Genomic DNA, 144,179 nt, shown 5'->3' on the forward strand with positions numbered 1-144,179 from the left:
AGGCGAGGGGCTAGGGCGGCATGGGGAGGCGGACCAGCGGAGGAGAGGGCAAGGAGGCGAGGCGGCGGCACAGGGGAGGACGAGGGGAGAGGGAGACGAGGGATGAGGGGCTCTGCGCTAGGTCAGCAGGGGAGCTGGGCTGCGCCTGGCCGGTTGGCTCCCTTGGGCCTGGGAACTCCCTCCCTCTTTTGCTGTTTTTTTACTTTTTAAAAAAAAACAGAAAACTCAAACAAAAGAAGAAAGAAAAAAAAGGTTTTTAACAAAATAGAAAAAATGCCTTTTTACTTCTTGAAAATAAAATATACCCCAACTATAAGGATAGCTTGGGCATTGTTCTAAAACAAAATAAAAATGAAACCTTTTTCTTAAGAATTAAATTAAAACCCTTTTACAAAAGAATAAAATTTAAACCCCTTTTGACAAGAGAATAAAATAAAACCTCTTTTATTTAAAGAATAAAAATAAAAGCTCTTTAAAATAGAAAAGAAAATGAGACGGTTTAAAAATGAAACAAAAGGAGAAATAATATAAAAACCCAAGGGTTGCCCCACATTTAATAAAATGACATTTTAAAAGAAGGCGAATTTTTAAAAGGGGGGTTAAGTCTGAAATCCTTAGCAAAACCACAAAAACGAAATAAGAAGGAGAGAGAGGGGGAGTTTCTACCGCACTACGGCTCGGTGATCACTCGAAGAACAACACTCAAAACACCACACGTGACACACGATGCAAGATGCCATGCATGATACGGCGATGCAAACTAAATGATGATGCAACCAACAAAATAAAATAACCACACGACGGAAACGGAATAAAGGGGGGAATCTTCTGGAGCGTCGGTCTCGGGATATCACAATTAGCCAGTGGGCCACAAGCCCATGAGGCGCGGCCACCCCCCTGGCCGCGCCTGGCAGGCTTGTGGGGCCCACGAGGCTCCACCGCCACCAATCTCAGCTCTATACATTTCGTTTCGTCCAGGAAAAAAATCAGAGAGAAGGATTCATCGTGTTTTACGATACGTTGGCGCCGCCACCTCCTGTTCTTCCTCTGGAGGGCAGATTTGGAGTCCGTTCTGGGCTCCGGAGAGGGGAGATCGTCGCCATCGTCATCATCAACCTTCCTCCATCGCCAATTCCATGATGCTCTTCACCGTTTGTGAGTAATCTCATCGTAGGCTTGCTGGACGGTGATGAGTTGGATGAGATCTATCATGTAATCGAGTTAGTCTTGACAGGGATTGATCCCTAGTATCCACTATGTTCTAAGATCGATGTTGCTACTACTTTGCCATGCTTAATGCTTGTCACTAGGGCCCGAGTGCCATGATTTCAGATCTGAACCTATTATGTTGTCGCCAATATATGTGTGTTTTAGATCCTATCTTGCAAGTGGTAGTCACCTACTATGTGTTATGACCCGGTAACCCTGGAGTGCAAATAGCCGGAACCACTCCCGGAGATGACCATAGTATGAGGAGTTCTTGTATTCACCAAGTGTTAATGCGATGGTCCAGTTCTTTACTAAAAGGAGAACCTTAATATCCCGTAGTTTCCATTAGGACCCCGCTGCAACGGGGGGATGGACAATAGATGTCATGCAAGTTCTTTTCCCTAAGCACGTATGACTACATACGGAATACATGCCTACATTAGATTGACGAACGGGAGCTAGTTACATATCTCTCTGTGTTATAGTTGTTACATGATGAATCGCATCCTCATACTCATCCATCACCGATCCACTGCCTACGAGTTTTTTACTACTGGTCCTTGCTACCTTACTTTGTCGCTACTGCTGTCACTACTGCTGTTACTCTGTTGTTACTACTATTGTTGCTACTGTTGTCACTACTGCTGTCACCACTGCTGTTACTTTGCTGCTACTTGTTGCAAGACTTTTCTAGAGCCGTTGCCGGGGAAGAATAGTTCCCCATCCATGTGCTATTTACTGGCGCCATTAATACAACAGTTAGGAATAGTCTGCCAGCAACAGATCTTTTTCTCACACCGTTGTTATCATACTACTTTGCTTGCACACACTAATCTTTCAGGTGTGGTTGAAATTGACAAACTCAGCTACTAATACTTGAGAATATTCTTTCGCTTCCCCTTGTGTTGAATCAATAAATTTGGGTTGAATACTTTACCCTCGAAAACTGTTGCGTTCCCCTACACTTGTGGGTTATCAAGACTATTTTCTGGCGTCGTTGCCGGGGAGGCACAGCTATATTCTCTGAGTCACTTGGGATTGACGTCTGCTGATCATCATGAGGAATCCGATAGATCCAAGAACTAAAATCTTGCCTTCCACTACGAGGAGAGGTAAGGAACTGCCATCTAGCCCTGCACTTGATTCACCTTCAGTTATGAGTAAGTTTGCGACATCACTTCCTGCTAGAAATCTTGATATGTCGCCTGTGCTTGATAATGCTACTTCTGCTGCCCATGATGCTTATGGTGATGCTATGCTTGATACTATGCCTGATGATGCTATGCTTGATACTATGCCCAATGATGCTATGCTTGATACTATGCCTGATGATGCTATGCTTGATACTATGCCTGATGATGCTATGCTTGATACTATGCTTGATGATGCTATGCTTGATACTACTTTGCCTGATGATGCCATGCCTGATACTGCTTTGCCACTAGGTGCATTCCTTGATGCACAAATTGCTAGAGTTGCTGCTAGATGTGATGATACTTCTGAAACTGTTGATACTATTGAAGTAGAACCTGCTACTATGCCTGAATTGCGTGTTATGCCTGAACGTTATGTTATGGAGGGAGAGATAGCTGAGGACTTTCTTGTGTGTAAGGATAGCTATGATGTTGAGAAACTACTGCTCAAGTGGAAAGAAAAATCTCTGAACGCTAGGATGAAATACGACCCGAAGTTTGCCACTTCGCCTATCTTTGTGACCGATAAGGATTATGAACTCTCTGTCGACCCTGAGTTAATCACTCTAGTCGAATCTGATCCTTTTCACGGTTATGAGTCTGAAACGGTTGTAGCCCATCTTACCAAACTGCACGATATAGCCACCCTATTCACTAGTGAGGAAAAGATCCGTCACTACTATATCCTCAAGTTGTTTCCCTTCTCGCTAAAGGATGATGCTAAGACTTGGTTCACTTCTCTTGCTCTTGGTTGTGTGCGTAGCCCCCAGGATATGGTCTACTACTTCTCTGAAAAATATTTCCCTGCCCATAAGAAGCAAGTTGTCTTGCAGGAAATATACAACTTTGCTCAAGCTGAAGAAGAGAGTCTCCCACAAGCTTGGGGGAGGCTCATCCAGCTACTGAATGCCTTGCATGATCACCCTCTTGAGACGAATGAAATACTTGATATCTTCTATAATGGACTTATCGATGCTTCTAGAGACCACCTAGATAGTTGTGTTGGTTGTGTTTTTAGGGAACAAACTGTAGAACAAGCTGGGATTCTACTGAATAACATCTTGTGCAATGAGAATGCTTGGACTATTCCCGAACCACCTCCTAAGCCAACTCCGAAGAAAAGAGGTATTCTATTCCTCAGCCCTGAAGATATGCAAGAAGCCAAGAAATCTATGCGAGAGAAAGGCATTAAATCTGAAGATGTCAAAATTCTACCACCTATCGAAGAGATCCATGGTCTCGATAACCCGATACAGGTAGTAGAAGTAAATTCTCTGCGTAGGTTTGATGAGAGTGATATTCCTTTTGATAAACCTGCTAGCTTATGCATGGATGAATTTGATAACTGCGTTGCCAAACAACAGAGTTTCAATGATTATGTTAGCAGATAGTTGGAACAGAATGCTCGTATGCTTGGTCATTTAAGTGCTTGTGTGGACAGAAACGTCAATGATCTTAAACTTCCGAGTAAACATGCCTCTATGGTTACTACTCAGGTAGAACAAGTACTTAAAGCTCAAAATGACTTGCTCAATGAGTTGAATGACAATTCTGTTAGAGTCGTTACTAGAGGCGGTAGAATGACCCAGGAACCTTTGTATCCTGAGGGTCATCCGAAGAGAGTTGAACAAGATTCTCAAGGAGTTAGCACTGATGCACCTAGTCATCCTAGAAAGAAGAAGAAAGATGATAGGAACCTGCACGCTAGCAACCCTGTTACTGCTACACCTGAGAGTCCAAACGATGCCACTGTCTCTCATGCTGAAACACAATCTGATGATGAACATGAGCCTAACTATAATATCAATAGTGATGTTCATGAAAATGCTCAACCTAGCAACGATAAGGATGTGGAGATTGAACCTGTTGATCTTGATAACCCACAGCCTAAGAATAAGAGATGCGATAAGAATGACTTCACTGCTAGGAAGCATGGTAAAAAAAGGGAACCATGGGTTCAGAAACCCATGCCCTTTCCTCCCAAACCATCCAAGAAAAAGGACGATGAGGATTTTGAGCGCTTCGTTGAAATGATCAGACATGTCTTTCTGCAAATGTGTTTGACAGATATGCTCAAAATGTCTCTGTATGCTAAGTACATGAAAGATATTGTGACTAATAAGAGGAGGATACCTGAGGTTGAGATTTCCACCATGCTTGCTAATTATACCTTCAAGGGTGGAACTCCTAAGAAACTAGGTGATCCCGGTGTGCCCACTATACCTTGTTCCATTAAAGGCAACTATGTTAGAACTGCGTTATGCGACCTTGGAGCCGGTGTTAGTGTTATGCCTCTCTCTCTATCGTAGACTTGAACTGGATAAGTTGACACCCACTGAAATCTCTCTGCAAATGGCCGACAAATCAACTGCTTTCCCTATCGGCATTTGCAAGGATGTGCCTGTTGTGGTTGCCAACGTCACCATCTTAACAGACTTTGTTATCTTGGATATTCCTAAGGACGATGCCATGGCGGTCATCCTCGGAAGACCCTTTTTAAACACTGCTGGGGCTGTTATAGATTGCAACAAAGGCAATGTCACTTTCCATGTCAACGGTAGTGAGCATACGGTGCACTTTCCGAAGAAATAATATCGAGTACATTGCATCAATGCTATCGAAAAAACTTCATCAATTCTTATTGGGAGCTTTGAATGCCCTATTCCTCATGTCAAGATGAAGTACGATTTGCTTGTTGGGGAGATACACATCCCCATTGAGGTTACCTAGTGATTATTCGAAAATTCTCCGTTCTCTTTTGTGATTCGAAAAGGTTTGTCGAGGAGACTTGATCAACCTAATTGACGGATTTCTTTCGATGACCATGAGATGGATGAATCGAGGAGTCACAAACCTGTGTTCCAAGCTTTCACTTTAGGTTGCTTAGAAGAAAAATGATAGGTTTAGTTTAGTTTTCCCTGTTTTCTCTTTTAGCGCCTGATAGAAAAGTACCCCGAAAATAAAAGTTCTCCGAACGCCAAGAAAATCTAGTATGATTTTTTCTGGAATTTTTGAAAAATTCTAAGACAAAGAGCTTGTCTGGGCTGCACCAGTGGGCCAGAAGCCCTTGGGGCGCGGGCACCCCCTGACCACGACACCCAGGCTTGTGGGGCCCACAAGCACCCCCTCCACTCATTCTTGCTCTCATCTGGTTCTCCTACCTCCAGAAAAAAAAACGTTTCGCAGCTCAAAACCGTGTTCTTGCTCCTCTTGCTGGGATTTTCGAACTCTTTGCTCAAATCACCATTCTCCGAACAGTTTTGGGGAAATTACTCCTTGGTAAGTGACTCCTCCATTGGTCCAATTAGTTTTTGCTCTAGTGCCTTATACTCCATGTATTTTTGCTGCCTTGGTGACCATGTTTTTGAGCTTTGCATGCTAATTTTAGCTGGTCCCAAGTAGTTTTGATGTGTAATATGGCCTCTAGGCACTTGTTGGAGTAGTTGCTACGAGCTTTGTTGAGCCTTGTTCACTTTTCCTTAGAGTCACTAAAAATTTCAGAAAATTTTCAGAGATAGAAAAGGGAAAAGATGAGGAGGTTCTTAAGAGGCTCGTCAAGCCGTGACCCCAAGGATGATGGGAGTGAGAAGAAGCCCAAGTATCTGGTCCCTCGAGTCGCAGAAGTTCGAGCGTGTGAGTGGCCAAGCGACGTGTTCTTACGCGCCGCTCGAATTTATGAGGACTTTTATCACTTGGTGGAGAACGCAGGCCTTACCGCCTTCGTTGAAGATAAGTGTCCGTAATACCTCCTCCTCACTAATATCTTTGTATAAAGCCTTAACTTCTATCCGAGGAAGAATCCTCCTATGGTTGAGTTTAAACTTTATGATATCCCCCAGCGCATGTCACTCCAGGATTTTTGCAATGTTTGCAAATTGCCTTTTGTTGGGATATTCATGAACCTCGTCCACGGGACTTGGAAGCTTTCATCGGTACTATTGTTGTAGGAGAGGAGAGAGGAGTGTCTTGCGCTAGAGCTGCTAGCATTTATTTTCCCGTGCTTCGGTACTTCTCATCATTTGTGGGAAAATGTTTGATTGGTCGTGGGAAGGCTGGGTCACTTAGTTCCCCAGATCTTGCGGTCTTGCGCGAAGCCCTTTATAACGATAAAACTTATAGCTTGGGCGCTATAGTAGCTCAACGGTTGAACACGAACCGTTCTAAGGGCATCGTCTATGGAGGTATCTATGCTACTCGTCTTGCTAGACACTTTGAGATACCTATTAGACTTGAAGAGGAAGAAGAGATTCTTCTTCCCGGGAGATATCTAGATTACGATAGCATGGTTCGCCATGACTTTCTTGTTAGAGATATAAATAGAAGGATGATTTATAACCTGGTGTTTAGTCATGGTACTCGTGAGACTATTACTTTGCCTGCTCCTTCTTTGTTCAATCTTCATGCAGGCAGGTACACTATTATGCCCTCGGACATCTACGCATATTGGGGCCTAGCCCAACCAGAGGTGCACGTGCCCGAGCCACTAGTCGAGTACCAGACGCCAGTTTATCAGTGGGAGCCAGAGGAGCCCACACAACACTAGCATCCTCGGTCCACTCTGGAGTATCCCGGAGCTGGTTATTTCCCTCCTTGGGAGTAGACCAACTTAGGCCAAAAGCCTAAGCTTGGGGTGTACGTGTTCTCACTGACTTTACATTCTTGCTTATGCTTTCACTTTGTTAGCCGGTGTTAACACTTTGCCACTGTATCATCCATGCTAGTTTATTTTATTTTTCTCCTTTTCTTTTCGTGTGTCTGTCTAGTTTGAGAAAACCCAAAAAGATTTTCTTTTTCTTCTTTTGCTTGTTGGGAGCTTTCCCGTGTAGATAGTTTTCTTTTTCTTTGGGTCAAGGTAGAAGATATTGGTTACAATGTTTAGTGGCTCTTGCATGCATACCTGTTTAGCTTTCAAAGAGCCATATTACTTTGTATTCTCCTTTGTGTTTGCCTGCAGATTCCAGCGTAGTCCAATGCACTAGCACGCTTATTATTGTTCACATCGTTCGGTCGTGCAAGTGAAAGGCAATAATGACGATATATGATGAAGTGACTGAGCCTGGAAAAGCTAGTATGAACTCGATCTATTTTGTTTTTGTAAATATGACTAGCTCATCATGCCTGATTCAGCTTTGTTGTGAGGGAAACATGCTTGCAATGACAACTTAGAGATCATAGTTGCTTATGCCATGCTTACTTAGCTAGGAGCTTATAAAAGTTTGACTTGGATGCCCACATGAATGTTGACTTGACTGTGTTGTAGTATGATAGGATGGTATCCTCCTTTGAATGATTCAAGTGGCTTGACTTGGCACATGTTCACGCATGTAGTTGAAACAAAATCAACATAGCCTCTATGATATTCATGTTCATGGTGATTTATGTCTTACTCATGCTTGCACTCAATGTTAGTTAATCTCAATGCATTTTGATGACTGTTGTCGCACTCTAGTTGGTCGCTTCCCAGTATTTTGCTAGCCTTCACTTGTACTAAACGGGAATACTGCTTGTGCATCCACCTCCATAAACCCAAAGCTGTGCCATATGAGTCCACCATACCTACCTATGTGCGGTATCTACCTGCCGTTCCAAGTAAATTTGCATGTCCCACTCTCTAAATCTTCAAGAAATAATCTATTTTGCATGCATGAACCGCTCATGTGGTGACAGGGGGCTATTGGTATCTTCCATGCTAGGCGTGTTATCCTCGATATGTGTTTATTCACTATCATTCACGAGAAAGGGGCCAGTAATTGGAATTCCCAGTTCCATGCTCAAATCGAAAAGATAATTGCAAACAAAACTCCCCCAGGATTGATGTTGGTATGGACGGTACCCGAGGATTCGGCTAGCCCTGGAGTGTGATTGATGTTCATTGAGCTCATGATGATGTTCTACCGAGTGGGCCCATAGATACCTCTCCGTCACACGGAGTGACAAATCCCGAGCTCGATTCGTACCAACCCAACAGACACTTTCGGAGGTACCCGTAGTGCACCTTTATAGTCACCTAGTTACGTTGTGACGTTTGATACACCCAAAGCACTCCTACGGTATCCGGGAGTTGCACAATCTCACGGTCGAAGGAAAAGATACTCGACATTAGAAAAGCTTTAGCATACGAACAATACGATCTAGTGCTATGCTTAGGATTGGGTTTTGTCCATCACATCATTCTCCCAATGATGTGATCCCGTTATCAATGACATCTAATGCCCATGATCAGGAAACCATGATCATCTATTGACTAACGAGCTAGCCAACTAGAGGCTTGCTAGGGACACATTGTGATCTATTTATTCGCACATGTATTACTGTTTCCTATTAATACAATTATAGCATGAACAATAGACGATTATCATGAACAAGGAAATATGATAATAACCATTTTATTCTTGCCTCTAGGGCATATTTCCAACAGTCTCCCACTTGCACTAGAGTCAATAATCTAGTTACATTGTGATGTATCGAACACCCATAGCATTATGGTGTTGATCATGTTCCGCTCGTGGAAGAGGTTTAGTCAACGGGTCTTTAATATTCAGATCCGTGTGTACTTTACAAATATCTATCACTCCACTCTGGACATGGTCCTGGATGGAGTTGTAGCGGCGTTTGATGTGCTTCCTCTTTCGGTGAAACCTGGGCTCCTTGGCTATGGCAATGGCCCCAGTGTTATCATCGAAGAGTGTCATTGGACCCGACGCGCTTGGAACCACTCCAAGGTCGGTGATGAGCTCCTTCATCCAAATTCCTTCATGAGCTGCTTCTGAAGCAGCTATGTACTCCGCTTCACATGTAGATGCTGCCACGACTTCTTGCTTGCTGCTGCACCAGCTCACTGCCCCATCATTCAACACATATACGTATCCGGTCTGTGACTTAGAGTCATCCGGATCTGTGTCGAAGCTAGCGTCGACGTAACCCTTTACGACGAGCTCTTCGTCACCTCCATAAATGAGAAACATTTCCTTAGTCCTTTTCAGGTACTTAAGGATATTCTTGACCGCTGTCCAGTGTTCCATACCTGGATCACTTTGGTACCTCCCTACCAAACTTATGGCAAGGTTTATATCAGGTCTGGTACACAGCATGGCATACATTAGAGAGCCCACGGCTGAAGCGTAGGGGACAGAACTCATCTTCTCTCTATCTGCTTCCGTGGTCGGCGACTGAGTCTTACTCAATCTCATACCTTGCAAAACTGGAAAGAACCCTTTCTTTGAGTTTTCCATATTGAACTTCTTCAATATCTTGTCAAGGTATGTACTTTGTGAAAGACCTATGAGGCGTCTTGATCTATCTCTATAGATCTTGATGCCTAATATATATGCAGCTTCTCCAAGGTCCTTCATTGAAAAACTCTTGTTCAAATAGGCCTTTATGCTCTCCAACATCTCTATATTATTCCCCATCAATAATATGTCATCCACATACAGTATGAGGAAAGGTACAGAGCTCCCACTCACTTTCTTGTACAAACAGGCTTCTCCGTAAACCTATATGAACCCAAACGCTTTAATCACCTCATTAAAGCGAATGTTCCAACTCCAGGATGCTTGCACCAGCCCATAGATGGAGCACTGGAGCTTGCACACTTTGTTAGCACCCTTAGGGTCGACAAAACCTTCTGGTTGCATCATATACAACTCTTCCTTAAGGTTCCCGTTAAGGAACGCTGTTTTGACGTCCATTTGCCAAATTTCATAATCATGAAAGGCGACAATTGCTAACATGATTCGGACTGATTTCAGCTTTGCTACGGGAGAGAAAGTCTCTTCGTAGTCAATCCCTTGAATTTGTCGAAAACCCTTTGCGACAAGTCGAGCTTTGTAAACGGTTACATTACCGTTTGCATCAGTCTTCTTCTTGAAGATCCATTTATTTTCTATGGCTCGCCGGTCATCGGGGAAGTCCACCAAAGTCCATACTTTGTTCTCATACATGGATCCTATCTCGGATTTCATAGCTTCAAGCCATTTGTTGGAATCCAGACCCGCCATCGCTTCTTCATAGTTCGAAAGTTCACCGTTGTCTAACAACATGATTTCCATCACAGGGTTGCCATACCATTATGGTGCGGAGCGTGCCCTTGTGGACCTTCGCGGTTCAGTAGTAACTTGATCCGAAGCTTCCTGATCATTATCATTAACTTCCTCTTCAGTTGGTGTAGGCGCCACAGGAACAACTTCCCGCGCTGCGCTACTATCCTGTTCGAGAGGGGGGTGATTACCTCATCAAGTTCTACCTTCCTCCCACTTACTTCTTTCGAGAGAAACTCTTTCTCTAGAAAGGATATTGATGGGGTCATAGTCCTAGGGTAGGGTCATAGGCCTGTCCTACAGGTCCTACCCAAGGACTACCCCACGCAAGGGACAGGACCTTAAGTATGCCCGACTGTATTAAGGTGCCCCCATCATCGAGTCGGTAACGGGCCAGAATCATCCAGTCGGAGACTAAGACTCGGAGGACACCGGACCTACCGACTGGATACACTCGGTGCGTCGTAACCTCCCTGGAGGGAAACTGCCGTACGTTTCCGGGTGCATTAACTAGCATTTATAGCATACGTTACCTGTAACGCATGCATTCAATCGCCACTACTCCACCCTTGAATCAGAACCGTTGTGGAGGGCAGCGCACTCTATATAAGCCGCCCTCCCCCACTGGTAAAAGGGTTAGAAAAACATTGTACTCCATATTACACTCGGTAACAAGCTCCAGGAGCACTGAGACGTAGGGCTATTACCTCCACCATAGAGGGGCCTGAACTCATACAACCTCGCCGTAGCTAGGACTCTGCCCATCTCATTCGTACCCTACACATCTACTGTCAGGCTTATACCCACGACAGTTGGCGCCCACCTTGGGGCAGGCGTCTAAGCGACTTCTGGCGAGTTTGCGACTACTTCCTTTCGTCATGTCTTCTGGTGGAGTTTCGAGCATGGGTCACCAGATCCTCTTCGGTGCTCTCTCCTTCGTCGTCGACGATTCGGCGTGGCTTCGGGAGGCACCCCTTGATGTCGAGGCGCTTCCCCGTCGCGGGGCCACGCACTTCCGTGCCGGCGCTCGCGGCGTTCTTCTTCTCCAACAATCGGCTCCATTTCCGGATTACACCCTCGTCACTCGCCGCAGTCCGCGTCTCCAACGTTGGGTGCACCATGCCCGAGCGCGCCAGATCGCATCCTCTCAGGTGGCAGTTCTGGAGTCTGTTGTAGTAGCCCCACGCTCCCAGTGCTCGGACTCGGTTCTGACTAAGCTTCATACCGAGTACGTGGGTCGTGGGCCTGCAGCAGAAGTACACATGGCCAACTCCCATGAAGATCCTCGTCAGGCCGACCGAGGTGAAGTTGGCGAAGCATCCGGTGCGCGTCGTCCGCCTCGTCGTTCTGCCAGCTGACACACTCGGCGGAGCAACGTGGAGGTGTTCCGCACACCTCTCCTCAACCTGGTCGCGGCTGCCCAGATTGCCGATTCCCTCCAGCCGACTGATTCACAGGCAGGAAGGGGAATCGAACAAATCCGAGCCCTGTTGCGCACGGCGCAGCAGCAGAATTCGGTAGTCTCCCAGTCACACAATCGGATCCACAATAGTTCCGTCCAATGCAAACACGCATAGATCGGTTCGCAGCCCTGGATCTCATCAGTATCGCCGTCGCTCACGCACCCCTCCGCACGGTGGGCCCTGCGGGTCCCGGCATCATGATGATCGGCATTCAGTCGGCGACACTTACGACCCATGACCCGACGCAAGTGGCCGAATCGCTCAGCGAAGAGTCGACAGGGGTCGAGCCCATCACGATGGCCGCGATATGGACCGTCCGAGTGGAAGCAGGGCCAACGTATCTGGCCCCGAGTGTTTTAGTCGAGCCATCCGCTCGGCTGATATCCCGCCCAACTTCCGATTGGCTGCGGGAATCGGTAAATTATCAGGAGAGTCCAAGCCCGAAACATGGCTAGACGACTACCGAGTGGCGTCCAGATCGGAGGAGGAGATGACCATGTCGCTATGAAGCACCTCCCTCTGATGCTCGACGGCTCGGCCCGACCTTGGCTGAACCAGTTGGCCCCCTCAAGCATTTACAGTTGGGCAGATCTAGCCCGAGTGTTCATCAGAACCTTCGAAGGAACGTGCAAGCGCCCTGCAGGTCTTGTGGAGCTTCAGCACTGTGTCCAGAAGCCGAATGAGCCCTTGCGCGACTTCATCCAGCGATGGACGACTCTTTACCACACGGTGGAGAACGTCACCGAGCATCAAGCAGTCTGCGCCTTCAAGGCAGGCGTGCGGTACAGGGAGTTGTACTTGAAGTTTGGTCGAACCGGCGACATCTCCATGAGCAAGATGATGGAGATAGAAACTCGCTACGCAAATGGCGAAGAAGAGGACCGCATCCGGAGCGGTAAACACAAGACAGTCGGCGATGCCGACGGAGGTAACACTCGGAAGCAGAAACCGAAGGTTCTGCCCACACCGCAAGCAGAAGCTGCAGCTGTAACCAGCGCCAAATTCAAGGGTAAAGGGAAAGCGCAGTTCACCCCCAAGAAAAAGCCTTTCAACAATCCCATCCTGGACCAGCCTTGTCCAATCCATACGAAGATGGATGAGGAAGGTAACCCCATATACGCAAAGCACACCACTCGGCAGTGCCGTCTCCTGATCCAGGGGTTCAGCGAAGGGCAGCCGAGTGAGAAGAATCCTGAACAGGATGAGGAGGACAAGGAGGATCCGTTCCCCCAAGTCCATGCAACCCTCATGATATTCGCTGACGTCGAAAGCAAGAGTCGACTGAAGCTAGTGAACAGAGAAGTCAACATGGCCGTTCCGACTGCCCCCAAGTTTCTCAAATGGTCTCAGACTGGGATTACCTTCGATCAGTCGGATCATCCAACACATGTCCCCACCCCAGGAAGGCAGGCTCTGGTCGTCGACCCGGTGGTGGAAGGAGTCCGACTGCGCAAAGTCCTAATGGACGGCGGCAGCGGGTTGAATATTATGTACGCCGACACTCTCAAGGGGATGGGCATTCCGATGTCCAGACTCAGCGAGAGCAATATGCAGTTCCACGGAGTCGTCCCAGGGCGGAAGGCCAAATCACTCGGCCAGATCGCATTGGAGGTCATCTTCGGCTCCGACAAGAACTTTCGCAAGGAGAAGCTCACGTTTGAGGTGGTGGACTTCCAGAGCGCTTACCATGCAATTCTGGGCCGCCCGGCATATGTGAGTTTCATGGCACGACCGTGTTATGTGTACTTGAAGTTGAAAATGCCCGGTCCAAAAGGCGTTATCACCATCACCGGCAACCGCCAGCGAGCCGAGGAGTGTCTGCAAGAGGGGTCGAGGATCGCCGACCAACAGATGGCTGTACTCGAGCTCGAAGAGTACAAGAAGACAGTCGACCCCGCCGACTTAATGCGCTCAAAGAAGCCAGCTTCTAAGTCCGCGTTCCAGTCAGCGGGAGAGACTAAGAAGGTCAGCATCCACCCGACGGACGAGTCTGCCGCCCCGACGAACATCTCCACCACCCTGGATCCCAAATAGGAAGCCGAGCTCACCCAATTCCTCCGTGAGAACTGGGACATCTTTGCATGGAAGCCATCTGACATGCCGGGTGTACCTAGGGAGTTGGCTGAGCACCGACTGCATGTGGATCCCGCTGCTCGGCCCGTCCGAGAGCGCCTGCGCCGGTCCGCCGCGTACAAGAGGAAGGAAATCGGAGAAGAGGTGGCTAAGCTGCTAGCTGCCAGATTCATTCGCGAGGTTCACCACTCCGAGTGGCTCGCCAATGTAGTCATGGTGCCCAAGAAGGACAAGTCACTCCGAATGTGCATTGATTTCAAGCACCTCAATAAGGTCTGCCCGAAAGACCATTTTCCGCTCCCCCGCATAGATCAAATTGTCGATTCGACTGCGGGGTGCGAGCATTTATCATTTCTTGATTCCTACTCGGGTTATCATCAGATCCGTCTGTATGGTCCCGATGAGTTGAAAACAGCTTTCATCACCCCGTTTGGGTGCTTTTGCTACATCACCATGCCTTTCGGTCTGAAGAATGCAGGAGATACCTTTATGCGCATGATCCAAAAATGTCTCCTCGACCAGATCGGTCGCAATGTGGAGGCATACATGGATGATATCATAGTCAAGTCCCGCAAAGGTTCCGACCTCCTGACTGACTTGGAAGAAACATTCGCCAACCTTCGTAGGTACGATATCAAGCTAAATCCTACCAAGTGTTCATTCGGTGTTCCCAGCGGAAAGTTACTCGGTTTCTTCGTTTCTGAACGAGGGATCGATGTTAACCCCGAAAAGATCGGGACCATCGTCCAAATGGAGAGGCCGGTCGGAATACACGATGTTCAACGACTCACAGGTTGCTTAGCAGCTTTGAGCAGGTTCATCAGTCGACTCGGTGAAAAAGCACTTCCTCTGTACCGACTCATGAAGAAATCAGATACCTTCGAGTGGACAGACGAAGCCCAAGTCGCGTTCGACGACCTCAAAGTCCTACTTTCCACCCAGCCGGTTCTTACTGCTCCGCTCAGTAAAGAGCCCCTTCTTCTGTATATCGCGGCTACAAATCAAGTCGTCAGTATTGTTCTTACAGTCGAGCGAGAAGAAGAAGGCAAAGCATACAAAGTTCAGCGGCCAGTGTACTACGTCTCCGAAGTCCTGACACCTTCCAAGCAGAGGTATCCCCATTATCAAAAGCTTATCTATGGGATCTATATGACTGCAAAGAAGGTGGCTCATTATTTCCAAGACCACTCGGTATCTGTCGTTTCTGATGCTCCATTGTCGGAAATTCTCCACAATCGGGACGCATCAGGCCGAGTGGCGAAGTGGGCGATGGAGATGTTGTACTGCGACATCATGTTCGAGGCCAAGAAAGCTATTAAGTCTCAAGCCCTGGCTGACTTTATAGCAGAATGGGTAGAACAACAGCAACCGACTCACATCTACTCGGCTCATTGGACAATGTTCTTCGATGGGTCTAAGATGTTGAATGGATCCGGCGCTGGTGTTGTGATCATATCACCAAAGGGTGACAAGCTCAAGTATGTGCTTCAAATACACTTTGATTCCTCTAACAATGAGGCAGAGTATGAAGCTCTTCTCTACGGATTGCGCATGGCCATCTCACTCGGCGTCCGTCGCCTGATGGTCTACGGCGATTCAGACTTGGTGGTCAACCAAGTGATGAAAGAGTGGGACGTAAGGAACCCCACTATGACAACCTACTGCAATGCAGTCAGGAAGCTGGAGAAGAAGTTTGAAGGTCTAGAACTTCATCATGTTCCAAGACTGAAGAACCAAGCGGCGGACGAGTTGGCGAAGCTCGGATCCACTCGGAGACCCGTCCCGAGTGATGTCTGCCTCGAGCACCTCCATCTTCCTTCAGTCAAAGAAGATCCCTTCACGGAAGAGCCAGTACAACCCAAGAGCGCAACAGACCCGACTGAAGTCGATGTGCCTGTTATGGTTGATCTGGTCACAGAGATTCTGGTAATCATTCCCGATTGGACTGTGCCGATTATGGCATATATCCTAAGGCAAGAACTTCCAGAAGATGAAGTCCAAGCCCGACAAATAGTTCGCAGGTCGAAGGCGTTCACTGTCATTGACGGTCAATTGTATAAGGAGAGTGTTTCAGGCGTTCTCCAACGTTGCATTTCCCCAGAGGAAGGGCAGTTGATCCTAGAGGATATCCACTCGAGAACCTGCGGCCATCATGCTTCTTCAAGAGCAATCGTCGCCAAGGCATTCAGGGCTGGATTCTTCTGGCTGCAGGCTAACGAAATGGCCAAAGCTATGGTCGATCGATGCGAAGGCTGTCAGTTCTACTCCAACAAGTCCCACAAGCCAACATCTGCACTAAAGACAATCCCACTTGTGTGGCCGTTTGCAGTTTGGGGATTAGACACAGTCGGACCATTCAAGACAGGCCAAGGAGGCTACACACATCTGTTGGTGGCAGTCGACAAGTTTACAAAGTGGATAGAAGCCAAGCCCATCAAGAAACTCGACGCCTCCACAGCCGTGAAGTTTGTTAGAGACATCATCTCCAGATTTGGAGTGCCTCACAGCATAATCACGGACAATGGGACAAACTTCGACTCGGACAGATTCAAAGGTTTCTGCGCGAGTCAAGGTATCCGAGTGGATTTTGCTTCCGTAGCACATCCGCAATCCAATGGACAAGCTGAGCGTGCAAATGGACTTATCCTTCAAGGTTTGAAGCCTCGACTCTTGCGAGAGATAGGACATGCTGCTGGTGCGTGGGTAACCGAGTTACCTTCAGTACTTTGGGGCCTCCGCACCACTCCGAAGAGATCAACAGGGCAATCACCGTTCTTCCTCGTCTATGGAGCAGAAGCGGTCCTTCCGAGTGACCTGCTTCACAATGCCCCGCGAGTCGAACTCTTCTCCGAAGCCGAAGCAGAACAAGCAAGGCAAGATGGAGTCGATCTTCTAGAGGAGGAGCGCGAGATGGCACTTACTCGCTCAACAATTTATCAGCAAGATTTGCGACGTTTTCATGCACGACATGTCAGAAGCCGCACGTTCCAGGCTGGCGATTTGGTGCTCTGAGTGGATCAGCAAAGACCACACAAGTTGGCTCCGGCCTGGGAAGGTCCTTTCATCATTTCAAAGGTGCTGAACAACGGGGCATACAGACTCTACAACATTCAAAAGGAGACCGACGAACCCCGCGCGTGGAACGGAGACCTCCTCAAGCGTTTCTATACGTGATCGCCGACTGAAGCAGTGTAATGAACAAGTTTTGGAGAAATAATATACAACAGTTTCAATTTCTTTTGCAGATTCAGAGTTCTTCCGTGGTTGCAGACTACGGTCACACACAAAAAAACTTAGCTGCGATCCCGAATCGCCTAAGTAACACCTACCTTCGAGTGTGCACTTCACGTCGCACTCGGGGACTTAGCTACGATCCTGCATCGCCTAAGTATTAACTTCCTCCGAGTGTGCACTTTACGTCACACTGCGATCCTGCATCGCCTAAGTATTAACTTCCTTCGAGTGTGCACTTCACGTCGCACTCGGGGACTTAGCTGCGATCCCGAATCGCCTAAGTAACACCTTCCTTCGAGTGTGCACTTTACGTCACACTCGGGGACTTAGCTGCGATCCTGCATCGCCTAAGTATTAACTTCCTCCGAGTGTGCACTTTACGTCGCACTCGGGGACTTAGCTGCGATCCCGAATCGCCTAAGTAACACCTTCCTTCGAGTGTGCACTTTACGTCGCACTCGGGGGCTTAGCTGCGATCTTGCATCGCCTAAGTATTAACTTCTCTGAGTGTGCACTTCACGTCGCACTCGGGGACTTAGCTGCGATCCTGCATCGCCTAAGTATTAACTATCTCCGAGTGTGCACTTCACGTCGCACTCGGGGGGCTTAGCTGCGATCCTGCATTGCCTAAGTATTAACTTCCTCCGAGTGTGCACTTTACGTCGCACTCGGGGGCTTAGCTGCGATCCTGCATCGCCTAAGTATTAACTTCCTCCGAGTGTGCACTTCACGTCGCACTCGGGGACTTAGCTGCGATCCTGCATCGCCTAAGTATTAACTATCTCCGAGTGTGCACTTCACGTCGCACTCGGGGGGCTTAGCTGCGATCCTGCATCGCCTAAGTATTAACTTCCTCCGAGTGTGCACTTTACGTCGCACTCGGGGGCTTAGCTGCGATCCTGCATCGCCTAAGTATTAACTTCCTCCGAGTGTGCACTTCACGTCGCACTCGGAGACTTAGCTGCGATCCTGCATCGTCTAAGTATTAATTACCTTCGAGTGTGCACTTCACGTCGCACTCGGGGACTTAGCTGCGATCCCGCATCGCCTAAGTACTAATCTTCCTTCGAGTGTGCACTTCACGTCACACTCGAGGACTTAGCTGCGATCCTGCATAGCCTAAGTACTAATCGCTCCTCCGAGTGTGCTCTATACGTTACACTCGGGAACTTAGCACTGATCATGAATCACCTAAGTCCTAATATTCTACGAGTACACATTAAGTGTTCAACTCCAAACAGCATTCAAGCAAAAGAATAAGTGTTTTCATTGTGACTACCAGCAGTCTAGAAACGATAACGGACTCGGTGCGTATCAAGCTTACCCGCACCGATCTAAAAGTATGACGGCCAACAGAAGTGGCCAGAATATCTTACAGACAAACACTCGGCATACCGAGGATAGAGTTCGATCATGAGTCAGCTGGGACCGCGTCAGGACTGGAGGGTTCCACAAAGGTATCCAGGTCGATTCCATCAGCAATGCGGGTCGTAGTCTCCAGGAATGTCTCCATGAAGTCTTCGAATTGAAGCTTCTTCGTGTTGGCGACTTTCAAGGCTTTCAGCTTATCTTCCCGCACTTCTTTGCAATGGACTCGGACCAAGGACAGCGCCACATCAGCACCGCAACGCGCTGCCGATTTCTTCCAAGATTGCACTTGGCTCGGCACCTCCTCCAGTCGGCTCGTTAGGGTCTCCATCTCCTCCCGCGACTCGTCTTCCGGCCAAAGTTCCTTGTTAATTCGGCCGACGACTTCTCTCAGTCGACCGATGAAAGGACCTACTTTGCTAGCGCGGATTTGTGCTCGAAGCAGATCCGATTGACGTCCTCACCGAGTGGAACTTTGTCCTTAACAGACCGTTCCACATCCGTCGTTTCAGCTTCAGGGTCTCCGCAAAACTCTGCCACCAACAAGCAAGCAGGCAATGAAAACCGAATGTATGGCACACGATAAAGCCACTCGGCAAAGCATAAGACTTACCAGCCAGACAAGTCATCATTTGCTCATCCCAGTCGGTGACATACTTCTCTTGAGCTATGCACCTTCTGTTCAGGACGCCCATCTGATTATGCAGATCGGTCCTATGTTTCCTCCTCATCTGCGTCTCCGCCGTCAATACCCTGTTTGCCTCCCGAGCTTCTTCGAAGGACTTTTCTCACGCTTCCAGAGCGTCCTTCATACCAGCCATGGCAAGCATTGCAGCTTCCAGTTCACGAGCATATTGATTCCTCTCCGCTCTGAGGGCTTCATAAGAAGTTCCCATTTCACAAGTTTTCTGCACCAAACAAACAAAGGGCGGTCAGCAAGTTTATCAGTTCACACACTAAGTTTTTCAGACCCCTGCCGACGCAAGCAATCGACAGCGGTCTCAGGGACTACACCCAGTGGGTTCACTGAGAGTGACCCCACTGACACGCACCTCAAGCAGGTCCGCCCTATTGAGGTGCACATTTTCACCTACACCTCCGAGGCTAAAACTACTCGACTTGTGTGTAGTTTACTCTAGAGACTCTTACCGCAAGAGTGCTCCGACTGCAGTACATACTCGCACTCGGAAATCTTGTCTACGGACACGATAAACATAAAGGCCAAACCTATAAAGACAACTGTCGATGCAAGCACTCGACAGAAGTCTCGGGGACTACACCCACTGGGTTCACTCGGAGTGAACCCATTGCAAACAACAGACAACACCCAGTGGGTTACAGAAGAAAAGTAAGTACTTACTAGGTTGCTTACTCGGATGTCATCGCGCAGCTCCAAGCTCCGCTGATATAAAGCTGCAGCGAAGTCATAAACCCTCTTGACCTCTCCGGCCATCAGCTCCGCCTGAACCATGGTCCCCTTGACCGCTCCCACCTGCTCCTCCGGGACACACCGAATGTTGAATTCGGCGTTCGACGAACCGGGAATGGGGGGGAGATCCTGGTTCATCCCAAGGTTCGCCCCAGTAGGTTCCTCACCCGTCAGCGCCGGTTCAGTCGGCGGAGGCACTTCGTTTGGTAGAGCATCGGCGGCAGGGGCGGCGGCAGGAGGAGCAGCCTCAGGGACAGGCTCTTCGATGGGCTCCGTGGTCGGGTCAGCTCTCCCCCCTGACAAGCCGAATAACGCAGTGCTTCAGAACAAGAAAGAGATGGCGCAGTCTGCAGGAATAAAATACCCGACTCTCCCACAACGTACCTGGCTGTGATGAAACGACATTGTCCACGTCCATGGGGTCGTCCCCTTGGCGAGCCGGCGAGGTTGCAGAAGTGGCAACCCTGTCGAGTGAAGACCATTCTACTTGTAAAACAAGAGTTCACTCGGTCAACAGAAAGGACCGAAAACTAGATTCGCTTACGTGGAGGTGACGGGGATGGCCACCCTCATCCGCGGCAGAGCCTTCCAGGTTTGGACCCGCTCGATTTGGGCGCCTTGGAGGACTGGCCCGCAGGTTCAGCGGCTGCGTCCCTCGCTCTTTTGGTACCTCGAACACTCGGTGCAGCCGGGGAAGCAGGCGGGGCACTCGGCGACACAGGGGGAACTGAAGGGATGGCAGACTCTTGCCGACGCCTATTCCGATGCTCTGGCCGCGGAGGCGGCGAGTCTGGCTCTTCATCCTTTTCCTCTTCCTCGTTGTTTTCCTCCTCCGACTCTCCGCTGTCGAAGATGTATTCGTCGCTCTCCACGCTTCCCTCCTGGCTGCCTTCTTCATCTTCCTCCTCCAGTTTCCCGCTCGAGACGGGGGAGAACCAGTTGGTCCACGCCTGCATGAATTTCAGTCGGAAACGTTAAGCATCACGCGGAGATATAAATGAGTTGCTGAAATCAAGGCAGTTCAACGCACTCGGCTAATGCTACTCACCTGATTCGGTGGAGGGTTGTCCGCACCGTAAGGCGTCACTCGGCGGCCCCCCTTGGGATTCTCACAGGGACCCGTGATTTGGAGCACCCCTGAGGTCACCTTCTCCTCGAGAATGCCCTCCATGTTGGTCCGAGTGGAGTCCTCGGGTCCTGTGTAGTGCCACATAGCGTGATGGCGGGCTTGCAGGGGCTGGATTCGCCGACCGATGAAGACTTCCAGCAAGTCCATCCCAGTGACCCCCCTCCTAACAAAATCCGCGAGTGCCTCAACCAAAGGCTGGATGTCTTTCTTCTCCGCTTTCGAGAGAGCGAGTTGCTTGGGCGGAGCAGGGCAGTCTAGACTGAATGGAGGCAGCCCAGTCGACGCGTTCGGACAGGCTATGTCCTGGCAGTAGAACCACGTCGACTGCCAGTTCCTAACCGACTCACTCAACTGCAGAGCAGGGTAAATACTCCAATTCTTCTTCTGAAACCCTAAACCCCCACAGAGCTGGAGGAGATGCGTCTTGTCATCCGATTGACTAAGACGTTTTATGGTTTGGGAGCGGACGGAAAAGATGTGTTTGAATAAACCCCAATGGGGAGGACAACCAATAAAGCATTCGCATAAAACGATGAAGGCAGAAAGGTGGACGATGGCATTCGGAGGGAAATGATGGAGTTGTGCACCAAAATGATTCATGATACCCTTGAAGAAAGGGTGGGGGGCAGAGAGAAACCTCAGTGAACGTGGCTGAGGAGCAAGACACGCTCCCCCTCCCGTGGCGCCGGCTCAACCTCGTCGTCCGCCGGCAACCTCCAAGACTTATGCACGAGCTGGTCGTGCTCTACCAGCTCCAGCAGGTCCCCCTCCGTCATTGTGGAGGGGAGAAAGTCTCCCTGGATCCATCCCGCTGGCAATGGCCGCTGCCGCCGCTGAGCAGCCGCCGCCTTGCCCTTCTTCTTCCTTGCCTCCATCTTGCTGGTCTGGCCCTTGGTCATGGCGGCGATGGCGAGCTTTCGAGAAGGATGGGAAGGGAAAGGTGTATGAGCGCAAGAGGTGGCGAGGAAGACAGAGCAAGCAAGAGCAGAGGATTCGGCGAGCGTAACCGAAGGGTCTCGTCGGCCAGAGTTAAATAGAACATCGACTGGGTCGCTGGCGAGCGGGCCCGAAATCTTATCCGCCCAACCAGTCGCGGCGATATCGGCGGAAGAGTTGAAGGCGCGAGGATCGAGGAGCCAGGCGCTACTCGAGCGCGCTGACGTCGCCCCCACTAAGCGCGCGGAACCCGAGATTTGAGATCCCGGAAAATCCGCCATTGTCAGTTGACCGGTCGTGTCAAAAGATGTCGCGAAGGCACTCGGTTCCCGACAGTCCGTTCCGCAAAACACATTCACTCGGATCATTGGCCAGGAGAGATAGAATGGATAGAGGCAAGCAACGCCCAAGCCGAACCTAGTCCAGTTGGATCTGAGCATCGAGCACTGCTTTGACGTTTCAACCCCAATCCATTCGGGGACTAATGATGGGGTCATAGTCCTAGGGTAGGGTCATAGGCCTGTCCTACAGGTCCTACCCAAGGACTACCCCACGCAAGGGATAGGACCTTAAGTATGCCCGACTGTATTAAGGTGCCCCCATCATCCAGTCGGTAACGGGCCAGAATCATCTAGTCGGAGACTAAGACTCGGAGGACACCGGACCTACCGACTGGATACACTCGGTGCGTCGTAACCTCCCTGGAGGGAAACTGCCGTATGTTTCCGGGTGCATTAACTAGCATTTATAGCATACGTTACCTGTAACGCATGCATTCAATCGCCACTACTCCACCCTTGAATCAGAACCATTGTGGAGGGCAGCGCACTCAATATAAGCCGCCCTCCCCCACTGGTAAAAGGGTTAGAAAAACATTGTACTCCATATTACACTCGGTAACAAGCTCCAGGAGCACTAAGACGTAGGGCTATTACCTCCACCGTAGAGGGGCCGGAACTCATACAACCTCGTCGTAGCTAGGACTCTCCCCATCTCATTCGTACCCTACACATCTACTGTCAGGCTTATACCCACGACAGATATGTTCTTGGCAACAAAGGTTTTACCTTCGGATCTAAGATAGAAGGTATACCCAATAGTTTCCTTAGGGTATCCTATGAATACGCATTTCTCCGCTTTGGGTTCGAGCTTTTCTGGTTGAAGTTTCTTCACATAAGCATCGCAGCCCCAAACTTTAAGAAACGACAACCTAGGTTTCTTGCCAAACCATAGTTCATACGGTGTCGTCTCAACGGATTTAGACGGTGCCCTATTTAAAGTGAATGCTGCAGTTTCTAATGCGTATCCCCAAAATGGTAGCGGTAAGTCGGTAAGAGACATCATAGATCGTACCATATCTAATAAAGTGCGATTACGACGTTCAGACACTCCGTTGCGTTGCGGTGTGCCAGGCGGCGTCAGTTGTGAAACGATTCCACACTTCCTTAGGTGTGTGCCAAACTCGTGACTCAAATATTCTCCTCCATGATCAGCTCGTAGACATTTAAATTTTCTGTCACGTTGATTCTCAACCTCACTCTGAAATTCCTTGAACTTTTCAAACGTCTCAGATTTGTGCTTCATCAAGTAGATATACCCATACCTACTCAAATCATCGGTGAGAGTGAGAACATAACGATAACCATCGCGAGCTTCAACGTTCATTGGACCACACACATCAGTATGTATTATTTCCAATAAGTCGGTTGCTCTCTCCATTATTCCTGAGAATGGAGTCTTAGTCATCTTGCCCATGAGGCACGGTTCGCATGTATCAAATAATTCAAAGTCAAGAGACTCTAATAGTCCATCAGTATGGAGCTTCTTCATGCGCTTAACGCCGATATGACCAAGGCGGCAGTGCCACAAGTATGTGGGACTATCATTATCAACTTTACATCTTTTGGTAGTCACACTATGAATATGTGTAACATCACGATCGAGATTCATCAAGAATAAACCATTCACCAGCGGAGCATGACCATAAAACATATCACTCATATAAATAGAACAACCATTATTCTCTGACTTAAATGAGTAGCCGTCTCGCATTAAGCAAGACCCTGATACAATGTTCATGCTTAAAACTGGTACTAAATAACAATTATTAAGGTTTAAAACTAATCCCGACGGTAGATGTAGAGGTAGCGTGCCGACGGTGATCTCATCGACCTTTGAACCATTCCCGACGCGCATCGTCACCTCGTCCTTGGCCAGTCTCCGCTTATTCCGCGGTTCCTGCTTTGAGTTGCAAATGTGAGCAACAACACCGGTATCAAATACCTAGGAGCTACTACGAGCGCGGGTAAGGTACACATCAATAACATGTATATCACATATACCTTTAACGTTGCCGGCCTTCTTGTCCGCTAAGTATTTGGGGCAGTTCCGCTTCCAGTGACCCTTTCCCTTGCAATGGAAGCACTCAGTCTCAGGCTTGGGTCCATTCTTTTTCTTCTTCCCGGCATCTGGCTTACCGGGCGCAGCAACAACTTTGTCGTCCTTTTTGAAGTTCTTCTTACACTTGCCTTTCTTGAAACTAGTGGTCTTGTTGACCATCAACACTTGATGCTCTTTCTTGATTTCTACTTCTGCAGACTTGAGCATTGAGTACAACTCGGGAATGGTCTTCTCCATCCCTTGCATGTTGTAGTTAAGCACAAAGCCTTTGTAGCTTGGTGGGAGAGACTGGAGGATTCTGCCAATTATAGCATCATCCGGAAGTTCGACTCCAAGTGAAGTCAGACGATCGTGTAACCCACACATTTTGAGTATGTGCTCACTCACAGAACTGTTCTCCTCCATCTTACAGCTAAAGAACTTGTCGGAGACTTCATATATCTTGACACGGGCATGAGCTTGAAAAACTAGCTTCAGCTCCTGGAACATCTCATATGCCCCGTGTTGCTCAAAACGCCTTTGGAGCCCCGTTTCTAAACTGTATAACATGCCACACCTAACCAGAGAGTAGTCATCACTCCGCGTTTGCGAGACGTTCAGAATGTCCTGGGCTTCTGCGGGAGCGGGAGGGTCACCTAGCGGCGCATCAAGGACATAAGCCTTTTTAGCTGCTTCAAGGATGAGCTTCAAGTTGCGAACCCAGTCCGCATAGTTGCTACCATCATCTTTCAGCTTGTTTTTCTCTAGGAATGCGTTGAAATTGAGGTTGACGTTGGCCATCTACAATATTTATAAAGACAACTTTTATACTAAGTTCATGACAATTAAGTTCATTTAATCAAATTAAGTATGAACTCCCACTTAAATCGACATCCCTCTAGTCATCTAAGTGATACATGATCCATGTTGACTAACCCGTGTCCGATCATCACATGAGACGGACTAGTCACCATGGTGAGCAATTTCATGCTGATCGTATTCAACCATACGACTCATTTTCAACCTTTCGGGATCTTGTATTCGAGGTCATGTCTGTACATGCTAAGCTCATCGAGTCAACCTAGGTGTTTCGCGTGTGTAAATCTGGCTTACACCCGTTGTATGTGAATGTTAGAATCTATCACACCCGATCATCAAGTGGTGCTTCGAGACAACGAACCTTCGCAACGGTGCACACTTAGGGGAATACGTTCTCGAAATTTTAAGAGGGATCATCTTATTATGCTACCGTCGTTCTAAGCAATAAGATGTAAAACATGATAAACATCACAATGCAATCATATAGTGACATGATATGGCCATTATCATCTTCGCCCTTTCGATCTCCATCTTCAGGCATCGCATGATCATCATCATCACTGGCGTGACACCATGATCTCCATCATCATGATCTCCATCATCGTGTCTCCGTGAAGTCGTCACACCAACTACTACTATCACTACTACTATAGCTAACCGTTAGCAATGAAGTAAAAGTAGTAAGCACATGGCGTTGCATCTCATACAATAAATTAAGACAACTCCTATGGCTCCTGCCGGTTGTCATACTCATCGACATGCAAGTCATGAAACCTATTACAATAACATGATCATCTCATACATCATACATGCAATATCACAACTTTGGCCATATCACATCACATGTCAAACCCTGCAAAAACAAGTTAGACGTCCTCTAATTGTTGTTGCAAGTTTTACGTGGCTGATTTGGGTTTCTAGCAAGAACGCCTTCTTACCTACGTGACAGCCACAACGATGATATGCCAAAGCTATTTACCCTTCATAAGGACCCTTTTCATCAAATCCAATCCGACTAGAGTAGGAGAGACAGACACCCGCTAGCCACCTTTATGCATGGTGTGCATGTCTGTCGGTGGAACCAGTCTCACGTAAGCGTACGTGTAAAGTCGGTCCGGGCCGCTTCATCCCACAATACCGCCGGAAAAGAATAAGACTAGTAGCGGCAAGAAATTGACAAATCATTGCCCACAACTTTTGTGTTCTACTCGTGCATAGAATCTACGCATAGAAAACCTGGCTCGGATGCCACTGTTGGGTAACGTAGCATAAATTCAAAATTTTCCTACGCATATTCAGATCTTCCTATGGAGAGACCAACAACGAGAGAGGGGTAAGAGCATCTTCATACCTTTGAAGATTTCTAAGCGGAAGCGTTGCTAGAACGCGGTTGATGGAGTCGTACTCGCAGCGATTCCGATCTAGTGTCGAACTACGGCACCTCCGCGTTCAACACACGTGCAGCCCGGTGACGTTTCCCGCACCTTGATCCAGCAAGGAGGAGGGAGAGGTTGGGGATGTACTCCAGCAGCACGACGGCGTGGTGTCGATGGAGAGACGAGGTCTCCCGGCAGGGCTTCGCCAAGCACCGGCAGAGAGGAGGAGAAAGAAGGGCAGGGTTGCGCCGAGGGAGAGGGAAAAGTCTGATCTCCAATGGCCAAATGTGCCCACTATATATAGGGGGAGGGAGGGGCTGCGCCCCCTTGAGGGTTTCCCTCTCCTGGGGGGGGCAGCCCTAGATGGGGGCTGGTGCGGCGGCCAAGGGGGAAGGAGGGGTGTGGCGCACCCCTGGTGGGCCTTAGGCCCACCTGGCTTAGGGTTTGCCTCCCCCCTTTTCTCTTCCCCACGCATTGGGCTGAGTGGGGAGGCGCACCAGCCCACCTAGGGGCTGATTCCCTTCCCCACTTGGCCCACCTTACCTCCTGGGGTCGTTGCCCCCCTTCGGTGGACCCCCGGGGCCACCTCCGGTGGTCCCGGTGATGCCCGAAACAGTTACGGTATCCGAAACCATCCGTCCTATATATCAATCTTTACCTCTGGACCATTCTGGAGCTCCTCGTGACGTCCGGGATGTCATCCGAGACTCCGAACAACTTTCGGTAACCTCGTATAACAATTCCCTATAACCCTAGCGTCATCGAACCTTAAGTGTGTAGACCCTACGGGTTCGGGAGACAGGCAGACATGACCGAGACGCCTCTCTGGACAATAACCATCAACGGGGTCTAGATACCCATGGTGGCTCCCACTTGCTCCACGATGATCTCATCGGATGAACCACGATGTCAAGGATTCAATCAATCTCGTATATGATTCCCTTTGTCTGTCGGTATAGAACTTGCCCGAGATTCGATCGTCGGTATACCAATATCTTGTTCAATCTCGTTACCGGTAAGTCTCTTTACTCGTTCCACAGCACGTCATCGTGTGACTAACTCCTTAGTCACATTGAGCTCATGATGATGTTCTACCGAGTGGGCCCAGAGATACCTCTCCGTCACACGGAGTGACAAATCCCGATCTCGACTCGTACCAACCCAACAGACACTTTCGGAGGTACCCGTAGTGCACCTTTATAGTCACCTAGTTACGTTCTGACGTTTGATACACCCAAAGCACTCCTACAGTATCCGGGAGTTGCACAATCTCACGGTCGAAGGAAAAGATACTTGACGTTAGAAAAGCTTTAGCATACGAACAATAAGATCTAGTGCTATGCTTAGGATTGGGTCTTGTCCATCACATCATTCTCCCAATGATGTGATCCCGTTATCAATGACATCTAATGCCCATGATCAGGAAACCATGATCGTCTATTGACTAACGAGCTAGCCAACTAGAGGCTTGCTAGGGACACATTGTGATCTATTTATTCACACATGTATTACTGTTTCCTGTTAATACAATTATAGAATGAACAATAGACGATTATCATGAACAAGGAAATATGATAATAACCATTTTATTATTGCCTCTAGGGCATATTTCCAACAGATATTCGTACTGCTTCATGCTGTTTTGATTGAAGTGTTGACGTTTGAGACTTATTATTATTTGCTCGCTAGTTGATTATGCCATTGATATGAGTTTACCGTGAGACCTAGATGTCATTTGCTTATGTGGTTTGTTTGTGATCTTGCTGAAATTCTGGTTATCAGTTAGACATAGTTGCAGCAACAAGATCAAAGACAGTTCGTCAAAGTTTTTCTTTTGTCTCTTTCAGTTTGTCAACTAAATTACTTGAGGACAAGCAAGGCTTTAAGCTTGGGGGAGTTGATACGTCTTCGTCGTATCTACTTTTTTGAACTCTTTTTCCCTTGTTTTGGACTCTATTTTGCATGATTTGGATGGAACAAACCCGGACTAACGTTGTTTAGCAGAATTGCCATGGTGTTGTTTTTGTGGAGAAATAAAAGTTTCCGGAATGTCCTGAAAATTTACGAAGAATTTTTCTGGAATAAATGAAAAATACCTGTGCAAAGATCCACCGGAGGAGGTGTGCGAGTGGGCCACAAGCCCACAGGCCGCGGCCACCCCCCCCCCCTCGCCGCGCCGTGATGGCTTGTGGGGCCCACGTGGCACCACCGCCTCCAAACTCAGCTCTATTTATTCCGTCTCACCCGAAAAAAAATCAGAGAGAAGGATTCATCGCGTTTTACGATACGGAGGCGCCGCCACCCCCTGTTCTTCATTTGGAGGGCAGATTTGGAGTCCGTTTTGGGCTCCGGAGACGGGAAATCGTCGCCATCATCATCATCAACCTTCCTCCATCGACAATTCCATGATGGTCTTCATCGTTCGTGAGTAATCTCATCGTAGGCTTGCTGGACGGTGATGAGTTGGATGAGATCTATCATGTAATCGAGTTAGTTTTGACGGGGATTGATCCCTAGTATCCACTATGTTCTGAGATCGATGTTGCTACTACTTTGCCATGCTTAATGCTTGTCACTAGGGCCCGAGTGCCATGATTTGAGATCTGAACCTATTATGTTGTCACCAATATATGTGTGTTTTAGATCCTATCTTGCAAGTTGTAGTCACCTACTATGTGTTATGACCCGGCAACCCCGGAGTGACAATAGCCGGAACCACTCTCGGAGATGACCATAGTATGAGGAGTTCATGTATTCACCAAGTGTTAATGCGTTGGTCCGGTTCTTTATTAAAAGGAGAACCTTAATATCCCGTAGTTTCCATTAGGACCCCGCTGCCACGGGACGGATGGACAATAGATGTCATGCAAGTTATTTTCCCTAAGCACGTATGACTACATACGGAATACATGCCTACATTAGATTGACGAACGGGAGCTAGTTACATATATCTCTATATTATAGCTGTTACATGATGAATCGCATCCGTCATGCTCATCCATCACCGATCCACTGCCTACAAGTCTTTTACTACTGGTCCTTGCTACGTTACTTTGTCGCTACTGCTGTCACTAATGTTGTTACTCTGCTGTTACTACTATTGCTGCTACTGCTGTCACTACTGCTATTCCTTGCTACTGCTGTCACCACTTCTGTTACTTTGCTGCTACTTGTTGGAAGACTTTTCTGGAGCCTTTGCCGGGGAAGAATAGTCCCCCGTCCACATGTTATTTACTAGCGCCATTGATACAACAGTTAGGAATAGTCTGTCGTCAACACATCTTTTTCTGACACCGTTGTTATCATACTACTTTGCTTGCAGACACTAATCTTTCAGGTGTGGTTGAAATTGACAAAATCAGCTGCTAATACTTGAGAATATTCTTTCACTTCCCCTTGTGTCGAATCAATAAATTTGGGTTGAATACTCTACCCTCGAAAACTATTGTGATCCCCTACACTTGTGGGTTATCAGCAACCTCTAGCTCCTCCCTAGCCACCCTAGTAATCCAGCAGAGCCCCGGTGCTCGAGATTGACCGAGGCCCCGCCGCCTCGGAGCTTCGGTCGATCTCTGACTACACGTCGGCTCCTCCGTCCCTCCGCCCACCAAACCACCCCCCGTGACACCAGGGATCTTTCCCCCCTCTTTCCCAAGCAAATCCGTGCCCCTAGCTACCACCTCAACCTTCGCCGGAAACCCCTCCGCCGCGGCTACCTCGTCGCCGGTGAACTATAGCATCTCCGTCGTTGTCTCGGCCACCATCAGGTAGGCGATGACGAGCCGGACCCATTTCCGTCTTCGTTGGGGCCCGAGGACGTCGATAGCCACGCCGGCGTGCTCCTCCTCCTCTGTGGCCAGAGGTAGGAGACGACCCCAACAGATGTGCCCCACCTGTCGGTGGCTCATCTCTCTCTCCCTCGCTACCCGCAGCCACTGACCGCAGGGGCCCGCGCGTAAGGTTCAAACCTGACGGCGCGCGCGCCTGGGCACGCTAGCTGGCTGGCCTTTGGGCCGGCCCAGTCTGAGGCCAAGCCAGGCCAGGGGCTGTAGCCCTTTTCTGTTATTTTTAAAACTTGATTTTCAATGATTTTTATAAAAAGATTTAACCAGTGAAATAATATGATTTTTCCACTGTTATTTTTCTAAAAACATGTCGTATTTATCAAAACCCTTAAAGTAATTTTTGCAACAACTATTCTATTTTATAATAATATAAAGGATTAATTTGGAATAGTTTTGCTTCTGTTAAGTTGATTTTAAAATATTCCTTCATTGGAAATAAAAGCAAATATTTTTAAAATAACAACCTGGATTTATGAGAAATAACCAACATTTTTAAAATTACTTTGTGATCTGTTTGAGAGTGAGCTACTTATTATATTATCTTTATACGACGCTAGAAAACCCGTGTGACTGATAATCCACAAGTATAAGGGATCTCAACAGTTTTCGAGGGTAGAGTATTCAACCCAAATTTGTTGATTCGACACAAGGGGAAGCCAAAGAATATTCTCGAGTATTAGCAGTTGAGTTGTCAATTCAACCACACGTGAAATACTTAGTATCTGCAGCAAAGTAACATAGCAAGGACCAGTAGGAAAATACTCGTAGGCATTGGATCGGTGATGGATAATTATGCCGGATGACATTCATCATGCAACAGTTATAACATGTAGAGATATGTAACTAGCTCCAGTTCGTCAATGTAATGTAGGCATGTATTCCGTATATAGTCATACGTGCTTAGGGAAAATAACTTGCATGACATCTATTGTCCATCCCTCCCGTGGCAGCGGGGTCCTAATGGAAACTACGGGATATTAAGGTTCTCCTTTTAATAGAGAACCGGAACAAAGCATTAGCACTTAGTGAATACATGAACTCCTCATACTATGGTCATCTCCGGGAGTGGTTCCGGCTATTGTCACTCCGGGGTTGCCGGGTCATAACACATAGTAGGTGACTACAACTTGCAAGATAGGATCAAGAACACGCATATATTGACGAGAACATAATAGGTTCAGATCTGAAACCATGGCACTCGGGCCCTAGTGACAAGCATTAAGCATGGCAAAGTAGTAGCAACATCAATCTCAGAACATAGTGGATACTAGGGATCAATCCCCATCAAAACTAACTCGATTACATGATAGATCTCATCCAACCCATCACCGTCCAGCAAGCCTACGATGAGATTACTCACGAACGGTGAAGAGCATCATGGAATTGGCAATGAAGGAAGGTTGGTGATGGCGATGGCAATGATCTCCCCTCTCCGGAGCCTAGAACGGACTCCAGATCTACCCTCCAGAGGAAGAACAGGTGGTGGCGGCGCCTCCATATCATAAAACGCGATGAACTCTCCTCCTTGATTTTTTTTCCGGACGAAAGGGACTAAATAGAGCTAGAGTTGGAGGCGGCGGAGCCCCGAGGGCCCCACAAGCCTGCTAGGCGCGGCCAGGTGGGCTCGCGCCTCATGGGCTTGTGGGCTCCTTGCTCCACGCCTCCAGTTGATTCTTGCGCCAGTATTCTTTATATATTCCACATAAAATCCTCGTAAATTTCCAGGTCATTCTGAGAACTTTTATTTCTACGCAAAAACAACACCATGGCAATTCTGCTGAAAACAGCTTAGGTCCGGGTTAGTTCCATTCAAATCATGCAAATTAGAGTCCAAAACAAGGGCAAAAGAGTTTGGAAAAGTAGATACGATGGAGACATATCAACTCCCCCAAGCTTAAAGCCTTGCTTGTCCTCAAGCAATTCAGTTGACAAACTGAAAGAGACAAAAGAAAAACTTTTACGAACTCTATTTGATCTTGTTGTTGCAATTATGTCTAACTCATGTGAAAAGGACGTGGATGTCGCCTAGAGGGGGGGGGTGAATAGGCGCTTTACAATAATTAAGGTTTAGGCTTGAACAAATGCGGAATAAAACTAACGTTTAGTATGTCATGCACAAAACCTCAAACAACTAGGCTCACCTATGTGCACCAACAACTTATGCTAAGCAAGATAAACAACTAAGTGATAGCAAGATATATGACAAGAGACAATATGGCTATCACAAAGTAAAGTGCATAAGTAAAGGGTTCGGGTAAGAGATAACCGGGGTACGTGGAGACGATGATGTATCCCGAAGTTCACACCCTTGCGGATGCTAATCTCCGTTGGAGCGGTGTGGAGGCACAATGCACCCCAAGATGCCACTAAGGCCACCGTAATCTCCTCACGCCCTCGCACAATGCAAGATGTCGTGATTCCACTAAGGGACCCTTGAGGGCGGTCACCGAACCCGTACAAATGGCAAACCTTGGGGGCGGTCACCGAACCCGTACACGTGGCAACCCTTGGGGGCGGTTACCGGTACCCGTACAAATAGCTCGGGGCAATCTCCACAACCTAATTGGAGACCCCGACGCTTGCCCGGAGCTTCACACCACAATGATTGAGCTCAGAGACACCACCAAGCTTCTAAGACGCCAAAGCATCCACGAAGAACAATATCTAGGGTACTAAGTACCAAAGGTAATAAGCTTTTCAAACTTCACTTCCACGTATCACCGTGGAGAACTCAAACCGATGCAACTAATGCAATGGCAAGAACACACGAAGTGGTCAAGTCCCTCACACTCAAATCCCTCCACAACAACGAAAGCTATGGAGAAATATGAGAGGAAGAACAAGGAGCTCACAAAGAACTCCAAGATCAAGATCCAAGGGGTTCCCCTCACATAGAGGAGAAAGTGATTGGTGGAGATGTGGATCTAGATCTCCTCTCTCTTCTCCCTCAAGAACAAGCAAGAATCATTGGAGGGATTGAGAGTAAGCAAGCTCTAAGAATGTCAACAATGGAGGTAGAACAAGAGCTCAACGGATGGATAAGGCCAAGGGGGAAGAAGACCCCCTTTATATAGTGGGGGAAGGAATCAGACCGTTACCCCCACTCTCTGCCCGAGCTCCAGCGGTAGTACCGCTGGCTGCAGCGGTACTACCGCTGGCACTCTAGCGGTACTATCGCTGACCAGGGGCGGTACTACCGCCAGCTAGCGGTACTACCGCTAGTTGCAGCGGTACTACCGCTGGCACTCCAGCGGTACTACCGCTGGGCCCCTGGTAGTGCAAAGGCACTACCACCGCCAAGAAAGTCTTCGCAAAAAGGTTCGTCCACGAACAACCGCTAGGCAGGCGGTACTAAGCTCCTGGAGCGGTACTACCGCTGACCAGGAGCGGTACTACCGCCAGCCAGCGGTACTACCGCTAGGGCCAGCGGTACTACCGCCAACTCTAGCGGTACTACCGCTAGGTCCAGCGGTACTACCGCTCGCCACTGAAACAGCCATAACTTTCGCATACGAGCTCCGAATCGAGCAAACCCAAGCTTGTTGGATTCAGGACGACAAGAGCTATCCAAACAGCGAGCTTGTCACGAAGATATGAAAATGCCAATGATATAGAGATGTGAGTCCTCTATGAATGAAGAACCGGCAAAAACTCCAACATCGAAAACATCATAGTAGATGCATATGGACTCCGTTTTCGATGAACTCGAGCTTGTCACGAACATGACCATAAGCTCTAAAACTCACAAAGAGAAACACCAAACAAGAACTAAGAAGTATGATGCAAGGATGCAAATGGTTTGAGCTCTCAACGAACGATACGATCAAGCTACTCACTTGAGAGCCCCCCTTGATAGTACAACAATCTATCCTAAACAGAAAACCTATCAAGGGCAAACCTATACCTTGCACCTCGTCCTCTTGAGCTAGATGATGATGATCTTGGCTTCCTCAAGATGGACCACCTTTATTGATTGTGTTGGCTTGATGAAGACTAGTTGATTGCTCCCCCATACTCACTATGGGTGAGCCACTCTTCAGCATATCTTCATAAGTCCATTGCCACCACAACGGACGGCAAGCTTCAAGCATGATATCTTCGTGTTGATCCGCTTGAACTTGCACATCGCAATCTTGATGACGATCACAACTTGACGTCATACTTCATGGGTTGTATGAGATCTTCCCTTTGACGCAAGCCCATGGAAACACACCTAACCCCCACATAGAACTCTCACGAAGACCATGGGTTAGTGCACAAATACGTAATGGACAATGCTTACCATACCATGGGATCACTTGATCCCTCTCGATACATCTTGTACGCTTTGTGTGTTGATCATCTTGATTTGCTCTTTGTCTGAGATCTTGATCAACCATGTGTCTCTATGACCATTCTTTGGATAATACCTTGAATACCATCTTGGTCATCATATAAACTCCTTGAACCCAACAGATGGACTTCAAGAAGTGCCTATGGACAAATCCTATAAATGTAACTTAAGGCAACCATTAGTCCATAGGAATTGTCATCAATTACCAAAACCACATATATATATGCTCTAACATCATGTCCAGAATTTCAGCAAGATCATAAGATAACCACATAAGCAATGACATTTAGGTCTCAAGATGTACTCATATCAATGGCATAATCAACTAGCGAGCAATAATGATAAGTTTCAAACGTCAACACTTCAATCAAAACAATCATGAAGCAATATGAAAAGGTGGTATCTCACTAGCTCTTTCTGAGACCGCAAAACATAAATGCAGAGCACCTTCAAAGACCAAGGGTCGACTGCACATTGTAATTCATGGCAAAGAAGATCCAGTCACAGTCATACTCAATATCAATTAAAAGCGAAACATAAAAATGACGGAGGTGCTCTCTAATTGGTGCTTTTATAAGAAGAGGATGACTCAACAGAAACATAAATAGATAGGCCCTTCGCAGAGGGAAGAATTGATTTGCATAGATAGGCCCTTCACCGCCCACCTCCCATCCTCCTTCTTTAGCTTTCCATTTTTTTATTCTCCTCCTTTCCTTTACCCATGCATGATAAAAAGAGGTATTTCTATCTCCCTTCATCAACTAGCTAGTGTGCTCTCACTGCTTCCAAAAAAGATTCACGTGCTCCTCCAATCTCTCCACTCGATATCTAGCCACTTCCTTGCCGGCCACCTTCTCCTTGCTCACTGGCATACGTCTCGACCTCTCCACCTCTTTCTTTGCTTTCTTTATTCTTTTCTCCTGACTACCCAGACTGTTTTCGCTCCAGTAGTTTCCCGACCACATGCTTCAACCCATCCTTGATGCAGCAGGCACCACCACCCGTGGCCTCTCTTCATGCTTCCTTTACGAGCTTGTCACAGTTCTCCTCCTTTAGCCATCGGGCCTCAAATTTGAAAGCATGACTCCCACCCTTCCCTTGATGGCCTCCCTCTCTAGGTCTCCTTCTCTCACCCTTCTCCATATATATAATTATTGGCATGTGGTCAGAGTGTCTCTGGTCCCCATTCACCACCCTGTAATCTTCAAACCGATTCCTCCATCCCTCATTTGCTACGGCTCTATCGAACCGCTCTTGGATGTAGTTTTCCCATCTGTGATTGTTGTTCCGCCAAGTAAACTTGTCACCCTCAAAGCCAAGATCCTCCAGGCCACAGAAATCTAGAGCCTCTTTGAACTTATCCATGCATGTCTTGTCTTTCTCTCTTCCTCCCTCCTTCTCTTTAGCAAGAAGCACCTCGTTAAAATCTCCCACGCACAACCATGGAAGTGAGGCTTGATTATGAAGAATCCTCATCAGCTTCCATGCCAAATATTTCTTCTTCGCTCGCGACTCCCTATACATACCGGTGAATCTCCACCTGAAACTATCATCCTCCCGGATCTCTAGGTCGATGTGAAACCTAGAGAAATTGCGTAGCTCCACTTGCACCCCTCTCCTCCAAAACACAACCACGCCTCCACTCTTTCCTTCACTATCCCTTGCAACCATGCAAGGCAAACCAAGCATCCACTTAAACCTCTCCATTTTTTTGCTGGAAGTTTTGTTTCGGACACAAACAATATGTCTAGCTCCTCAGACTTCTCGATGTCTAGGAGTCCGCGAACCGTCGGGGGGTTTTCCAACCCCCGACAGTTCCAAGTCACAAGCTTCATTGGCTGTTGCAGGGCTGTGACTGCAGCCCCGCCTCTGTTGGAAGTTCAGTAGCCATCTCCAGGATGATCTCTTGACTCCTCTGTCTCTTCGCCTTTATCTCCTCCTCTAGGTCTGTATCCATCTCCATTGCCATTAGGTCTCGTTTTGTGCCCACCACACTCCGCCCCCTTTATAGATCATCTCTTCTTTTTTTCTTCCTTTAACCCTTTTGAAAGTTTTCCCTATTGCTTGTTTCCTCCCCTGCTCTTCTTACCATTATTCTCCTTGTCTATTGGACTAGTCCGTGCCTCAGCACTCCCCGAGCTCACTAGATGCTGGGATCCCTAGGGGACACGACTCTCCCTTCTTCTGCATCACATCACCCATGTCCTCCTTCGTTCTCTCCTTCCCACCTTCCTTGACCTCACCACTCCCTCATGTGCTTTCCTTCTTATTATCACCCTTCACCATGGCCCCGTCCGGGAACACAAGCTTTTTGTTGGCATTTGGCATAAGCACTCTTGGGTCAGGGAGCTTTAAAGGACTCGTGACCTCCTTCTCTTCCCTATCTTCTTTCTCGTGTCCTCGGCCTACACATCCTCCTTCCTTCTCCATGACTCTAAATCACTCCTGGTCCAACTACCCCTCCCTCCCGAGCTGTTGCTTCTCGCAGAGAAACCTCCCCTTCCGCTACTCCACTTTCCTCTCTCCGCCTCACCACCCAGCCTCCTTGAACTGACCAGCATGTTACATTCATCTCCTTGTTGTACAACCGCACTTCACCCCTTTTAAGTTTATAAGTGCACTCTTTATCCGTGTGGCCAATGATCCCATAGGTGTAGCAGAAATCCGATAGATATTCATACGCAAACGAACACCACCTTCTCTTCTTTTTCTTCCGTTTTAAACCTTCCATCCTCTCGCCCCCTGGTCTTCACCACTCTCCCCTCACTCTCCCCCTCCTCCTCTTCCCCCTTCCCTATCTCCTGTGCACACTTGAATTTTAATTCCGTGCATCAGTGGCTCTTGAACATCGAGCTTCACCTTAATTCTCAAGAACTCCCCCACTGCCATGCCTTCTGCATCCACCTCCACCTCGAGAATTCCACCGTTGCTTGTCCAATCAGCTCCCCTGTCTCTTTTGTCATCATTCCGAGAGGGGTGTTTGAAACCCTGACCCAAATCGGAAAATACTGGAACCCATACTCATCCAGAGTTTTGCTTGCAGCAAAATCCTCCAGCACCAGCAGATCTTTTCCCACTAGCCACGGCCCCCTTCGAGCGCTTTCCTCTTCCCTGACGCCTGGCCGAAAGTGAGCAGGAAAAAATTCCTCCTAAGATCCTCGCACATCGTCCCCTCCCTTTGGCACCAAATCCTCCCCAACTTCTAAGTAATGCCATCCACATATGCAGCTTTCTCTGACAGCACCTTCCCAATTGCTTGGTTTGGGTTTACCTTTACCCTTGCGCTTGCAGACCCCAACACCACGCACTTCTTCTTTGCAATCCTCAAGCTCTTGAGCGTGGCTTCCACTCCTTCCAGCCCCTCCTCCTTTCCCTTCCCCTTCCCCGACGCCATTTCTCAGCAGTACCACCACCCCTCTTTTGGTGACAGGGGCGCACAACAACAGCACCCCCTAGTCGGCCCCGAGCTCCCCCGAAAGCTCTTGGTGGTAGGGGCGCACAACATCGCACCACCTTCTCTTTCGGTGGCAGGGGCACACAATAGCAGCACCCCCTCGTCGGCCCCGGGCTCCCCGGGAAAGCTCTTGGTGGCAGGGGCGCACACGAGCAGCACCCCTTCGCCGACGGACAGTCGGCCACTCCCAGCTTTGGCCGCCCCTTCCTCCTTTCCTTTCCAGCTCCCCCTTGCCGCCAAAGAAGCTCCGCCCCAGCCACCCCAAGGAGCGGCTCTCATGGTTGGCGGCACCCGCACTAGGGGGGGCACGAGGACGTCGGACTGGATCCATGAGAACGGCGACGGACAACCGATCTCTCCCAGATATGGCCGCCTGCTTCCTCCTTTCCTCTCCCACCTCCCCACTCGCTGCCAAAGAAACTCCGCCCCAGGCATCCCAAGGAAACGTCTCTCGTGGTTGGCGGCACCTGCACAAAGGGAGGACACAAGGACGCCGACATGAACCCACGGGAGTGGCGACGGACAACGACAAACCCTAGTCGCACAAGCGTCGCTGCGGGGTACCTTTTCATCACTCACGGGATGGACAAAGGGCACCGCCGGGGATCAGTACGGCTTCCTACCACGCTACTCCAAAGTCATAGGATTGGGATCATAATGGTCGTCCAATCTGAACTAAAATCCCATGAAATATTGATTCCCTAATTGGCTGCTTGCTATTAACTGCTCCCATAATTATGTGCTTCCTGCTAACTACTACTGTAAGTTTAGCTGCTTCCTATTCAGTAACCACACAAACTTGATATTCTTCCAAAATCACTTCCTCTAATTACATCAAATCCCATTTTTTGTTGAAATAATTTTAGAAGTACATTTATTTCTCGTGGTTAAATCTGACAATTAATTATGTTCTTTCTAAATACCATGGAAGCATTATTCTTGATGCACAAAAGTATAATACCAAGGAAACATTGTTCATGGTGTACGGAAATAATTAATTATATTCTTGATTTAGTCCCCTGTTTTAGTAAAATAGTCCCTTTTTCACAAACCAAATATTGGTAACACAATGATTTGCTTCCATAACAATAATTTTTTGTTTATGATGATCAGGAAATAGCTTCCAGGCTGAATTCAAGTTGCTTCAATTTGGTAAAAAAATTCACAATATTGTTCCTACCAACCATAGTATTACTTCCAATGTGATAGACTTTATTTTCATAAAAAACAATTATTTTCACTCTCATGAAGGCGCATGCTTCAACCAAACTGGGGATGTGCATCTACAGACATAAATTTTTGCTCCGGCCTATGGTGAGCTTGCTTCTATGGGAGAAAACAAATAAATTATAGTTACAATATTTTTTGTAAGGTCGGTAACCACAAATATTCCTATTGGTTTTGCCACATGCTTCCTACTAGCTTCTTGAAGGCTTTCGTAAACATTGAACAACAGCCATGTCGTTTTGTTTTTTTAAGAGGCTTATGCTTCCTACTTGCTTCATGAAGCTTGATGATGCAGTTGTATCGCATGCTATTTCCATGTATTAGAAAGCATGAATGGCAATCATCTTGAGATAGGTTGTAATTAATGGCGCTAGAGGTCTCCATCACCAACGGGTGTTTTGCCCCCACTTCCCATTGCTGATTCGTGTGCTTCATGTCGTGACTCGTCTGCATGCCACTAGTACCCCTCATCCTTGAGCTCCACGATCCCTCTTGTCATCATGTCACCAGGCAGTGCCGGCGACGTTTGAGCACATTTGAAGCATAAAACATTTACGCATGATGCATCCGAATAGAAGGTAGGAAACAACAACTAGTACTAGAAAGAAGCTTCAGGATACATATATAGAAATATTGGATGCTTAAGAATGGATATTTCAAAGCATGGTTCTATTGAGGTAAACTATCTGAACTGAACAAACATAATTCTGAGGAAGCATAAATAGTTCAAAGCATCAATTACGCAACACTATTTTCACTTCCATCTTGCCGAAGTCTCAACACATGCTACAAATGATCATGGATAAGCTCTTAATCACCAACATAACAGTCGGTGGCGAATAACGGTGCCTGGTCATGATGGCATCACACTCAACATCAATAGCATCACTTGGGATTGCGTCGAAATAAGAAGCATGGCTCAAGTCGGGTACAAAAAAAGCTATAAATAGAAAACAAAAAAGTTAGAAACAAGGAAGCACAAAAGTTGCACTGGAAAAATGTATTACAATAAGAACAATGTTAGTGCACTGGAAGTTTACTAGAATAGCCTATGCTCGTAGTGATTGATGCAATGTAGTTCCCGGAAAATGTATGTATAATAAGAAGCACATATGTGCAATGGTTGATGCAAAACTTCACCATGATTGGTAGAAATCAAAATGGCATAAAGAAACCAAATTTTTGGTGAGGATATATAAGAAATAATGTGCGCTACAAGTCACCCTGTCGGAATAAATGAAAGTACAAATCTATCAAAATTTGTTGCTAATGAAAATGAATTTTGCTTCAAAAGCTTAGATATAGAACTAAGTAGACCGTAAAAGAATATGGGAACAAAAAAAGCTAACCGAGTATAATCACTTTGGCTACTGGTCAAATAGGCAATGTTGAATTGGCCGTTAGCATGTGTAACATATATATGAGAAATATAGGAACCAATTTGGCATTGTTATACAGAAAATATATAAGCGGTAGAAGCATGGTTCTGCTAGCGCAAGCTAGAGAGGATGTATAGGAAGCATGCCGTTTGGAAGCACAAAAAGTTAAGGTATGTAACACGGGTAGTGACATATAGAAGCACAACAATTCAACATCCAAAAATACTCAACACTCGACACACTGTATTAGAAACTTAATTGCATCCCTGAAATTAATCGTTACCAAACTGAAAGGAATCTGAACAAGAACATATGTTTGATGGAGGAGGGGGGGCATTGATGCAAGGCGTACCTTCGATTCCGAGAAGGGATGTTCAAGATGTGAAAAGGACTCGAAACCACTCCTGGTTATCTGGCCGACATTACGTACTCCAGCAGCCGGTTGATGCTCCAGGGAAGTAGACGAGGGAACGAGCTTCTAAATCTGGTATTGCACACGACGAGGTCGCTGCCGGGGGGGCATCATCGAAGGAAAACTATTAAAATGTCGACATATAATGGTAAGAAACACAAATTAGTGCACTGAATCATTAGTGGTACTGGGAACCTGCTGCCACCAACTAGGGAGGCATATTTGAGTGCGATGTGCATACAAATTTCACAAAAGTTTCACAAATTTCACACAAGTTCACACCAATAAGCAGGGAACAAACCAAAAAATTGACATGGAGATATCACACGAGTCTAAGAACACAATTATGTTTGGAATCGAGCAATGTAGGAATTAAAAAGCATGAAAATGAGATGATCCAAACCCTAGATCAGATTAGGATGGGTTGGGGAAACCTGCGTTACTCCACTCGTGCTGGACTCATTCCCGAATCAAGGCCAGACTCACGCAAGGTGGATCGGAGGCCAAACCTGCAGGTGGAGTAGGGCCTGGTCCTGGTGGATTTGAGCATGATGATGAGGGAGGTTACGAGGTCGTCGATGAGTAGATGTTGGCCAGTCCCCGCACCGCGCACCAGCGAGATGGGGCGGAGGCCGTTGATGAGCGGGTCACGAACTTGTGCTAGCGAGGGAGTTGTGGCGGCGAGGAGCATGCCGAGCTCGGCGCCGAGCACGAACGTGCAGGGGAGACGAGAAGGGTTTATTCGGGAGATCAATTAATGGAGAGATTATGAGAAAGTGGGCTAAAAAACCGAACGGTTAATATTGGGCTTACGGCAGTCGTGACATCAAAATATAAATCCACGTCGTACGACAGGTTTGATGATTGTTTCACATCAGACTAAGGGCCTGTTCTTTTGAGCTCTGCTGTGGAAATAAGCTGAAAATAAGCTGTTGTGAAAATAAGCTCCAGATAATAAGCTAGCCAGTTCTTTTTGGTGCCTCTTTTCTCAGCTTATGTGTGGTATGATTAGTGAAAAGTCTGCAATGCCCTTCAGTGAAAATCCAACACAAAAAACCTCACAGGAGCTGCTCACCTTGCTGCCTCACGGCCAGGACGCGGGGAGTGGGAACAGAGGTGGGGCGCCGGCGGAGTGGGTCGTCGGAGGGTCCGGAGGGGATCGTTCGGGGGAGGGAGGGGGCGCCGGCGGAGTGGCCCACCCACGTGGAGGGAGGGGGCCGGCCGGGGAAGGGGCGGGGCGACGACGACGAAGTAGGTCGCCCGCGGGGAGGGAGGGGAGCGACCGGGGGAGGAGCGACAGGGCGGATCGGCGTCGGCGGGGTGGCGCTTGGCGAACCCTAGAGCAGAGACGCGAGAGCGAGACTGCTGCTCGCTCGAGGTCGAGTGAGGGAGCGAGAGCGCGTCGCGCTGACTCGGTGGCAATTTTGGTGTAATACCAGCAAACAACAAACACATTTTGATATACCCATTCGGCTCACTTACGGAAAGCTGCGAGAAGCTGGTTTTACCCAACTTTTTTTCATTGCACTGGACCTTCAGGTCAAAATAAGCTAAGCCAGCTTTTTCAAAACGAGTTTTTTTTAACTTTTGGCTTATTTTGACAATAAGCTGTAAAAAGCTACTACAAGAGAACTCGCCCTAATGTAGCGAAGTGTTTCCCATGGACAAAACAGCTTCTGGAAGGACTGATTTGAAGGGCCACGCCCCAAAGAAATGAACTTCCTCCGCACCACAGACGCGGAGCGCCTCGCAAACTCTGGATAAAACTCATCATCTCATCATCCTCGATCCTAAACCCCGCCATTCCCCTCTGCTCCTTCCCCATGGAGATCTCCGCCTCCGCCTCTACGCCTCAAGCTCTCACCCTACTCACTTGCCCCCCTTGCTTTCCCTCTCTTCACCCTTCCGCCCGCCGGCACGGCCGCGCCGGCGGGGGAGGGCTCCTGCTGCGGCCTCCGCCTCAACGGAGGTTTGAGCTGGGGTACCGTGCCCGCCGGCCGGTGGGATGCTCTCTCAGCGGCTCGTCCTCCACTTCGCTGGACGTCTTAGGCGGCTCGGTGGTCGCCGCGGCCGCACTCCTCGCCGCCTTACAGCTGGTTTGGCTCAGGTGGCGCGGCGCAATGCATAGGGAATCTCCGGAGGTGTGCTTCTTATTGATAGGGGTTTTATGCCTTAGTTCAGCTTCTAGAATGATTTCAAATCAGGCTCCTGTTTAGTACTTCCTCCTTGAGAACGTGTGTTTAGCACGGTGGTAAAGACCTCCTTAAGGCCTTGTTTGGTACTAAGTGTTTTGGAGGAGATTGGTGGGGATAATCCCCCAAGGGAGTGGGTGAAACCCCAACCTTCACCCAATCCCTTCAAATCCCCATCTAGTGTATTGGGTATTGAGAAAAATGCACTATAATTTAGGAATTTGAGGGGAAATGTGGGTATGAAATATGTCAAATACACTAGAACCAAATGATGTTATGGGATATGTGAGGATTGAGAGGTTTGACCGGGATAATCCCCATAAATTCCCTAAAATACACTAGTACCAAACAAAGCCTAAGTGGGGCTATCAACCAGGGCCCGAACCCTGGTTCTCACAAAAAAAGGCCCCTCGCTGGGTATACTTGGGTTGTGCAAGCCAGCGTGTTCACTGCATAAACTTGTGCTGCCCAAGCCGGCGTTCGGGGCCTTTTCTCGACATTTTTCTTAACACGTATAGATGCAAGCGCTCATATACACACATACACTTGCCTCTATGAACACATACACACATCTAGCACATTCAAGAGACTAAGCCGGCATTATCATCTTGAAATTTACGAAGTCACCGTAAGCACCTCGTCATCGACGGGGAACGTTTCCTCCTACTGAATGCGCATGGGCTCAAGATACCACAGTCCCTCTGATCATTCAACCTGGTTCACGCCTTTTTCTTGACCTTACAATATAATGCCTTCGGGATTTCTCTCCCCTTGGGTGGAGTTTTTTCTTTCTTTCCAAAATAAGTGTCTTTAATTCATTTTAACTTTTGAATTGAACTCAGGCTCTGTATGCATATGCACTGTAACTTAGCTGATCGCGCATGCACATTAAATAACAAGGATTTGTTAATTCTCCAAAACATTAAAGTACTAGAGCATCAAAGTGCATGTAAATTTTTGTACAAAGACACGATCATAGAAGAAAGAGAAAAGATTGTACCCATTTTTCTAATATAAGTGTTTTTTCTACAGTGCACATGCAGTCATTTTTTAACAGATTTAATAGAATTTTCTTGACTTTAAAGCAAATTACATCCAAATTTGAAAGCTGCCAGTTCTGGGCCACCTAAGTACAGTTAGAGAAATTTTAGTTTTCCGATGTTTACTCAGACAGGAAAGTTTATTGGGGACAAGTGTTGGTGATGTCAATGCTATCGGTAATGTCTTAAGTGCAAAGGCTGGATCCAAATTAGCCAGTGCTGATTCCTTTTTTTTATAGATATTGGTAATTCTGATGTTACGGCATTAGACCAGTTGCTATCCCTTTATTGAAGACTTAGGGATATTATTTTGGAGGTAATGGAAGCTTTAGGACAACTCCAAGGCAGAGACCCGAACGGAAAGTTGTCCTTGGGGTGGTCAGGAGGACGCCAATGTCCGTTTTTGACCGCTGGCCCGTAGGTCCTAACGTGGACGGACACATTTCACATTTGCGCTGGATTTTGGAATATTTTTAAAAATAGAACAGCAAGCAGAAGTCCAGTTTACATTAACTAAAACTAAAATACATTAAATAAAAACAGCCAGGAGTCGTCGTCATCGTCGTCCTCCTTGGTCAGGTCGATGTAGACCGGCGCTTCCATCCACGGGAACGCCTGCTGGAAGGCTACCAGCGCCGCGGCCTGCCGCTTGGCCTCCTCGTCGGTCATGCCCACCCACACGGGCGTGCACGACATATACACGGACGTCGTGCTCATCGATGACCACGACTGCCCAAGCTGCGGACACGGCTCCTCCTCCACAGGCTCATGCGCGGGCAAGGCTGCCGGCGGTGGGGCACGTTCACCGGCACTCCAATTGCCGATTCGGCCAGCGCTTGCGCAAGGCCAAGCCACCTGATGAGATCCTCGCGCTTGGACTCCTCGATAGCCCCCTTTTCCACCTCCTCGAGGGCTGCAATGTAGGCCTCATCGGCCTCCTGATTCTCCTCCTTCACCACCACCGGCGATGGTGGTGGAGCGGCGAGCATGCGCGGTGCACGAGGCGCAAGATCGAAGCACGACCGGCGGCGCTCCTCGTGCTCGGTGGCGAACCATGTGTTCCAGTTTGGCAAATCCACCGCGTACGCTGGGCCGCGGCGGATGTCGATCGGGAGTTGAGCACGACGGCGATGGATCTCCGCCAGCTGTACGTGGCCTGAGGTCCGCACCATCGGCATCAAAACCGTATCAGGGTTGAGGTGCCATTCGTGCAGCAGGTTCACGTCGGGCTACGACACCGGCGCGCGATGCTCCCAGAAGTACTGGCAGCGGTGCACCGGCATGTAGAAGTGAAAGTGTGGCCGCGGCGCCATGGTGAAGTTGGCCGCAGGCGGCGCCCCGGCATGAAGCCGGCCTCGTGGTCATGGTTGCTGTGCTTCCAAAACCCCATGGTGACGGCGTCTAGGGCTAGGTGTTGGGTGGATAGGGGCTGAGGGGAAGAAGACGGCGGGAAGTGGACTGGGCGGGCCCCCTCTGCCATACGCGCGGCATTAAAAAGGACGTGCATGGATAAGGTTGGGTGGCTTACGTGCTCCCAGACACGCGTGGACTTGAATAGGACCGGTGGGTGGTGGTCAAGTGGCTAACGCACGCGCGTGAGCGAACACCGAGCGGACGCACATCGTGTCTGTCTCGTGTCCGGGTGGATGCAAATTGGCCGCAAATTTGGGCCGGACTTGCGGCCAAACGGACACTATAGGCAGAGAGAATATGCGTTTGCATTGATGCGTTGGGCCACATTATTGATCCGCGTGGAGACGTGGACCCAAACCGACGCATGCGGATGAAATGGGCCGACGCGTTGGAGTTGGCCTAATTACCCCGACCTCTACGTCATATATGCATACAGACCAATTATTATGCGTTTATTATAAATTTACCAAACAATGGCCTCGCCAGAAATGGTAAGACCAAGACAATGCCGCATCTCCACTACACTTGGCAGAAAAATGTAAATCAAGACAACTTTAAAGACTATAAGGAGCCTATCAGTTGCATGTCATCTGAACCGGGACATAAACTCCCTGATAATCTATGTGAGCTGCTTGGTGTGCAGCCACATCAGCTCCTTATGTTGCACCTTCTGTAACAACGCCCATGACCTTAGCCAACTGGTACACAAGAGTAGCACCTGCATACAACATTGGACTTCTTTGGTCAAAAATAACATCAACTCTGTATAGCCAAATAGACCAACACACCATTGCAACCCCGACCATTATTAGTGTTCCTAGAGATTTTTCACCCCCCTGCAACCAAGACCCAAATATATGAGAAATGCTATGGTATGGTGTGATACTAAATGCTCACTACAGAGCGTCGTGCAATTTGTGCCAAACTGCGATCAAGGAAAAAAATGCTGTATAGTTTTCTGTTTGTTAAAAAAACTACAATGAGCGCCCCTTTATCATTTGCGCTTAACCAATTTGTCCTTCGTAAGGACTGCTTTTCTGCAAAAAAAACCAGAGGAATGCTTTTATTTCCACCTGACCCACTTATCCATCAGTGTCGCATACATGGAGTGTACAGAAAACACCCTTAGTTGTCTGAAGATCCCACCTAGACGATCTCGTTCCAGTTTATTAAATGTTGACGAATGACGGGTCCTGCTGGTTGCCAGACGGAAATCAACCAGCGGATTAGGTACTCCGAGGACAGAGCCAACTGTGCCATCTTTGTGACGAACAATATGGAATAGCAATGGGTACATAGCTGAAAACTGCATGTCCCCGATCCGTTTATCCTCCTCAAATCTCACAGATTCACTATTCTCCACACTAAATGAACCCAGTCGTATAGAAGTGTCATTTTACTCCCACTAAGCCCTTCCAAAATGAGAGTCCGTTAGTTTAGCTTAGGGATATTAGAGTCATTGGTAAGATTAAAATTCGGCAAGACTATCTTTATCACGCTTCTCGAATCGGCACAGGGCTTACAAAATTACTGAAAGCCTAATCACTTCCATTATCCATCATTAAGTGTTGTCGGATAGCGAGTAATGGGCATGAGGAGTTTTGGGCCGTGGTGTGGTCATCGTGTTGCTTGCAAAATGACGATCTAGCCATCTTGGCGATGCTCTTTTATGTTACTGATAAGCCGTATCCTTGAAAATTAAGCATTGCTTGTTATTTTTCGCAAGTGAAATGAAACCGTGTTCATTGATTTAACATGTGACTACCACGTGACTAATAGTTTTAATTTGAAGAATGAAATGTGATTTACTACGTCTGGTAGTTGTTTTCTAACTTGTAGCCATCTTCAATATTTGTCAGGTTTTACATACGCAGGACAAAAGCATTGTAAACAAGGCCCTCGGAATAACAGCACAATCCGTACATGATTGTAATTATTCACATTGTGCAACTCATGAAAATAGCTTTTCAGAGCCATCTGTTTCTGGAGGAATGATTATTCATGAATTGGATTGCCGGGCTAGTATTTCGAGCATATACGCCGTAAATAAGACAACACAGGTGGTATCTGTAACTAATCCAGGGGCAATGTTACACACATTAGTTGATGTATCTCGGCAAGAAGTTGGTTGCTCAACTTCAGCAGAAAAAACAAATTCTACAGAAAATGTTATGGATGTTCTTGCAACGCCACATTTTGGTTCACCAGGACAACATAAAAGCAAGTATGTCTCTAACAGAATTGGCTGTCAAGGTGGGCTCTCGTACCAATTTTTATCTCTTTCAGAACTACAGAAAGATGCTCAAAATGGCAATGGTCTTAGCGACAGCCAAACAAACAGCAACAATGCTCATTTACTTCGATGCCAGCAGAGTAATGATGATGAAAATATTGATTTGACATCTCTCTCATCCTTCAAAAGAACAGTGGAATGCCCTACAAATTTTGTTCCGCAAGCCAGCATTGGAAATTTGGTCAGACCAAGAAAAGCAATTGAGTTTGCAGATTCATATGTAGGGGGCTCTCATCTGACACCAGGTATAACTTTGGAATTTAAGCATTCTTCTTGGCACTTCTGCTGATATAGTTTACGTACTTCTTCTTATCGCCCCTCCCGTGATTTCTTCCCTTTCCTTATGAGCATACTCTATATTCAGGAAAATTAGCTCTATTTGCATGCTCAAGGGAGGGTCATGCCAGCAAACAACAGAAAGCAGTGAAAGACCATGATGATGCCAAAACTATTGGCTGGAGTATTTCTGATATACTGAACAAAGAGAATCTAGATAACTTCATTCCGGCAACAACAGCTGGATTAAACGGCATAGTGGATACATCAGATTACATGAGGCGATACAAGAGTTCTTTAATGGATGGAAGGTATAATATTTGGTAGTTGATTTTAATATATTTCCCAGAGCAGTCTTAAGTTACTGTATGTCATATCCATTCAAATGCAATCTTTCCACATATCAAATTTTCAGTTGACACATCAATCTGGTATTGTCAGATTGAAGGACTGTGTGGATTTGTTGGAAAGCATGGAGCAGAAGGGGTTGCTTGATATGCAGAAGGTGGTTAATTACCTGTTACAGTTTAGCTTTTGTAATGTACTCTTCAAATTTCTCATTTACATCTGTTTCTTAGCTCCACCATGCCAGCTTTTTGAGTGCATGTAAAAAGCAAAGGGCTGTTATGGAAGCTGTTCGCTTCTGCAGATTGATTGAAAATCCGAAAATGAGCACCTTCAATATGCTTTTATCCGTTTGTGCCAATTCAAAAGATTTTGAAGGTAACTGATCAGTTTTTCTTGTCAGATGTGCTCGAGTAAAAGATGAGAATTGAGTATGACCAAATGGTTTAACCTTTACAGGGGCCCTCCAAGTTATGGTGCTCCTAAAGGAGGCTGGGCTAAAACCCGATTGTAAACTTTACACGACATTGATATCAACTTGTGCGAAGTGTGGAAAAGTTGATGCGATGTTTGAGGTAACCACATAACACAATCAAATTCCCACCCTTATTAAAGTGCCAACTCCTGTTCATGACCATCAGGGGAAGGCGGCCATCATTTGGTCTACTTTTTCCAACCTCATGGGGATTACTATTATTTTGATCTTAGCACCATTGTTCAGCGGATTGATGATCTTGAGGCTCTCTCTGTCTCTTTGCCGTTTGAAGGAACTTATTGTGCGGTTTGCCAGCATTCCGATTGATCATGCTCCAGGGCCAGATGGTTGTAACGGCCTCTTCACCAGAAAATGTTGGCATACTATAAAAAATTGACTTCGATAAACTAGTCTAAGACTTCTTTGATTGGTTGGTCAACGTGCAAAGTATGATGATTCCTTCATCACCCTTGTTCCAAACAATTCCGTCTCTCAGGGTCGTGGTGTTTATCTCCATATCTCCCTCCAGAATTCTTGGAGTAAATAGCATAAAACTATCACAATTCGGGCTAGGGTTCCAAAAAACTATCGCCTTAAATTCCTAAAACCTACCACAAAGTTGGTTTTTGATTTTAGAAAACTACCATGTTGCACTAATGAATGTGTTGGTTAATATTAATCACGAATATGGCAAATCGGGTCCACTCGTCAGGTCTGACGTGATATAAAAGTTAAGACCTTAGCTTTAACTATTATGATGGGTGGGTCCCACGTGTCAGTACTTTTTATAGAACAACCCCTGTAAATATTTTTGGAAAGCAATCGGGTCCTTGCAAATATTTTTAGAAAGCAATCGGGTCCCTGGATTTTTTTTAAAGCAATCAGGTCCCTGCAGTTAGAAAGCAATCGGGTCCCTGTATGGATATCCCGGTGCACAAAAGTGGTGCTGCCGCGTCCACACATCACGCCGCCGTCGCATTTGCCCCACACCCAGGCGGCTGGAAGAGCCCGCAGGAGATCCCCAACTCCACGCCGTCGGCTGCCTCCATCTCGATGGGGGGAAGCCTCCCGGGCGTGGGTGGGGGGACCGAGGACGGGCCGGGGAGGAGCCGCTGCGCGACCGGCGCCGTGTACGGTGGCGCTCCTTGCCGCTGCCCAATTGGCCCGACGCCCCGCGGCCCCGCGAGAGCAGCGACACGGGATGGTTGCCGCTGTAGTAGAGCGTCGGCGGAGGTATAGCAAGCGGGGCAACATCGCTGGCGGCGGGCGGTTGGGTTCGGCTGTGGGCTGGCCACGTCAATCTCTAGTGAGTCTAACAGAGAAGAGAAGAAAATCGGGAGGGAGAAGAAGCTGGCAACTGTCGGCAAATCTTGCCTCTCTGTGGTTTTCTCTTCTCTCTCGATGGCAAGGAGGAAGAAGAATAGGGAGTGTGCGGCGCGCAAAACTTGCGACTTTTCACTTGTTCTATTGACTGAATTTATTCAGATTACACCAGAGAAACGGGCTCATGGCCCCTAACTACGCGCCACCATTGACCGTGCTGCTCGTACCATCCCACGAGCAATCAGAGGGGCACCAGACTCGCTCCTGGAGCTAACTACCTCGAGCTATTCTCGTTGACTGGAAACAACCTGAAGCTGCTGATGAAACTGAAGAAAAACGACACTACTTAACACTGCAGACTTGGGTTTATTCAACAATCACCCCCTAAAGCCTAGTCAACCTCCCTTATTTTCTTCATCCCAATCTTCTCTCGTAGTTGAATGAATCTGATGCGCCCCAAAGGCTTTGTCAGAATGTCAGCCAATTGGTCCTTTGTCATAATGAAATCAATAGTCATCTTCTCTTTCTCCACGCACTGTCTGATGAAGTGATAGCGCATGTCAATGTGCTTGCTTCTGTCGTGAAGAACTGGATTTTTGCAGAGGGCAATGGCAGATTTGTTATCCACCAGAAGTAATGGCACCTGGAGCTCATCTCCGGTGATCTCTGCAAGTAGTCGTGCCGCCCACACCCCCTGACACGCAGCTGTCGTAGCAGCGATGAATTCAGCTCCACAGGAGGAGAGGGCCACCACTTTCTGCTTCTGCGACAACCAACTGATAGGGCTATCGCCCAGGAAGAACACCGCCCCTGACGTGCTCTTCCGATCATGGATGTTGCCGGCCATGTTGCTGTCACTGTACCCAATGAGCCTAGCACCGTCCTCTCTCCGGCGCGGGAAGTGACGCCCCAGGTCACAAGTGCTCGCCATGTACCGAATGATGTGCCTGACCGCCGTCAGGTGCTCGACAGTAGGCGCCTCCATGAACTTGCTCACACAGCTCACGGTGAAAGTGATATCCGGCCTGGTGTGCATGAGGTAGCGCAGCGTACCCAACAAGCTTCTGTACTCTGTGGCGTCAGTGGGAGCCGCCGTGCTCGCCTTGCTCAGCTTCAGACGAGCCTCCATGGGTGTTTGACAGGGATTGCAGCCTGTCAGACCGGCCTTCTCAATGATCTTGTCGGCGTATGCTCTTTGCGCGATGGTCACTCTGGTTGAGTCCTGGCGCACTTCAATGCCCAGGTAATATGAGAGCAATCCAAGGTCACTCATCCAAAACTTGGCCTCCATGACAGTCTTCAATTCTATCGATCTCCGCGGCGTCAGCTCCAGTGATCACCAGGTCATCCACGTACACCCAAGAAGCAGGAGTTTGCAGTTTGACCCGCGTGCGTAGATGGCGTGCTCGGAGTTGCAGCTGTGGAAGCCCATGTCAACGAGCGTGACGTCGAGCTTGGCGTTCCAGGCCCGGGGCGCCTGATGAAGTCCATACAACGCCTTCCGCAACTTCAGCACCTTGTGCTTGCGATCGTCGGTGACGAATCCTGGAGGCTGCTCGACGTAGACCTCTTCCTTCAGATCGCCGTTGAGGAAAGACGATTTTACATCCATGTGGTGGATCGGCCACCCCTCGTGCGCGGCGAGCGCGAGCAGCACACGAACGGACTCCAGGCGCGCCACTGGAGTGAACACCTCATCGAAGTCGATGCTTGGCTTCTGCACAAATCCCTTGGCGACGAGGCTAGCTTTGTACTTGACGATCGCGTCGGCGGAGTCTCTCTTGACCCGAAAGACCCACTTCACACCGATGGCACGGTGGCCGGCAGGGAGATTAGTGAGCTCCCACGTGTTGTTCTCCTCGATCGAGTTCATCTCCTCGATCATCGCCTTGCGCCATCCAGGATCGAGTTCCGCCTCCCTGAACATGCTTGGTTCCTTGGCAGAGGCGATCAACAGCCTTTTCGCTGGTTGGACGGGTCCGTCGTGGATGCCGATGGGATCGGTGACGCCGTGAAAGCAATGGACCACACCGGCGTCGTCGTTGGCATCGAGCCCCAGGCTCCCCGAAGGCGGCGAGACGAATTCCATCCCGGCTGGAGCGGAGGATGCGACAGGAGTTTGGATCATCGTGCCAGCAGTTTCCGGGCTTCTGATAGAGATAGGGGTGTCTGTCGCTGACTCTGCACCCGCCGCAGCAGATGGCCGCGGAGTTTCTGGTGTCCGCGGCTCTGCTTCGGCGCTGCCCCGAGCGATCTGCACCTTGTAAGCAGGGTAAGTTACCGTCAGACTCGCCCACCATCGCCGGAGCACCATGTGAAGTGTCCTCCCAGTTCCACCGTGCTGATTCGTCGAAGACTGCATCTCGCGTGACCTGGACGCGCTTGGTTGCGGGATTATAGGCTTGGTATGCCTTGCCGGCCTCCTCGTCCCCGACGAAAACCATTGGCGTGGATCTGTCTCGAGCTTGCTCCGGTGTGTCTTCACCGCCTTCATGTGCACCACACATCCAAAGGTGCAGAGGAAGTGCAGCGGAGGGCGGTCGCCATGCCACGCCTAGTACGGAGTCATGCCGACCACGGAGCGCGTCGACGATTGGTTCAGGATAGAAACTGCAGCGGTGACCGCCTCCCCCCCCCCCCCCCCCGAACTCACTAGGCGTGGACGTGACCCTCATCATGTCTTGGCCATGGCCACCACCGTCTGGTTATGGCGCTCCACAACGCTGTTTTGCTGAGGAGAGTACGACGCCGTGAGCTGCCGCTGCACTCCACGGTCTGCGTTGAAGTCGACGGATGTGAACTCGCCGCCGCGGTCCGTCCGCAGTGCACACAACTTGCGTGCCTGGAATCGCGCGATCGCTCTGGCCGCCTCGTCCTTGGACAGAAGTACTGATATCCACATGTACCTGGACATGTCGTCAATGAGGAGAAGTAGCGTCGCCCACCGGCCGTGGCGGGCGTGATCGGTCCGCACAGATCACTGTGCACCAGCTCTAGAACTTGCTCCGCTCTGTAGTTTGCCTATGCAGGAAACGAGGCACACTTCTGCTTGCCGGCGAGACACCCGTCGCACACCTGGTCGACATGGTCGATGGAGGGCAGCCCGCGCACCAGTCCTTGCTGGGCGAGCTTGCGGAGCGCCTGGAAGTTGAGGTGGTCCTATCTGGCATGTCACCTCCATGCCTCGTCCGTCGTACGGTGCACCGTGCGGCCAGACGAACAGGGCGTGTGAGCTGGAGCGCGTACGAGTACAGCCGGTTGCTGGTGCGCTGAACCCTTGCCATGATCTGACACTGCTTGTCGTAGAGAGTGAAGACGCCGTGCTCTATCTTCGACCGGCACCCGGTCTGGTCGAGCTGCCCGATGCTGATGATGTTGCTCTTGAGCCGCGGGATGAAGTAGACACCACTCAGGACGCGATGACCGCCGACATGGTCGGTGAAGAGCACGCAGCCGCGCCCTTGGACGTCGACGACCGATCCGTCTCCGAACTTGACGGTGCCGGAGATGTGACGGTCGAGCTCACTGAACGAGGCCTCCTCGCCGAACATGTGGTAGCTGGCCCTTGTGTCCAGGTACCAGACACCGGAGTGTGCGTCCGTGGCAAGACCCAAATGAGCTTCAACTCATTTCTCGATCAGCTCCACATGTCCGTCGTGATCGCCAGGATCCACGAACAGGTCACACACCTGCGCCTTAAGGAGGTGCGTGGGGTCGGCGTTGTCCCTGCCGTCCCCTTGGGTGAGGAGGGCCTTCGCCTCCTCGTCGCGTTTCTTCTTCCTGCAGTTGCGAGCCCAGTGTCCAGGGATGTTGAAGTAGCGACACTTGTCACGGTCGTCGTCATTTCCGGCACTGGAGGCACCGCCATTTCCTCTGCCAGCACCCCCGTTCTGGCGCCAGCCGCCCTACCCCGAGTCGCTGGTGTGCTGGTCGCTGGACTTGAGACGGGCGTGCTACTGCTGTTTTGTGAGAAGCAACCGCCCCAAGCCGTCGGTGGCCTGGTGCAGTTTGTGGCGCTCCTCTGCCGCCTTCAGTCTCCGGTTTAGCTCCTCGATAGAGAGCTGATCGAGATCGACCAGAGTCTCGATCGACAGGGCGATCTGCGAGAACTGTTTGGGAACAACTGAAAGAAATTTTCTTACAATTCTTTTCTCAGGGATTTCCTCACCGAACTGTGCCATCTGCGCCACCATTGCCATGAGGCGCATCGCGAAGTCATCCACTGACTCGCTGTCGGCGAACTTGATGTCGCCGTACTGCCTGGAGAGCGTCGCGAGCTTAGCCTCCCGCACCCTCGCCACTCCAAGCCTCATGGTCTTCAAGGAGTCCCAGGCCTCCTTCGCCGTCGCTTTGGCAGCGAGAGTGGGTGCCATCTCCGGCGGCACCCCGCGCAGGATCGCCTCAAGCGCCAGGCGATCTTCGCTGCACTCGGCCGTGCCCGTCTGAACGGCTTCCTAGAGATGCCGCCCCTCCATCATGACCTGCATGAGCACGGCCGAGTCGGTGTAGTTGGTCCTTGTCAACTGCGGTCATACCGCGCTGCCTGTGTCGCGCGCCATCCGCGTCATGGGCCTCTCTGCCACGGCAAGCTCGTTGCCGTCGGAGACCCTCATGGTCTTCAAGGAGTCCCAGGCCTCCTTTGCCATCGCTTTGGCGGCGAGAGTGGGTGCCATCTCCGGCGGCACCCCGCGCAGGATCGCCTCGAGCGCCAGGCGATCTTCGCTGCGCTCGGACGTGCCCGTCTGGACGACTTCAGAGAGATGCCGCCCCTCCATCATGACCTGCATGAGCACGGCCCAGTCGGTGTAGTTGGTCCTCGTCAACTGCCGCCACGCTGTGCTGCCGGTGTCGTGCGCGATGGGCCTCTCTGCCATGGCAAGCTCATTGCCGTCGGAGACCCTCGCACGCGGAGTCAGCGGCGACTTGCTACCACCGGACTCATCTGGACCCGCCATTCCCAAGGTCGGAACTAGGCTCTGATGCCAATTGTCGGCAAATCTTGCCTCTGTGGTTTTCTCTTCTCTCTCGACGGCAAGGAGGAAGAAGAACAGGGAGTGTGCGCCGTGCAAAACTTGTGACTTTTCTATTGTTCTATTGACTGAATTTATTCAGATTACACCAGAGGAAACGTGCTCATGGCCCCTAACTACGCGCCACCACCGATCGTGGTGCTCGTGCCATCCCACGAGCAATCAGAGGGGCGTCAGACTCGCGCCCGGAGCTAACTACCTCGAGCTATTCTCGTTGACTGGAAACAACCTGAAGCCGCTGACGAAACTGAAGAAAAACGACACTACTTAACACTGGAGACTTGGGTTTATTCAACAACTTCCTATATTTGGCACTTTCTGTATATGGCAACTTTCTTGTTTTGGTAACTTCCAGAAAATGCATGTTTAACCTTTCAAAAAAAGTTAGGAATATCTCTTAAACCATTAACCAGATTGATGATCCTCTGATGTCATCATGTTTTGACAACTTTTTTTTTTGTTAGTACTTGCCAGGTTCTTTCACTTGCTTGCCAGGTTATTGCCACTTAGTTGCGAGTACTTGCCAGGTTAGTTAAACCTCAGTGTACACCTGTATAGATATTCTTCATGGTAATTGTGAGGGTTGATGCCGCCCGCTTTTGTTGGCAACGCCTGAAAACCAACTCTCTTGCTATGCATAAACATTGCAATCTCTCCTACCTAAAAGAAGGGCACGTTCCTGTTCCGCTCCTTTTCATCAAGCCTCCCTAGTGATCTTCTCGCTAGTGATAGGTATCGCCTAATCCCTACGATTGATCTGCCCAAGCCCAGCAACCGTCCAACGATTGATCTATCGGCCCATGGTAGCCCATGTCTGGAGTCCGGTGCTTCCTTCTACTGCACGTTTCTCCTGAGTGCACCTGTATGTATGAATTTTCTACTAATTTTTTATTGGCTTACTATGCTGGCCGCACGTATTCATTTTGTATTGATTGGTGAGGCCATTTTTTTTTACCTTTTTTCCATGCATGTAAGAAATAAATGTGCAGTATGTTTTGTTCATGCCAATTAAATAATATGAATGGCAGTTACTTCTAGAATTGATGTGACCGTATATTATCTACTTTTTTGTTACATTACTGGTTTACGGGATCTCACCTTGCCGCCCGTGCACCATGATACTCGTGTCCTGTCCATCCATTGCACGGGCTTATATATTTTGTCTTATTGGGGCTCTTTCAAAATTGGTTCCAGTAGTCTAGCAAAACGTCGTGCAAACCACAAACATGTATGCAAGAGCACCACGCCTCCTACTCTATCCACTATGCTCTAGTTCTTTCACACACATAGCTTTGCCTAAGTTGTCACCTTATGTCGTCACCGGACTCCATTATTATCCCTGACGCATCGGAGCCCACCTGAACATACTCTCGCACCATCAAGACCGCATCGACGAGTAGAATCTATTCTAACGAAGAAGAGCTCGAACCGCGCATCATGGAGGACGAATTTCATCATTCAACCTACACCAATCATCGTAAGCCTACATCATGCTCGTTGAGAGATTTTTCACTTACTCGCATCCGTCTACTCATCCAGTGTCGAGGTACGACAATCTATGGGACTGGCAAGGCCCCTTTGCGATTCTATTGCGAGGATCTACGCACACAAAGAGCAACACCAACAACATGCAAGGTTTAGACCATAGTTTAAAAGACCGGACCGGCGGTCGGATCGGAAAAACCTGAACCGGTGCCCTTTCGGTTTTTTAAGCTAAAAAGACCGACATGCAATTGGACCAGAACAAACTATGTAAACCAGCCGGTTTTTGCATGAACTGGAGGTATAAAACCAACGGTTTAACCAGTGCCACACACAAAAATAGAAAAATAACCTGCGTCGAAGGGAATTCAAACCCAGGATGCTAGATATAGGTGTGTAAGTTGCACCTTTGGTCCAATAACCATCTTGGCTAGCCAACTTTCTTGTCAAATTTAAGTAAATGCTTGTATTTTACATCTATTTAGTACGACACTAATACACGAAATGTATCATTTATGGTATGAAAAAACAGACATTGAACCGGTGAACCGGCGGTCTGACCAGTAAAAACCTGAACTAGTGGCCTCGCCGGTTCGATCACCGGTTTGGTTTTTTAAACTTTGGTTTAGATAGGTTCGAGCCACCTTGAGGTGTAATACCCTACGTCCTGTGTGGTTTGTGGATTATGAGTATGCCGCGCAAGCTTGCCGGCAAGAAGCTCAGAAGTGCTGCTACGCGTGTAAATGGGAAGGGTTTCGACCTTTGTAAATGTTGCCATGGGCTCCTTTTATAGTCTAAGTGGTCACCACAGTGGCAAGATGGTAATTACATGAGGGTGAATGCTAGTGACGACACATATAGAGACGGGTGTCGATAAAGTTGACTCTGGAGCGGTGGTTCACCATGTAGCCAACAAGCTCTACCTAATCGCCTGTGTGCCCGCCACTCGTCAACAGAGCTCTGCACGCGCACCACTTGTTGGGGACTGGTGGTAGTGAGGGGAGCTTGCTGGCTTGCCTGGAGGTCTTGGTTTGCCGGCTTCGCCTTGCCTGGTCTTGTCTTGCCGGGTCTGTCTTGCCGGGAAGATGCGCTGCCGGGGAGAAAGCTCCTATCCGGCAGGCTCTTGGACTTGCTTGTTGACGTAGTGCTTGCCGGCTGTGTTGCCTGCCGGCAAGATCGGCTCCTTGCCGGGGCAGTTTTGCAACAGCCCTATGCCGTCAAGACTCCATGCCTACAAGGTTTGTGAGGCCCTGGTTCTCACTACACCGTCATCCAGATTTCACCAACCTCCTAGACATCCATCGTCATATTGTTGTTGTTGACCACGCGCACCATGATCCGTGCCATCCACAGACATTGACCGGATGTGAGCCGATCCTACGGGGTGTATCATTATCGTGCGCTGTAATTCTTCATGGGGGTGTTCGTGATGGATAAATATTATGCGGTGACAAATTAAACGATCTTGATTCATGGACATTGTGTTTGCTTTGTAGAGAAGTACCATTGCAACACACCAGCAAGCTTCCTATAGTATATAAAAACATGCAAAACTATTGCCTAGTTTCAGAATATAAGGTGCATCAGTTGTCATGCAAGTCAAACTTATGTATGTTTGACCAAGATTATAGAATAGAATATCAATATCTACAATATAAAATAAATAAAATATAAAAATATTTTTCGTGATGGATCTAATGATACAGTATTGGTACTGTAGATATTGATACTTTTACCTGAAAACTTGGTCAAACATGTACATGTTTGACTTTTGGAAAAAACTAATACACCTTATATTTTGGAACAAAGAGAGTACATAATTATGATGACAACTGTTCACTGCTAACATGCTAACTAAGTTGAACTAGTGCCGACTTTTTTTTTCACCAAAACATTATAACATGGGATCACCTCTAGCCTACCCCAACTTGTTTGGGACTAAAGGCTTTGTTGTTGTTGTTTGGGACTAAACATGGGTTCTTGTTTTGAAGGCCTTGTCGAGACGAACTCACCGGTGAAGAACACTACCCAGATTAATAGTTCGTGAGATAAATCATCTTGAAAATTGGAATTTAGCAGACGTATTGGGGCTCTTCCGTGGCCGCAGCTCGGTTTGAGGCGCTGTCGGGAGGGTGTGTTGGTAACCCTATCTGTTGTGGTGTTGGAGCTTGCTGGTGGTGGCTTGGCTGAGTCATGAGGGGGGTAGGTTGTTGCACCACTGATGGACGTCGGAGCAGATGGGCTCTGTGTGTGTGTTTTTTTGGGGGGGGGGTGGTTCTTGTCCATGGCAGGGGCCAGGCAGGAGGGCGCCAGCAATGGCGCGGGGCGGGAGCTGGGTCTGGAGGGGTGAGAGGAGAGCGGGGTCATTCACCAACCCTCGGGTTTAAGCTTTTCTTCTGGCCTCTCTTGTTCAATGTAGCATGTAGCACTGAGAGGTGGGAGCCTCTCTCTGTTATTTTCTTGCCGTGTATACATCCTCTTATAAATATTCTCTATTTTCATGAAATTTTATTGTTGGGGCCTCCCCTACAGTGTTTGCTCAAAACAAAAACAAATTCATATGTGGGGGTTCCATTTAAATCTTGATACTATACCTCATGTTATCCCTTCTTCTGCACTTCATTTTAGGTCTTCCATGAGATGGTTAGTGCTGGAATAGAGCCAAATGTTAACACATACGGTGCACTAATTGATGGCTGTGCTAAAGCTGGGCAAGTAGCAAAAGCATTTGGTGCTTACGGGATCATGAGTTCAAAGGTGAATTGTTCTATCTCATGATTTTTTATGTTTTTTTTAAAGGGAGGCCCATACAGTTTTTTTTTAAATAACAAGAGCCCGAGCTCACATCCATGAGGAGTTGAACCTGGGTGGCTGGTGTTAGGAAGTATTAGTATTAGTCTAGGAGTCCTTATTAGTCTATGTTTACTTTCCTTGCACCTCAAGTCATGTGTAATATATATATGCCCCTTGGTCCTTCAATAAAGATAAGTTGCTTTCCTAACATGGTATTAGAGCTTAGGTTATTTTTTTCGGGCGCCGCAACTCGCCCTCCCGATCCAATCTCGCGCGTCGCCGCTGCTTTTCTTGCGTGGTCGGATCTGGCTGCTCTCCCGTCGCAGTCCTCCCCGTCGTGCTCCCTCACCCAGGCCGCGTCGGCTCCTCCCTGCCTCGCCGTCTCGCGCTGCCTCGGCTCCCGTCGCTGGTCCAGGACCCGCCGCCGCAGGTCGCGCCGGTCTCCTGCCTCGGATCCAGCCGCCGCCGCCCCCTCATCAGATCCGGTCGCGCCGCCTCACGCCTTGGATCTTGTCGCCGCCCCAGTCCGCCCAGATCGAGGCGGCCCCAGACGCGGACGCAGATCCGGTGCTGCTCCAGATCGAGGCGGCCCCTCATCGGGTCCGGTGCTGCTCCAGATCGAGCGACACCGAGCCATCTTGTCAGCCTCCTTGCTCTCCGCTCAGGCCAGCGCTCGGCTGTGCATGAAGGCTGCTGCTCCAGCCGAACAAGATTGATCTGGATGGACACGGGTAATGCCCGTGGCTGCTTCTCGTCGTTCCACCAAAGCGCTGCTGCCTTACGCCTGTGCTGCCTTCTTCCAGCATGTATTTCTGCTGCTACCTCTGCCCAGTGCTTGCGTTCTGCAGCTACAACGCATGGTTGTATGCTGCTACTAGCTGCTTCCTGTTGCTACGTGATGCTGCTTGCTGCTGCTATGTGATGCTCCTGTCACTTGCCGTTCTATAGTCTACTATGTGCTTTCTAGTTTTTCTTTTTTTGTTTTCCGCTGCGTCCACCAAATCCGTTGATATTATATTTCTCATGCCATGCGAATCCACCATACCATTGTCCGTCAGCCTTTCTCCGGTCCTGATCCTTTCTATACAACTTTTGTGGCCTATTTGTCCTTGTTGTTTAGGATTTTCTGGACTTCTTTTGCATTGTCGATCTAAGTCCATCGTGCCTTATTCGCCGAGCTTCTTACGCCAACGGTTGTCGTGGACTATGGATTTCTGCACAATGCTTTATTTTCTTGATGTGCCATTTTCTTTTGACAACCCATCTTCTCTTGATACTTATGTTGTATCTTCAAGTGATGCGGTGTCTTCCTCTGATGTGGCATCTCTTCGGTGTCTTCCTCTGATGTGACATCTTCTTTTGACAACCCATCTTCTCTTGATACTTATCTTGTATCTTCAAGTGATGCGGTGTCTACCTCTGATGTGCCATCTCTTTGTTATCTCCTTCGGCGACTCGACAAGTTTTGAAGACTCTTCATGCTACAACGACACTCTCAAGACGTGGATTTGGATTATCATTTTTTTTAGTATTACACTTTTCAAATGCAATGCTATTGCATACGCTTTGCATTTGAGGGGGGGTGTTAGGAAGTATTAGTATTAGTCTAGGAGTCCTTATTAGTCTATGTTTACTTTCCTTGCACCTCAAGTCATGTGTAATATATATATGCCCCTTGGGCCTTCAATAAAGATAAGTTGCTTTCCTAACAGCTGGGTCCACTCTCCTAACCAAGTGAGCTAGAGTCACTTAGTAATTTTTATGCTAGATGTGCTTCCTTTCACCTGTGCTGTAGATGTGAAGAAATTGTTCAATTAATAAGCCTCTGCAAGCATCTTCATGCTTGATGAACTTACTCGGTCGTGCTTGCAGTAGAAGGTGAAGCCAGATCGAGTTGTCTTCAATGCTTTGATCAGTGCATGTGGTGAATCTGGAGCTGTTGCTCGAGCTTTTGATGTTTTATCAGAAATGACAGCAGAATCCTCAGAATCGAAAGGATGCAAACCAATTCTTCCTGATCATGTCACAGTTGGAGCACTCATGAAGACATGTATTCAGGCTGGCCAGGTGGTTTTTACAGACTAATTTCTTTTGGGAAATGCAAAGCAGAAAATATGTTTCCTGTATTGATCATGTTCTGCGAACCATTGTTGTCTAGGCTGATCGAGCTCGTGAGGTTTACAAAATGCTTCAGGAGTACAGTATAAAAGGTACTCCAGAAGTTTACACAATTGCACTGAGAAGCTGTAGCTTGACTGGCGATTTAGGGTTTGCATTGAAGATCTATGAAGATATGAACAAGATCGGAGTTCAACCTGATGAGGTGTTAATTTTTAGTGGAACATTATGTAATGTGCTCCCTCCTACAGTCCATTTGACTTTCTCTTTCATTAATGCCATGTACTACAGATGTTTCTGAGTGCTCTAGTTGATGTAGCCGGCCACGCTAGGAGGGCTGATGCTGCTTTTGAAATAATCAAAGATGTAAGAGCAAAGGGATTTCATGTTGGAATCATGGCATACAGTTCCTGTATGGGTGCTTGCTGCAATGTAAGTTCTTTGGCAAATTGTTTGATGGAAAATCACTTAACACAATATATTTGACTCTGTATTCTGTTTGCATCCATTTACTTTTTGTCTGAAAGCATTTGTAATATCAAAGTTTTGTTTTACTCATCCTGATCTGATTGCCACTATATCAGGCCAAGGACTGGAAAAAGGCGCTGCAGCTATTTGAGGAGATCAAGGCTATCAAATTAATTCCAACAGTTCCGATGATGAATGCTTTAATCACTTCCCTCTGTATGAGCACTCTTAGAAGGAAATGCAAAACATTTGTTCACTTTACTACCTATTATTTTCTTAGAGAAAGTTGCACCAGATGACCCTATACTTGTAGCAGCTTTGTTACCACTAAACTTGAATGTGAACTTGGCATGTTCTGAAACATGTCAACTGTCACGTATTATCTTATTTAAGTGTTATATGTCAACTGTGACAAGATCAAGTCACAAGTTTAGCTGAATCGAAATTTCCAAAATGATTCAATTTGCAAGTTTAGGGATGCTAGTGGCACTCCACAATGAGTTTGCATACCTGCCAAGTTAGTTTTTCGAATCAAGGGACCTAATGTATTGTACTTCAAATATAGGTTCTTCATGCAATTCTTCCTTGAACACGCATATATTTCCCCCTAACTTTTTATTTTGTTACTCTCCTATCGTTGAACTTGGAAAGAACAATGATTTCATGCTTTAATTAACTACACAATGAAATTGCAGGTGACAACGATCAAGTTATAAAATCTGCTGAGGTCCTTAATGAGATAAGGGAACTAGGTGTCCGTCCAAATGAGATAACCTATTCTGTCTTATGTGTGGCTTGCGAAAGGTAATGTATAGCAACTTAGCAAGGACTGGTCGTTTCAAACTAATCTCATGATATTCTTCAGATACTAACAGTTGACCTGCAGAAATGGTGAAGCACAACTAGCTCTGGATTTATTTGAGCAACTAAAAGTAGATGGTATTGGCCTCAATCCCACCATTGTCGGTTGTCTTACTGGTAAGTTTTGTTGGTTGGTACTGTATGGAAGAACTGGAATTTTCTTTGTGTGCCGAACTGACCTATTTTTCCTATTTCTTGTGTCTACTGCTGCTTGCGGTTACTTTTCATCTGTGTACTGTTTTTTTTCCTTTTGGTGGCAGTCATTCGTAATGGAATACTGTTTTCTTCAGGTTTATGTCTACAAATGTTTTCGTGTGATCTTTCACTTGGCAACATCATTGTCAGATTCAACCAAGGGAAGCCACAGATTGACAATAAATGGTACACTCATTGCTGAATTCTATAGATAAAAATAAATTTGCATGCCTTTTTTTAAATGTGGACTCAATTGCAAGGTACATCTTAGATTATTTTGTTAGCCGTGTTTAAGTTTGAGTATATTTATTGAATTCATGATCCAACCAACTCATCCAAAAGTCCGAACTGATGGAGGAAGGCGGGCAATATATTTCAACACTCCCCCTCTAGTCTAGGCTATTTTAGTCCTTGGACGTGGGATTGATATAGGCCGTAAAATCGTTTAATTTTAATACTGCGTTGGCAGGGTCTTGAACTCAAGACCCCTTGGCTCTGATATCATATTGAATTCATGCTCCAGCCAACTCATCCAAAAGTCCGAACTGATGGAGGAAGGCGGGCAATATATTTCAACAATATTGATCACCTACCTTTACCCATGAGGTAAAGTGTTGAGAAGTTATTATTGGTTGGTGGTATTAGTATTACCCGACCCCATTAAGTGTCTGGTTTGTTGTTTAGAAGGAGTCCAAGCTGGTACAGTCGTAAACTTGTAATCTTGGTGGTTGATATTATAAATATAAGTGCTGTGGGGTCCTAAGTGATGGATAAGTCTATGTACTATGGTCTTTGTGGGGCTGCAGCACATAGTCCTTTGTGGGGCTGCAGCACATGGTCCTTGTGGCTGTTAGGATAGAATCCTTGACCATCAAGGACCGGCAGTTAGGATAGCATCTTGGACTAGCATCTTAGCAGCATCTTAGACTAGCATCTTAGCATATGCTTGGCTGGCTAGCAGCCTATAAATATGTATCTCCAACCTCTCAGGTTGGCATGGCATTGTGTGAGAAATAAACCAACGAAAATTGTCCCAACTCTCCTAGTGTCATCCACAACTATCAATGCTCAGGCTGAAAGGTCTAACAAGTGGTATCAGAGCCTCGTTATCTTGCACCCTGAGCATTTCCTGCTCACCTCTCTCACCGGGAGCTGAGCAGCCTAAGCCGGTAGCAGCTGCTGCTCCGACTGCCCCTAGTTACCTCCCTCCCTCCGGACTGTCGAGCAGCAGCTCGTCAGCAACAGCCTCCTCTTCACGCAACAGCCCCCCTGCAGCGAGCCATGTCTGCAGGTCGCTCTCAGCACACGGCTACCTCGAGCATACGGCGCCGGCAGGAGGCCGAGCGCGCCGTGGCAGAGGAGCGTGAGCGAGCAGCTGTAGCAGCAGCTGCTGCGGCAGCAAGGGTGTCAAGGCTGGCTGCAGCGGAGCTGGCAGCAGCCAGAGCGGAGGTAGAAGCAGCCAGGGCGGAGGTAGAAGCAGCAGCAGCAGCGGAGGCAGCACGTGAGGCTACAGCGGGTGCCAAGGCACTCCGCGTCGGCTCCGGCAGCTCCAACGGCTCCGCGCCTGCGGACGACGGTGCCGACGCAGACCGTGCCAAAGTGGCGCAAGAGCGGACAGCGCAGTGGGCAGCCGAGCACGCCCGCGCTCCAGGTGCAGGTGCGCACGGCGACGGCGGCTGCAACGACCAGGACCGCGGCCTCTACGAGGTCCGGACTGTGGTCAGGGATGTTGGTCCCAGTGTTGGGTGGCCTACCCTCACTAAAACCAACTACGTCGAGTGGGCCGCGATCATGAAGATCAGGCTCCAGGTGCGGCGGCTGTGGGAGGCAGTCCAGGACAGCAATGTCGACCACCAAGAAGATCGACGGGCGCTGGACGCCCTCATCGCCGCAGTCCCGCCCGAGATGCAGTTCTCGCTTTCCAACAAGCGGACTGCCAAGGAGGCTTGGGACGCCATCGCCGCGGCACGCATCGGCAGCGACCGTGCTCGCAAGTCCACACTGCAGGCACTTCGTAAGGAGTGGGAGAGCCTGGCTTTCAAGCCAGGTGAGGACGTTGATGACTTTGCTCTCCGTCTCAACACTCTACTGCAGAAGATGGTGAAGTTCGGCGATGCCACCTACACCGAGGAGAGAGCTGTTGAGAAGCTTTTCCGGTGCATTCCCGAGAAGTACAAGCAGATGGCTCGCTCGATCGAGTCTTTGCTGGACCTCTCCACGATGACGATCGAGGAGGCGATAGGTCGCCTCAAGGTCGTCGATACCGATGAGCCACAGCCTCCCTCGGGGCCCATCACCACCGGCGGGAAGCTGCTCCTAACTCGGGAGCAGTGGGATGCCAGCCTTGGTGACAAGAAGAAGGGGGAGCCTTCTTCCACGACGGGCGGCTGCAAGCGCGGCAAGCAGCGCAAGGCGCGAAGGGGCGGCAAGGCACAAGGACGTGCCGAAGGTGACGCCCGCGGAGGCGCCAAGGACGGCGTCGCTGGCAAGCCCAAGCCGGCGCAGGACAACAGCTGCCACAACTGTGGCCGGCTTGGCCATTGGGCCAATGAGTGTCGCCAACCACGACAAGGCCAGGCTCACGTCGCACAGGCGGCGGAGGAGGAGACGGCTCTGTTCATGGCGCATGCAAGCATCGAGCTACCTTCAGCAACATCAGTCGCAAAGGCTCCCCTCCACCTCGACGAGCCAAAAGCACACGCTCTTCTCGGCGATGGCTCCGGGAAGGACAAGACTGCGGGGTGGTGCCTCGATACCGGCGCCACCCACCACATGACCGGTCAAAGGGAATTCTTCGCCGAGCTCGACTCCGACGCGCGAGGCTCCGTCAAGTTTGGGGATGCCTCAGCTGTGGAAATTAAGGGCGTCGGCTCCGTCATCTTCACCACCAAGACGGGAGAGCACCGGCTGCTCACCGGTGTCTACTACATCCCCGCGCTAAGGAACTCCATCATCAGCTTGGGACAGCTGGATGAGAACGGCTCACGCGTGCTGATTGAGCATGGGGTCCTACGCATCTGGGATCGCCAGCGTCGCCTTCTCGCCAAGGTACCCAGAGGCGAAAATCGACTCTACGTCCTTGATGTGCAGGTGGCACAACCGGTCTGTCTCGCTGTCCGTCGGGACGACGAGGCGTGGCAATGGCATGAGCGCTTTGGGCACCTTCATTTTGAGGCCCTGAAGCGTCTAAGTGCCAAGGAGATGGTGCGAGGCCTGCCATGCCTCGACCATGTGGAGCAGTTCTGCGACATCTGTGTGCTGACGAAGCAGAGACGACTCCCCTTTCCCCAGCAGGCGAGTTTTCGGGCCAAGGAGAGGCTGGAGCTCGTGCACGGAGATCTGTGCGGCCCGGTGACGCCAGCCACACCAGGAGGTCGACGCTACTTCCTGCTGCTCGTCGACGACCTCTCTCGCTACATGTGGGTGATGGTCCTCGGCAGTACGGGAGAGGCGCCGGACGCCATCAGGCGTGCGCAGGTTGCTGTGGAGGCGGAGAGCGGCCGCAAACTGCGCGTGTTGCGCACTGACAACGGTGGCGAATTCACGGCGGCTGAATTCGCGTCGTACTGCGCTGATGAGGGCATCCAGCGCCACTACTCCGCGCCGTACAGCCCGCAGCAAAACGGCGTCGTCGAGCGGCGCAACCAGACGGTTGTGGGGATGGCTCGGGCTCTCCTCAAGCAGAGAGGGATGCCGGCTGTTTTCTGGGGAGAGGCGGTGCTAACGGCCGTCTACATCCTCAACCGCTCGCCTACTAAGGCACTCGACGGCAGGACGCCGTACGAGGCCTGGCATGGGCGGAAGCCGGCGGTCTCTCACTTGCGGGTCTTTGGCTGCCTTGCGTTCGCCAAAGAGCTCGGCCACATCGGCAAGCTCGACGACAGGAGTACTCCGGGAGTCTTCATCGGCTATGCGGAGGGCTCAAAGGCCTACCGCATCCTCGACCCAAAGACACAGCGTGTGCGCACGGCGCGAGACGTCGTGTTCAACGAAGGGCGAGGGTGGAAATGGGACAAGGCGGTGGACGACGGCTCGACGCCGACGTATGACGACTTCATTGTCGAGTACGTCCACTTCAAGGAAGCTGGGGGAGCAAGCAGCTCCTCTTCGCCGAGCACGTCTACCCCAGCCCCCAAAACTACATCGACTCCGGTGCCTGCTACGCCGACGGCACCACAACCGGCGACGCCGCATACTCCAGCCCCGACAGTCACCACTCCGGGCTCGTCTTCATCAGCACCAGCTCACGTAGAGCACAACCCGATGAAGTTCGCTTCCCCGCTCACTCACGACGAGGAGCGCATCGACGCGTATCATAGCGGCGAACCGTTACGGTATCGTACGATGGATAATCTACTCGGCGACCAGCCGGTGCCGGGACTGGTGCCACGCGACCTGGAGGCACAACTACAACTCGCGTGTGAGGACGGCGAACCTCGGTCTTTTGCAGAGGCCGAGAAAGACGCGGCATGGCGCGCCGCGATGCAGTTGGAGATGGATGCGGTCGAGCAGAACCGCACCTGGGAGCTCGCTGACCTCCCTCGTGGTCACCGCGCAATCACCCTTAAGTGGGTGTTCAAGCTGAAGAGGGATGGAGCCGGCGCCATCATCAAGCACAAGGCTCGCTTGGTGGCTCGAGGCTTCTTGCAGCAGGAAGGAGTCGACTTCGACGACGCTTTCGCTCCCGTGGCACGGATGGAGTCCGTGCGACTTCTCCTTGCGCTAGCTGCCCAGGAGGGCTGGCGTGTCCATCACATGGATGTCAAGTCGGCATTCCTCAATGGCGACTTGAAGGAGGAAGTCTATGTGCATCAACCACCGGGATTTGCGATCCCTGGCCAGGAGGGCAAGGTACTCCGCCTGCGTAAGGCCCTCTACGGCCTACGGCAGGCACCTAGGGCGTGGAACGCCAAGCTGGACTCCACGCTAAAGAAGATGGGCTTCGAGCAAAGCCCGCATGAGGCGGCCGTCTACCGACGGGGCAGCGGAGGAAATGCCCTGCTGGTGGGCGTCTATGTTGACGACTTGGTGATCACCGGCATCAAAGATGCAGAGGTGGCGGCGTTCAAGGAAGACATGAAGGCCACCTTCCAGATGAGTGATCTGGGGCTCCTCTCCTTCTATCTAGGGATCGAGGTGCACCAGGATCACTCCGGGATCGCGCTTCGACAGTCCGCCTACGCCAAGCGCATCGTTGAGCTAGCTGGGCTCACCGACTGCCACCCAGCTCTCACTCCGATGGAGGAGAGGCTGAAACTGAGCCACGACAGCACGACGGAGGAAGTGGACGCTACGCAGTACCGACGCCTTGTGGGGAGCCTTCGCTACCTTGCTCACACACGGCCGGACTTGGCATTCTCCGTCGGCTATGTCAGTCGGTTCATGGAGCGACCGACGTCGGAGCACCAGCAGGCAGTGAAGAGGATCGTCCGCTACGTGGCAGGGACCCTCGACCACGGCCTCCACTACCCTAGGTGTCCGGGGGCGGCACACTTCGTCGGGTACAGCGACAGCGACCACGCCGGCGACATCGACACCAGCAAGAGCACGAGCGGGATCCTCTTCTTCCTCGGCAAGTGTCTCGTGAGCTGGCAATCGGTCAAGCAGCAGGTGGTGGCCCTGTCCAGCTGTGAGGCCGAGTATATAGCGGCCTCCACCGCCTGCACTCAGGCGCTCTGGCTCGCTCGACTGCTTGGTGATCTCCTCGTCCGAGACACCAGAACGGTGCAGCTCCTGGTGGACAGCAAGTCCGCCCTGGCTCTGGCAAAGAACCCCGTTTTCCACGAACGGAGCAAGCACATCCGATTGAGGTATCACTTCATCCGCAGCTGCTTGGAAGAAGGGAGCATCGAGGCGAGCTACATCAACACCACAGACCAGCTCGCAGACCTGCTCACCAAGCCTCTTGGGAGGATCAAGTTCCTCGAACTCTGCTCCAGGATTGGGATGATTCGACTCTCCCACAAGACGACGTACAAGACTTAGGGGGAGAATGATGGATAAGTCTATGTACTATGGTCTTTGTGGGGCTGCAGCACATAGTCCTTTGTGGGGCTGCAGCACATGGTCCTTGTGGCTATTAGGATAGAATCCTTGACCATCAAGGACTGGCAGTTAGGATAGCATCTTGGACTAGCATCTTAGCAGCATCTTAGACTAGCATCTTAGACTAGCATCTTAGCATATGCTTGGCTGGCTAGCAGCCTATAAATATGTATCTCCAACCTCTCAGGTTGGCATGGCATTGTGTGAGAAATAAACCAACGAAAATTGTCCCAACTCTCCTAGTGTCATCCACAACTATCAATGCTCAGGCTGAAAGGTCTAACACTAAGGGCACACTGTTTACCCTAATCTTTATCAAATCCTCGTTCACATTTGTTAGAGTTGTGTATATTTGCCGTGTAATATCCCTTTGTATAAAGGGTTTTCTGCATATTTTCCACACCTATACATACGTATATATCAGGCCTATGGTCACCTGGAAATACAAGTTGCTTATTTCCTAACATGGTATTAGCCCTAGGTATTTTTTCTGCACCCGCAACTCGTGCTCCCGATCCAATCTCCCGTTTGAATTTTTTTAGGTCTCCCGATCCGAGCAAACTGCTCATTGTCTACCCTATCCCATAGCCAACCTCCAGCTCGCATCCAAGCAATATTGTCCCCTCGTACTATCGCACCAGATATTTCCCCACATGTGGGCCACTGTTTGCGAGCATCTAGTTCTGCTCCACTGATATGATACTGGAGAGGAACACAGAGAAATATGGGTTGCAGCTGAGTCGAGTGACTGAACTGCTGCTCTACTATTGGTTAGGCCTGTGCGTGCTATGCTATGGAGGGAACATAGAGGAAAATCCACAGCTTGAATCCATATCCAATCAGGAAAGGAGGCATTGTGCTATGGAGTACAACTGGGTTCTAATATGGACTCATTAGATTATGAACTTGAATTCTTACTGGTACTATATATTGATCAGTTCTGTAGTTTTCTTTGTCAGAAGCTTATATTTGTTGATCGCTTTGTAGGACTTCCTCAGCAATTATGGTTTTCCGTCAGGCAATCACCGCTGGTCTGCTACCCTCAAGCGATGTTTTATCTCAAGTGCTGGGATGTTTGAGGTTTCCTCATGACAGTTCATTGAAAAACACTTTCATTTATAATATGGGAATAAGTTGTGATATGCCACATCACCCCAATACAAATTCACTGCTGGAAGGATTTGGTGAATATGATATTCGTGCTTTTTCAGTACTGGAGGTAGAGATGCTATCTTTCTATTAAACCATGATTCCATTCAGTATTCTTTAGGTAATAAAGCAGCATTTATTGTCACAGGAAGCTGGTTTGTTAGGAGCAGTTGCAAGCACTTCCACAAAATATAGTCAAATCGTCATTGATGCAAGAAAGTCAAATATCTACACAGCCGAGGTTTCTTTATTCTTATTGCATATTACTTTCATGAAACTACTTTAACTCTCTTGTTTGAATTTATGCAATTAGGCCATTGCGGAAACTAGATGGAGAGGCGATATTTGTTAACGAGGTTTAATGATTAACTCGTACATTCCCAGGACATGACTATGAGTGCTCCTTTCCATGTACTTAATCTACAACAAAGCCCACCAAGACCATTAGACGCATCTCGACCATTGCGCCACGGCCGGTTCAGTCCCCCTGCCATAGGCGCTTGGAACACCCCGTTCATGATATTGTGTATAGCTTACTAGTTTTGTCTAGTTTACTTTGGCTATCCCATGGTGCCTTTATATATTAGGCCAGTGTTAGACCAGTTCAACTCAACACCTAACCTTGGCAATATTGAGCCCTATACACATAATTCTAAAGCAATTCTAACAAACTCCAGCTTCGCGAATATGTCCTCACCATCTTGTAGTCCCCTTCTTCGTGAACACCTATGTTTAATTGGGCTTGGGTCTACCATTGTTGCTCACTTGCATGAGCTGGCCGTGGAGTCCTCCTCGGACCTGGCCACCTTGACTAAACTTGTCACCATGCCTGAGTTCTCTTCAGCTCCACCCTTAGCCAAACAGAGCCAGGGGTTCCGGTGCTCCTTTGTCAGGCCGCTGGCCCCTCTCTCCAACCGGCTCCCACACTTTGACTTCACTGGCACATGCACTCCGGCAGACAGCTCCTCCAAGCCCCGGTCTCATACGGCCCACATCGTCCCATCCTTTTGCTCGTCTTACGCACTCCAATGCCTTCGCCTCCCGCCTCCCTCTGGACCTGGTCATCCTCTACCGTCCCAGGTCTTACTGCCTATCTCCTTGTTGCCGAGTGAAGGTCGTGGGCATCCCAACGCAAGGATAGCTCCACGCTCCTCCAAACCACCACATTGTGCTCAGATACCAGGACAATTTGATCGATTTTGGCACACATGAATCAACAGGTACAGTATAAATTTCGTTGAATTATAAAGAAAATACATCGAGTAGTTCATAGTGCCGCGCAGGAAGTTCATACTTCCATTTTTTGAAGCACACATCTAATGGAGTGTGAGAAAAAACTAAAATATCTTGTAAAAATTGAGGAAGTATGCACGCTCCGCTTAGAAAGCTCACATAATCAAGTCCTGGATGTTCAGAGACAAAAATACAAAAACAGAAGATAAAAAAAAACCTTTGTGAACACAGAAAAATCCTTGGAAGTTCACAGCACAAAAGCATGTACTTTCTCCGATCAAAATATAAGACGTTTTTTGAAACTAATGTATATTTTGATATGGAGGGAGTAGATTCAAAGACGAAACACCAAGAAATTGAGGGAACACAAAAACTGTTCGAAAAAAAAACAGGACAAAAGCTCGAAACTTCAGAGAAAAATAATATAAACAAGTTAGAAAAAAGCAGGGGAAGTTCACATACAAAAGTTTGGAATTTCACAGACCACAACGAGAGAACTCAGAGAAAAATCAACCAAAAACTTGCGAAGTTCGCGGGATAATAATTCAAAATTCAGATTTAAGAAGCGGGGAGTTCGGAGAAGAAGAAAAAAGTCAAAAAGAACTTGGGAGTTCACTTGGGAACATGGGAAGTTCGTGGGACAAAAATTTGAAAGTTGAAGAGAACAGGGAAAATTGATAAAAAATGAGAAACACTAAAAGCATCAATAAATATTCCATCAGGGAAGTTGAAATGATAATGCACAAGGATCTTCAAATTGTAGCAGACGGTGGTGTAGCTGAGGGTCCAGCCCAAGTGCCTGATGATGGTGCATCGGTAACCGAATAAAGGGGCCACCATTATACCTCATTAAAACTTCATGCAACGGCCCCAGAGCATGCGTGGAAGCATGTACCATTGATGGGAGAACCCATGCTGGTTGCTCATGTCTAGAGACGGACTGGTTTCTGCCAGAGGCCGACCCATGCATCGGTGCAGGGTGTGATCCATCTTCAACACCTAGAATGACGGGGTCTGAATATTTTCTCTTCCCGGGCTTGAGCTTGGCGAGCTTGGGAGCCCGTCATGACTCGTCGCTGCCCTCTGAGAACGAGGGCAATCCCTCCGAAGGTTGGCATGAAATTCTCCACTAAATGAAGGTGGATGAAAACCTTGTATTCTAGTGTATCTATCTCTTCTGTCCGATGACCAGGATGCAGCTGAGTGGCCGCGAAGACTGGGTCTGGCACTTCTCTGAGTCATTGACCTATGGCTGTATAATTCTTGCCCATTTGACCTTTGGAATCATGTATGGGTTGTCAATCCAAGCAATAACCTTGAACACTGACATATCTTCTCTTGAAGTTGTGACTGGATTGATTGATTCAATCCAACACGACGCCGAGAAAATCTCCTCAGTGTTTTTTAAATTCGAGGCCAATGCTGGAATGTCGACCATGCTGATTGCACATCTGAAGAAGAGCTTGCGAGTCATGGCTTGCACTTGCCTGTTCCACGGGCGTAGGCTAAGTCTCACCAAGTTGTACGAGATGTCAAGCATTGGTCTCCCTATTCTTGTTCTCAAAGGAGTCAGACACGACCAGGAAGTCCCACGGATAGTGATGATGAATGGTGAAATGTATCAGGCTAGATTGCCTGAACATTGCAGAACCTGCCGGAGGAAGTCTTTGTAGACCGCATTGTTGGATTTACGGCCTACCCTCTTTTCCTCACCCTAATCCGTGGTGCCGCTCACAATGGTATTGAGGCCAGAGGGTAGAGACCAATATATAGAATTATTCCGGTTTAGTGTAAACCGTGTACAGATAAGTTTCCAGATAAACAATGTGTTTAAACAAAGACTCCAGATTAGCACAACCAACCAAGATCATTAGTAATCAAATAGGAGTCTTACATTTATCTGTAATAAGGTCTCATCACGCATGTGTGAGTCATGCGCCGGATTTGAATAAATTCCAATTCAAACCCGCAGGCTTCCAAACAATCCATATTGCCAAATTATGGACAACCTGGTCATTCCTATCATGCTGTACCCGGGTTATATAAACATAGTTTAATTTCCAGTACACATGTACTGTGCTTCCAACATGTAGTACCGGCTTCCTCGGACAAATTTCCGTCCAAGTTTCCATGTAAACGGTACATGTATATGATGCTTTCAATTCCACATCAACAAGTTCCAGGAGATCAAAATAGCAGTAAAATAAATGTTGTAAGCCACACACACATATACTGAATATTCCAACGTCCCCCACTTGGCTAAAACATTTAGTTCCAAAAATGAAGACCCATGTTCTTGGCATGTTTACAAAACAATTCCTGACTAAGAGCTTTAGTCAGTGGATCAACAACCATATCAACGCTGGGTAAATAATCTAACCGGACTGTCTTCAAACGATTTATCACATCACATATATAGTGATACCTTCTATATGCTTAGTCTTACTATGAAATTTAGGATCCTTTGCTACCTTGATCGCTGCCTGGTTATCACAATAAATAGTGACTTGATCAAATGCCCTTTCGATGAACTTGAGTGACGCAAGGAACTCCCTCAGCCATACCACTTCTTTCACTGCCTCTGAAGCTGCTATATACTCAGCCTCCATAGATGAGAGGGCCACAGGTTCATGCGTCTTGCTCCTCCATGAAACAGCACCTCCAGCCAATGTAAACAGATAGCCAGACGTCGATTTACGGTCATCAGGATCACCTTGCCAATCGGCATCAGTAAAGCCCTGCAGCTGGAGGTTATTGTTAGGAATAAGCAACTTGTATTCCCGTGAGGCCATATGCCGGTATATATACATGTACATGTAATGGACTATATGCAGGAAACCCCTTATATATTGGGATAAATACAAAAGGTACATGGCTATATTATATATACTCTAACAGTTATGACCATTAAAACATAAGAAATAATCCATCGCTCCTTTGACATAACGCAAAGTATTCCTTATTTGCTTCCAATGTTCCTCCCGTGGATTCCTTTGGTATATACTCAAAATTCCCACAGCATGGCATAAACGACGTGCATAAACTGATGATTTTTTCAACTTTATATTGTTTGCAACATTCCAACAATTGTTAGAAAACTAAAGCCAAAACAATGGTTGTTAAATGTAAAATGTGTTAGGAAAGCAACTTATCTGTATTGAAGGCCCAAGGGGCATATATATATTACACATGACTTGAGGTGCAAGGAAAGTAAACATAGACTAATAAGGACTCCTAGACTAATACTAATAGACTAATAAGGACTCCTAGACTAATACTAATACTTTCTAACACCCCCCCTCAAAGGCAAAGCGTATGCAATAGCATTGCATTTGAAGAAGTGTAATACAACAACAACAACAACCAAGCCTTTCAGTCCCAAACAAGTTGGGGTAGGCTAGAGTTGAAACCCATAAGATCTCGAAACCAAGTCATGGCTCTGGAACGTGGATAGCTAACTTCCACGCACCCCTGTCCATGGCTAAGTCTTTGTCGATATTCCAAACCTTCAGGTCTCTCTTAACGGACTCCTTCCATGTCAAGTTTGGTCTACCACGACCCCTCTTAACATTCTCAGCACGCTTTATCCGTCCGCTATGCACCGGCGCTTCCGATGGCCTCCGTTGAATATGTCCAAACCATCGGAGACGATGCTGGACCAGCTTCTCTTCAATCGGTGCTACCCCAAGTCTCTCTCGTATATCGTCATTCCGTACCCGATCCTTCCTTGTGTGGCCACATATCCATCTCAACATGCGCATCTCTGCTACACCTAACTGTTGGATGTGTCGTCTCTTGGTTGGCCAACACTCCGCGCCATACAACATCGCAGGTCGGATAGCTGTCCTATAAAACCTGCCTTTTAGCTTTTGTGGCACTCTCTTGTCATAGAGTACGCCAGAAGCTTGGCGCCACTTCATCCACCCAGCCTTGATTCGGTGGCCCACGTCTTCATCGATATCGCCATCCTTCTGCAACATGGACCCCAAATATCGAAACGTGTCTCTCTCCGGTACCACCTGCCCACCAAGGCTAACCTCTCCATCCTCATGCCTAGTAGCACTAAAACCGCACCTCATGTATTCAGTTTTAGTTCTACTAAGCCTAAAACCTTTCGATTCTAGAGTCCGCCTCCATAAACTTTCTATTAACCCCCGTTCGGCTATCATCGACTAGCACCACATCATCCGCAAAGAGCATACACCATGGGATATCTCCTTGTATATCCCTTGTGACCTCATCCATCACCAAATCAAAAAGATAAGGGCTCAAAGCTGACCCTTGATGTAGCCCTATTCTAATCGGAAAGTCATCGGTGTCGCCATCACTTGTTCGAACACTTGTCACAACATTATCATACATATCCTTGATGAGGGTAATGTACTTTATTGGGACTTTGTGTTTCTCCAAGGCCCACCACATGACATTCCGAGGTATCTTATCATAGGCCTTCTCCAAATCAATGAACACCATATGAAGGTCCTTCTTTTGCTCCCTGTATCTCTCCATCATCTGTCGTACCAAGAAGATGGCTTCCATGGTAGACCTCCCAGGCATGAAACCAAATTGGTTTTTGGTCACGCTTGTTAACCTTCTTAAGCGGTGTTCAATGACTCTCTCCCATAGCTTCATAGTATGGCTCATCAGCTTGATTCCGAGGTAATTAGTACAACTCTGAACATCCCCCTTGTTCTTAAAGATTGGTACTAAAATACTCCGCCTCCATTCTTCGGGCATCTTGTTTGACCGAAAAATGAGGTTGAAAAGCTTAGTTAGCCATACTATCGCTATGTCTCCAAGGCCTCTCCACACCTCGATGGGGATACCATCAGGACCCATCGCTTTGCCTACTTTCATCCTTTTTAACGCCTCCTTAACCTCACACTCCTGGATACGTCGCACAAAGCACATGCTGGTATCATCAAAGGAGTCGTCTAGCTCAATGGTAGAGCTATCAACCTCTCCATTGTAAAGGTTGTCAAAGTACTCCCGCCATCTACGCTTGATCGCCTCATCCTTCACAAGAAGCTGATCATCTCCATCCTTGATGCATTTGACTTCGCCGACATCCCTCGTCTTCCTCTCCCTAATCTTGGCCATCTTATAGATGTCCCTTTCGCCTTCCTTAGTGTTTAAACGTTGGTAGAGGTCCTCATACGCCCGACCTCTCGCTTCACTCACCGCCCGCTTTGCTGCCTTCTTCGCCACCTTATACTTCTCCATGTTAGCTGCACTCCTGTCCAGATATAGGCATCTGAAACAATCCTTCTTCTCCCTAATAACCTTCTGGACCTCAGCGTTCCACCACCAGGTGTCCTTAGCTTCCCTTCTACTTCCCTTGGTCACCCCAAACTCCTCTACAGCGACCTTTCGCAAGAAGGTCGCCATACTCGTCCACATCAAGTTTGCATTGCCTCCTTCCTCCCAAGGGCCCTCCTTAATGACCCTCTCCCTGAAAGCCTGGGATGCCTCCCCCTTGAGCTTCCACCACTTCGTTCTAGCGACTTTGGCACGCTTATCCCGTTGGACACGAATCCTAAAGCGGAAGTCAGCAACCACAAGCTTATGTTGAGGGACAACACTCTCTCCAGGTATCGCTTTACAATCAATGCAAGCGCGTCTGTCTTCTCTTCTAGAGAGGACAAAATCAATCTGGCTAGAGTGTAGACCACTACTGAACGTCACTAGATGGGATTCTCTCTTTCTAAAGAGGGTGTTAGCTACAACCATGTCGTAGGCTAGAGCGAAGCTCATGACATCTTCTCCTTCTTGGTTCCTGATGCCATAGCCAAAGCCCCCATGCACCCTTTCAAAACCTGTGTTAGATGTACCCACATGGCCATTGAGGTCTCCTCTTATGAAGAGCTTCTCACCAATAGGTACCCTCCTAACCAAGTCCTCCAGGCCTTCCCAGAACTCCCTCTTGGTGCTCTCATTGTGGCCTACTTGCGGGGCATACGCGCTGATAACATTGAGGACTAAGTCCCCAACTACCAGCTTGACAAGGATCATCCGGTCCCCTTGCCTCTTAACGTCCACAACTCCATCCCTAAGGCTCTTGTTGACCAAGATGCCTACTCCATTCTTGTTTGAAGTTGTCCCCGTGTACCACAACTTGAAGCCGGTATCCTCCACCTCCTTCGCCTTTTGTCCCTTCCATTTGGTCTCTTGGACACATAGGACATCAACACGCCTCCTCACCGCCGTATCAACTAGCTCTCGTAACTTACCCGTCAGTGACCCTACGTTCCAGCTACCTAAGCGTATCCTCCTAGGCTCGGCTAACTTCCTTAATACTAAAAAAAATGATAATCCAAATCCGCTTCTTGAGAGTGTCGGTGTAGCATGAAGAGTTTTCAAAACTTGTCGAGTCGCCGAAGGAGAGAACGAAGAGATGGCACATGAGAGGAAGACACCGCATCACTTGAAGATACAAGATAAGTATCAAGAGAAGATGGGTTGTCAAAAGAAGATGGCACATCAAGAGAATAAAGCATTGTGCAGAAAATCATAGTCCACGACAACCGTCGGCGAAAGAAGCTCGGCGGATAAGGCACGATGGACGTAGATCGACAATGCAAAAGAAGTCTAGAAAATCCTATAAAAAACAACAAGGATAAGTAGGCCACAAAAGTTGCATAGAAAGGATCAGGACCGGAGAAAGGCTGACGGACTAAGGTATCGTGGACTCGCATGGCATGAGAAAACACAAAATATCAACGGATTTGGTGGACGCAGCGGAAAACAAGGAAGCTAAAAGCTAGGAAGCATACACGACACAAAGATGCAAAATCCATCGTGTATGCAGAAGACATTGTACTTTTTTTTTAAGCTAAGCTGCGAAGTAGCAGCAGAAAGTAGCTAGCAGTAGCAGCACGTAAGCAGCTAGCAACATGCAACACCACGTAGCAGCAGGCAACATCATGTGGTAGCGAGTAGCAGCTAGCACCAGCAGACAACATGGGGTGCAGCGGGAACAGAGCATGCAGGAAGCAGCATCAGAGAAGCGGCTGGAGGCGGCAGCAGGAAGCAGGCAACTTAGACGGGATCCAAGGAACTAGAGGCCACCGATCCAGAGCAGTGGACCAGGCCGAGCGGATCTGGCACGGAGAAGTGCTGTGGCGGCTTGATCAGGGACGGGATCCAGGGAACTAGAGACCATCGATCCAGAGCCAGTGAATCCTGCAGCAGGCTCGATCTGGCACGGAGAAGTGCTGCGGCGGCTTGATCAGGAGTCTTGCGACCGATCGATCTGAAGTGCTGCGGCGGCTGGTCTCGTGGTGCGATCTGACGCGGACGGCGGCGGCGTACGGCTGGTCCCGTGGTGGCGGCGCGGATTCGAGTCCCTCGGACAGCACGACACGGCGCGGCGTGGATCCTGGCGGCGCCTTGCGTGTCGCCGGGGAAGGAGCGGGATTGTTGGCGCCGGCCGTCTCCCTCCGCAAGATCTGGAGCCAGCGAGCGGGCAGGTGAGGGCACGATCGGTAGGTGCCCACAGCTTGGGAACGACGGGAGAAGACGAGATCGACCCAGAACAGATCGATCGAGAGGAAGATTTTTTTTTTGGATCGTGAGGACGAGTTGCGGCGTCCGGAGACCTAAACCTAGGCTCTAATACCGTGTTAGGAAAGCAACTTATCTGTATTGCCCAAGGGGCATATATATATATTACACATGACTTAGGTGCAAGGAAAGTAAACGTAGACTAATAAGGACTCCTAGACTAATACTAATAGACTAATAAGGACTCCTAGACTACTACTAATACTTTCTAACAAAATGCACTTAATGACCGGTTATGCAGTGGAATGTTTCTTTGAAACTGCATTTTGTAGTACAAATTTTAAAGCAAACCTAATGGTTGTTGGTCTAGGTGCCCCAGTCTCGTACTACCATCTAATAGTATATATACTACTTTATCATTTTGAGTATGTTTCTATACTATATCTTAGATTTTCCAAAGTGAGCTATATGAAAAAATTGCAAGTTAGATCATGTTTTTTCAATATGTTCTAGAAGAACTTCATGTTTGTACATTAAAAAGAGGATAGTAAAAAATGCTACATACTATCTAAAAGGTGGTATATATACTCCCAAAATATTACTCCGTATTATATACTGGAGTACATGCTAAGCGTACATACTCATACCCTCCGGTATGATATATACTACCTGCAATGCATGTGAGTATGTGACACACGTGGCTTTGTACTACAATCCTTCATACCTAAATTATACAACCTTTTCTTCTAAAAGAATTATAATTTCTGTTTGTATATGATTTATAATGCATAGTATGCAATAACCTCGCAGCACAGGCAGTTCACATTTGTTCTAGACTCCTCCATACATTCCCCAAGTTCTTTTTCTTATAGAAGATTTTTCTTTTGAAAAGAGGGTAAGAACCCCCAGCCTTTGCATCAATTGGTGCACACAGCCACTGTTTTAAAAGGATCGTCATTCATTTTTTACTTTTTGTTTTTTCTGTTCAAGGCTATGAGAACACGTTCATAAATTTCATTTGTCTTTGAAAATCGCAATACCAGCTACTCAAAACTGTAATACGAGATGCCTAAAGACACCTGTGCTGAATATATTCCATATGAGTTTCATGTCGTATTATACCATGCATTTTTTGAATATTTTGTAGCTATAGTTTGATTTTTAATGGGATCAACTACGAGAATTAAATCTGCATTTACGTAATGCATCCAAACATGTCACAAACATACTTGTGTTAACCTGTTGTAATGTGGTATGTCAATATTCATTCATACGTTTGTGTATCTTACTGGTGGTATTTGGTCTATTATTGGAAAATGGTGTATCGTGAGTGCGGAGTATGTATATATTACTGGAATAAGTTGTACGAATGTATAACCCTGGTTGATCAAGGAGTAGGTTGTATACTTCTTCACTGTGGTATGTGGAGTACAATTAAATTATTAGACTTAGTGCTTGTGGCAGAAATAACCATAAATATTAAGTGCACGTAGTTGATTTGGAAGCCGTAGTATAATCATTTTTTCTAGGCATGAGTGTAGAATGTACAGATTTTTCTGGGATGGTGTAACTTTATAGACTTTATTTTTGCAAAAATTATGGACAACGTCGTATGCATGGAGTATGTTTATACAACAAATATAAATATATACGTATGTGCTGCATATGTGATGTCATACATGCATCATAGGGGGGTAGCAATCATTGATCTATGGATGTGTCCATGTATCTCACCAGTATGGAGAATATATACTACTATTTATATTTTCTTATAAAGAAGGTAGTAGTATGGAGTATGGCAGTACGGCTATGAAGTATATATACTTTGAATTGTATGGCAGTACGGTGCTATACTTATTGTAGAGTATGGCAGTATGGTGCTATACTTCTTATCAAAGACACGCCTATTGCGCTCACCCCAGAGGTGCCACGCCATGTGCACAATCATGCCATCCGTTGCCGATCTAGCAGTGATCAGTCGTCTCGGCGGCATTGCTGCAAAGTGGACAAAGGATGCTGCAAAGCCAACCCCTTGCCGACAGCCTGTCCATGGTGAGAATTCGCCTCCTGGCATGAAGCCACAAAAAACCCTGCATTTGTCCTCCGACAGCCTTACAGATGGCTCCGAATATATCGGGACCAGAGAAAACAAGTAGGAAAACAAGTAGGCCCTGAAACTGGATGGTGTATGCGGAGCTAGCCGTGTATGCGTCATCTGCTGTACATCGCCAAGTGACCGCGTCCTTGGCCTGAGGCGAAAGGGGTATATCCGAGTCAACATCCAAAGATGGATAAACTCGTGATTAGCCATGCAAATGCTCCTGTGTGGGTGAACCTGTTATGGTTGCTAGGGTTTGAGCGGGAGAGAGAGAGCTGCGAGGGCGTGAGAGAGCCGGCCGTGGGGGTCCTTTCCCACAGCCGGGCAAGAGGGAAAAGGGTTTTCCTTCTTAATCTTGCCTGATTAGATTGATACATCTCCTCTCCATATATAGAGAGGTTTACTTGACTCCCAAGTAAGGCTTACTTGATCCCTAAGCAAACCCTAAGACTAACGGGCCCAGGCCCATCACGTACTGTAGCATTACACCCCACCTGGACATGCAGCTCGTCCTCGAGCTGCAACCTAACAACGATTCGACCCCACACAACCATAACACCTAAAAAACAAGCCTTTTACATCTCGGCCTATTGTATTGACCTGAAATAAGCTAACCCGAATGAGACTCCGACTCTTTATTTTTGACTCCGAACGTTAAGGCGAGAATCCTCCGCGCGCCGAACTTGTGCGTTTGCAGCCCCCTGGATCCCAAGGACGCCATCGGGACCAAGGGAGCCCTCGCGGCGGCCGGCGGCGGAATGCAGTGGTGCTACGCGGTGCGCTCCTGTCGGTGACACCATGTCTTCTCCCCGCCGGCTGACTATCGATGTCGTAGACTTGGAGGTCGTCGCCCGTGGGAAAAACAGCATGCCTGCCGCCCATGGGGGAAATCGCATGCCCGAGATCCCCCACGCAGCGGACGAGATCGAGGTCCGTTGCACCGCGAAGCGCAACTTGGAGGAGCTGCAGTTGCAAATCACGCATCTCCCGCACATGCCGACGCGCTAGGAGGCCGCGCGCAGCAGCCTGCAGCCTCACCGCCGTCGACACGTGGTGGGTAGCGATCCAAGTCGGAAGCAGTGCCGGCGACGGCTGGAACTTGATCTGTTGGATGGGATTGTCCTGGGACGGCGGTGGCGCTGCTGGGAACGAGGTCGTCGCAGTCCCGTCGTAGGGCATCCCATGCTGGAACGTGATGACCGGCGCCGTGGTTGCAGCCGAGGGCGGCGGCGGCGGCCTTGCGGGGGTCGGCGCCGGTGCTGTGACCATGGAGGACCCCCTGTGGAATGGCGCACCGTCGGGACCGGCGAAGCGGGAGGGCCCGCCGTACTGTTGGGGTGGCGCCGGTGGCGACTGGATGTGCGGTGGCGCCCAGGCCGCCGTATAGATCGGCCCGGAGACGGGGAGCGGCAGCGGAGGCCTGGCGTCGAGTGACGGCGACGACAGCAGCAGCGTCAGCTGTCGCGACCTGGCGATCGCGGCGGAGGCCGCCTGGTGCGGCGGCGGCCACGGCAGCCACGCCGGTCCGTAGGCGGCGACTGATGGCGCGGTCGGCGGCGGTCCGTAGGGACCGGCCAGGAAGAGGTAGATCCCTTGGACGGCGGTGGTGAGATCGCGGATTGCTCCGACGATCTCCTCCGGGGTGAGGGCGATAGGAAGCGGCGGCGACGGGGTGAACATGATCGAGCCTGAGAAATCTGATACCAGATGTTATGGTTGCTAGGGTTTGAGCGGGAGAGGGAGAGCTGCGAGGGCGTGAGTGAGCCGTTCCCACGGCCGGGCAAGAGGGAAAAGGGTTTTCCTTCTTAATCTTGCCTGATTAGATTGATACATCTCCTCTCCATATATAGAGAGGTTTACTTGACTCCCAAGTAAGGCTTACTTGACCCCTAAGCAAACCCTAAGACTAACGGGCCCAGGCCCATCACGTACTCGAACAGAACCCACCTGCTATCCTGAAGCACCAGGCAACCGAGATGCTTTTGCACCGCAGCATCTCCAAGAAGCTGGGAGCGATCTTTTTTTTCAAGAAAATGCTTGCGTTTCATTTCATTGAACAGGGAGAGAACAACAGTGCAGGTATAATCTCCCAGGAGGAGGGACGCACGCACACACATCATCACCAAACGAGCAGGTGAGGAGGTGCTACCAACTACAGACCGCAACGACGAAAGGTCTTGCCTTGTCCAGCCTCCAACCATGAATGGCGAGGTAGCTAGACTCAGAGCCTGAAGGCCGTGTCACAGCCGTTGCCAGGCGCCTCCGAAGAAGACCGCATCTCTAGGGCTGTCCGGGCCAACGTACCTTCCACCCATATGTGCATAGGAGACGGCAGGTGGATGGCAGGACCCAACCAGAACTAGCGAAGCCATCGTCTTGGACATGCCGGCTCCAGCGTACATTGCGTCGTGGACGCCCACGCTCTATGCTGCAGCCCTCATCACAACATCATAATACCAGCAAGCCTCGGCGGAAAGACCGGGGAGGCCACCATCTCCAGCTGCAGCGTCGGGGACTCCAAGTGCGACCCAAGCAGCGCCTTCAAGAAGGGAACGGCGATAAGACGCCGCCGCTGCCTTGTCCAGTGAAGGACCAATGATTTCCCCCGGTGCTTGAGGAGAGGGTCTAGTCCGGGCCATGACAGCGCCCCCATGGAGGTAACGACACCCTCAGGCGTCGCCGTTGTCAGCACAGGCCATCGCCGTGTAAGGATTTCGCCCCGGCCCAAGACCAGAACCCCAAATACCGCCGAAGCAGAGCTGACAGGAGATGGGGGAGCAGATCGCCGGAGAGGACCACCAGCACCGAGAGGGAAACCACGTATCATCATCGTCGATGTAGGGAAGCACCGGCCAGCATAGTGCAGCAGCCGCCGGGTGGTTGCCAAACAACGCCAGTCACCGCAGGGGGGCGCGTCGAGCAGGGCTAGTGGCGCCGTCGTGGGGACCTGCCACCTGCACCTTGCTGCCGCTGACCATGGCCGCCGTCGTGCTGGCCCGCAGCCTCCGCCACCCGGATCCGCCGGGGCACAGCCAAGCAACCGCAGCCACGCCCTCAAAGGGTTGCGCCGCGTCGCCCGCGTGCTCGCCATGCCAGATCCAGAGACCCGACCCTCCGGATCTGGGGCCGCCGTCGCGAAATCCTAGGCCCGAAGAAGCACAACTCTGTCAGCCTCGTCGAGCCCCATGCTCGAGGGGGAAGGCCGCTTGGAGCGAAGTCCTGCCGCCGTCGGATACGCCAGGGCTTTGCCCGGCATGGAGCACCGGCGGCAAAAGGGGAAGGGGAGGAGGGGAGGGAGGGCTCGAGGGTTGCATCGCCTCCCAGGTCGTCCGTGGGGAGGGCGACGCGGGAGGGGGAGGGGGGGGGGGGGCGGAAATAAACAAGACCAAAACCAAAGAAGCAAGTTCCGCGACCTAGATTTTTTTTAGGGGACCTAGATATTATTGAGGCATGCACATGCAACAATAATTTGGAAGGTTTTTAGGGGACCTAGATATTATTGAGGCATGAAAATTGTGGCATGGAGAAGCTTGCCCAATGGGTTATAGAAACCAACAACCCAATACGAATTGGATGGATCATGGATTGATCCAACGGCTGGCGCTCCGGGTGCCCAGGCACCTAGGTGCCAAGGATATTTTACCTATATAATATATAGTACATACTTATACTTCACTTTTTTCAGGTTTCTCTTTTAACGACATTGAAGTCTTTGAAGCATCGACTAGCTGCAGGTGAATCCGAAAGTATTCTTTGATGCGTAAAATCATTTACCTTGTCTACAATAAATTTGTTGTAGACCTGTTTGAAGAATAATAAATACACATTATATTTCGAATATTTTTTGTTAAATCGGCCAAAGCAGATATGTAGAATCTGAAATTGTTGTACACAAAATTAATTGGTAAACTAAGAAATTTATTCTGAGATAGTCGAACTTATCTCAATCTTTTTGTCTGGTTCCGACTTGTTGCGGCTTAGACGACTTCTGCTGAATCAGAATTATAAGGAACTTCCAACTTATTGAGAAACTTTGTAGTAATCACCAGTTTTGAGTTTTAGGAGGAACCCTCCAAGTAACTACTGTACCAAATAGTTGTGTGATTTCCATGTGTAAATATAAGAAAACTTAAAAAAGTTATATTGTACTCCCTCCGTCCCAAAATAACTGTCTTGACTTTGTACTAGCTCTAATACAAAATTATACTAAGCTTAAGACAGTTATTTTGGGACGGAGGGAGTAATTCACATCCTGCAACTTTAGTTCTAATTAAACATTATGTCATGCAGGTGCAAGGTTACCAAATGTTACAATTCTATTACCGACAGAAAAGAAACAAGTTGATCTTGATGAAAGGGAGAAAACACTTAAACTTGCTGGAAGGTGAAAATCACATTTGATTTCTTGAATACCTGTCCTATATATATTCAGAACTTTTTGTTTAATAATTAAGTTAGTCTCAGCTCTGATGATTTCATTTGCTTGAAAAGCTACTGTGTTAACATCTAGTTTACTTATGTTATAATCTACTGAGTCAAATAGAATTTCTCTTTTGTGCCTTGCACTTATCCAATAAATTTGAAGAGAATGATTTGGATTGTGACATACAGAGTTGGTCAAGCAGTCGGCTCCCTGCTGAGAAGATTAGGAATTAAATATCAAGGCGAGGAGTCTCACGGGAGGATGAGGATCAACGGCCTCACATTAAGAAGGTGGTTTAACCCAAAATTTACAAGCGCACCCTCCACGGGAGCTCCAGCTGAGTTGCTTCCACTGCCCTCGCGGTTAGCGAAAGGGATTGCTGATCAGCAGCGTGATATCAGAAGCCTTTCTCTATAGTGCAGGTCTTACCTTTTCCATGTCCCGATTTTTGTGTATACCAAGAAGGCAATTACTGTATAATCAGCAGATAGCAGTGCTAGTCTTGACTCTTTTTTTAAAAACGTCAACACTTTACTAATTAAGAAATAAATGTAGTATTCCGGGGAAAAATCCTATGAGGCTGGGTCTCATTGTGCATGGCCTATACAATTTCAAAGCATGAATCTTACCTGCCATAAGATTTTCCAAAATGATAGATGTTACACGTGTGGCAAGAAGCAACATGGTCCAAACACTCCATAATTGTCTATCTTATCACATCAAATTGGTATCAACAATATTTTTTTTGTTTTTTTTTGTCTTTTGGACTTTAAATTATTTTATCTCTTAAAAAATTTAGATTAAAAATCCGTTTTCATCATTAAATCTGTATCGACGAGACCTTTAAAATTAGATTTCATATTAATATGTTTTTATGATTTTTTGTGCCAAAGGTTACCATAATGTTTACATTGAAATTATCATTGATTTAAAGCTAGCGTTGTTTCAACTATTTTTCACGGTAAATTTTATTAATTTATCATGGCAATTTTTAGTAATTAACCATGATAAATTCAATTCATGATCATGGTAATTTTTAGTAATTCATCATGATAAATTTAATTTATAGATCATCACAATTTTAGTTTATAGATCATGACAAATTTAGTATTTTTTATCATGGTAATTGTGTTTTTTTTTATCATGGAAACTATTTTTTTGTAAACATGGCAAATTTAGTCCATATATCATATCAAATTTAAGTAATTCACCATGACAAGTTTAGTTTATGATTCATGACAAATTTGAGTCATTGATCATGCATTTTTAAAATAATTGACATCAATTTTTTTTAATAATGAACCATGTCAAAATTATTTTATGGATCATGGCAATTGTTAATAACTAGATAACATCCCTACGGGTTGCTGTGGAAGTTTGTAGCCTATATAGGAGGAGTATTATGGAAGAAAAAAATAGTAAAAATGAAAATAAATATAAAGGTATGTTTGTTTGAACCTTTGATGGTATGATATGAAAAGTCAGAATATTACTCCCTCCATTCCTTTATATAAGGTGTATTTGTTTTTTTGATAAAATCCCACAATATAAGATGCATTTCTTGCAAATCCTTGTAATGTCCTTATTAGCTCTTCAGAATTAAGAAAGTATCTCACGATTGCATGTATCTCTAATTGTATCAAAAAAAGAAACTACCCCTCTCTCGGTTGCGTGTATCTCTTATTTTCCTAGGTTCATTGATTTACTTGCCACTAATCAACAATAATTTTGTCCTAATACCTTTATAATTATGTGCCTTGATCACCGTGCCAAAAAATATACATCTTATATAATGGAATGGAGGGATGCAAAAATGAATAGATTGATGATAATTTCACTTAAAACCTTTGACGGTATGATATGAAAAGTAAGAAAATAAGTGCATTGTAGATGCAAATATATAGATTGATGATAATTTCACTTAAAACGCACCCAAGCCCGGTCCAAACCCAATATTTTACTGAAATCAAAGTCAGAGAAAGTCCCAGCACAAAAGTCCACAAGTCTGACCTAGCACTAAGCACGATAGAAACCACTAACAGGAAGGCTTTTTTGAGTTACTTGTCCTTCAGAATTATTTTCAAAACAATTTGTCCTTAGTCCTTCAAAAGAGAAAACACAAAATATATACAAATATATTAGCAACACACCCATACAATCTAGAATTTCTACATGACCAAGAGGCTCATACCTTTTTTGTAGAAGCCACGGGCCTCATATCAGTTGCTAAAAAAGTGAAAAAAGAACGTGCATACATAATACATATGAGGCATGCATGCGTAACACAAATGCATCTCTTCAAGGTGTGGCCATGCAAAAAAAGAGATGCATCTCGTGAGCTCAAGAAAGCCCCCCCCCCCCCCCCCCCCCCACACACACACACACAAAAACTGAAGAAAAGGGACGTGAAGAGATAAAATGACGCTATGGAGATCCAAATAGATGAACAACATAAACGACGAGAGGGGCCTAATCTTCCTGCTCCTACCTTGGGGATAGAGGCGCTATTTTGATTGAGATCGCCCATGCTACGCATCAACATGGCTCAATTAACTGATCAACACCGCCAAACTACGCGTGGGGGCCGGTGCGTTCCCCCTTCCCAGCTAGTCCCGCTTGGAAAAAGAGTAAGGAGAGCTCCCACCCGTGGACCCTAGTGCATGTGAGGTTTAAGGAGGAGTCGCAATAGAACACATGGTTCGTCGGGAGGTCAGGTCGACGCGAGGGCGTATGGTTTGGGCTAGCATAGCCCCCGCTGGTCGCAATCATAGGGGGCCAACATCAACCGGTCAGCGCACGAGTCTCTAACGGCGACAACCTGCGAAGGCTTGGTAGGCGGTGGGAGTAGGTGATTTCTCTTAAAGGAGGCCTCATGGGCAAGGAACTGGATCGAGTCCACACCTTCAGCGGTGGAAGGAGGGAAACTGAAGCGGCAAGGAACTGAATGGACTTTCCCACCTGTATGGATGAAAGCCCTAAAGAAGAGAGACTAAAGAAGATGAAGAAAGGTGATGTCGATTGACTACTGCAAACGGAATGACTGGTGGATGATTGATGACGTGGATTGATGCTGATATGGCATGATTGTTGAGTTGGCATGTGTGCATGACTTAAATGCATTGCTTAGTGAAACAATGAGGTGGACACCTTGCATGTTGAGAGAATTAGAACCAACTTCTTAAGAATGTAAGATTCACCATGACAAGTTTAGTTTCTTAATTCCCTTTTTATAGTATGTTGAAAATTTTAAACGTAGAAGAAAAAGTAGTTGAAACTTATCATGACAACTTCACTATAGACTAATGACAATTTATGTGCAATACACATGACAACTTCAAACAAAAAAGAGTCGTCGAAACATATCGATACAAGATCTAGTTTCAAAGATCTCGTCGCAACAGATTAATGGTGAAAACGGTTTTCCAATAGGATTTTTCATTTAAGAGATGAACTATTTTACAAACTGAAAAACCAAAAGACTCCCGTTAACATCATTTTTTTAGAACGAAGACATAAGAAGCGTTTGGCTTTAAACTAATAAAGCCTACGAAGGCAGCATACACAAAGGTTCACGAACACACCACATAAGGTTCTTTACATACCACATGAAAAAGAGATAGTCAAGTAGTAAGGGCACACATGCCCACAATCGACATGGAGCATGCATGCTCCAAACCAACTAATCACGAGGTAGAAGCATCTTCGCGTGCTAGAATATGAGTGCTGGTGATATGCTCCATGGCTTCAAGCATGATGGCATCGTCACGCCGTTTCCCTAATGGCATCCAAGACTGAAGAAAAATATGACATTTGGAAATAACATCAGGAGGGTGAGATGGGAGTCGATGCTCGATAGTGAACTTGTTTCGAATGGTCCAAATTCCCCATAACACCGCCCCGACGCTATGCCACGCAATCCTAGCAAAGCCACCTCGGTGGGCTCGTAGTATGACAAGGAGATGATAAGTCTCCAACGTATAGATAACTTTTATTGTTCCATGCTATTATATTATCAATCTTGGATACTTTATATGCAATAATATGCTATTTTATATCATTTTTGGGAACTAACCTAGTAACCCAGTGCACAGTGCCAGTTCCTGGTTTTTTGCATGTTTTTGATTTTTGCTGAAAGTCAATACCAAACAGAGTCCAAACACAATGAAGCTTTTTGGTTATATTTTCTGCAAGATTTTGGACCCACAAAGCTTCCGGAGGAGTCTAGCCGCTGCACGGGGTGGACACAAGCACTAAGGGTGTGCCTAGGGGGGGGGGGTAGGTGATACTTGTGGTCTACGTTGGGTTTCCGTGAAGAGGAACGGGTTATTGCAACACAATGTGGGTAAGTATTTTCCTCAGTTATAAAACCAAGTTTTATCGAACCAATAGGAATATCAACCACAATCGTCTTCAACGGCTGCACACAAAAGAACAAACAACTTGCACCCAACGCGGGCAAGAGGGTTGTCAATCCCCTTGGTCTTGTTATTTGCAAGCAAGTGATGTGTGTAGATAGTTGTAGATAATTGTGAATTGCAAAATACAAAGAAAACAAATAAATGGCAGCAATGTATTGAAGGTTTTATCAATTTGTTGTGAATAGACCCGGGGTCCATAGCATTCCCTAGTGGCATCTTTCATGAAAAATAGCATACGGTGGGTAAACAAATTAATGTTGGGCAATTGATAGAAAAGTGGATAGTTATGCGATATTCACGGCATTGATCATGTGTATTTAGGCATCACATCTATAAAGAAATAGGTCGACTCCCGCCTGCAACTATTACTATTACTTTACTTCAAGAGTGCTTCTATGCTTGCTCTCTACGTATTAAATTCATGACGAGCGAAGTAATGCATGGAGTAAGATGACATGATGTAGTCAAGGTAAACTCAAGCAATATGAATAAACCCCATCGTTGTGTCCTTAGTAGCAGCAACACAAAGACACATCTTGTCCCCTTCTGTCACTGGGATATAGAAATTATCTAGGCTAAACCTACTACAATACACCTCTCTCACTGAAGAAATATCAGTCTAGTTGCCCAAACTATTTCAATAGATTAGAGAGAATTACGAAGCTATCATAATCATGCACATAAGAATCATATAAGATTTGAGAGAAGACTCAAATATTTATCATGAATAATCTGAACATAAACCCACAATTCATCAGATCCCAACAAACACATCGCATAAAACTGAATTACGTCATGTGGATCAAAGCAAAGATGCGATGATCATTGTATTGAAGATCAAGATCAAGATCAAGAGAGAGATAGGGAGAGAGAGATTGCCATCTAGGTACGGCCATGGACCCATAGGTTCGTGGTGAACTACTCACACATCATCATGAGGATAGCAAGGTTGATGTAGAGGCCCTCCATGATTGATCCCCCTCCAGCAGGGTGCAGAGACTTGCGGTGGCGCAAGAAGTGTTTTGGGACTCCTTGTGGTGTTTTTAGGGTAGATGAGAATATTTATGTCTAGAGAACGGAGTCGAGAGGGCTACGAGGGAGGCACAAGCCATCAGGGCAATTAGACTTCGTTTGGTATGGAAAACATGAAAAGTGAAAAACACGCAGAAGACAACTAGTGGCACTGGGCACTGGGTTAATAGGTTACTGCTAAAAATAATATAAATTGGTAAATACATACCCCTCCTAGAATGATAATATATCAACATGGAACAATACAAAATTATAGATACGTTGGAGACGTATCAATCATCTCCAAGCTTAATTCCTTCTTGTCCTCGAGTAGGTAAATGATAAACACAAATTTTTTGATGTGACATGCCATCCATGATGTAATCTTATGCATGTATGCTCATTGAGAAACGATGAATTAACACATACTAACACAACAATACTTATAGGAATAAGCAACAAATTATTAATTTTTTCAAAGTATACGATCCTCAAAGATTGTTTAACCCCCCATCCAACTTTATTATATTAGCAAGGCATGGCTCCATCTTCACCATATTAATACAAATATCAAGCACCACGGTGTCCAAGTCAGGTAATTGGATCGTACTTTTTCAATATGCATCGATTTTTTATTCTTCGAGTAATACATGAGCATGAACCATTGGACATAACATAAATATGGAATAGAATATGGTGGTAGGTTTCAAAGGGGTAAAAGTGGAGAAGATAGTCTCACATCAACTAGGCGTACCACCGAGCTATGGAGATGCCCGTCGACAGATATTGATGCGAGGAGTAGGGATTGCCATGCAAATGATGCACAAGAGCTATACGTTTATGAAAGCTCCACTGAAGCTAAGTGGGGTGTGCATCCAACTTGCTTGCTCATGAAGACTTCGGGCATTTGAGGAAGCCCGTTGTTGGAATATACAAGACAAGTTTATAAGAAGTGATTCCCACTATCATATGAATGATATAACATGAGACTCTCAATATGAATAAGAAGGTGCCACTTTGAGGCACAAGTGTGGTAAAGGATAGTAGCAAAGTCCCTTCTCTCTTTTTCTTCCATTCATGTTTTATTATGGAGGGCTCATTTGGCCTACCCCATTTTTATTTCCTCACCGGGACAATGCTCTAATAATGATGATCATCACACTTATATTTACTTACAACTCATTGACAACTCAATATGATGAACTATGAAGCAACATGACTCCAATATGAATGCCTCTTGTAGTGTACCTAGATGTGCAGTTGTCGCATCCCTATGTTCTTTTGTGCTTTGTGCCTAGCTAGTGAGTGCATCACGTTTAAAATTTTAAACTTGAAATGGGGATTAATAACCCTAGCACCTCACCCAAATAAAACAAATTCAAAAAGGTGTGATTTCAAATGAACCCAAAATGACCTTAAACAATGTTCATCCTTTCTGATAAATATTGGCAACAATGTTTCAGGGATGCAACTTATTTTACAAATAATATTGGCATTTACTTTAATTCAATAAAGCCCTTGAAAATATCACTTAATGCACTATAATATTTAGTTGCTCCAAAATTGTTGAAAATTTGGTGGCAGTGTGAAAATATTCAAACTACATGTTATAAAATGTTGCAGCTATTTTTGAGCTAAGGTTTTGGTCAAATAAAATAATTAACAAAAGTCAAAATTAGATAACAGAACAAAAATAAAAAAAGATAAGGGAGAAGCCTTACCTGTCGCTTAGTGGCCCAACCCACCGAGCCTCCCCTGTCGTCTTCCTCATGCCGACTCGCACGGGAGGAGGTGGCCGCCACCTGCTGTACCTCCGGCACGCAGCTGTGTGCCTGCTCGTCGAGGTGGCGAGGGGGATATGCTCCCTCGACTTCGTCTCGATCCATCCCAAGCCTCAGACACGCCCTCTCTTCTCCCCCCTCGCCTCTGCTCCGCCATGGCCGCCGCACCCGCAAGCTTGCCGCCGTAGCTTCGCCTCCCTCTCACTTCTGAGCAGCTCAGGAGCTCTGCCTAGACGCTCTCGTCCTCTCCGTCAAGGGAATCGACCCCGGAGCCTCTGGATCGACGACCCTTCTTCCTCCTCTGCTTCGGCCGCCGTCGCTAACGATTCACCGTCTCCGGTGCCTCCCTGACCTCACCTCCGACGGCTTTAGCTCTGCTCTGAGCCCACAAACCCATTCCCAATTTCTCCGTGGCCGTTAACGCGCTGTAGCCATCGTTACCATTGGAGTCCGAAAAGCTCCGTCCGGGACCTTGACGCTGGTGAGATTTCAGTGTCTCTCCCGTAGGGCCAGTTGCTCCATTAGACTGAGGTGCTCGCGTAGAGCGTGTAGGTGGTCTCGTTTGGGGGTTTCTCCCTTTGTAGCCTCGACCCCGAGCTCGCCCGAGTTCTGGCAGCCCCAAAGCTCGACGTCGGCAATGATTCCGGCGCCCCTGCCGCCAGCAGACTCCGTAGCTAGATGAGGTCGAGTGCGGGCGTCCTTTCGGTGGTCTTCGTGTGCCCATCAACGACCGACAACAAGATTTCGGTGACGCGCCGCCACCACTTTGGTCGCCGCCGGTGACTCTCCACTGGGGATCGGTCTGTCTAGTAGATTAGGGACTAATCCTAGTGCTTAGGGTGGCTAACAACCACTAACAATGGGCCCTGACTCGGGTCAAAGCCAGGGTCAACGCGGAATTTGACCCTGAGTCAATGACAGCAGGGTCCCATCTGCCCTAGACCGTAGCCAGCTGTGAGTCAATGACGAGTGAACCCCATTTGACTTGCAGCTTGACCAGGTGACCTCATGCCGATGCAATGCTGACACAGTAATCCTTTTCTGGTTTAAAAATAATTCCAAAAATAGATAAAAACTTCTAAAAATCATAGAAAACAATCTGTAACTCAGATTGAAATAATTTATATGTGAAAAATTATCAAAAAATACAAGGAATCCATTGGTGCTATTATCATGCATGATACACAATTTATACGTGCTCATCAGGTCAAATCAATTAAAGGGTATTTGAAAATACCTTATTTGAAGTGGCATTTGAATCTTTAATTCAAACCAACTTTAACCAATTCATTAATAGATGCATTAGCTCATCCAACATATTCTTGTCATGTCATGATCATGCGTCATATTGTTGCACTTGTCGTGTATTGATTGTTACTTGTTTGCATTACGGCAGGCTCCGCTCCACAGGATAATCAGGAGTATCCAACTAAAAGAATGTATCCCTCCATTGATCCACAAGGCAAGCATCCCTTTTGAGCATTCCGATAAAACCCCATGTTCTCGCTCCTGCTCTCATTTATTGCATTAGGACACATCGTTTCAAATGATTTTGCTTCAGTAGTTAAACCCATTCCTCTGCATGACGTGTCATTGTCACAGTAAATAGCTATACCATGCAACCTAGCATACCTGGTAGTTGCTTGAGCCATGATGTGCTTTACCCTGCTATGCTTGCTATGCTTAGAGTTGTGTCAGGTGTGTTTCATGTGGATGATGAACTCGAGTGAATGAATGTGTTCTGGTGAAAAAAGGTTAAGTGTTGAACCTGATTTGGTAAAGGTACCGATGGGAGGCTGTGTAGGAGTACATGGCAGGTTGTCTCATTGGAACCGTCCTTAGAAATTGAGTTTCGTGTATGTGATCCAAGACTAGCTACTACCACACGTTGGGATACTTAATTTACCCTCTCAGCTTATTAATCGCCTAGTACTCGGTCCAGGAGTTGCAAGTAGTTTCTGGTGTTTGTAGTATATGCTGGGGGCTGTGCATAGCACTGACCTTAGAGGTGGGATGTGACACGGTAGGCAGTGTCACGGTGTACCAAGTGGCACCCGGATGGTGTGCTTGGGAACCCTGTGCACATCGTTTGAGGCCATAGCGGAAACTTCGGCCGGACTTCCGTTCGGGTTTAGTCTCAAATAGGCGATAAACCTGGACTAGGTGTTATGTGGTTAACGGTCGTGGTCGACTCCCTCGTTGGGATTCCGCTTGAAGGTTGTCGAGGTGCATGAAGTGCACATCGAGATAAGTGGCGAGAGCGTGTGGGAAGAAGTACACCCCTCTAGGGTTATGCTCTATTTGAATAGCCGCATCCTCGGATATGGACTTCTTGGAAACATATGTTGTTCATAGATAACTTTAATGGCTACTCATAAAAGTATTAGGAAAAGTGTGAGTACCATGGATGGCATTTTCGTAGGGAGACGAGAAAGGATCCATGGTAGTGTATTGTTGTGGAGATAGTGGACTCGTGTACGACTTCTCAAAACTTGTTCAAAAATAGTTGTAGTCGTAGTGCAGGTTAGCCAAGAGTCAAAGCTGGCTTGCTGCATGAAACCCCAAAACCCCCTTGTTGATACATGAGCATGAGTAGATAGATCTGATTTAAAGTCTTCGTGAGTACTTTCGTACTCATGTTTTCTTAATAACTGTTGGAGAAGATACCCACGAACCGTCTAGTGGGTTCTACCTAGATGTTGACGATGACGAGTAGATGGTGTCCCAGCTATGACCTGGCCCCTTGAAAGGGAACTGTAGATAGTCAGGCTTTATACCTTTTACCTTTCATCTGTCTGTACTCAGACAGCTTTAATGCTTCCGCATTGCTTGTATGACTTTGTGTGTATGACTTGAGTGTAGGGTCATGTGACCCCTATCTGTAGAACTTATTATGCAAGGCTTTTCCGAGTCTTCTAAATAAATGTTGTCATGTTGTATGGTTATGTTTTGATGCCATTGTTGTATCTATGCATATTAGGTACGTCACGTGTACGTGTGATGTGCTGTGATATGTATGGGGTTCGACACCTAGTTGTGCGCCTTTAGTAGTACTCTTTACACAGAAATGCCCCTTCGTGATTCCACCGAGCCTTGGTAGCTTGCTATTGCTCCGAACACATTTGTTGACTAACATGTATCCTTCTTTGATGTTGTGTTTGTCCCTTCGGGGAAATGTCTCACAGTGTAATGGAGTTCTTGTAGCTTGCTAAGACTCGTCTACACACGCTGATGACCGACACCTGCTTTGCTGGGTTATGTATGCATGTCTCTGTACGGATGTTCCATTTGGGTTTATAACTAGTTATGTGGACCCGAGTTCTTTGTCATTGGAATGCTAGCGACACAATTGCATACATGAGTCAAAATACGCAAATTGTCCCGGCTAAGGTAAGGTGGCAGTCGTGGGGTTAACCGTGCGTGAGACCATAAAGTGATGTGGCATTTTACATGCTAGATTCCTATGGCTTAGGATCGCGGTCCCGATTGAAAAGACCTCGATGACGCCTAGAGGGGGGGTGAATAGGCTATTTAAAAACTTCTTCGGATTTGGCTTAAACCTAATGCAGAAATAAACTAAGAGGATACTTGTCAAGCACAAATCCTAAATGCACTAGGCACTACAACGTGTATCAACAACACGATCTACCAAGATGGACACAATACAGTTACTAACAAGCACAAGTAAGTTACACAAACTTACTTGAGCTATATCACACGACAAGTAGGTGAACGACACAAGATACTAGATCACACTATAGCACACGATATATCAAAAGCTGCAAGTGTGAACGTGTGGATATAGAGGGTATGCTTGAATGATTAATCTTGTACAAGAAATAGCCAACACAATATAATGAGCACAACCAATATGCAATGTATGTATGCTCAAGTAACACAAGTAAACCACAAGTAAGGAGTTAGGGTTAAGGATAACCAAGGTCACTGAGATGAAGATGTATCCCGATGTTCACTTCCTTGGAGGGAAGCTAGTCACCGTTAGAGAGGTGGATGTTACCACGAAGGCACACCAACGCCAAGAAGGCTCACCCTATTCTCCCTTTGAGATAACTCCACGAAGGCATTTCTCAACCACTAGTGGTAAGCCTTTGAGGTGGCTTCCAAACCCTCACAAACTTTTCCGGGGATAATCACACGGATTGATTCCTCTCCGAAGAACTCCTACCGCCTAGGAGTCTCCAACCTCCAAGAGTAACAAGATCACGGGGAATGCTCAAAACTTGCTCAAATCTCAAATAGCTTGGGTTGAGAGAAGGAGAGGGAGACGATCTATCTTTTGATTGGAACAACTCTCAAAGGGGCTCACAAATGCTCTTGGGATCTAAGATTTGGTGTGAGCAAATGTATGTGGGGTAGAAATGTGTTCTTATGAGGATATAGCTGTGTTGGGCACACTCTCACGAAGTGGGAGGGGGTATATATAGTGGGAGAGTAAAACAGCCGTTGGGGACACTTTAAGTCAGACAGGGGTCGGACATCCGGCAGTTCACGGATGTCCGGGCGTCTACAAGGGGTCGGACGTCCGAGGGCTGTAAATATATCTAGAACCAGTATGGGGTTGAACAGGGACCGGACATCCGGAGAAGGCCGGAAGTCCGAGTTATTCGACTCAAACTTCTCTAGTGCACGATTCCGGATTTCCGAAAGGGGACGGACGTCCGGCCCTCGGACGTCCGGAGGGAGCCGGAAGTCCGAGTTATATGGCTCAAGTACTTCTGGTGCAAAGCTCCGGATTTCCGAAGCTGGTCGGACGACCGACCCTCGGACGTCCGGAGGGAGCCGGAAGTCCGAGTTATATGGCTCTGATTTCTCTGGTAAAGGATTCCGGATTTCCGAAGCAGGTCGGACGTCCGGAGGAGGCCGGATGTCCGAGGCACTAGTCCTGTTTTCTGATAACAGCAGAGGAGTGGAGATGTGGTATGAGCAGAACAGTGGATATCTAGTTTGAGCAAGTTCATCACAAAACCTGTGATCCCCTCTTAATAGTGCGGGATCCCTAAAGACTCAAGAATTATAAAAGGGGTACCGATGATCCATACTTGAGTGTATACTTTTATTCGCTGATCATCACTCCGCACCACTAACGTCAAAGGGACTGATGCCTTTGAGTTAGCCCTTTCACTTGAGCTTGATGTTGTTGTTCCTTCTTGGCTCAATGTTGAAAGCAAAACATGATGAAGTCTTCAAGTAGCTCTCCGATACACAATGTGGAAAGCCTAGCTTATATATTCATCTTCATTTGTCCACCATGTGAACATCCACAAGGATCAAGCATGTAGTGCTCAGGAATGCTTATCTTGATCTTGTCCTTGTTAGCACATGAGCTCGTCCTTATCAACACATGATCATTCACAATAGCTTAAAAGAGGATTAGTGATTAATTATCTATATGTGTGTTGTGAGCAACACCAAAACACGATTAAGGGCATGACTGCACTTTCAATCTCCCCCTTTTTGGTAGTTGGTGGCAACATACATATAGCTCTCAAAAATAGTAATAGACATGTGTGGCTTAGGAGAGTTTTGTTACGATGCTTATGAAGCTCCCCCTTATTATATGCATAGTAAAATAGGTAAGTGCGGGAGCTCCCCCTTAATGTGTGCATTGAAGATAATAGCATGATATAACACCATAATAGTTCAACAATACATAGCATATCATATGAATCAATAGGATAGCATAAAACTCATCATCATATGACACAACGATAATATCGTGATATCTCATCACCACATGATAGTTCAACAATACATCATCCATAGGTGATGGCATAGCACACCATCCATAAGTATCGTTACATGATGACACATCATTAAGTTCAACATAATACATCATACCATACAGTGTGAGAGGAACTAAAATCGAAACTAAGATAAGATAATGTTCTCCCCCTTTGGCATCAAGGACCAAAAAGAAGGGAAAACCGACAATGCTATCACATACTCAAATATCACCCTCATCAATATCATCATTAATCAGGCATCATCCTCATCATCAAGCAAACCACTGCCACCAGCCTCGTCAAGAAAATCAGCCCACTCAGGACCAGATGGGAAGCCAAAGTCAGAAGGAGGAGCATCAGGAAGGGCCTCATCGTCACTCACATCAAGAGCGCCTGAGTCTCTCAGACGAGCCTTGAGGGCATTCTTGGAGGAGATTAGACGAGAAACTGCATCATGGGTTTGACCGCACTGGAAAGAGAAGGCCTTCATCATAGCAGAATGTGCCTTGCCAATGAATTTGGCAAAGCGACCGAGAGGAGCTGAGCTGGATGAAGGGGTTGCTGTCTGGGCAGCAGTGCGGCGAGTGGAGGTGGATGATGGGGTTTTCTTGGGAGCATAGTTATCCACCATGTGAGCGGGAATGACCCACTTGTGATGTGTGTGAGTGACAGCAACCGTGAAGTCAGCAACATGGTTAATAAGAGCCTGGATGAAGGGGGCATGAGGGAAGGCTCGCTTGTATTGAAAACTAGCAAGCCGAATCTCATGCCATAGAAAGTGAGGCACATTAATTTTGCTCTTGGGGTGCTCGTACAAATGTGACATGATGTCAATACAGTAGCCACTGCAGGATCCCTTATCACCCATCTTGGGATAGATGATGCGGATAAGACACTGAAAGATGATAAAGTAGGGAGAACGCCAGATGATACCTGGTTAAGATCCTTCATTCGTTCGTCTGCATCAAGTTCATGGAGTGGTTTGAGGAGATACCCACACGCCTCAATTGGCTTATGTGCATGGTTAGGATCATTCTTATGGATTTTGAAGCCGGAGTTGGGGAAACCAAGTGTGGCAACAAACGTATCATAAGAGGATGTGAAGTGAACGTCAGAGGTTATCCAGCTAACAGTGTTGTTTGGACCAAAGAAACATGTGGCATAAAATTGGTGAATTGCAGCAGCGTTAAAAAATCGCACCAAAAAGCAAAGGGGGCAGCAAGCCTCGATGACTCAATGAGCTCAATGGCACCCGGGTATTTCGCCGGGTGCGTGGGAATATGCTCAACATCAATAAAGTGATGAAGAGAGAGACCCTTAGGAACAATGACCGTAGTAAAGATGTCTGCCTGGACGTTTGTGTGGAAACGTGAGTCCATAGAGTCACGTACAACAGAGAATTGGTCAACGTCGCGGCGGAAAGTGAGGTAGGAAGACTTAGCAACCGTGGTGAAGTTCTTGACTTCACGACCTAAAGTAGCAGGAGGTTCAAGAGAGATGCGACGAGCTTCACCTTCGGGCTGTTCAGGAGGAGGTGGTGGCATATAGGAGGGCCTGCGAGTCCCAGGCTTCGGCATAGACTTCCGAACGGCGGGCTGTTCAGCACGGTCCTCAGCTGCAAGCTCATCCTCGAAGTTAGAGCCATCAGACGACGAGGGGAGCTGTTGAGGAGGAGGACGCCGGGCGAGCCGTTTGAAGGGACGGCGTTGCCCATCGAAGTCATCCGACCCCGTGCGAGTAGGGGCATGAGCGGATGAGCTAGCAGTGTTCTTCCGGGCGGTGTGCTTAGTCTTGGGCATGAGGAACAAGGCCTACAGAGTTGGAAACCCAATGGGGAACGGTCACGGTCAAACCACATGAATGAACACATGAGTCTTGGGATAAAGGGGAACCAAACGTGAGTGAGACCGAGGGGATACCTGTAGATCGAGAGAGGAGAGGAAGGGAAGACGAATCCCGCGGAGGAGATCAGATCCCGTGGAGGAGATCAGTCAGATCCCGGAGCAGGGCCCCTGGTGGCGACGCCGGCGAGCACCTCTGGCGCTGGCGACGGCGGCTGTGCTGCCGGCTGGGAGAAAAGGAGGCGGGTGGGGGCTAGGGCAAGGCCCAGCCCGCGCCCTTCTATTTATAGAGCTCCCGAAGTGTCGGACGTCCGAGGGGCGTCGGACGTCCGGAGAATGTTTAGCCGTCGTGCGTCCGAGATCCGTCGGACGACCGAGAGAGAAGGCAGAGGCAACTTCTGGAACTTGGATGATGAGGTGAGAGTATTCTCGCATGTGTAGCAACCAAAGGGACCTCTCAACTAACATATTTTGGACATGGTCTAATGTAAGTCTTTTAATACGACTACTATGATAAGTGTGGGTCCAAAATACCGTCAAACGCATGAGTGCATAGAATCATGCACAAGTTATCCTCTAATAAGAGCAAGGCGCATGACACAAGGGTCATGGCACAAATTTGTCTCATTCATATGACCATGAAGAGCTAAGAGAACACCAACACTAAGCATTTCATCAATGTGATTGACAAGGACATGCAGGAAATTACAAAGTGGAAAAGGTATTATGTTCATGCCGTGATGCAACCTACACATTGTTGACTGTAATGTTGTACATGCATGAAGTAAATACTTGTTACCGGAAAAGCATTGGTATGGCGTAGAAGTAGCCGAGTCCTGTCTTGACTCTAATTTCTTCGTGACCAGCACCATCTTCTTCTAAGAATAAGTCAAGATAGCAATGCTTCTCCAAAGTACCTAAACCACCAATTAAGCACAATATGGTCCCCAAACTTATTGGGTCTGAAGTAGTTAGTCCAACTACAATATATATAGGGTAAGATCACTCAATTATGTGCATATAGATATACGTTTTACTTTCAAGCACACCCTAACCTTTTAATGGATACGTCTGATTTACCATATACATATATTGGATCAAAGATACGATAGACACGACATGTGCATCTACACATAGTAGATATGCCTACGCAATCCTATCAAAATCCAAGGATATACAATTTGGACAAATGAACACATAATTTTCTATTACAGAACATTCATGTCGTCCAAAATGGATCAGGGTGACAAATCAACATATGGTAGCACCCCAAGTTCAGCACATGAACCGGTCAAGGCATCAAACCATGTAAGGCATGCATTTTGCACAACCTTACATGCATGTCTCACCCCAGTAGATGTATAAGTGTAGGTAATATGATTGTAACTCCCACAACATTATGAAATAAATAGTGCGAGCTCTACCGGGAGACACATGAATTTCTCGGCACGTTATGTAGGTCAACTGAAGATAAAGCCGAAATAAAATGACCATGAAAAACACTACCAAGCCAGAGATACCATGTGTGAGAGAACACAATGGCATTTAGAGTTATCAGTGGTGGTAGGTGCCAAATGAGCACAAAGATCGTTTTATACTCACACAAGTGTGATATGGGAGTTCAACCATAAGCATAATGTTTAGATGTCATACGTTAACATCCCAATTAGTTAGATCATAGTGTGGAGAATTAATTCGAAAGGCATGCATCAACTATGCCCTTCTTTTAGATACGATCTAGCGGCTAAACCATGAGCATTGGTGTAGTAGGACATTATGCTCACGCACATCTAAGGGATTTAGATACCAACAGGGTTTATTATGCGAATTAAGATATGTGGAGCATGACACGCCACACAGTTATAGGATAACCCCATGTGGTAGATTCTGAGTGGCATACATCGGATGTTTTATCTTACGAGGGGATGTGACATGCACAAAGCATATCATACTCCCATAATGTGATAATCCATGTGTTTATCATACAAGGCAATCAATAATCCAACTAAGGTGATAAGTGGATGCCAATTTAAACTTCGGATGGCTTTGACATCAAACTAATTGATTGGATAATCTTGCACCGTGAATACTACATGGAGTCCAATACATATATACACATTTTGGGTTAGTGGTGTGCGTAGAGCAGAACACTCCCCCTTAATGTGATGAGCTATTAACGTCTCAAAAGACCCACACAACGATGCAACTAGGATGCAAGTAATGATCAGGACTACACACAACTATATGACATACATAACGACCTATAGATGATAGATAACATATAACAATCATACTAGTAGGCGCAACATATCAAAGTACATGCTAGGTACCAAGCCTAGACATGAGAAGGAGTGGGGCAGGCAACATTCAATGTAAACAATTTAAGTACAAGTCACCACAAAGAGGCACATTGGATATGGGATATGGGCTCGATAATCCAAGTGACTTGGCTTGAGATGATACGAATGATGAAGAGTCCTCAAATCTTCATTGTGTATCCAAGTCTCCAATGTCCTCCAAAGTCACCTATTGATCAAGTTTGAGCTTGTTGGTCCCCAACTACGTTGGGTCCTAAGAGGTTAGTCACAATAGGCTTGGCAACCCAAATGGTTCTTTTCTTGACACAATTTTGAGTACCAACAAACTTGGCAAACACATTGCCAACCTTATCCTTCCCAAGGGAATAGCTATCATCAATAGTGATTGGGTTGGATAAGTTACCTCTCGTGCAAGACGAAGCGACGTGACCCTTCTCATGACATAAGTAGCGACATCTATCCTTTGTTTTCTTCCCAGTTGATTTCTCACCTCGGGGAGTGTTGGCTTGGGTCTTATTGGGAATAGGCCTTCGTTCAACTTGTAGCTGAGTGTGTGATTGAGTTTGTGGCCGCTTCCCTTGTTGCTTGTGACTTTGAGACTTCGTCTTGAGAGGGCAAGATCTAACATGGTGCCCTTTAACTTTGCACTTGAAGCAAATGATTTTGGCCGAATTCTTAACTCGTTCTAGGCCACTCTTGTTCTTGTTTGAGTTTACTCCAACATCATTTTTGTCATTCAGAGATGTTTGCTCACACAGGACGTTGTTGAGTGTGGACATCCCTTCATGACACTGTTCCAAGTCTTTCTTCAAAGAAGTGACTTGGGCCTTGAGCTCTTCGATTTCCTCTGCATGGTTAGTGTCAATGCAAGTACTTGAGGAAGTGTAGGCTTCATTGTTAGAGCAACAAGGCAAGGAAAGTAATTCATCACACGAGGTAGCAACATTATGAGTAGACGAATTACGAGGATTAGCACATGGAAATATAGTACTTTGATCAGAAGTGGTGCCATTGTCCACATGAGGCTCACTTGATGTTACCTTGGTGATGCTAGCCTCATGAGCTAACTTTTGCACATTATGGGATGTTAGAAGATCGGCATGAGAGCTTGTGAGAATTACATGGTTTTCTTCCAACTTCCCATAATTGCTAGTTAGTAAATCAAGTTGAGCACGTAGCTCAACATTCTCCTTCAATGTTGATACTTCAAACGAGATAGGGTTAGATGTACAAGTATCATCAACAATATCAAAGGAGTAAGTAGCGATTAGAGACTTCTCATGAGTAGATTGAAGCTCCTCATAGATCTTAGAGGTTTTGATGATCTCTCCCTTGACATTCTTGCATTCAAGGAGAAGGACCTCAAAATCCTTTTTAAGTTTATCATGAGCAACTTCAATCTCTCCTTTTGAAGATCTTAAGTCTCTACATGCTTGATGACTCTTCTCAAGTTCATGTTCAAGTTGTTCACTTTTAGCTTGTTCATGATTAAGTGAATCATTACAATTTTCAAAGTAAGCAAGAACATCTTGGAATCTTTGAAGAGCGTTATTTTTAGCTTTATGAAGAATTTTACTGATCACATAGATATTTTCAGTCAAGTCATCATCATCGTCCTCATCGCAAATATCATCGTTATTGCACAGAGAAGATGATACCTCATTATTACCTCTTGCCATGAGGCACATGTGAACTGGAGGAGTTGATGATGATTCTTTTGGTGAATCAGATTCTTCATTAGTCAAAAGTACTTCATATTTCTTGGTTTCCCCTAAATGATTAGTCATAGAACAACTAGGGAGAAACAAGATATTTTGATCAAGAGGACACGGGAAAGTAGGCATATCACCACAGACATTTGTCGAGGGATCTTTAGGTGAAATGCATGACCTATCAGCACAATAATTTACACTATGTGTGGTGCTATATATGCTCGTGTCCATGGAGGCTATGACATTTTCATCAACATGTATTTCTTCACTCACCATGTCATTACCTTGTGAGATTGAAGATGCTGAGGTGTGCAAGCAATCGGATATGGAAGTAGTGGTGGACTCTTTATGATCGAAAAGAGTGAAGAGCTCATGCACCAACTCCTTCATCATAATATCGTCTTCATCAAGATTGGACCCACCGTATATATCTTCAAGTTTAGTCCAAACTTCATGAGCTGACTTGCAAGTCGAGATAGACTTAAACACTTCAGGACTTATGGTTCGATGAATGGCAAGAAAAGCCTCACAATCAAGATACATTTCATTAGTAGATGAAGATGCATCATCCTTTTTTTCGGCAATCCCTACAAGAACAATTCGTAAAGTATTTGGGCCCATGGCCCGAAAGTGATGAAGCATACGAATTCTCCATAGGGTATAATTTGTGCCATCAAAGTCAAAGGTGTCATTGTGCACTAATCCAATAGTCGACATCGATACTCTCTAGGTCGTGAAACCTAATTAAAGAGAGACCTTGCTGTGATACCAATTGAAAAGACCTCGATGACGCCTAGAGGGGGGGGTGAATAGGCTATTTAAAAACTTCTTTGGATTTGGCTTAAACCTAATGCGGAAATAAACTAAGAGGATACTTGTCAAGCACAAATCCTAAATGCACTAGGCACTACAACGTGTATCAACAACACGATCTACCAAGATGGACACAATACAGTTACTAACAAGCACAAGTAAGTTACACAAACTTACTTGAGCTATATCACACGACAAGTAGGTGAACGACACAAGATACTAGATCACACTATAGCACTCGATATATCAAAAGCTGCAAGTGTGAACGTGTGGATATAGAGGGTATGCTTGAATGATTAATCTTGTACAAGAAATAGCCAACACAATATAATGAGCACAACCGATATGCAATGTATGTATGCTCAAGTAACACAAGTAAACCACAAGTAAGGAGTTAGGGTTAAGGATAACCAAGGTCACTGAGACGAAGATGTATCCCGATGTTCACTTCCTTGGAGGGAAGCTAGTCACCGTTAGAGAGGTGGATGTTACCACAAAGGCACACCAACGCCACGAAGGCTCACCCTATTCTCCCTTTGAGATAACTCCACGAAGGCGTTCCTCAACCACTAGTGGTAAGCCTTTGAGGTGGCTTCCAAACCCTCACAAACTTTTCCGGGGGTAATCACACGGATTGATTCCTTTCCGAAGAACTCCTACCGCCTAGGAGTCTCCAACCTCCAAGAGTAACAAGATCACGGGGAATGCTCAAAACTTTCTCAAATCTCAAATAGCTTGGGTTGAGAGAAGGAGAGGGAGACGATCTATCTTTTGATTGGAACAACTCTCAAAGGGGTTCACAAATGCTCTTGGGATCTAAGATTTAGTGTGAGAAAATGTATGTGGGGTAGAAATGTGTTCTTATGAGGATATGGCTGTGTTGGGCACACTCTCACGAAGTGGGAGGGGGGTATATATAGTGGGGAGAGTAAAACAACCGTTGGGGACACTTTAAGTCACACAGTGGTCGGACATCCGACAGTTCACGGATGTCCGGGCGTCCACAAGGGGTCGGACGTCCGACAGAGGTCGGACGTCCGAGGGCTGTAAATATATTTGGAACCACTGTGGAGTTGAACAGGGACCGGACGTCCGGAGAAGGCCGGAAGTCTGAGTTATTCGACTCAAACTTCTGTGGTGCATGATTCCGGATTGCCGAAAGGGGACGGACGTCCGGCCCTCGGACGTCCGGAGGGAGCCGAAAGTCCGAGTTCTATGGCTCAAGTACTTCTGGTGCAAAGCTCCGGATTTCCTAAGCTGGTCAGACGATCGGCCCTCGGACGTCCGGAGGGAGCCGGAAGTCCGAGTTGTATGGCTCTGATTTCTCTAGTAAAGGATTCCGGATTTCCGAAGCAGGTCGGATGTCCGGAGGAGGACGGATGTCCGAGGCACTGGTCCTGTTTTCTGATAACAGCAGAGCAGTGGAGATGTGGTATGAGGAGAACAGTGGATATCTAGTTTGAGCAAGTTCATCACAAAACCTGTGATCCCCTCTTAATAGTGCGGGATCCCTAAAGACTCAAGAATTATAAAAGGGGTACCGATGATCCATACTTGAGTGTATACTTTTATTCGCTGATCATCACTCCGCACCACTATTGTCAAAGGGACTGATGCCTTTGAGTTAGCCCTTTCACTTGAGCTTGATGTTGTTGTTCCTTCTTGACTCAATGTTGAAAGCAAGACATGATGAAGTCTTCAAGTAGCTCTCCCATACACATTGTGGAAAGCCTAGCTTATATATTCATCTTCATTTGTCCACCATGTGAACATCCACAAGGATCAAGCATGTAGTGCTCAGGAATGCTTATCTTTATCTTGTCCTTGTTAGCACATGAGCTCGTCCTTATCAACACATGATCATTCACAATAGCTTAAAAGAGAATTAGTGATTAATTATCTATATGTGTGTTGTCAGCAACACCAAAACACGATTAAGGGCATGACTGCACTTTCACTGATAGCGTTGGTATCAGAGCCTGACTGAATGTAGGACTACCAAGCCAAACTGGTCGAAGTCGAGTCTAGAAATGCTTTAGTTATATAAGGGAATTGATTGTGGAAAGGAACGCAAGGCTCTTTTTTCTTCTCTTCTCAAGTCAATCTATTCTGAGTCACCTTCATCTTTTCTATGGGGATTAAGAAGTAGGTTTCTTATCTACCTCTCAGGATCACGTGATACTACTCCGTAGACTTGTAGGAAAAAATGGTTTGAGTGTCAAGTCCAGTTTTCAAGTTTTACTTTTGAGTAAAATTGATGACCATGGAACCCTTAACTTGAATGTTGAGTGGTTATGCTATCCAATATTTTGCACGATGTCTCAATTGTTTTTGAGCATTTTTAGCCGTTATGCTACCCGATTATTGCTAGAGCTCTAATGCCTTTGCATTATTTTCTATTTCAGATGCCTCCTCGTCCTTCTCGTTAGGTGGTCTGTTTGACTAGGCGCATTGATGTACCGGGTCACACGACCATGTTGGTCAGAGTGATGTCTGTAGCCGGTTACCGCTGGTACCCAGAGTATACAGTGGAGGAGCAGTATCGGGACTTTAACCAGAGCCAATATATGTGTATATCCAGATTACCCTGGAGTTGAGTTGCCAATCAATTGGTCTTATGGATTGGGGGTTACTGTTGACATGGCGGTCTAGGATGCCGCCTACTCAATGTTGACTATCATGAGAGAAAATCATGCACTGCTACAGAACACAGAGTTTAGCTATATTCCAGCCTCTCAGCTAGGAGAAGCAGGTTATCTCAGCGGAGTTTACTATGATTCTTCTTTGGAAGACCCGTTGATGTAGATTACCACCCAAATGTTAGAGAACAGAAACCGAGATGCCTGTGCTCTTCACATGGAGCTTTATGCTACCCGTGCCCGTCCGTGGACAACTTTGACGTAGCTGACATGTGTCGTTCAGATAGGCTATGAAGACATGGAGATGTTGAACCCAGTACAAACTCATTTCCTAGCTCACGTAGATTGGCCTGCTATTGGAGGTGTCACCCCTCTTCGTGGATCTCTGTTGCCGCCAGCCAGGTGATCAAGGCCACATCCTTGTCCTTATGGTTCTCACGGATCTCTGGCTAGGGTGTTTCCTGACCCCCAGGTTCAGCTCCCAGGTCATGGGGAAACCTGTATGAGATGTTCTACGTGGATGGTTGAGTTCCTGAGTGGTCTAGTAGTATTGTAGCAGTTGTATTTTCCACAGTCCTGCGCGTCTTGTGGAATATGATTGAGGTGTGAGCTGAGTCCGCAGGCTTAGATAAACAATGTATAAGAAGCTTGAAAAGCCTGTGATGAGTAGTTTGATCTTTTCAGTAGTTTGCTCTTCAGCCTGGGCTTGTACTGAACTATATCATGGGGTGTATGAACCATGGTGTTTATATCGCAGTTTGCTTGTTACCATGATGTTTGGATGCTCATTTCCCCATTCCATATTGTTCAGTGCATTCCTTAACTCTTTTGCTAGAGTTGATGCCGTCCTTGTCTAAGCTGTGAGTTTGTTTGTCAGGATGGTGTTCACCAGGCTCAACCATACTCGTGCCCATGAGCAGGGAGAAAGTAGTCAAGCAGCTCAGGAGAACCTGCCTCAACCACCATCCTTGGTGGAGGTCATGTTCGAGGCAGAAAGGAACAAGAGAGAAACTAATTGACTATTGGAGCGTATCGAGCAGAATACGGTTCGCCAACAACGTAATGACCCAGTGACCCTCAATGATTTAGTGAAGCTCAATCCACCCAAGTTTCATCATTCCGTCAATCCCCTTGACGCTGATGATTGGCTTACGAGTATGACACACAAGATACGTGCTGCCAACGTCGCTAAAGCTGATAAGGTGACATTTGTTTCCTACTTCCTGGAAGGTCCCGCCAACCTGTGGTGGGAAAATTATGAAGCTATGCGCCATGCTGGACCAGCAGCCACCTGAGGTGATTTCAGCGCAGCCTTCTGTCTACATCACATTCCATAAGGTTTAATGGACCGCCAAAGAGAGGAGTTATGTGCGTTCACTCAAGGGAAGCTGAATGTGGATGCATATAGCCATGAGTTGGAAACCTCGCCCGCTATGCAACTAAAGAGGTGTCGACTGACGCTGAGAAGAAGGCAAGGTTCGGCAAGGGACTTAGCCCCGAGCTTCGTCGCGATCTGCATCTACATGAATGTGTGAGCTTCCAAGCTCTGGTCAATAAAGCTATTAGTGCTCAGACTGGACATACTCATTACAAAGCGACCAAGAAGCACTCTTGTGATTCTGGTTCCTCGTCCGATTCAGGATTTCAGAAGCGGCGGGTGTGGGTCCCGAATAATTCTCTACTGTCCAGGTACACCGCGAGGCCATCCTATGAGGCGCCTCGTGCAAATCAGACCAACACGCGAGTCAAGACATATGGTGGTCCAACTGCCAATGCTGCACCACGTGCTAATTCAGTGGTCTATTATAAGTGCGGAGAACTAGGTCACTATTCACGTGAGCGTCCTCAGAATAATGCCGCAAATCAACCCAGAAAGTCTGTTGGACATGGCAAGCCAGGCAAAACATTCTATGTGAAGCCATCCCCTATGCGTGGACGTGTGAACTATGTTTCAGTAGAAGAAGCTTCACAAGATCCCGACGTCATTTTGGGTACGCTTCTGGTCAATCGCCATCCAGCATGTGTTCTTTTTGATACCGGGGCATCTCATTCTTTCATGTCTGAAAGTTATGCAGAGTTGCATAACATGTCATTTTGTGATATGCCTTCCATTAGTGGTCCAAACTCCTGGTAGTAAAAGGCAGACTTCTAGAGTAAGCCACGACAATGAAATTCTTATGGATAGGCTAGTCTTCCTAGCGTCTTTGATAGCCCTTAAATCTTTAGATTTCAATATCATACTAGGAAATTCTTATGGATAGTGGGTATGGATTGGATGTCAGCTCATTATGCTAAGATTGATACTCATACTAGGAATGTTTAGCTTACACATCCATCAGTAGAGATAGTCAATGTTTGAACTCGAGTTGCCAAGCGCCAACTCTACTCTCTCAATGCTAGCCCTCATTCAGAGCTAGAAGATATTCCGATACTCCGTGACTTCCCGGATGTCTTTCGAGAAGAACTGCCAGGCATTCCACGTGACAGAGATGTAGAGTTTGTGGTAGATCTTATCTGTGGGACTATTCCAATAGCCAGAAGACCCTACAAGATGGCACCCTTAGAGCTAGTCGAACTTAAGAAACAACTAGATGAGGCCTTCAATAAAGGTTCCATCCATCCTAGCTCTTCTCCTTGGGCTTGTCCCGTCCTGTTCTTCAAGAAGAAGGATGGAACGGATCGGATGGTTGTAGATTATCGTCCAGTTAATCCGGTTACAATAAACAACACGTATTCGCTCCCCAGGATCAACGATCTGTATGATCAGCTCGCTGGATCCTCAGTCTTTTTCCAAAATGGATTTGAGGTTGGGCTACCATCAAATCAAAATCAAGAACGGCGACATTCCAAAAACGGCCTTTGTCACTCTTTATGGCCAATACGAGTACATTGTCATGTCCTTCGGTTTAACCAATGCTCCAGCCACCTTCTCTCACTTGATGAATTCGATCTTCATGGAGTACTTGGATAAATTCGTCGTGGTTTACCTTGACGATATACACACTTACTCGAAGAACGAACAAGAACATGCTGAGCATCAAATCTGGTATTGATGAAACATCTATAACATCGCCTTTATGCCAAGTTCACTAAATGTGAATTCTGGTTGCCAGAAGTGACCTATCTAGGCCACGTAATCTCTCGTAACGGTATTGCTATCAATCCTGAGAGAGTTCAAGCTGTCCTTGATTGGACTCAACCTGAATCGGTTAAGAAAGTTAGGAGCTTTCTTGGTCTAGCGAGCTATTGTCGCCGCTTTGTCGAGAACTTCTCCAAGGTTGCAAAGCCTCTAACTCAACTCCTCAAGAAAGATAAAAAGTTTGAGTGGACCCCACAATCGAACACAGTTTTCAAGAACTGAAAAGACGCGTGACTTCTGCACCCGTGTTGGTAGAACTAGATTTTTCGAAGGACTTTGTTATCTATTGCGACGCCTCGCTACAAGGATTAGGTTGCATTCTCATGCATGATCGTCATGTGATTGCATATGCATCCCAACAGTTGCGTCCACATGAGGATAATTATCCAACACATGATCTTGAGCTTGCAGCTATAGTCCATGCACTCAAAACCTAACGACATTACCTTTTGGGTAACCGTTGCAAAATTTACAGTGATCACCAAAGTCTGAAATACATCTTCACCCAACCGGATTTGAATCTCAGGCAAAGACGATGGGTCAAGTTGATCACAGATTATGACTTAGGGATAATTTACACCCGGGTGTCGGCGTTCTGGGAATGGGGGTACCCAGACCTGCCTCCCTGCGGCCCAGGGCTGGCCCCCTTCATCGACCAAAACCAACAGGCCCGACGCCCCTCAAGGCAAGACCCTCGCAAGGAGGAGCAGCTTAAAGACCCGCAAGGGCCTCCTCAGGACCCCTTCGGAGCGGCAGAGATACCGAGGCAAGGCCCAGCCTCAGGAGCCAAGGATGACACATAGAAGGGACATGCGAGCAACAGATTGTAGGACGTGCAATTTCCCCTTTCGTGCAAAGGAGGGAAGGACGTACGTTGGTTCTGAAGGCATGTTCCAAAGGTTTCCTTTCTTGTGCAACAAGGCCGTCACCGCGTGCGAGCAGGGCAGGCGTCATCCCCGGGCCCGTCCTTGTAGCGCACATAGCGACTTTGCAGGCGAAGACCACCTTTGAGCAAGGGAGCATGTTCCCCTGTCCCCCTTCAAAATTGGCGACTATGGGATCCCTTCCCGCCGAAACGATAAGGGAAGAGGACCCGGGCCGCCACTATATATAGAGGATAGGTTGCTTCATAGAGGGGGATCCGATCGAATCATTCACCCACTAGCATCACACACCGCCACCAAGCCTCCGGAGGTGCACGAGCATTGTACTGTTCGATCCACCAACCTCCACTAGAGGCAATCCACCAAAGCAGGAGTAGGGTATTACGCTTCCCAACGGCTCGAACCTGGGTAAACTGTCGTGCTCTGTGTCTTCCTCACCATCGAGTGAGTTCTTTGCCTTGTCCGTTGAGTAGCGAGTCGGGTGAATCGAAGCTACCTAGTGGTCTCCGTGCACACCCTTGGTAGCGAATCTTTAGGGTTTTGCGGAGCCCGAAATCCGATATTTGGCGCGCCAGGTAGGGGGTGCGCGTCGGAGCCTCCACGCCAACAGCAAGACCCAGATCTCGACTCGGAAACTCCATGGCAAGCGCGACCACTGTCAGCCGCCGATCCTCGGCAGTGGGTGGCGCCCGGGCGAGCGGGGCAGCCCCTGCTGTCGCCTGCATCCTCGGCAGATCACAGGCACCATCTTCCGGCCATCACATCAAGCGTTTCCTGCAACGTGGGGGGCGTCTCATCCAAGGCCCGAGCCCGCAGAACATTGCGTATGGCCGGAGGTCAACATCACCTTTGGCCCCGACAATCACCCCAACTCCACGACGACCGTCGGGACACTTCCCATGTTGTGCACGCCGACCATATCCGACGTGGTCGTCTCCAAGACTCTCATCGATGATGGCGCGGGCCTTAACATCATCTCAGTGGAGGCCTTCGACGTGCTACGGTTGCCCCAGGATCGGCTTGCACCCTCAAAGCCCTTCTCCGGCGTGGTGGCAGGATATGTTGCCCGTGTGGGACGAATTCGCCTCGCCGTCACCTTCGACACCCGCTCCAACTTCCGTACCGAGCAGATCGACTTCGACATCGCCCACATCCACCTTCCATACAACGCAATACTCGGTTACCCCGCCCTCGGGCAGTTCATGGCGGCGACGCACCGAGGCTACAACGTCGTCAAGATGCCCGGGAGCGGCGACGTGCTCACCGTCGTGGGGGACGTCAAGGATGCCTCACGGGTGCTTGAGCTCTACCACAAGGCTGCGGCCGTGGCGCGTAGCAACCTCAGGGGCGAGGCACGCACCGTGGAGTACCCAGGTGACGCCCATGACATGGCGCCCGTGAAGAAGAAGCAGTTCTTCTCCCAGGACCGGGTGGAGACGAAGCAAGTTCCGATGAATGAAGGAAGCGTGGATCCCACCTTCACCATCGGTGCTAACCTCCCTCAGGACCAAGAGACGACATTGGTGGGTTTCCTCAAGGCGAACAAGGACGCGTTCACCTGGATAACCTCCGACCTGGTGGAGGTCCCGAGGGACGTCATTGAGCACCACCTCATGGTGTGCCCAAACGCGCACCGAGAGAAGCAGAAGGCAAGGAGGCAAGCCCCGGAAAAGCAGGCGTTCATCTCTCAGTATGTGCGCAAACTGAAGGGGGCAGGGGTCATTCGAGAGGTGCGCTACCCGGAATGGGTGGCCAACCCGGTGGTTGTCCCGAAGAAGTGCTGAAAGAAGCGCATGTGCGTCGACTTCACGAACCTCAACAAGGCTTGCGCTCAGGACCAGTTCCCGCTACCACGCATCGACCAGATCGTGGACTCAATTGCGGAGTGCGATCTCCTGTGCTTCCTGGATGCGTTCTCGGGCTACCAGCAGTTCAAGATGGCGGTGGAGGATGTCGAGAAGACAACCTTCTTCTCTTCGTGTGGGGTATACTGCTACGAGTGCATGCCCTTCGGGCTGCGAACGCCGGGGCAACCATCCAGCAGCTGATGCATATCACCTTGGGACTGCAGCTCGGGAGGAACGCAAAGGCCTACATCGATGAGATCGTGGTCAAGTCAAGACGGGAAAAAACCCTGGTGGAGGCCCTGGAGGAGACCTTCGCCAGCCTTTGAGAGGTGAACCTGAAGCTCAGCCCCGAGAAGTGCGTCTTTGGGTTCCCATCGGTCAAGCTGCTCGGTTTCCTGGTGTCACATCGGGGGATCGAGGCGAACCCAGTGAAGGTCAATGACATAAACAAGATGAGTGCGCCCACAACCTTCAAGGAGATGCAGAAGTTGGCGGGGTGTGTTACCTCCTTGGGGCGTTTCATCTCCAAGCTTGGCGAGCGGGCCCGACCTTTCTTCAAGATCATGAAAAGAAAGGGGCCCTTCGAGGGGACCCCGGAGGCCGATGCCACCTTTGATGAACTCAAGCAATACCTCACGAGCCTGCCGATCATGGTAGCGCCCCGCCCTCGGGAGCCCCTGATTCTGTACCTTGCTGCCGCCCCACTCCGCCGACGCCACATTGGTGGCAGTAAGGGAGGAGCGAACCAGCAAGGGCGCAACTTTGGGGGGCCCGGCAGGCCCCCAGCCGCAGAGTCTGGGGGCTTGTGATACTCACGAGCTCCAACTCCCCCGCATGCAGAGGGACCCAGGGTCCAGACTGCAGGATCACCTCCTGAGATGCCTAGCCCTTATGAGGCCCTGTTCCTCCCTCCGGGCGACGAGACGCCCCAACCTCTTGAAGCCGCCAAGGAGCATGACGCCACGAGAGGGCACACCCTCATCGAGCACCCAGTGTACTTCGTCAGCACGGTACCGCGGGACGCGCGCTCGCGCTACCCCATGCAGCATAAACTCCTTCTAGCGCTCCTCGTTGCATCACGCAAGCTGCGTCATTACTTTCAGGGACACCCGATCAGGGTCATCTCCGCCTACCCCTTAGATAAGATCCTTTACAACCCAAACGCGGAGAGCAGGGTCGCCGAGTGGAACATCGAATTCAACACGACCAGGGTCACCAAGGGAGCGGCCCTGACTGACTTCGTGGCGGAGTGGATGGACTTACCAGACTGGGGGTTGGAAGGGAGCCAATCCCTTGCCCCTGGTGTGGAGGCACCCGAGGGATAGACCATGCACTTCGACGAACCCTTCACGCGAAAAGGAGCAGGGGCTGGTGTCCTGCTCACTTCCCCGATGGGAGACAAGCTCCGCTACACCGTACAACTCTGCTTCCAGCGTGGGGAGAAGGTCTCCAACAACATAGCGGAGTACGAGGGCCTCATCGCCGGCCTCAAGGCAGCGGCGACCTTGGGGGTCCGGCGCCTCACCATGATGGGCGACTCCCAACTTCTCATCAACTACTCCAACAAAGAGTATACGCCCAAGGACGAGCAGATGGAGGCATATGTGCAAGAGGTACGTAAGATTGGGAAACGTTTTCAGGGCCTGGAGCTGCATCATGTCCCGTGTGGCGAAAACAAGGAGGCGGACGACATCGCCAAAAGAGCTTTGCGTTGCGAGGCTCAAGAGTCACGCGTCTTCGAGGGGCGACTCTTCAAGCCTTCCGCAACACCGTCACCTGAGGACATGGCGCCACATGGAGAGGAGCTCCCCCCAATACCGCCCTCGGGGGCTCCGGATTGTGGCCAGGCCTCAGGGGCTTGGCTGCTCCTGGCCCTGGAGGTTCAGGCCGATGATTGGATGCAGGAACTAGGGGCGTACCTGCTCCACGACACATTGCCAGAGAAGGAGGAAGACACGGAGCACGTAGCACGACAAGCCTCACCTACTGCATAAGGGACGACGACCTGTACCGTAGACGCCCAAACGACATCGCGTTGCGGTGCATCTCTAGGAAGAAAGGGCGCGAACTAGTGGCCTACATCCACGAAGGGGACTGCGGGCATCACTCCTCTTCGCGCACGCTCGCAGGTAAGGCATTCATGTCAGGCTTCTACTGGCCTACAACATTGGACGACGCCACCGAGGTGGTTCGGTCTTGCGAGGCCTGCCAGTTCCACGCCAAGCAGATTCACCAGCCCGCTTAGGGCCTCCAGACCATCCCGCTCTCGTGGCCCTTTGTGGTCTGGGGACTAGACATACTGGGGCCCTTCCTGCGGGCGGCGGGCGGCTTCCGCTATCTCTACGTCACCATCGACAAATTCACCAAGTGGACGGAGGTGGAGCCCGTGTGCACCATCCCCGCCGGGTCGGCTGTCAAATTCATCCTCGTGAGCTGCTTCGGCGTCCCCAAGCGCAGCATCACCGACAACGGTTCATAGTTCACCAGTCAATTCTTCAAGATTTACTGTGCTAACGTGGGAATGCACATATGCTACACATCGGTGGCCCACCCGTGGAGCAATGGCTAGGCGGAGCGCGCCACCGCAGAGGTCCTGCGAGGCCTCAAGGTGAGGAGCTTCAAGAAGAAGCTCGAAGCTTGCGGCGGGGGCTGGGTCGACGAGCTCCCGTCGGTGTTGTGGTCCATCCGCACCACTGTAACTAAGCCCACCGACGAAACCCCTTTCTTCCTTGTCTACGGAGCCGAGGCGGTCCTTCCCCATGGGATCAAGCACCGATCCCCGTGAGTCATGATGTTCGATGAGGAGCGTCAGGAGGCTGTACGGGGGACGAACCTCGTGCTTGGAGAGGAGGCACGCTGCTGGGCCTCACTCTGAGCTGCGAGGTACCAACAGGCCTTGCGGCGCTATCACTACCGCAACATCCGCTCCAGGACCCTTGAGGTGAGCGACCTCGTCCTGAGGCAGGTACAATCTAGGGAGGGATTGCATGAGCTCTCGCCCATGTGGGAGGGCCCATTCAGGGTCGTCCATGTCTCCAAGCCTGGTGCCGTGCGCCTAGAGACTCAACACGGAGTTCCCATCCAGAACGCCTAGAACATCCAACATCTCCAGAAGTTCTACCCGTAACGCCTCTGCATCGACTTTGCATCGTCCTTCAATTCTTTCGGAACCTACTTCATCCTGTGTCACTCTCACGTAATAACGATCCAAGGCTATATATGCCCAGCCCCCCCCCAAGGACGTGGAAGGGGTCCACCCCACGCCTAGTGGAAGACCTATGCTCCACGGTAGCTACAGATGGAGGCAATCAACACAGTCCACCAATGATTCTAGAAGCTCACGCCCCAATGCCTCGGGGGTAGGGACACTCGCGAGGCCAAAGTGTCCTCGTGACCTCCCAGATACACCCCCACCGTGACACTCTAACGTAATAACGAGCCGAGGCTGTATACGCCCAGGCCCCCCCGAGGATGCGGAAGGGGTCTACCCCACGCCTAGTGGAAGCCCTATGCTCAGCGTTGGGGGGAGACGGAGGCGGTGAATAGATTAGGCGCCGGACGCGTCTTGAATTTGCTTTTTCTGGCTTGTATTTGTTGATGTTTACGAAATCAAACTCGGGGCCTTTCCAAATGAAGTCTTTATGAAAACATGTTTTCTTGGTCGTTCTTCAAACAGGCTCTCTTCCTTTGAGTCGAGCATTCGCATGTCCCCACCCGCTCGTACCCCGCGAGTGGGGGCTGGGGTCACGGTGCTGGCACCTCGCCAAGGCCTTGGCGCCTGGAACCTCGCGTGGTACTCACGGGCGAGTCGGCAGACTCATGCCATCTGATACTCGCTCAAGAGTCCCATTCATGACTCGGCGCACCATCCCGGAGAGGTAATAAGATTTGGTCTTTTCTTACAACAACTGTTTCTCTTGGGACAGATTGAGCGCCTAAGGGGGCTCCTGAGCATCGCGCCTCAGGAGCCTTACCGGTCACAAAGCCACTTGGCACCCTGGTGCGAGGGCCTTGCCCCGTGGGGAACGACCTTGGTAATGGGTCGCGCCTCACGATGGCAGGGAAATGTGTGGGACTGGGACCTGCTGACGCAGAGCTTCCTGAATGCAGACTAGGGATCTCCAGAAACTTGACCCTTCAAACGTAGAAAGCAGAATCCACGAGGGCCTCTTGGACGTCTAAGGGGGCTCCTGAGCATCGCGCGTGAGGAGCCTTACCGGTCACAAAGCCACTTGGCATCTGGGTGCCACGACCTTGTACCATGAGGGACGACCCTGACGGGTCATGCCTCACGACAGGGAAATGTGCAGGACTGGGACATGTCGACGTAGAGCCACTTGAATGTCTAAGGGGGCTCCTGAGCATCGCGCCTCAGGAGCCTCACCGGTCGCAAAGCCACTTGGTCACCCTGGTGCCGTCTAGGCACATTCGGCCAGTATCAGGGGGGGGTCAAGGTCTTGCCCCGTGAGGAGCGACCTTGGTAATGGATCACGCCTAGCGGCGGTAGGAAAATGTGCGGGACTAGGGCCTGCTGACATAGAGCATCGACCCACTTCACGTGCAATGAGGAGAAGCCAACCGAGCAACAAGCCCCTCGGGCGCCACAATCACGCCTCACAACCAAAGAGATCCATCGCAAGCACACCAAGCTAAGTATCCAAACCGACCAGATGAAACAATACTAACAAAAGGGGCGGCGGCCCAAATCCATTACATGCGCGAAGGGCCTATCCTTGTTTTCATGGACACATGATGAGGAGTAAGGAGGAGACAACTAGCGATTGAGGTCCCAAGAGGGGGGGGGGAGGGCTGCCTTCGTGGACGCCCGACACCTGTGCATCGACGCTCAGTTCGTGTCCTCCCCCTCTTTCACACACGCCACGGGAGCAGACGAGCAGCGTCGCGCTTGGGCGCTCCCCATCGTGGCTCGGGCGCGGCGCCGAGGCGGCTTGTCGTAGCTGTTGTCGTTACTGTCGCTCGGGATTCCTACGGAGGGTGTGTTGCTGCTGCTGGAGGCACGGTGCGTGCCGCCAGAGACGGGCTCATCTAAAGGACGCCGCGGTCGGCATCCTCCGGGCAGCAGCTCAAACGCTCGCCCTCATCCCCGAAGATCTTGACGAAGAGCGTCGCCTCCCCGTCATACTTGAAGTGGAGGTAGAGCCTCCACTTCAAGCCTTAGGCACGGGCGAACGCCTTCCACCCGCGGTTCAGATACACGTAGCCGCAGGGGGTGACCTCGACCTCCACCGAGGACACCCCGCCGCAGCAGCTGCCTTCGCAAAGAAGCTTGGGAGCTGAGGCCACACAATCTCTAGCATATCGGCCCACGTCACGAACTCCATCGCCGTGTCAGCTGAATGGGGTCACGGGCGCGGTGGCCGGATGGCCACCGCCGACCTCTCACCTCAGCCACGGCACGCTCGCACTCATCAACGCCCCACCGACGCCACTGATGGTGACCCCAGGACGGGCAGAACCATGGCCGCGCCTGCCGGAGGCCGCCGTCGACACCGCCGCATACTTCCGAGGGCAGCCGCGACCCCTCTTGGACGTCAGAGCGGCGAAACCTTCCCCGGAGGCCATCCCCTTCTCTGCAGCGGAGAACCTCCTCATCGGTGCCATGCTGAGAGGGTGGAGGGCTCGGGGAAGAAGATGAAGAAGATGAAGGCAATGTGGACCTTATCAACCTCGCCGGGTTAAATACGCAGCCGAGGGCAGACTGGCACTCCTCCGCGCTCCAGGGCCCACGTAGTTCATGAGGGAGTGCGCCCACGTGGCGTGCAAAGAGGAGGCACCTCCAAGGAGCAATGATGGTTGGCGCAGCACCCGAACGTCGCATCAGTTTGACCAGGTGCGTCTCCGTGCGCCTCGGGAACCGGAAGCGTCCCCGCATGGCTGCCGGACACGTGTGCTGCCTCGCCCGCAGGAAAATGGGGCCCACGATGCTTCAGGCCACCCTCAAGGCTTCGCCGAGAAGCCAGACAGGCGCGCCTTGGGCCCGGGGGCTACTGTCGGCATTTTGGGAATGGGGGTACCCAGACCTGCCTGCGTGCAGCCTAGGGCTGGCCCCCATCATCGACCAAAACCAACAGGCCCGACGCCCCTCAAGGCAAGACCCTCGCGAGGGTCTAAGCCTCGCGAGGAGGAGAAGCTTAAAGATCCACAGGGGGCCTCCTCAGGACCCCTTCGGAGCGGCGGAGATACCAAGGAAGGCCCAGCCCCAGGAGCCAAGGATGACATAAAGAAGCGACAGGCGAGCAGCGGATTGCAGGACAGTTTACTTTCCCCTTTCGTGCAAAGGAGGGAAGGAGGTACGCGGGTTCCGAAGGCATCTTCTAAAGGTTTCCTTTCTGGTGCAACAAGGCCGTCGCCGCCCGCCAGAAGGGCAGACGTCATCCCCGGGCATGTCCCTGTAGCGCGCACAAGGACTTTGCATGCGAAGACCACCTTTGGGCAGGGGAGCATGTTCCCGTGTCCCCCTTCGAAATTGGCCATTGTGGAATCCCTTCCCCCCAAAACGATAAGGGAACAGGACCCGGGCCGCCACTATATATAGAGGATAGGTTGCTTCGTAGAGGGGGATCCGACCTAATCATTCACCCACTAGCATCACACACCGCCACCCAGCCTTCGGAGGCGTACGAGCATTGTACTGTTCTATCCACCAACCTCCACGAGAGGCAATCCACCAAAGCAGGAGTAGGGTATTATGCTTCCTAGCGGCCCGAACCTGGGTAAACTACCGTGTTCTGTGTCTTCCTCACCATCGAGTGAGTCCTTTGCCTTGTCCGTCGAGTAGCGAGTCGGGTGACGAAGCTGCCGAGTGGTCTCTGTGCGCACCCCTGGTTACGAATCTTTAGGGTTTTGCAGAGCCGGAAATCCGACACCGGAGAAAGCCAATGTCATGTCTGATGCACTAAGTCATGAGTCTTATTGTAACAATCTGATGTTGCAACAGGGTCAACCACTTCTCCATGAGGAATTTCAGAAGCTAAACCTTCACATTGTTCCTCTAGGATTCCTTTCTACCTTGGTGGAGAAGCCTATGCTTAAGGATGAAATCGTAGCTGTGCAGACATATGATAAGAGTATATCCTGAATCATGGAGAATATCACTAGCGGAAACGCTAAAGATTTCTCTATGGATGAGCAAGGTGTTGTGTTCTTCCACAACCGTTGAGTGGTTCCTAAGAGCAAACGTCTACGTCAGTTGATCCTTAAGGAGGCTCATGAATCTCCTCTCATGATTCATCCTAGTAGTGCCAAGATGTATCAAGACCTACGCCAGAGGTTCTGGTGGACTAGGATGAAGAGAGAAATTGTTGAGTTCATTACAAACTATGACGTTTTTCGTCGAGTTAAAGCAGAACATCAAAGAGCTGATGGCACCCTTCAACCTTTAGCTATTCCTGAGTGGAAATGAGATAAAGCCGGTATGGATTTCATCTTTGTGGTCATTGACCGTATTTCCAAAGTGGATCACTTTCTTCCTGTTCAAGAGAGTTTAATAGCTAGTCAACTAGCAGAGTTATATATTTCCCGAATAGTGACTCTTCATGGTGTTCCTTTGGATATTAACTCAAACCATGGAAGTATTTTTACTTCTCATTTCTGGGAAAGCTTCCAAAATGCCATGGGGACTCATCTCCCATTTAGCACTGCTTTCCATCCTCAATCAAGTGGTCAAGTAGAATGAGTCAATCAAATCTTGGAAGATATGCTTAGAGCTTGTGTTATATCTTTCAGAATGAATTGGGAGTAATGTCTTCCGTTCATCGAATTTTCTTATAACAATAGTTATTAATCAAGCTTAGGCAAAGCTCCTTTTGAAGTTCTCTATGGACGAAGGTGTCGAACACCTCTTAACTGGTCAGAAACTGGATAGAGGCAACTCTTTGGTCCGGATATGATTCAGGAGGCAGAAGAGCAAGTTCGCATTATTCGTGAAAAGTTGAAAACAACCCAATCTCATTAAAAGAGCCAATATGACCACCATCATAAGGCTGTGACCTTTGAAGTTGACGAGAAGGCTTACCTTCGAGTTACTCCTCTGAAGGGTACCGATCTATTCGATATCAAAGGTAAATTGGCTCCTCGTTACATTGGTCCCTTTCGCATTCTTGCCAAACGAGGAGAGGTTGCTTACCAATTGGAACTTCCTCTGCACCTTTCCAAGGTCCATGATGTTTTCCCCGTCTCCCAACTCACGCGTTGCTTCTCGGATCCTACCCGTGAGGTAGACCATGAATGCTTGATCTCCAAGATAACCTTTCATATCGAGAATACCCTGTTCGTATTCTTGATCAAGTTGAGTGTAGTGATACGTCCTTTTTGCATCATGCTTTCATTTTGATATTTATTGCTTTATGGGCTGTTATATTACTTTGTGGTACCATATTTATGCATTTTCTCTCTTATTTTGCAAGGTTTATTTGAAGAGGGAGAATTCAGGCAGCTGGAATTCTTGACTGGAAAAGGAGCAAATCTTAGTCCACTATTCTGCACATCTCCATATGCCCTGAAAAGTTATGTGGAATTTTTTGGGATTATATAAAAAATACTGTGCGAAAGAAGTACCAGAGGGGAGGTACCAGGGCGCCACAAGCCCTGCCACCGCCACCCCCCTGGTGGCGGCTAGCAAGCTTGTGGGCTCCCTGACGGCCCACTGGCCCCCCTCTTTAGCTATATGAAGGGTTTCGTTCTAGAAAAAATCAATCGGGAGCTTTTTCGTGGTATCACCGCCGCCACGAGGCGGAACTTGAGCAGATCCAATCTAGAGCTCCGGCAGGACGATCCTGCCGGGGAAACTTCCCTCCCGGAGGGGGAAATCGTCGCCGTCGTAATCATCAACACTCCTGTCGTCGGAGGGGAGGCATCTTCATCAACATCTTCATCAACACCTTCTCCTGTCCAATCCCTAGTTCATCTCTTGTAACCAATCTCCATCTCACGACTCCGATTGGTACTTGTAAGGTTACTAGTAGTGTTGATTACTCTTTGTAGTTAATGCTAGTTGGGTTACTTGCTGGAAGAGTTTATGTTCAGATCCTTGATGCTATTCATTACACCTCTGATCATGATTATGATTATGCTTTGTGAGTAGTTACTTTTGTTCCTGAGGACATGGGATAAGTCATGTTAATAATAGTCATGTGAATTTGATATTCGTTCGGTATTTTGATATGCTGTATGTTGTTTTTCCTCTAGTGGCGTTATGTGAACGTCGACTACATAACACTTCACCATACTTGGGCCTAGAGGAAGGCATTGTGGAGTAGTATGTAGATGATGGGTTGCTGGAGTGACAGAAGCTTAAACCCCAGTCTATGCGTTGCTTCGTAAGGGGGTGATTTGGATCCACTAGTTTAATGCTATGGTTAGACGTTGTCTTAATTCTTCTTTCGTAGTTGCGGATGCTTGCGAGAGGGGTTAATCATAAGTGGGATGCTTGTCCAAGTAAGGGCAGTACCCAAGCACCGGTCCACCCACATATCAAATTATCAAAGTAACGAACACGAATCATATGAACATGATGAAACTAGCATGACAGAAATTACCGTGTGTCCTCGGGAGCGTTTTTCCTCCTATAAGACTTTGTTCAGGCTTGTCCCTTGATGCAAAAGGGATTGGGCCACTTGCTGCACCGTTGCTACTACTTGTTACTTGTTACTTTTCGCTTGCTACGTTTCACCTCACTACACCATCACTTGTTACCGCTACTTTGAGTGCTTGCAGTTATTACCTTGCTGAAAACCGTTTATCTGAGCCTTTTGCTCCTCGTTGGGTTCGACACTCTTACTTATCGAAAGGACTACGATTGATCCCCTATACTTGTGGGTCCTCAAGACTTTTTTCTGGCGCCGTTGCCGGGGAGTGAAACGCCTTTGATAAGTGGAAATTGGTAAGGAAACATCTATATACTGTGGTGAAATTTATTGTCACTTGTCACTATGGAAACTGTTCCTTTGAGGAGTTTGTTCGGGGTATCTTCACCACGAACGGAAGCACGAGGAGTTGTTCCTCGACCTGAGGTACCTACTGAAAATATCTTTTATGAAATTTCTTCGGGTATGCTTGAGAAACTACTCACTAATCCTTTCACTGGAGATGGATCTTCACATTCAGACTTGCATTTGATCTATGTAGATGAAGTTTGTGGTTTATTTAAGCTTGCAAGTTTGCCCGAGGATGAGGTAAAGAAGAAAGTCTTTCCTTTATCTTTGAAGAATAAGGCGTGGACATGGTATAGGCTATGTGATGATACTCGATCATGGGACTAGAATCGGTTGAAATTGGAATTTCATCAAAAGTTTTATCCTATGCATTTAGTACATCGTGATCGGAACTTTATTTATAACTTTTGGCCTCGTGACAGGGAACGCATAGCTCAAGCTTGGGGGAGGCTTAAATCAATGCTATATTCATGCCCCAATCATGAGCTCTCGAGAGAAATTATCACTCAAAACTTTTATGCTCGGCTTTCTCATGAAGATCGTACCATGCTTGACACTTCTTGTACCGGTTCTTTTATGAAGAAGGATATTGACCACAAGTGGAATTTATTGGAAAGAATCAAACGTAACTCCGAAGATTGGGAGCTGGAGGAAGGTAAGGAGTCAAGTATGAATTTCCAGTTTGATTGCGTTAATTCTTTTCTTGAGACAAATACTTCTAGAGATTTTAGCGGTAAGTATGGACTTGACTCTGAGATAGTAGCTTCTCTATGTGAATCTTTTGCTGCTCATGTTGATCTTCCCAAAGAGAAGTGGTTTAAGTATCATCCTCCTGTAGAAAGCAACATAGTCAAAACCAATCTAGTTGAGGAGAAAGTCATTGCTTTTAGTGATCTTGTTGTTCCTTGTGCCTACACTGAGAAACCACCATACCCTGCTAGGATAAAGGATTATTCTAAAGGTCCAACTGTGATACGTAGGGGTTACATTAGACCACTTGCACCCCCTGAGGAGATTAGTGTTGAACCTAGTGTTGCTATTATCAAAGATCTCTTAACCGAAGACGTAGACGGGCATGTTATCAAATTCTGTGAGGACTCCGCTAGAAGTGCTAAATCTCACAAGAAAGACAAATACAGACCTGTAGTTGGCCTGCCCGTTGTTTGTGTCAAGATAGGAGATCACTGTTACCATGGTTTATGTGATATGGGAGCTAGTGTTAGTGCAATACCCCGTTCCTTATATGATGAAATCAAAGATGAGATTGCACCTGCTGAGTTAGAACCCATTGATGTCACTATTACACTAGCTAATAGAGACACTATCTGCCCTCCGGGAATTGTGAGAGACGTAGAAGTCCTGTGTGATAAGACGAAGTATCCTACTGATTTCCTCGTCCTTGGTACTACACAAGATAGCTTTTGCCCCATCATATTTGGTAGACCCTTTCTCAACACTGTCAATGCTCACATCGATTGTATTAAGCAGTCTGTCACAGTTAGTTTCGAGGGTGTGTCTCATGAATTTAACTTCTCCAAGTTTGGAAGACAACCCCATGAAAAAGAGTCGTCCGGTAGGGATGAAATCATTGCTCTTGCCTCTATTGCCGTACCTCCTATGGATCCTTTAGAGCAATATCTGCTTGAGCATGAAAATGATATGCATATGGAGGAGAGATATGAGATAGATAAAATTGTCTTAGAACAATGTCCCATTCTCAAGAATAATCTGCTTGTTGAACTGCTTGGGGATCCTCCCCCACCGAAGGGTGATCCTGTGTTCGAGCTTAAACAGTTGCCTGATACTCTTAAGTATGCCTATCTTGATGAGAAGGATATATATCCTGTTATTATTAGTGCTCTCCTCTCAGAGCACGAAGAGAAGAAGTTACTAAAAACTCTGAGGAAGCACCGTGCTGCTATTGGATATACTCTTGATGATCTTAAGGGTATTAGCCCCACTCTATGTCAGCACATGATTAAAACCAATCCTGACTTTAAACCAGTTGCTGATCATCAAAGGAGATTAAATCCTAAGATGAAAGAGGTCGTTAGAAAAGAAATATTAAAGCTTCTAGAAGCAGGAATCATTTATCCTGTTGCTCATAGTGATTGGGTAAGTCCAGTACATTGCGTACCTAAGAAGGGAGGTATCACCGTCGTTCCTAATGATAAGGATGAACTAATCCCACAAAGGATTATTACTCGCTATAGGATGGTGATAGACTTACGGAAACTGAACAAGGCAACCAGGAAAGATCATTATCCTTTGCCGTTTATCGACCAAATGCTAGAAAGGTTATCCAAACACACACACTTCTGCTTTCTAGATGGTTATTCAGGCTTCTCGCAAATACCTGTTGCACAATCTAATCAGGAGAAAACCACTTTCACCTGCCCCTTTGGTACCTTTGCTTATAGACGTATGCCTTTTGGCTTATGCAATGCACCTGCCACCTTTCAAAGATGTATGATGGTTATATTCTCTGACTTTTGTGAAAAGATTGTCGAGGTTTTCATGGATGACTTCTCCGTTTACGGGTCTTCCTTTGATGATTGCCTCAGCAACCTTGATAAAGTCTTACAGAGATGCGAAGATACGAACCTCGTCTTGAATTGGGAGAAGTGCCACTTTATGGTTAACGAAGGTATCGTCTTAGGACACAAAATTTCTGAAAGAGGCATTGAAGTTGATAAGGCTAAGGTTGATGCAATTGAGAAAATGTCTTGCCCCACAAATATCATAGGTATACGAAGTTTCCTAGGTCATGATGGTTTCTATAGAAGGTTCATTAAAGGCTTCTCTAAGATTTCTAGGCCTCTTACCAACCTCTTGCACAAGGATGTTCCTTTTGTTTTTGATGAGGATTGTGAGGAAGATTTTGAAATACTTAAGAGGGCTTTGATAACCGCACCTATTGTCCAACCACCTGAATGGAACTTGCCCTTTGAAATCATGTGCGATGCTAGTGATTATGCTGTTGGTGCTGTTCTAGGACAAAGAGTTGACAAGAAGTTGAATGTCATTCACTACGCTAGTAAAACTCTAGACAGTGCCGAAAGAAACTATGCCACTACGGAAAATGAGTTTTTAGCAGTCGTGTTTGCATGTGAAAAGTTCAGATCTTACATAGTTGACTCCAAAGTCACTATTCACTCTGATCATGCTGCTATTAAGTACCTTATGGAGAAGAAGGACGCTAAGCCTAGGCTGATCAGATGGGTTCTCCTGCTACAGGAATTTGATTTGCACGTCGTTGATCGAAAGGGTGCTGATAACCCTGTAGCAGATAACTTGTCTTGGCTAGAGAATGTCCTTGATGACCCACGACCTATTGATGACAGGTTTCCTGATGAGCAATTAAGTGTCATCCGCACTTCACATAGTGCACCGTGGTATGCCGATTACGCAAACTATATCGTAGCCAAATACATACCACCCAGTTTCACCTATCAGCAAAAGAAGAAGTTCTTCTTTGATTTGAGACACTACTTTTGGGATGATCCTCACCTTTATAAGGAAGGAGTAGATGGTGTTATTAGACGTTGTGTGCCTGAACATGAACATGGACAGATCTTGCAGAAGTGTCATTCCGAAGCCTACGGAGGACACCACGCTGGAGATAGAACTGCCCATAAGGTATTGCAATCAAGTTTCTATTTGCCCACTCTCTTCAAGGATGCCCGTAAGTTTGTCTTGTCTTGTGACGAATGCCAAAGAATAGGGAACATCAGTAAGCGTCAGGAAATGCCTATGAACTATTCACTTGTCATTGAACCATTTGATGTCTGGGGCTTTGATTATATGGGACCCTTCCCGAGTTCCAATGGGTACACTCACATCTTAGTTGCTGTGGCTTACGTCACTAAGTGGGTAGAGGCTATCCCCACTAAAAATGCTGATCACCACACCTCTATTAAGATGCTTAAAGAAGTCATTTTCCCAAGATTTGGAGTCCCTAGATATCTGATGACTGATGGCGGTTCACACTTCATTCATGGTGTTTTCCGCAAGATGCTCGCTAAGTATGATGTCAACCATAGAGTTGCATCTCCTTATCATCCACAGTCTAGTGGTCAAGTGGAGTTGAGTAATAAAGAGATCAAATTGATCCTACTAAAGACCATCAATAGATCTCGAAAGAATTGGTCTAGCAAACTTGACGATGCTCTATGGGCTTATAGGACTGCCTATAAGAATCCCATGGGCATGTCGCCGTATAAAATGGTTTACGGTAAGGCCTGTCATTTACCTCTTGAGCTGGAACACAAAGCTTATTGGGCAATCAAAGAGCTCAACTTCGATTTCAAACTTGCCGGTGAGAAGCGGTTGTTTGATATCAGCTCATTAGATGAATGGAGGGCCCAGGCATATGAGAATGCCAAGTTGTTCAAGGAAAAGGTTAAGAGATGGCACGACAAACAAATACAGAAACGAGAGTTCAATGTAGGTGATTATGTCCTGCTATACAATTCTCGTTTGAGATTCTTTGCAGGCAAGCTTCTCTCTAAATGGGAAGGTCCTTATGTTATCAAGGAAGTATATCGTTCCGGTGCCATCAAAATCAATAACACGGAAGGAAATTTTCCTAGAGTGGTAAATGGGCAAAGAATCAAGCATTAGATCTCTGGTACTCCCATAAATGATGAGACCAATATCATCAATGTCATAACTCCAGAGGAGTACATAAGGGATGTTTATCAGCCTGTTTCAGACCCTGAAAACGAAGAGGTATCTGTTTCGGTAAGAAATTGGACTCCGATGCTTTTCCAATAGGAAATTTTCTCCGTTTTGGAATGTTTGGAAAATTAGAAAAATAAAAAGCAGTCCGAAGAGCGCACGAGGCGGCCACAAGCTTGGAAGCCGCCACCTACCCCCTGGTGGCGGCTAGGGGGCTTGTGGGCACCTCGTGTGCCTTCCGGACTCCGTTTTCGTGCGGAGCACTCCCTCTGGTCCCGAAAAAATCAATATATATTTGCCCGAAGGTTTTGATCTCTGTATCGCGTAGTTTTCCTCTGTTTTCGTTTCGAGCCTGTTGTCTGCCGCAGATTTAGGTCAAGATGTCTTCTCAAGATTCAGAAGAAGAGCTCTATATGGCCGATGATCGTGCTAACTCTAGGATTAATGGGGACTTGGAACCATATGGCTGGACCACTGACGAGGAAGAGGACTATGAGCCCAAGGGGAAGGAACAAACGAGTTCCGATGAAGAAGAGGCTCCTCTACCTCAGCTTGGACACACTCATGTGGAGTGCAAGAAGTCAAGCCTCCCTGACCAAAGGAGGAAGCCTAAGACCTTGTTTATCCCTTCTCGTTTCTTGCAGGAGAGTAAGCAGGAGCTTTGCCATAGAGTGTTGAAACTTGAGGAGGAAAATGACGATCTGAGGGAGCAGAACTTTTTGCTCAAGTGGAAATTAGACAAGCTCAAGACTGCTTCAACAACTCCACCACCATCACCACCAAAGGAAGACAACTAATCATTGGTATCGAAAATCCCCTTGGCTTTTGCCAAGCTTGGGGGAGTTGGCCTGGTATCGTATCACCTTTATATATTTTTCTTTTACCTTTGTTTTAGTTCTTTCCTTTTCAATTTTTATTTCTTCTCTTAGAGGAATAAGTCTTTAGTGTTTAGTTTGAGTATTTTGCTTTTGTCTCTCCCCCGATGTATTTGAGCTTACGAGCTATATAATAAAGAGTATCTTAGTCAAGGGCTTTGCTTTGTGCCATGATCAAAAGTATGAAATGAGCGATAGCATGAAAGATCATGAGCTGATCTTATGGGAAGTGATAACTTCACATATGACACGTATGATGATTGAAACTTGTTGATAATAAATCAACATAGACCTCAGTCATTGTTGCAATTAATAAGAAGTAATAAGGAAAGAGAGGTTCACATATAAATATATCATCTTAGACACCTTTTACAATTGTGAGCACTCACCAAACTATTACATGCTTAGGAGTAGATGTTGGGCAAGGAAGACAACATAATGAATTGTGTTTGCTTGGTTCCAAACAATGTTATATGATTAGAGATCCCTTAGCATGTGACGATTGCTTCCACCTCATATTAGCCAAAACTCCCACACCAAGTAGAGATACTACTTGTCCATCCATAAACCTTCAACCCAGTTTTGCCATGAGAGTCCACCATACCTACCTATGGATTGAATAAGATCCTTCAAGTAAGTTGTCATCGGTGCAAGAAATAACAATTGCTCTCTAATATGTATGATCTATTAGTGTGTGGAAAATAAGCTTTGTACGAACCTGTGACGAGGAAGACATAAAAGCGACAGACTACATAATAAAGTTCTTTATCACAGGAGGCAATATAAAGTGATGTTCCTCCGCACTAAGAGGGCACACATTCAAACCTGAAAAGCGCATGACAACCTCTGCTTCCCTCTGTGAAGGGCCTATCTTGTACCTTTACTTTTTGCCCTTGTAAGAGTCATGGTGATCTTCACCAATTCCCTATTTTTGCCTTTGTCTTGGATATCGTCGCATGCTTGGGAAAGATCTATATTCATATATCAACTTGGAGTTGAGTACTTATGCTTTATTATTGTTGAATTTACCCTTGAGGTAAATAGTTAGGAGGCAAAACTATAAGCCCCTATCTTCCTCTGTGTCCAGCTGAAACTTTGATACCATGAGTACCACGTGAGTTATAACCATTGTGGAAAATAAAAGAGATGATTGAGTATGTGGGTTTGCCTTACAAGCTCTTATTTGACTCTTTCTGATATTATGATATATTGCAATTGCTTCAATGACTATGGATTGTTGTTGGTTACTTCTCGGTAAGGTTTTTGCTTCATACTTTGATTTGTGAAGGAATTGTTACTTTCCCATAAGAATCTTTATGATGTATTGCTGTTTTATGTGTGATCATGATGCCCTCATGTACGTATTACGTTTTATCGACACCTTCGTCCCTCAACATGTGGACATGTTTATGGAACTTGGTTTTCGCTTGAGGACAAGTTAGGTCTAAGCTTGGGGGAGTTGATACGTCCATTTTGCGTCATGCTTTCATGTTGATATTTATTGCTTTATGGGCTGTTATATTACTTTGTGGTACCATATTTATGCCTTTTCTCTCTTATTTTGCAAGGTTTATTTGAAGAGGGAGAATTCAGGCAGCTGGAATTCTGGATTGGAAAAGGAGCAAATCATAGTCCACTATTCTGCACGTCTCCAAATGCCCTGAAAAGTTACGTGAATTTTTTTGGGATTATGTAAAAAATACTGGGCGAAAGAAGTACCAGAGGGGAGCTACCAGGGCGCCACAAGCCCTGCCACCGCCACCCCTGGTGGCGGCTAGCAAGCTTGTGGGCTCCCTGACGGCCCACTGGCCCCCCTCTTTTGCTATATGAAGGGTTTTGTTCCAGAAAAAAAATCAACCGGGAGCTTTTTCATGGTATCGCCGCCGCCACGAGGCGGAACTTGAGAAGATCCAATCTAGAGCTCCGACAGGACGATCCTGCCGGGGAAACTTCCCTCCCGGAGGGGGAAATCGTCGCCATCGTCATCGCCAACACTCCTGTCATCGGAGGGGAGGCATCTTCATCAACATCTTCATCAGCACCATCTCCTCTCCAATCCCTAGTTCATCTCTTGTAACCAATCTCCATCTCACGACTCCGATTGGTACTTGTAAGGTTACTAGTAGTGTTGATTACTCTTTGTAGTTGATGCTAGTTGGATTACTTGGTGGAAGAGTTTATGTTCAGATCCTTGATGCTATTCATTACATCTCTGATCATGATTATGATTATGCTTGGTGAGTAGTTACTTTTGTTCCCGAGGACATGGGATAAGTCATGTTAATAATAGTCATGTGAATTTGATATTCGTTCGGTATTTTGATATGCTGTTTGTTGTTTTTCCTCTAGTGGTGTTATGTGAACGTCGACTACATAACACTTCACCATACTAGGGCCTAGAGGAAGGCATTGGGGAGTAGTAAGTAGATGATGGGTTTCTAGAGTGACAGAAGCTTAAACCCGAGTCTATGCGTTGCTTCGTAAGGGGCTGATTTGGATCCACTAGTTTAATGCTATGGTTAGACGTTGTCTTGATTATTCTTTCGTAGTTGCGGATGCTTGCGAGAGGGGTTAATCATAAGTGGGATGCTTGTACAAGTAAGGGCAGTACCAAAGCGCCGGTCCACCCACATATCAAATTATCAAAGTAACGAACGCGAATCATATGAACATGATGAAACTAGCATGACAGAAATTCCCGTGTGTCCTCGGGAGCGTTTTTCCTCCTATAAGACTTTGTCCAGGCTTGTCCCTTGCTGCAAAAGGGATTGGACCACTTGCTGCACCATTGCTACTACTTGTTAGTTGTTACTTTTCGCTTGCTACATTTCACCTCACTACACCATCACTTGTTACCGCTACTTTGAGTGCTTGCAGTTATTACCTTGCTAAAAACCATTTACCAGAGCCTTCTGCTCCTCGTTGGGTTCGACACTCTTACTTATTGAAAGGACTACGATTGATCCCCTATACTTGTGGGTCATCATGTACCACTCGATCTCAAAACAAAAAGTTTCTAAAAGTTCAATGGTCAAATCATGCTGAAAAAGAAGCAACCTCAGAAAGGGAGGACCGTCTCCGACTAGAGTACTCCGGGCTCTTCTCGATGACTCCTAAATCTCGGGATGAGATTCTTTTGAGTGGGGGTGAGTTGTCACATCCCTATCTTCTTTTGTGCTTTGTGCCTAGCTAGTTAGGGAATAATATTAAAACTTTAAACTTGAAATGGGGATTAATAAACCCTAGCACCTCACCAAAATAAAACAATTCAAAAAGGTGTGATTTCCAATGAACCGAAAATGGCCTTAAAAATGTTCATCCTTTCTGATAAATATTTGCAACAATGTTTCAGGGATGCAACTTATTTTGCAAATAATTTTAGCATCTACTTTAATCCAACAAAGGCAGTTTGAAAATATTCAAACTACATGTTATAAAATGTTGCAGTTATTTTTGAGCTAAGGTTTTGGTCAAATAAAATAATTAACAAAAGTCAAAATTAGATAACAGACAAAAAATAAAAAAGATAAGGCAGAAGCCTTACATATCGCTGAGTGGCCCAGCCCACTAAGCCTCCCGTGTCGTCTTCCTCGTGCCGACTGGCACGGGAGGAGCTGGCCGCCGCCTGCTGTGCCTCCGGCACGCAGCTGCGTGCATGCTCGTCGAGGTGGAGAGGGGGATAAGCTCCCTCGGCGTCATCCCGATCCATCCCAAGCCTCAGACACGCCCGTTCTTCTCTCCCCTCACCTTTGCTTCGCCATGGCCGCTGCACCCGCAAGCTTGCCGCCGTAGCTTCGTCTCCCCAGCGCCTCCCTCTCGCCTGTGAGGAGCTTAGGAGCTCTGCCTAGACGCCATCGTACTGTCCATGAAGCGAACCGACGCCGGAACCTCTGGATCAACGACCCTGGTCCCTTCTTCCTCCTCTACTCCGTCCGCCATCGCTGATGATTCGCCGTCTCCGGTGCCTCCCTGACCTCACCTCCGACGGCTTTAGCTCGGTTGTGAGACCACAAACCCATTCCCCTCTTTTCCGTGGCCGTTCCCGTGCCATAGCCATAATTACCATCGAAGCCCAAAAAGCTCCGTCGCGGACCTTGACGCTAGTGACATTTCGGTGTCTCTCCCGTTGGGCCAGTGGCTCCTATAGACCGGGGTGCTCGCGTAGAGCGTGTAGGTGGTCTCATTTGGGGGTTTCTCCCTGTGTAGCCTTGACCCCAAGCTCGCTTGTCACGACTGGTTTCTAAATAAAATAATTTATTGGAAATCAACCATGTGCGTGTGCTGTGTAGAAAAAGATTTCCCACTGATAGACTCATCTTGATACAGAAAACGAGTAGTACTTAAAATTAAACAGGTAGAGCAGAGGTTTCTCTACAATTTATTACAACATGTACAAGTCTCACACAGACGGATATGTTACAGTGGTAATGGGATAACTCTACTGCTCGGAATAAAAGGGGCACGTCACATCAGAGTAATGTGACATGACAAGTACTACTATGCGCCAAGCATCTGAGTGAGGCTTGACGATTTATTCGTGGTGGCGGAAGGAGTGACATAATACAGCGGCATACTCCAGGATCACAAGATTGACTAGGACTCCTCTAGACATCAGACTCGCTATCGGACTCTTCATCTATGAGATCCCTTTCATCCATATGTGGCCACATCAACAAGCGAGTGAGTACTTCAAAAAGTACTCGCAAACAGTTTGCACAAAAGATGAGATGCATGCAGTCAATTATTAATAGGGATAACTGCATTTGTGAACCTAGTTGGGTCACACTTGAATGATTTGCCACTATTTTTTCAATAATTGCGGTTTTGCCCAGCTCACTTCACTCGCCTTGTGTTTTTGCCCTTCCGGCACGGTTCCGTCAAGTCACGGTTTGCCATGTGGCGACTGATAACTGGACAGAACCGTGCCGGAAGGGAAAAAACACAAGGCGAGTGCAGTGAGCTGGGCAAAACCGCAATTATTGAAAAATAGGGGCAAATGAGTCGAGCGTGACCCAACTAGGGGCACAAATGCAATTATCCCTTATTAATATGCATGGTTCAGATCATAATTTATAAATTGAATGTGCTAGAAATAAATTAAGTTAGTGGATAAGTCGGACGGTAATCCTCCTGAGATATCCTAATAGAAAGTTAAAAAAAAATGCACCGATCGGGTGTGTGGAGCGACACCTCAAAAGGTTAACAAGGGTTAGTTTACCACCGTCGGGCGTCTTAGCGACATCTATAACAGGGCATAGAATAAATAACAAGCCACAAACAAGCGTCTTAGCAACACCACAAAGAGGGCATAGAGATAAATAACAAGCCATAGTCGGGCGCCTTAGTGACACCACAGAAAGGGCATAAAAATAAATAACAAGCCACAGTCGGGCGTCTTAGCGACACCACAGAAATGGCATAAAAATAAATAACAAGCCATAGTCGGGCGTCTTAGCGACACCACAAAAAGGGCATAAAATAAATAAGAATTGTCCGGGTGGTACAACCAACCTTGAGGATAATTTTTAAACCAAGAAGGTAATAATAAAATTTTCCACAATACCGTTAGATATCCACAACCATTATTGTTCCATCAACCGTCCTTAACCGTGGACACGGCTACTCGAATAGTTTTGACTCTGTAGAGAGTGTACTCTTTACCCATAGCTCACGGATTCCGATAGCCCATATGTCTAATCCTGCGTACGGTATTTTAGAAGCGAACACTTAGAACCAGCACACACCCATTTTTCCTCGCGAAGCCTGGCTTCACCCATACTACGCTGCCCGGGCAAAACTATAAGACGGGGAGGCTCTGACCTCGACTAGCATGGGATCAAATTTATACCGCGCGCTACAAGTGAGTGCCCTCCCTCTCGGTCCCAGACCGGAAACACCCATGCCCCCTGACCGGATGACTGGATTTAGTCCAAGGCCATGGATACCTTCATCCCAACCCCTCTACTTGGTGTGTGCCTGATAATAGGCCTACGACCGACTATACCGAATCCTTATTCAGGAAACTATGGTAGCACGGTGAAGAAAGTAAGACACGGACAAGACTCAATCTAGGTCGATACTGGAGCTATCACTTTCTTACCATTACAATAATGCACTTGTCATGACCAGGCCATAACCTATCACGTTCCACGTGACTAGGTTATCTACGACCTCTCACAACCATCACTTGCCATAATCATGTTTTTAACATTACTTATAAGATATGCAACATGCTTGAATAATGCAATGGATGAATATTACTTTTTTGTTAGTGAGAAACAACACATCAGAAGTTCAAACATGCTTTCCTGGTTCCACGTAGTCGGGATCAAGCTCGATGAAGTTTACGTTGGCGTTTCCTTCGTCGGAATCTACGCCATATAACATGTACTGTCGTAAGAGTTGAGGCCTAGCTACTGGCTTCAAATAATTTTTAAATAAATCTGAAATTAAGCTAGGCCCTCAGAGCAAGATTTTGCAAAAAGAATCAATTCAAAAGTTGTTGAAGTTTAATAGTTATAAGTAAAACAAGTTCAGGGACTGATGTGTAATGAAACAAAATTTGTCCAAGGGCTAGTTTGAGAAACTCAAAGCGCCTGAAAGAGAATACGTTAACCAGCTTTGAAGACGGCTCCTGGCAAAGGCACCTTTGAGGGAAAACGTTTCAAAGAAAAAAACGGAAACCTGACAAGGGGGTCCACCCTGTTAGGTTCGAATCCACCGGTGCGAGAGGCATTGCGGTGATCGCTGACGGTGATTGACGGAGGGAGAGAGCCAACCGAGGGCACCTAAACACTCACCGTGTTCCTGCGCTTCGGTGAGAGGTGGATGGGGTCGAAGGGGGGGCTCTACGTCGACGGCGACCTAGTTCCGGTGGACGGTAGCTTCGGGCACCTCCGGAACTCACCGAGGGACTCGCGTGTGATCAAATTGAGGGGGAGCTCAGAATGAGGATGTTGCTAGGAAGCTTCTGAACGCCTCAAGGGCTCCTACCTCTACTCACCTTGCTCGAATCCAACCGGAACCCGAAGCAGATCTGGGCGGCCGGATCTGGGGAAGAAGGCCCCTCCGAGGCCCTCCTCTGGCTTGGGCAAGGTTTCAGAGTGGGGGTGGCGTGTGGTGAGGTGAGTGATGGGTTCGACAGCTTGGAGGGGGCTCTATTTACAGAGGCCCGAGAGAGGTGCCGTGGGTCTTAACTCCGGTGAGCAATTCTGGTGATCTAGGGGGTTAGGCAGGTGGTTAGGTGGTTCGGCTCGTACCTACTCATCGAGGGGAATCCATTTTTGGCCTAAAGCAGTTCGGTCATCGGCGGAGGACTCGGGTCGGTGGAGCGGTGCTTGGTGTGAACTATGGCAGCAGAGTTCGTGCTTTGTGCTGCTCGGTGCGTGGCGACGGCAATTGTGGCGCGAGATGGGTCCAGGGACACCCGCGGCTTGAGGTGCGAGGGGCGGTGCCGGTCGGTGCGGGGCTACGGCAGGGGCGACAATGGTGGCCGTGGCAGCCGCTGCAGGTGCTATTGCCGGAGCTTGGCCGGCTCGGCCAACTCATCACCGACACTAGCAAGCGTCCAAGGGAATGCGCGACACGTGGATAAGTTCAAGCACATGATCGAGCGGCTCTTGCATCGCTACTTTGGTGATTGTCATTGAACTGAATCTCTGAACCTTTCACTGAATCAGTTTCACAGATTGACAGTGGCAACAGTGCATGCTAGGTGTTTGATTAAATGAAAATGGCACGTGCACAAAATGTTTTGAGCTGAATTTTTTTGTGGTGGTCTCTCATTAGGTGAAAAGACTGCCCACAATTTTTCAGAATTTTTGAAACTATTTTGGTCAGGTTTTTAATAAAAAGAGAGTCTTTTGGGTCAAACTTGAGTCAAATGAAATTTGAAAATTTCAAACTTGTGACTCCAAAGTTTTTGGTGAAATAGGTTGAGGGTACTAAGGTCTTCTAAGGATAGGAGTTTGGGTCCAAAACCCCAAAGGAATCAGTGAGTTCCTTTGTAAATTTGCTAGGGTCAAAACTGATTAGACAAGATTCCTTTATTAAAAATAAATTATGAAAGGTGGTCCAATGTTTCTAAAGTTATGGTAAATAAATAAAAATGAAGACCTAGATTATTTTTTTAAACCACACAGGTTGAGAAAGAAAGCTCTAAAAAGTTTTCTTAAAGAGATTGTCAAAGAGCTCCAAAGTTTTTAACAAAGCTAATTAAAAATCCAAAAAATGGCTCAGAAATCAAGAAATCAAATTTAATTTTTTTGGGTGTTACAACACCTACCCCTTTAAGAAAAATCTCGTCCGCGAGATTTCATCCAGTCCTCCAGAAGGTGGGGTTGCTCCATTTGCACGAAATCCTTTCTTTCCCAAGTGGCCTCATCCTCTGAATGGTTGCTCCACTGTACCCTGAATAGTTTGACGACCTTCTGTCGTGTCCTCGCTTCTGCCTCCTATAATATTCTCACGGGGTGTTCCTGATAGGATAGGCCTGGTTGTACTTCTATACTGTCATGGAGTACCTGTTGATCGGGGTTCCTTACACACTCCCTTAGTTGAGAAATATGGAACACATCATGCACGTCTGGCAGTTCCGCGGGTAGATCCAGTTGGTAGGCAACTTGGCCTCTTCGAGCAATTATGCGAAATGGTCCGATGAAGCGGGGCGCAAGCTTTCCCTTGACATTGAACCTTTGTATTCCTCTCAAGGGTGATACCTTTAGATATACATAATCATTTGGGTTGAGGCCGACGCCACGGTGTTTTTGATTGTAATAGCTCTTGTGACGGCTTTGGGCTGTCTTGAGTCCGCCCCTTATGAGTTTTACCTTGTCCTCTGCCTCTTGAAGTAGTTGCGGGCCGAAGATACGACTATCTCCGATTACTGACCAATTTAGAGGTGTACGACATCTTCTTCCATATAAGGCTTCAAAAGGTGACATTTGTAAGCTTGCCTGATAACTGTTGTTGTATGAGAATTCGGCGTAAGGCAAACTATCCTCCCAACTGTTTCCATGCGTGAGCACACAAGCCGTGAGCATGTCTTCGAGAATCTGATTTACACGTTCGGTCTGACCTCCAGTTTGAGGGTGATATGCTGTGCTGAACACTAACTGGGTTCCCAAAGCTTGTTGCAAATAATCCCAAAACCTTGATGTAAACCGGGTGCCTCTATAGGATACAATAGTTTTAGGTATCCCATGCAAGCAGACAATACGGGCGAGGTATAACTTTGCTAGCTTCCGAGTGGAGTACGTGGTCTTTACTAGAATGAAGTGAGCCACCTTTGTGAGTCGATCTATGATAACCCATATAGCATCGTGTGCGTGTCGTGACTGGGGTAGTCCGACAATGAGATTCATGAACAAATGGCATTGATGAACTTTATATGTATATCATATATGTGTTGTGACCTATATATCATATATGTGCTATGAATTATATATATATGTGTTGTGAAATAACATAAAATAAACAAAACTGTGACAATATGGGCTCTTTGCCGTCTGCCAGCTGATGGCAAAGGACTTCACCTTCAGGCAGGAGACGGCAAAGGTGCCACGTGGCACCCAGCTGGGCAACGTGGGGCAACAGCAGCTGGCCCATATAGGCTCTTTGTCGTCCGCTACCCTGCACTGGCAGGTGGCACAGAGCCTGAGGGAAGGAGACGATAAAGAATATGAGCAGCCGGCTGGGCAAACTGAGGGCTGGCCCATATAGACAGACGGTAAAGATGATGAGCGAGGCAGACGTCAAAGATGATGAGCGAGGCAGACGTCAAAGATGATGAGCGAGGCAGACGGCAAAGAGTCTTCATTAGCCCCTAACGGAGGAGTTGCCTGTCGGCTGTCGTCTAAAGAAGTTTGTCGTCTGCTCTGTATCATAGGCTAACGACAGAGCCTGAGGGAGGCAGACAGAAGGCAAAGAAGGTATTATGCCGTCGAAAGTAGTCATAGGAACTTTGCCAAGAGGAGGCAGACGACAAAGAGCTTTGCCGTCGGTGAAACAACTCTTTACCGTCTGTTATGGGAGACGGCAAAGTGTCTGATTCCTGTAGTGATTCCCTATCCCCTCGTGGATAAGATAACCTCCCGCAACACAGGCAAACCCTAACTCACTCGACCCTCGCTCTCACCCCTCTCACTTGCCCGCTCTTCCCTCCCCGTGATGAATCGTATCCTGCGGTTGTTGCTCCACCGCCGTCAATGTGCTCTAGTTCCACCCGAAGCTACACCCGGTCGTCCAGCAGCTCCGCCGCCCTCCCCTTCTTCACTTGTGCCACTGGATTGAAGTCGGGAAGCCTCCTCGATGTCGTTTGCCACGATCTCCTTCGTCGGAGGCCCCCGCTACCTCATCGTTGAACTGCTCGACTCTGGCTAGCCCCAGGCCCCCAGCTCCCCTGAGCCCCCTACGCGCCTCGATATGAGATCCGCGTCCTCATTTCTCTCCCCGCGCTTCATTTTGTTGCCCGGTCGCTGCAACGGGCGAAGCCGGAGCTCTCACCCGTGTTAACTCGCACCTCACCTGCCCCACACCCGGGCATGACCTCCCGCTTGCCGCCCGCGTTAGGCCTCGTCCCGTCGCTGCCGCTCGCTGCGGCGCTCGCGTGTGCCCGCTGCTGCCGCCGTTTGGCGCTACTACTACCTGCTTTGCTGCTCATCGTGCGTTGTGCATGCCCGCGATGCTCTTGTGCCCCGCGCATGCTATGCTGCTCGCATGTTCTGCGCTCGCCCCCGCAGCCTCCCACGCGCGTGCCATGCTGCGCCGTTCTTTATGTGCTTGTCGCCGCTGCTGCATCGTGCCCTCGCTCGCTGCTCCTAGATGTTGTTGATGCGCTGCTGCTCTGGTCCGTTGTTGCTACTTCAGCCGCTGCGTGCTAGCGGCGCTACCTCCGCTGCTTGCTCTGCTACTGCAGCCGTTGCCTACTGCTGTTTCTCTGCTCCCGTGCTACGCACCTTCTTGCCATGCTCGCCCATGGCTGCCGACGTGGCTCACGTGCACACGCAAACAGCTCCTGGCTACGGCCTCCCATGGCGCGAGCTTGCACACCCGCGGCTAGAGCCGGCTTGAGCCACTACCGAGTGAGCCAACCCTTATAAGAACGAAGGAAAGAAAAGTATAGGAAAAATAAAAGTAATAAGTTAAAATTATAGTATTAATATTAGAAAATAGGAGGGACTTATAAATGGCCCCATTTATAGTTGACTTGTCAAACCTTTGACTTGGCCAAGTGGGTCGCGTGGACCCCACCGTTAGCCATAGGACCATACTGCTCGATACACCTCTCTGTACCCATAGCAATTTAGTAATTAATATATTTTGAAATAATTTAAATACGGAAATTCCATCAATTATTTTAAACTTTGAAAATTCATATAAATTTATCTCTAAATTAAATGAAAATAATTTATATATGAAAGTTGCTTAGAAAAATCCAAGGAATCCCATTATGCAATCCGTTCATTTGTCACATGCCTCTAGCATAATGAACATGGAACTTTGCCCTCCAGATCGTTTGCCCGATAAATGCCTAAGACCCAGGAAATATTCTCACATATTTTCCCGCTCCGACTGAACATGTAGTACTGCGTTAGGTCAACCCTAGCAGGGCATATGGTCATGTCATGCATCGTGATGCATCTGTTTGCTTTATATTTATTGTTTCTTCATCCTATTCTCGCTGGTTGACCCCGGGACTGATGCTGCTACCGAGTACGACTGCACTTCGATGTTCAGCTACTTGCAGCACAGCTTCAAGGCAAGCAAACCCCAATTCATCGTTCCTACATCGCCCAATTCCTTCTCTCTCATGCTTGCATATATTTTGCTATTGTATTTGATTGCTCCTATTCTGATGCCTAGACTGATTTTGTACCTTGTTGTTACATACCTGCTTATCATGTATACGTTGGATAGTGAACCACCAGTGACCCCTCCCCTTGTCCTTGTTGCCCCGCTACATTACTGAAAGATTCTATCCTTGTGATTGACGAGGCAAGACCGACACATCATCGCACCCTCGTATCTACTTTTCCTAATGCTTTTGCTCGTGTTTTGGACTCTAATTTGCATGATTTGAACGAAACTAACCCGAACTGTTGCTATTTTCAATAGAACAACCATGGTGTTGTTTTTGTGCAGAAATAGAAGTTCTCGGAATGGAACAAAACTTTTTGGAGATTTTTTATGGTATAAAAGAAAAATACTGGAACCAAGACCCACCGGAGGGGAGGCCCTAGGCACCCACTAGGCACCAGGGCGTGCCAGCTCCCTAGCGTGGCATGGTGGCTAGTGGAACCCATGGGGCTCCGCTGACCCTAATTCTAGCGCTATAAAATCCTATTTTCAGAGAAAAATCAGAGAGGAAGTTTCATCACGTTTCACGATAAGGAGTCACCGCCACCTCTTGTTCTTCATCGGGAGGCCAAATCTGGAGTCTGTTTGGGGCTCCAGAGAGGTGAATCTTCGGTCTCTATCAACACCAACCCTCCTTCATCGCCAATTCCATGATGCTCTCCAATGGGAGTGAGTAATCCCTTCATGGGCTTGTTGGTCGGTGAAGAGCTGGATGAGATTCATCATGTAATCGAGTTAGTTTTGTTATGGCTTGATCCCTAGTATCCATTATGTTCTGAGATTGATGTTGCTATGACCTTGCCATGCTTAATGCTTATCACTAGTGCCCAAGTGCCATGCTTTCAGATCTGAACCGTTTATGTTTTCACCATTATACCTATGTTCTTGATCCGATCTTGCAATTTATATGCACCTGCTACGTGTTAGGCTGTGCATACCTCAAAGTGACAATAATTGGGATTCTTACGATGATTACCGTAGTATGAGTAGTTCATGTATACACTATGTGTTAATGCTTTGTTCCAGTTCTCTATTAAAAGGAGGCCTTAATATCCCTTAGTTTCCTTATGGACCCCGCTGCCACGGGAGGGTAGGACAAAATATGTCATGCAAGTTCTTTTCCATAAGCACGTATTACTATTTGCAGAATACATGCCTACATTATATCGATGAATTGGAGCTAGTTCTATGTCGCCCTATGTTATGACCGATACATGATGAATGTTATCCAGTAATATATCCGATCCAGTGCCTACGAGTTTTCCACATATTGTTCTTGCTAAGTTACTATTTTTGCTATTATTGTTACTACTGCTACAAAACTAGTATCACTATTACCATTGTTGTTGCAATTGTTACCACTTCTATCAAAACTACCATATTACTATGCTACTGATCACTGTGCTGTCGATACTAAATATCCAAGTGTGGTTGAATTGACAACTCAGCTGGTAATACGCGCAAATATTCTATGGCTCCCCTTGTGTCGAATCTATAAATTTGGGTTGAATACTCTACCCTCAAAAACTATTGCGATCCCATATACTTGTGGGTTATCAACCATATATTCAAATGTTGATCAATTCGACGATTGGAAATAATGCATATCTACTTGAACGTCCACACCTACCACTCCAGCCCGAGCTTGAAGACAATGAAAGTTGTGATGGACCCTAGCCATCCTAGTTCAGCTTCAACACGTGTTCATGCAGAGGCAACATGAGAGGCAGAGGCAACCAGAGCAACTCCAGCTTCACAGTTGAGGACCAGAGAGGAACATATGGCTTTTCTTATCAACACCATCCAAAGGATGGAAACGAACATTACTGACATCTTGCTGAACCAGAAGAGCCACAAGAGGATTGTGGAGACAAAATTCCATGACCTGGATATCAAACTGACGAAGTTGACTACAAATGTTAATCAGTTGAAGCATGAAGTTCATTTAGTGCACACACCTTGCTCAAGAAGTGATGACGATGATGATACGCCTCTTCCAACTACCACTCAGTTCAGGACCCAGGCCAGATCTGCAACTTTGTTAGTTTCCAAAGCTAGGCTGTCTTCATCAGCCCAGGCATTAGCACCATCAGCTCCACCAGCTCCTGCACCTCCAGTGTCTACACCTCCACCTCAGAGGACATCTGCCGAAGCTTTCGTCGATGCTCTCCTGTTGACTTCATCAACTGCTACCGGAGGAGATCGAGCCCAGAGCGATGCTTAGTTCTAGACCTTTGAACATTTTGGTAACTTGCTGCCAAAGGGGGAGAAGTGTATAGATTAATAGGGCTTCGATAGATAGAGTGAGTTGTTTTTATTGCTCTCTTTGGTTTTCAAAACATTTGGTCTTTTTGATGTCTTATACTTTATCATGTTTGATCATACGCTTTGATTGTTGATGCCACTATTTCATACCTTTGAGCTATCTACATGTTGATCATTCACTCAATTTTTAGTGTTATGTGCATTACTATTCATTCATATCATTTATTCACACCACCAAGATGTATGTGACATGGAAGAGTGACCCATGATCCTAATCGATTGTGCATTCCCATTCAAACACAAATTTAAGATAATGCGCAAATTTAGGGGGAGCTCTTGCTTTTCACATGC

General features: G+C 47.7%; 1 protein-coding gene, 1 long non-coding RNA gene and 2 pseudogenes across 4 annotated transcripts; 2 read left to right on the forward strand and 2 right to left on the reverse strand.

The window, feature by feature from the left end:
* Positions 1–40,189: 40,189 nt before the first annotated feature.
* Positions 40,190–42,480, reverse strand: LOC123408556. Of its 2 annotated transcripts, none has more exons than XR_006612766.1 (3): positions 42,373–42,480; positions 41,238–41,393; positions 40,190–40,446 (listed from the first exon to the last, which is right to left on the reverse strand). It is a non-coding gene; the product is annotated as an uncharacterized LOC123408556 (long non-coding RNA). The 2 variants fall into 2 exon arrangements; XR_006612767.1 differs by lacking the exon at positions 42,373–42,480 and adding an exon at positions 41,807–42,013.
* A 500-nt stretch (positions 42,481–42,980) lies between these two features.
* LOC123428443 (pentatricopeptide repeat-containing protein MRL1, chloroplastic) lies at positions 42,981–86,622 on the forward strand. 2 transcript variants are annotated; one of them, XM_045112658.1, is made up of 19 exons: positions 42,987–43,438; positions 47,802–48,480; positions 48,600–48,822; positions 48,953–49,016; positions 49,090–49,234; positions 49,316–49,431; positions 59,795–59,923; positions 61,835–62,026; positions 62,118–62,282; positions 62,369–62,509; positions 62,662–62,761; positions 63,241–63,349; positions 63,432–63,523; positions 63,697–63,787; positions 70,634–70,865; positions 70,944–71,036; positions 85,315–85,363; positions 85,920–86,013; positions 86,241–86,622. In XM_045112658.1, the coding sequence occupies exons 1-19, from the start codon at positions 43,121–43,123 to the stop codon at positions 86,467–86,469; spliced, it is 3,261 nt and encodes a 1,086-aa protein (XP_044968593.1). In that variant the 5' UTR covers positions 42,987–43,120; the 3' UTR covers positions 86,470–86,622. The 2 variants fall into 2 exon arrangements, with proteins under 2 accessions (XP_044968601.1, XP_044968593.1); XM_045112666.1 differs by lacking the exons at positions 70,634–70,865; positions 70,944–71,036; positions 85,315–85,363; positions 85,920–86,013; positions 86,241–86,622 and adding an exon at positions 64,125–64,221 and having other exon boundaries at positions 42,981–43,438.
* Positions 83,143–84,268, reverse strand: LOC123428469 (annotated as a pseudogene).
* On the forward strand, positions 84,281–85,046 carry LOC123428460 (annotated as a pseudogene).
* Positions 86,623–144,179: the final 57,557 nt, after the last annotated feature.

The sequence above is a fragment of the Hordeum vulgare genome, chromosome 1H, assembly GCF_904849725.1.
Source record: "Hordeum vulgare subsp. vulgare chromosome 1H, MorexV3_pseudomolecules_assembly, whole genome shotgun sequence".
NCBI lineage: Eukaryota > Viridiplantae > Streptophyta > Magnoliopsida > Poales > Poaceae > Hordeum > Hordeum vulgare.

Bases quoted from the DNA above. Each gene is read 5' to 3' on its own strand.
- LOC123428443 (XM_045112658.1), top strand. From the start codon at position 43,121: ATGGAGATCTCCGCCTCCGCCTCTACGCCTCAAGCTCTCACCCTACTC. The intron at 43,439-47,801 runs GTGTGCTTCTTA...AATATTTGTCAG, and splicing joins TGCATAGGGAATCTCCGGAG to GTTTTACATACGCAGGACAA. The intron at 62,027-62,117 runs GTGGTTTTTACA...ATTGTTGTCTAG, and splicing joins CATGTATTCAGGCTGGCCAG to GCTGATCGAGCTCGTGAGGT.